This window comes from Leuresthes tenuis, unplaced genomic scaffold, assembly GCF_036924035.1.
Source record: "Leuresthes tenuis unplaced genomic scaffold, fLeuTen1.0.hap1 SCAF_18, whole genome shotgun sequence".
NCBI classification, from domain to species: domain Eukaryota; kingdom Metazoa; phylum Chordata; class Actinopteri; order Atheriniformes; family Atherinopsidae; genus Leuresthes; species Leuresthes tenuis.
The window spans coordinates 15,927,837-16,050,970 of NW_027325372.1; the positions used below are offsets into that span (position 1 = coordinate 15,927,837).

A 123,134-nucleotide genomic window follows, 5' to 3' on the forward strand; every position below is an offset into this window, starting at 1 on the left:
CGGTGGAAAAAAAGTTTGTGCCGGTGCTCATAATGGGATAAAGTCATTTACAAACAATAGAAAGAAAGAAACAATTTATCATGAGCTCGTGAAGTGCTGCAAATTGTCCAGTCCTAGCCGATTTCATGCCTTTTTTTACCCCTACAAACACATGTTGCAGCTTGTTTTTGTGATCGCTGCTTCTTCAGTGAACTAAGAAAGGTTGATGAGTTAGAAAAAAATGAAACAACCACACGTTTTGGTTTTTGACAAAATGCAGTATTTATCAGCTTTTGAGATGATGCCAGTCCAAGCTGAAAGGGAAAAAGAAGACAAAACACGAGCTGAAATAAACAACAGGAAGGTAACAAAAATAGTCAGAGTATTTCACAGTGCAAAAATCAGTTACATAGACAGTGTCTGCTTGTACAGTATTTACATTGCTATGGCCATACAAAATACACAGAATCCAGAACCCACAAGACTAATAGCATGTCTTACATGTGCACCAGATCAACGACAAATCACCAGCAGCTGAAGAGGAGGATGAAGTTCATAACAAAATAGATATTTTAGGCTGTGTTGTTATGTGTGACATCGGCTGTAAAGCCTTTTCTGCAGTCATGATTGTCCCTCCCTGTCCTTCCTAACTCCTGGCTGGTAATTAAAAACATTTTTAAAAATCTATGTTCCTGCAAATGGTTGTAATTGTCGGTTTTTAACTAATCTTAATTCATGGCGATTTACATTTAAATGAGTCTTAATTGAAGCTTGCCATTTTTCTCAGCCATCTAAACTGCTTCGTTACAATCAGTAGATTGTTTAATACACCCGTATTAAATCTTTTTTGTTAGTTTCCAGAAGTGAGTGTTCAGATAAATTCTTTTTTTTCCCCCCTGTATTTCTGTATGCACCCCATTATGTTGCAATCACAGAAAGCTCATGTTCACAATTAACAAACAAGTGAATTGATAAGTCATTTCTATCAGTTATTATAATGTGAACACATGAAATGTAAATACCAACGCACTGTGTGCGGTTAAAAGTGTAAATTCTGTCTTGGCTACAGTCTACTGCACACGTCTGGACACCCCAGTTCAAAAGGTCTTTCTGTGGCACAGTTAAAAGATCTTTGAGTTAATGCCTTTTGGAAATCAAGTCGTCATTTATTCACTTATTGTAGCTGTTCACAGTAACGTAAATCTTAGCCTTTTTTTTTTTAAATTGTACCGTAGATCTGTGAGAATTGCACATTTTCATGTTCTTTCCTACAACCCTCTACTATCTCATGTCTCAAAAAAGTCATGTCCAAGAGTCATTCCAGTTAAAAAGAAACTGTAACCAAACTTTCATCAGATACAGTTATAACGTAGCACCATGTCGACAGAAGGTGGGTCTGAAAGTGAAAATTAAGATGTTACACAAGATATCCAATCAAATCGTTGCAAGGGCCTAACCAGTGCAATACGTCCTGAAAACCACAAACTAATTATTTTGCATTTTCATACATTTTGAATTTCTTTGATTTATTTATTTTTGATGGGTCCGTTAAACATTTTTTTCAAAAGAATCTATTAAAATATGGACCTCTTTCCCAGTTCATTGTATAGGCGAGCATAAATATTTCTTTAAGGAGCCAAAAGAAATTACAGTTGAAAGAGCAGCCAGAAGCTTTAATGACTATTGGCCACATGGATTAGAATAACAAATGCTTTGCTTTGGCAGCATTTAAATGTCAGTTAATGAATTCGGAGTCAAGAAACTTGCTACGATTCTAAGTGGTTTTCTGTAAGTGCCAGACACAATTACAATAAATCTCTATGTCTTTATTTAAAAACAATATGAACAAAAAACATTAAGCAAATGAAAAGACATTTAAGCCCGAATGTGAAGGTGTTCAGGACCATAAAAGGATACATTTATCTTTGATGTTTGCGCAAGACTGTGAAAAATATGTAAAAATGTTTCCAAGACATCAGATTGTTTGTACAGTGGATGTGATATAAACATTTTATCCTTCGGCAGCTTTTCTATTGCTCTGAATGCTCAGTCACAGAAAACCTTGTGAAGAGAATTAATAAATATGCACAGAGGAATGAGCTGACCTTTTTCTTTAAGGGCTGACAATGCATTTTTGGCATCATGATCAGTTAAAGGATGCATCCAGAATAAAAATCTTTGTTAGTATCACTGACACAACTGATGGCATACTCCACTTTATTTAGTGAAACAACTCCTGTAGCTGATCAACATCAATATAGCTTTTTATTTGTAGGTTTTTGCATTTTTTGTCTTTCTGCCCAGTCATCTGCAGCATCAGCACAAACACAGGAACTGCCAAACAACAAAGCCATCAGGCACGCAGCATCACAGGACGTACACTTAGCACATACTAAGGAACTGGCAAGAGTAACAGAAAATGAGAGTAAAACATTTAAAACATTTTCCAAATGAGAAACAGAACCCTTTCATATAGATGAGGTTAGGGATGATCTCTGCTTCATTTTGATAGTCCTCATCATCATGCCAAGCCATAACCGCTACCATCCTCGCTGTCACATTCAGCCCCATCATGTTAAACAGTAAACACTCGGGTTACAGTTATTTCTGTTTTCACACCAGCCTCTGTCACACACAGATTAGCAGCTTTAGGAAGTTGACACTTGTCAAAAGCAGCTCCTCTGTCACACCAAGTTTTCAAAGTTCTCATAAAGCAGCTGCAACTGTAAAGTAAATATAAAAAGCATCAGCTTTGTAGCTAATCCATCTTCCTCTTGATGAGCTCTATAATTCCAGACCCGTATTATTATCTTGCGCTGAACAAACCAGCAGTAGCCTCTGAGATTTAATCACTGAGATATGGCGGTCAGACCAGATTCATTTTCTTTTCTTACTGTACATTTCCGTTGCTCTGTTGCTCCTCTTGGGCTGTGTCCACTGCTACGCTCCTCATCTTCAGGGCCACTTAAGCGTATGCGTCTCCAGATTTCAGAGCTACCAGCTCAGAGTCTTCTGTGTGGCGCCCATTCAGGTGTTCATTGTTGGAGTCGTGGTGGAACACGAAGGCAGGCACCTCGGTGATAGAGGTGGCTGTGTAGGACGTGGAGCGCATTGAGCAGTGGTCCTTTCGTCTCTGACCCCACTGGGTTTTATACTGCATCCACTGTCTCTTTAGAGCCGCCTGCACCTGAAAGTCAGACAAAAATGGGTCACATACAGATCTTACACTCGTAAGTGCAAACTAAGTTCAGATCAAAAGCGTTTCTTTGAATTCCCACCAAAACACTTTCTTCCCTTTAGCTTCCTCGCTCCACTTTGACCAACAAATGATTCCACCAGACTGACAAATTTACTCACAAATCAAAAGTGGTTGCAGTGTAATGTAAGGACAGCAGAGCCCATGTAAACACCATCTTGTGACAATATAAGTCAAATAGACAGTGATCTTAACCAATGCATGAGTAATTCCTCCAGCATATCTGGGTCGCTCGAATTTGAATCGCATTACCAGATGTGAACTGCGAAAGTAAACACCAAACTTACATTTTTTGGTCAAATTTGTGGATGTGGTCACATTGTCACATAATAAAACAACAAAAGATTTGACTCAAAGATTAAATCGTGTAAGTAATCGTTCTCTCCAGCAGCATTTTTCCATAACTGCTGAAGGTGCATGATCTTTCTGTTTTGGCCAAACACACCTACGTTGATCTGCACTATATTATTTAAAGAGCTTCTTCTCATCCTTTTTGTAAGTGCCCTGCATCATTCAGCAACACAATAGAAGCTTTTTTTTCTCTTCCCTGCTCTGCACAAATGAAATGATTAAAATATTAAACAACATTCGGTAATTACACCAGCAGCAGATTTTCTTGCAGCCGTTTTGATGTCAAAGATGAACTCGACAGGGATGTTTAATTGACACAGAAAACACATTAACAACCATGTGAACCAAATCCGCTTTGTATCATCACAAAATCCATTACTACCCGGATGACTTACTGTAAGTAACTCCTCATAATCCTTCTATTTAGTCGTTAATGTGATAATCAGTTGTGCTGTTATATATAGAGCAGCTTAATTAATCCAAAATTCAGGGATGCAGGCTGACGACAGACTAGAGTTTTCTATAGATGGACCTAAGGCTTATGTATGCCCCAGAGACTAACACCCTTTTAGCTATCTGGGTAGTTATCAACACGATCTTGTGTGATAAATTGAAATAGTCCACGGTGCAAGGTATTGCAGTTTAGCAATAAAGGTTAAAAAATTGTACAACTGCAATATGACTCTGAACATTACATGTATGCCTTATCACCCCACTCTGGAATATAGGCCTTCAACAGGAGTAATCCAATTTCTCTTATCCTATGCTGCTGACTCAATTTGGCTCTGAAGCCTATTTTCTTGATGACTGCCTGGGGGTTTCCTTATCAGGTGTTTCTTTTTCTTTCCTTGGGGGTTTTGTTCCAGGTGCAGCTTAAATTTTGATCCGTCTGCATGTTGACGTCATATGACGTCCACTATCCATGGCTTGTGCGTGTTTACTTGGCCACAAATGCTAACAACGATATTGGAATAGATAAGGAATGGTGCTAATCCACAGACCTTTGTGACACTGCGAACTCCTTCAAGTAAGACATTACTGGTTCAAATCTTGTCCTGCCCAATGTTTTCAAAGCTCTTTCTATTTTTCTACTTTCCTCACATAAGCAATTTCTTGTCTTTCCTTAATCAGTAGAAAAGTATGCAGGGTGTGTTATCAAGAGTACATGGTTAGGGCTAGATTCACTGTGCATGTTTAGGTCAACATATTACAAAATCCTAAGTTAGACAGTTGCAAAGTTTACATGGGCGCATCTTACACATTGTTATAATCATATGCAGGGTTTCCCCGTCATGTCACATGATTGCTGCCTGACAAAAACAATGGCCAAAGGATGCTTTGCCATCTCACAATTCATAACCATGGATTGTGATCTTGCTATGTTTTGAACAAGTGTATATAAGTATGCATCATATGTTTTCTGTTGAGACTGGGGTGTGGTTATGTATCCGGCACCCTACCAAACTGAAGAACATCCAGGAGAAGGCCCTACGTCTGTTCTTAATAATGGAATCATAAATTGTGACCTTATAAGCTTAGTCCTTATTTTTATAAGGAAGGTTTGGAAACAGTGAAGTACCTTTTCTCAGCCAACCCTAAAAAAAAGAACAATGCTGGAATTACTAACTCTCAATGTTGTTTATCTAGTCATGCAAAGCCGACTCTTTTGTGATTTGAACAGATGACTAAAGTAATGGCAACCGGATTTAAACAGGGTTTTGTGGACAGGCGGAGACAGAGAGTATGAAAAAGCTGATGATGAAGGACTGGCAACGTGTCCAGGATGAACACATGGCCATCTGCTGGACTTTTCTCCTGAATGTCCCAACAAAGGAGGGCTCTATGACAAATAATGATCAAAGCAGTAATAATAACTATATTCATTACATTACTAATACAATATCTTACACTGCTAGGTTAGCAGATACATCACACAGGCTCTTATTGCTATGTAGCAATGCAACACAGAGTAATTGCACTTAATGGCAAATGCATACTTTTCATATTCAAAAAACTGGCCTTGAGCAATATTATCTTATGTAAGTGGGCATCATGTGGCTATCAGATGTCAGTCAGATGTTTAAAAAACAAAGGCAAGCACATGGTCTCTCTGTACAGCAATAATACAGTATTATTCTGGATTGTAAGACAGGGTTTGCAAGAGAGGGAATGTCCCCTCTGGCTACCCACCTCATTATCACGTTGTAGCAGTTTTTGGAGCATGACCACAATCATTTTTGGCGGGGACACAATGGCACTATCCAACCAGTGTTCGGAAGGCTATTTCAGCTCCTACTGCTATTGCTACTGTACTCAGTGTTGAGACAAGAACTACTCAAATATATCAATGCAGCTACTACAACCACTGTGGAAAGAGCAGCAACTGGCACCATCAGGCTTACCAGTGATGCAGGTACTGCTGAAAGAACAACTTTGCTGTAGCAGCCACTGTCTACACTTCCAAAATCAACTCAAGAGCAACTGAGTTTTGAGCTGTTGCGAGGGCTCAGGTAGGATTTATCCCAAACTTGTTGAGCCAATGCACCATGGTGCTACAATTGTGCTTGTGGAGCAGATATGATGTTTCCTTGCAGGGATGTCTTTCTGCTCAAAAATAGGGTTCAAAGCTCTTGCATCAAGCATGCACATGCCTAGCTTTATGTAGGCTAATTAAATGTAACAGAGCTAAAACCCTCAAGTAGTGCAGTGTCAACCAGCATATTCTGTAACACTATGATAGTGGTGTAATTACTATGGGTGCATTAACATACAATCATTTCATGGCTTAAATTAAAACACTAATTGTCATAATGAGACAAAAGAGCAGCTGAAGCTCACAGCTTCATGTAGAAAGTCTTGGTTGATGTCACAAATACAGCTTGAGAGCTGTTTGTCTCACTGCCCCGACTTCACAATGGAGCCATTGAAGAAACAAGGCAGGTCTGTGCAGTTTGGCCTTAAAATAAAAAAAAAACTGAATTGAACCAACTCCAGGAACCCTTGCCTTGATTAAGAAAGCATGAAATGGTCATTATGCGAGTGAAGCAAACAAGTCCTCTCATTCCCTTACGAGAGTTTGTGTGTTTGTCCTTTAAATATTTTCCACACATGGTGTTTGCATCTTACGAGCCATTTGCATTCTGTCAGATGATCCTCCTGTCTGCTCGTGAATGACCTAATGGCTGCCCTTTTTTGTCTGGATGAAAGTAGAAAAGCACAACTCCGCAGCAGGTTGCTGTTTGCCCTCTGTGTCCTCATGTTGCCCCGCTGTCTTCTTAGTTTACACAACAGAATACCTCATGCGAACATGTTTTCCTCTTTGAATCATAGAATTTTACAGGGCCCCTTGCTTTGCGCATGTCACAAACAGAGAGAAACGTGTGTAATTGCGTGTGTTTGCACTACTGAAACTACCATGGATAAACTGATAAAAAAAAATTCTGTTCAAGTTAACTGCACATAATCTTTGTGGAGACCCTCAGCTTGAAAATATATTTGATGCAATGTGTCTGAGGAGTCAAGAGGTCTCCACAACTTCATTAACCTCAGAAACAGGCTTTTTGTGGAAATTTAGCCCATTGGTTTGGAGATGGGGTTTGAATCCAGTTATGCATGCTCACAGTCAGACAGCTGCAGACAGATTTAAAAAGGCTGACAGAAGGACTTGAAAGGAGTTCACTTCCAGCTGAGCTTGGCAGACACAGTGTTGTTTATTCAATGTCTCTCTCCTCACCTGACATGACCCTGCAGCATCAAGATAAACCCCAAAATGTCTTAAAACCAATCACAACTAATTAACTAATCACTCAAGCCACAAACTATATTCAAACAGATATTCATGGATCACATCCTCATGCGCTGTCAGGTTCCGACGAATTGTGAGGAGATCTGACCCCAAAAAACTAAATCTAAATGTTTTACCTGATGGAGTATGGAGTCTCATACATAATGCCTTAAGGAATGAGCAGCGTTGCTGCGCCACGACTGAACAACTCCCAGTGTAACATGTGCAGGCTGACCTTTAGAAAAGGGCAATGGCTCTCTCAAAACCGCAGCAATATTCCGTCAAACATGGCACCAGGTTTTGAAAGAACAGTTGGACATTTGGGGAATTATTCACTTCCTTCCTAAGAAGATTTGTACCACTCATGTCTCTTTAATCCTCATGTCGAGGCTTAGCTTAGTGTAAAGATTGGAAATAACAGAGGCTTTCACCAATGGTAATTAATCAACCAAAAACACTTCCTCTGTGTGTCATGGTTTTGGGCTCTTAGTTTGAGTTCTGGTTAATATTTCTATTTTATGTTATCCTTTAAAAGAGTTTCTCCCTCATGTCTTTGCCTGGTATTAGGTACTTTGTGTGGCTGCCCATGTGCTGCCCATCTTCTTTCCTCTGTTTGTTGCCATCTTTGTCTCATCAGCCCCTCTGTGCCTAAATCCTGGTCTTTAGGCAAGACATGAAATAGCCCAGCCCAGTCTCAGTAGAAAAGATCTGTCCACACGTCCAAAACGTAGCAGTGTCACATTATAGACCCAGAGACTGTAAGACGGTAACGGTTTCATAGCCTCACATTTTGTAGGCGATGTGATGCCAGCATGTAACGTATGTATTAATTTTTATCAATATCTAAACGTCACCATTTCATTTTATGGCTAACTCTGACCACCCTGCCTGAATTCCAAAAGTGTAAAGTTTTGGACTCAGACTTTGTCCTCTTGCGTAACAGTTCATGGTGTAACACTCCTGTCCACATTCTCTTACTACCCTAAAAACGTTTCTGAACATGTTGTAATTTAAGTTCATTATCGAATAGCTCTCTAATCCTGTGATGTGGCTGTGGTGGAGTTGGCTGTGGGTGAGGCTGAATGATCCAACTGCAGTTCACAGCCAGACATACTTGGCACTGCCATATTTGTAACAGTTTCACATAATGTAAAACATAAGCGTGTCAGAATTTGCAAAGACACAAGGATGATTTTACAATTTTTGAGCCTTTATTGTGAAACGGTTGCATTTTGCGCTAATGACCGACCTGGCTATCAAACTGCACTGAATGTTCACAAAACAAAAAGCCTTGTTTTCATGCTGATAGACATGAATCGTGCACATTTATGCAGCACAACTTTCCAACTAATATGCTCATTAGTAAGTAATTTTAAAGTAATTTTAAATACAAGCTATGATGTTTAAACTCTATATTGTTTCTAAAGCCTGCAACATTATACAGGGAAAAGCTGTATAATGTTGCATTACACAGATCATGCAAGTTGTTTCTATGAACACAAACCAATGGACTCATTTTTATTACTTGTCATGATTTTTATTAAATTTCCATGGGATTTTGTTGGTATAGACTATCGCCGTCCTTGACTTTTTTTCCAGCTTTTTTTGTTTTTGTTTGTTTGTTTTTCTTTTCCAGCCTGTGATCTTTGTCTGTGTCCCTTGGCAGTTCATCTCCCAAGTGCTATTTGGCTAAGTTTGGAATCTTTTTCATCTGCCCGCCTCAGTTTGTATTCCTCCAGAGTTTTGCTCGTTTCAGCCTCATAATCGCTCGCCTTTTCTTTGCCTGTCTGCCTGAGTTTGTGTCTCATCCGGATCCTTGTCCTGAACTCTTCTTAACACGCAGCTCCATTTTGAGCTCACAGACATGAGAGTCATTCCAACCTTCTCAGCAAACTCCCCACAGAGTTCAATTCTTCCTAACTCAGAGCGTAAATCCGTAAACAGTTCTTACCTCTCCATTGAAGAAGCAGAATATTGTTGCCACCAGTAAACCCTTGAAAAAGAAAAAAGTCTATTATTTTTCTTACTTTCGTTCTTTGAAACAGATTTCAGGTAAATGCGGGAATGCTTTTTAAAGAAAGAGAAAACCAAACAGTTTACCGTCTGATAAGTGAATAAGCCACTGAATGAACTTTTGACTGGCTGTTTCTTTAACTGGTTCTTTAAAGGGTAGCGCAACTGTGAATTTCATCAGTCAATCTCAACAATCTCAGGTCAGAGAACCGTTTTTACTTTGCCTACTCAGGTTTCAGCTCGAAAGTAAAAATGCTAAAAATGTTTTGACTATTTTTTCTTCATCATAGACTTGACTGTCATCGGACCTCTGAATCACTTAAATCCACAGAGCAGTGGAGCAGCACTATCCAGCGCCATAATACGCTGTTAAATTATCTTTGAGTTGAGCTCCTACTGTATCTGGCAATTTAATGGGAATTAAGGCTGCTGCTGTAGCTCAGTACCCACCTGGTAGTGTGTGAGTATGTGCATGACGTACTCGAAGACCTCACCAGCCAGCCGGTTCTCTGGCCTCCAGGGTATAATGACAAACTGTATTCCCAGCAGAGGCACCAGGATCAGTGTGGCCCTCACTGCTTTCATGTACATGTTGGATTCTGCCCGGTGAGTGTCTCTCAACTTTGTAACTAACACTCTTATGATATTCAGTAGGAAGAAAAGGTTCACCTACAGAAAGATAAAGAAAATAAAAATTGCAATATATAAGTCTGCGCCTTGAAAAGTCTCTTTAAAGAGTGTAAATAATGATAATTTTCAGTGAAAATTGTAACCGTCGGTTTGCAGACTTACTAGAAGTGCCGCAACTATAGGTCCATGAACCGCATAGAGCAGATGGGTTTCCACACTCATCCAACAGCTACAGAAGGAAAAACAAATCAGCCAGTACTCTCTGCCACCCAAAATACACACACACACATACGAAAGCACACGTGTGCGGACCGGCATGCTCTCACTCTACCACACACAGTTCAGCACATGTGTAAATATCTTCTGTTTATTTGCAGGAGTTCCTGGGACATTACTCACTTGTCATCAAAATACTTTTTCCTCGCCACAGCGTGGATGGACACAGGCACAAGAGGAAAGCCTTGAACAGGAACAGAAAGCAGCCACATGAGGTGAGATTCATTTGTCAGTCATGGGATCATAAAAAGGACCATTGGCAGTGTTGGTCTTAAATTTCCTCAGAAAATGGTTGTCACTTTACAAGAATTTAAAGCTTTTGTTGGAGAGACTGAGACATTTTAATTTATACAAATTTTCCTGTCATAATTCTAATTTCCTCTGCAAACAATAACCAGATGGTTCATTTTCTATAAGAATTCTGTCTAATCTGACACTAAAACTGGACATTTTGGAGAGCCTCTCTGCAACATGTCAGCCACAGATGGACCTGAGAAACTGGCCTTCCTCCATCCACACACACACACACACACATTGGGTCTCCACATTGCCACACTCTTTGAGAATGTGGCTGCAATTATATTGCTACTGTAGATTATGTCCAAATATTGTTGAACTACTTTTTTTTCTTCAAACAGTAATTGAGTCCAGTAAGGAAGAAAGTAAGGAATTAAGGACACACAACTGGCTAGATTATACGAAATGCAAAAAAAACAGCTTATAACTCACCCCAGCCCAGAAGGTAGTACCAGTGCAGATGCTGCTCCTCAGCAAACACAGCCACCACAATAAGTGTGTGCAGATAGATGCCCTCACACAGCATCCAGAAGTAATTGCAGCCCAACATATACATGTGGAAGAAGTGCAAGACCTTACAGCTAACCTGCAGAGAACACAAGTTGCATTTGTTTTTATCAAAAGATTTACATGAAACGCTTATCTTGGCTTGAGATTACAAAAAAAAAAAAGAAAAAAAACATCTAAAGGGATCCGTCATTGCTAGTGGCAGACAATCATTAGCCACTGTTATCTTTTCCGGGCCGAGAGAATGTTTATTCGTTTACCCCCTTTGGAGATGAGTTGTATATGATGATTGTGCTCTCTATCCGGGGAGCTCCTTGATTGTGTTTGTCAAAGTGTACACAAAGAAGAGAGAAAGTACCTTGTGCCGGAATGTGTCACTTTATATTTTGCATCCAACGTAGTGCAACAAAATGACAGCATGTCTCCTTATGCGATCTGTTCCTCTGATTGAGTCGTTATGATAAGAGATGAGGACTTTAATGACATATCATTATCACATCAATCTTGTCTAACCACAGTGTACTGATGCTATAATTATCAACACCCTTGTGAAAGTGCCATAAATCACTCCTCTCGAACAGGCCCAAATGAACCTGACTTTACTGAAAATGTATAAAAAGAAAAAAAAAATCTGTTGCACAATATTACACGAGCCTCCCTGTTGATATAGGAACTCATTGCTGCACTTCTGAAGAGTTTTGTTTGTGCATTATGGTTCTGGACAGCTTTGACAGGCAACTCAGCCAACCCGTCTGCTTTGGAGGCAGCTGCTTCTCCCAGTTTGGTTTACTCCTTCTTCTCTTGTGCCCATATCTGAATAATATGATTCAACTGAACATCACAATGGCAGCAAGAGGTTCAACAATATCAGAAAATTGTCTAGAAAGTTACAGTTTCCTTTGGTTAAGTGTCTCTTGATTGCTTTTGATATTTTTTCTTATTTAAATATCTGTTGTTGGTCATACAGTAGTTCACAATCAGGCTGCCACACAAATTAAAAAGGTGATTGACTATTAGGCCCTTTTACTTTATACATTCATGATATGTTATTTCCAGCTTAAATTTACATTACTGAACTAGATCAGCACTTCATTCTGTCTGTATATTTGAGTAACCTAAGCCAATGATACGAGTGCAAGAGGGCTCTCAGTTATCGTGTCCCTCTCTTATGGGATCATATCCCAGTTTGGGAGGCCAGGCAGACCCCTAACCATCCTTTTAGTTAGGCTGTCATGACCATAGACTGTTGGGGATCCTCCCATAATGCTTCTTTCCTCACTCTGAAGATTTGATGCGATAACTATAATCAATTGGGCTGATTCGGATTGAACTGGAACACAAATGGATTCTAATCTAAAGCTGAGAAGTTAAAACTGGTTCTTTTTCTTTCTTTTTAAGACATCCCAAATTGAATCTTTTCCTTGAATGAGTGAGGAATTACCTTCATATTGACAGTGTGGCTTCTACTTTGCAGTCCTCTTTTAAAGCGCATGCTTGAGATGCTGGCAATGCTTTTAACTGCTGCTCTCAGTGCTGTTCCTGTTCTAAGAGGTCATTCACCTCAAAACTTTTAGCCACATGTCTCCCCTCCCTCTCCAATTTTATATTTCTACTTGAGGAATTTTCAATCTAACAGACAAGGAGTGGTATCAGTGCTTGAGAGTCAGATCACTTTCTTCTCTTTATTGAGGACTACAGCTAACCAAGGTTTATCTTAAGTTACCAGCAGTTTAAAAAACCCTCAAGCTGCTATAAATCGTGGAGATTTTTCTCATGTTTTTATCCTCCTCCCTGGTTTGACATAAGATTTGGGGTTTCTCTCCCCCAGACTGCTGGCAGGCCAAACCAGACTTTCTATCACCACACCACAGAGAATAAAAAGAGCATGTTTTCTCAGTGTGAGCAAATCTCTCCCACAATCCACCATTCCTAAATCACCAGCACCAAAAAAACAGGCTCGTAAATCTTGCTCTGGCAGCGATAAATTTCTAAATCTTTCCCATCAGACGCAAATTATTCTAAAACCTTGGTACTTACGATTTCTTTTTCTGCTTCTTCATGAAAAGTAAGGCCTGGATAACAAATTTATTTTTGACATGTTGCAGTAAGTAAGCACAAAGCACAACTGGACTGTGCAACATTAGAGAGTAACAGATCTAACAATAACCTTACTGACAAATGTCATCGAGGAAGTATTTGAAAGGGAGCCACCATTACCAGTACGAGGAAACTTTGATGATGATGGCTGTCTTTTCTGTCTGCTTTTTGAAAAATTTACACTGCGTATGTGTTCAGAAATTAAACTCAATTCCAGCTGCAGCCTTTGAAGTGTCCTCAGTTTTTCTAGTACTTTGTCAGGCAAGAAATGCTTCAGCTAAAGGGACGATGCAGGATGTAGCCAAATTCTACAATCTTATCTGTTATGTTGCTTTTTTTTGTCTCTTAAATCATTTGAGGTTAATATTTTTCTGCGATAATTTTGCTGAATCTTTACATATTCACATTTTGGAAGGATATATGCTTGGTTTTATGGTGTTTTAAGAAATGTTTTGTCAGTTTTTATGAACTTGGACCGCCTGATTGTGTTTCATTTTATTTGGGTCAACAAGTAAGGATCCTATCTTTCGAAAGAAAGTTCTGCAATAATATCTCTTATGAAGCAGAAGCAGCAGGTACTTGGTTTAACAGGCAGCCAGTGTTTTCATTTCCAAGAAGGAATAACGCACAAATTTATGTTCAGCCTTGATAGCGAGGAATTCCTACATGATAGATTTATTATCGCTATCTAAGTGAACCTCAGAGTTTCAAAGAAATTAAATTCATTCAGTGAGGCCTCAAAACCTCAAGAGAAAAACATAGATGATAGCAAAAACTGCGTGTTAACAGTATAATGCTACCGAGTTCAGATACAGAGATACGTGGCCTGTACAATTCCAACTCCCAAGAAGTTGGGATGCTGTATGAAATGTAATTAAAAACAGAACGCAAAGGATTTGGACATCTCATAAACCAATATTCTATTAACAATAAAGTTTAGAAAATGTCAAGTTTTTAAAAAAAAAAAATTTGGGACAGGCACAGCAAAAGGCTGAAACAAATAAGTAAGTAGCACATGATGTCAACAAAAGATTCAGAGAATATGGAGACATCGATGTGTGCAAGGACAAGCAATATTAGATACACATGATCTTCAGACGTTCAGACAGCTCTGCTTTCAAAACAGGCCTGATTCTGTCATGGAGATCAGCTCAGGAACACTTCCACAAATCATCGTGTGTGAACACGGTTCATTGTGCCGTCCACAAATGCAGCTTAAAGCGTTTTCATGCAAAATGGAAAGCCATATGGGAAAGTTTGGCTTTAAAATTCTAATATCATTATCACATCTTTTGAGTTTAATAAGGTGTTTTTCCATACTGTTCTTTAAGTAGGTGCTGTCTGAATCTCTAGTGAAATTTCATGCACTCGATTTAGTTTACTCAAAGTTTCCAAAATGCAATGTGAAAAGTAGTTATGATAATCAGCCTACTATACTATATAGTCCTTTACACACGACTCACTGACTGTTCAGTTGGGATTATTGAATGTTATTTCTGATACAACTAGTTACCTTGATCTTATCAATCTGCTCGCTCATGTGCCACTCACCTCAGGCAGTGACGTGCAGGTAATAAAAGCCATTATCTGATGAAGTCACTGCACAAAATGACTCAGGTGCTCTGCACTCTTATTATAATGCTGGTTATATTCAGTTGTGTTCTGTTACTATGGGTGGGATATATTAAAGCCACGGCTTCCCATGGACTCAGTACTTGTAACTAAATTTATTCAGTGTCTCGGTCCCTGCGAGTTTCTCCAGATGTGTACAATTCTTTATCAGCTGGTTGCTTGAAAATGTACTAATAGGCTAATTAAACTTGGGTGCAAATTAAAAAAAAAAACTCATTAACTAAACACGAACACCCTGAGCCACATAATAAGCCTACATCTGCAGGCTGGATTGATGTTATTACACAAGCATTGTTACAAATATTGTTTATCTCAACAATCTTTTTACTATCCCCATTAGAAACCAAAACTTTTAACAATTAAGTTAATTAGCGAGTATTGAGGCTTTACAGCTTTATTTCACTCCACAGTGATTCTTGCATATGTGCTTCTCACAACAACCAGCGACCCACACCAAATTGTTACAATGGCAAGAGTGTTGCAAGCTCATGTTGATGTTAGCATTTAGCTTGTTAACCAAAGCCACTGTCCTATGTTTCTTATACACTATATTGTCAAAAGTATTCACTTACCCATCCAAATAATTAAATTCAGGTGTTCCAATCCCTTCCATGGACACAGGTGTATAAATTCAAGCACTTCGGCATGCAGACTGCTTCTACATTCTCAGGAGCTCAGTGAATTCCAGCGTGATGCCGATAGGATGCATGAAATGGGTTTCCGTGGACGAGCAGCTTCATCCAAGTCATACATCACCAAGTACAATGCAAAGCGTCAGATGCAGCGGTGTAAAGAATGCCGCCACTGGACTCCAGAGCAGTGGAGACGCATTCTCTGAAGTGACGAATCATCCTTCTCCATCTGGCAATCTGATGGACGAGTCTGGGTTTGGTGGTTACCAGGAGAACGGTACTTGTTTGACTGCATTGTCCCAAGTGTAAAGTTTGGTGGAGGGGGGATTATGGTGTGGGGTTGTTTTTCAGGAGCTGGACTTGGCCTCTTAGTTCCAGTGAAAGGAACTCTGAATGCTTCAGCATACCAAGAGATTTTGGACAATTTCATGCTCCCAGCTTTGTGGAAACAGTTTGGGGATGGTCCCTCCCTGTTCCAACATGACTGCGCATCAGTGAACAAAGCTAGTTCCATAAAGACATGGATGAGCAAGTTTGGTGTGGAAGAAGTTGACTGGCCTGCACAGAGTCCTGATCTCAACCCGATAGAACACCTTTGGGATGAATTAAAGCGGAGACTGTGAGCCAGGCCTTTTGGTCCAATATCAGTGTCTGACCTCACAAATGTGCTTCTGGAAGAATGGTCAAAAATTCCCATAAACACACTCCTAAACCTTGTGGAAAGCTTTCCCAGAAGAGTTGAAGCTGTTATAGCTGCAAAGGGTGGGCCAGTGTCATATTAAACCTGGATTAAGAATTGGATGTCACTTAAGTTCATATGCGTGTAAAGGCAGATGAGCGAGTACTTTTGGCAATATAGTGTAAAAAAATTAAAAAAGTAGACACAAACATGTTATTCAAGTGTCCATCCCCACATGGATATCTGACAATACAAATAATAAAATCTTTGATAAGTTTGTGGTAAATATCTACTCACCGGGTTTCTGGCCACGACTTTGGGATTGTTGACTACGGTGACGAGGTAGATGATGGTGAGGGCAGAATTGAGCACATAGGAGCAGAAAAGGTTCTTGTGGAGGGTAATCCTCTGGCAGCTCAGACTCCTGTGTTTCATGATAGATTATTGTTTGGGACATGCTGACATAGAAGGGCGTGTTGTGCTAATAACAGTATGTCCTTAACAAACTACACACAGGAAGTGCTATTAAATACAATTCAATGGAACATTGAAAAATACAGCCTCCTACTGGTATAACTATACCCTTTAAAGTGAATTTATATCCATATACCTTTCACAACAAATTCTATCTTTGTTGAGTCATGAAATCTCATGAGACCAATGCAGACAGGAAGAGCTCCAAATTTCCCCCAAAAGGATAAAAATAACACGCAACTGCACATTTTAACTCTCTTATTATGAAGCCAAGGTGTCCTCAAACAGTAAAAAAAAAATAACAGTCTGACATGAAAATAAATACAGGAGCTGCTCAAAGCATGTACACAAGTTTATTTTCATCTTGAGGAGGATGCCAAAACACAAGCTGATTTCTTATGCCAGTGTTCTTCAGGCTGTCAGGGGTGCTAATGTCTTTGGATCATACTTCTAACCAACCTGTTTTTCCACTGAAAACCTGAGTATTTTTATCTGGGACTCTTGACAGTGCCGATGTAGAGTTGTAAATAACTGAGTGGTGCAGCTACACACCATCACATACCACTGGAAGCACATGAAACTTCACATCTGGATCACATAATACAAAAGTGAAGCCTTCAATGACTATTTTGGCTGCAAATGTACTAAAATATACTTTGTTTTTAAAAATCTGTGAGTTAAATACTTTATTGAAGTGTTGATTTGTTGAGACTTTGTTCTCCATGAATCATGACTGGCCTGCTGAATTGTTAGTGTAGCTGAGTTCGACCCTCGGAGGGTCACGGAGTTTTGCCATCTTGCACCTGCTCTAAACTCAGCCTGATGATTTATGGGTGTGGATAAAACTTTGGTCTTTTACAAGATCTGTTGAGAATAACAACTGCATTTTGGAGGTCAGCAGCCTTTAGCTAATAAAAATGAGAACTTTAACGATCGACAGTTACACAGTGACGTTTGTAGATATTGTTATATATTCAGAATATTTCTATTCCTGTCTTAGATTATAAGGTTTTTTTTCATAGCTGTATCTTTCAGTCGAACTAAAAATATCCTTATGGCATTCAAATGCAAGCAGAATGTCTTCCTTTGTAGAGATGCACTTACAGTACACGAGTTTCAACAATGTGTGGACTTCTACAAAGTCTTTTGACCTTTTCTGTAAAAACATTCAACGATTTCATAACATTTTCATCTACGTTGTAGGTCTGAATTCTTTTGTAGCTGAATTTCAGCCCAAGTAATAAGCAATAAGTAATGAACTGTTCTTCTGGATGAACATCCATAATGAGAAAAGCACTCAGGTGCACACATTTTCAAATAGGAGCAATGTGGCAGTGCAGTCAATGGACGTCATGGCTGTTAAGTGTAGAATTATGAATATGCATGAGTAAAATGTGCTGAACAAGCAACCAGCCAGTTAAAAGGCTGGTGGTTCAAACTAATTTGTGACACCATTAGAAATCTTCTTATGCTTTTAGATAATGTTTAACACTTGACCCTGTGAGCAAATATCGCCATCCTGTAACACTGAAAAAACTTTTATGTGGTTTTGACACAAATGCTTATAACAGTCACATTTATACTGCTAGTTTGGACAAAAGTATTTTGCTGACTGTAAGAGTATTGCTCTTGCTGAGGAAGCAAAAACACCATCTGTAACATTCAACTTTGGTAGTGAGGATGAAAAAAAAGCTTTAATGACTATTTTATCAGGTGATTAATCATCATTGCATCATCATATATGCATATATGCAGAACAGGAACATGAAACTGAATTCATTACCTGAAGTAGAAGAAGATGGCCAGAGAGATCAGCAGTGAGGCTATGGATAAAGCGTGACCTACAATTGCCATGTAGAATAGGATGTATGCTGACTGGAAGAAAAACACGAGCAAGAAAGATGTAACATGACAGAAATTGGAGAAAATAAATAATGTGATCTCTGTGGTCTCATATGCTGTAATGTTAGACAAAGCTTTAAAAACTGTTTCCTCTCAGATGCATTCTGTTCACAAAAATCTGCTTGTTGATTTTTCACTTTACAGGGATATATTTATTGATTCATTCATTTCAAGTAATATTGTGCAAAGTATTTATCAATAGTCAGTGTTTTAGATGCAGGCTCTTAATTTGGAAAATCAGAAGAGATTCATGACAGGGGAGCCAGGTTAATCACTATCCTTACCAGGGCTACCAACAGAATGGATGTTTGCCTCATAAAGATTCTTTCAATCTCTTACCCTGACTCGGAGACATATGTTTGAATTGTGCCTGTTTCGACCTGATCATTAAATATACACAAGTAAAAAGCCATATAAAAAAGTTTAAAAAGCTGTTTTGTGTCCTGGTCTGGCTTCTATGCGAGATGTGTTGTTTGCACCTTCTGTCTGCAGCATGGTGCCGTTGATGATAAGAAGATTGTTCTGACAATGTCACAATGCCCACACGGGGCTGTTAACAGGGAGACTCACTCTGCACATGCTGAGGGACAGAAGGCTCAGGATAGTTTGATTGTTTCGTTCCAATAAATGCAAACTCTGTTTATCCAGAAAAACAAAACCTTCTTTGCCTGGTTTCCCTTCATGTACGATAAGCAGTCCGCTCAAATAAAACATAAATTACAGACATAAGCAGGTAAAATGCAACCATTTCAAATGCGAGTCTTTATTCCATGTAACATCATAGAATCAGTACAATTTATGTTTAGAGGAGTAATGTATCTTGGCAACTATTGTGCCTTCAGATACCTCTATCCAAACACATTCCAAACATCAGAGTACCTGCAGCACAAAAGAAACATTCTGCTGACTCATCAAGCTGTGGCCACCATGCAGTAATTTTATGATGGCTGGGCACTTTATCTTGTCTAAATTACCTTCAGCTTTGCATTAGTGTTTTCATTGCAGAGAGTGTAGTTGGACCAAGTTCTGTTGGTATCTGGGTGACGAAACCAATGCCCATCCTCGCCACAGTATTTCGTTGCCTTCTCTGTAAACAGCATGAAGTAATGTTTTTCTATTTTTCCAAGTGAGCAAATCTTTAAAAGATTAAATTTCACCAGAGTGTCTCGTGGTTCACCTGTGGGGTCAAAGTCATCAAAGTAGTTTGGGCAGTTTTGGGACGTGTAAGTTCCAGCTGGAGTATCTTCCCAGCACAGCCATCCATCCCAGTTTCGACTGCAGTGCAAGCCTGTGACATTAAAGGTGCAAAGAGGTTAGTATTGACAGAGCGAAAGTTCAACAAAAGAAAGCCACAATAAGTTTCAGTAGCGATTATTCACCAGATTTGTTATAAGGGGGATCTCGTTTCATTCTCTCAAAGCATTTGTACTGGTTGTCAAGGATTTTTTTTTGCACAGCTTCTAGCTCCTGTTGGTTATCCTCAGGACTGACTGTGGCTTCACTGCTGGGCTCCATGTCGGTCTCCCTGGAAAACTGGGCAGCCGCCTATATGTGAATGAAGGCAGCATAAAGAACAAAGTCATTAACCAAATTAAACAAAACCTAAGGTGATTTAAAGCTTTAACAAAGTCATATGGTAATTTTAGTTGTGCTTTCCACAATAGTAGCGCCTCTGTGTTGATCGAGCGAGTGGGTGAGCAATCTGGCCAAAATAGTATGCAACAACCTATTTTATGGAGCAGAGGCACAACCTCAATCTTACTTCCTCATAAATGTCCTTTTCCCCAGCTTTAGTTGAACTGGTGTGATTGCATGATTAGTGCAGATGGTTGCCTGATTACAAAGCCTGTCTCTTCAATTCAGAGCTAAACATCTAACCCAAAACTCTGGGCCTTCTGTGCTGAAAGGCGTGACACTTGTCTTTGCGTCTGTAAGGCTGCCTGAAAGAGGTTACGTTTCACCTGCCATGCTGTCCTCTGTTTGTTAAACAATGGTAGTCCATAAGGGGATATGAGATATCAAAATTTTGATTGAATGTTTTTTGTTTGTTTTTTAATCAAGGAAAAATGGACCTAATTCTTTGAAAGCTGTATTTTTTCTGGAAAATTTAGCCCAGATTTTTCTTAGTTGAAGTTTGGAGTTGCCATTTAAAGCAGCATGACAACAGAACTTAAGGTGGCCGTGAGATAGAGGCTGAGAAATCAGAGAAATATAACATAGTTTTCAGATTCTTTCACGTCGGTTAAATTCTAGTAAACAAGTTGACAGATTTAAGATTTCCACACAAACCCATGGGAAGCTGCTACGTTGTTTGATTTTATGCAAAGCTCCACTTTCTACCGACAGCAGTGTGCATGTGTGTGACAGAGATTGAACTGATGCTGGTCCTCACAGCTCTGTGCTTTAATTGGCTGGTGTGTGCACACCCTCTACCAAAAGGTCCTGGTCTAGTAACGTCCTGCAGGCGGCAAAATAAGGGCTGTAACTCTGCAGGAGGATAAACTTACACTTACTTCTATGGTACAGACAGGAATTTGTCTGGTATGAGTCGACATGTGTTTTTAAAAAGGTTTTTCGAGAATGTTTCTTTGCATGCTTTGCTTTAATGATGTGATCTGTACAGCCCCTCTGTAAAGCAGATCATACTGTGTGCCAATTTAAGACTGTTAATGAGATGACATTGTTAGCGAGCTGACCCCTACTGCTAATCCTTGCTGATGCTAACCCCCACAGTCAGCGATCTTTCTCATGAATAGTTATGACATAAACAAAACCAAATATTACCCTCTTGTTGTTGCCAGCACACACTGTATAGTTGGTCCAGGTCATGTTCCTCTCTGGATGGCGAAACCACAGCCCATCCTCTCCACAGTATTTAGTAGCCTTTTCTACAGAATCACATAACCAACATTACACTGTAACACTTGCACAGTTCCAATCTTAAAAATGTAACTAACCGAACAATTGATACAACGCTTCAAGGAGGTTAGGACAAAATCAGCAGATCTTCAAAAGAGCACCTCTGAATCTTACTCACCAGTGGGTTTGAGATCAGGTGAATAATCAGGGCAGCTCTGAGATGCCATGGTACCTGCTGGAGTATCGTCCCAACACAACCACCCATCCCAGGTCCGGCCGCAGTACAGACCTCCAACAATCACAAAAATGTGAAAACATACATTCACAGACACTTTAAAAGCATTCTGTGGCACACAACACAACATTATGAGTTTCAGAACGTAAGACTCAGTGTACCTGCTTTGTTATAAGGTGGGTCTTGCTTAATCTTCTGGAGACATTTGTGTTCATTCTCATGCACCTCCAGTTTCTATGGGGGGAAGATTGGAAGTCTGAACATCACAGGATACTGTACAATTAAAATCTGTACAATAAATACATACTAAAGAGTTGTTGTTTTTTTGGTAACATTTACTACACATTACCCCCAGCCTCTTGTGATTGGTGTATGCACAGAGTGTATAGTTAGTCCAAATCTTATTGCTTTCTGGATGGTGAAACCACTGTCCGTCTTCTCCACAGTACTTAGTTGCCTTTTCTGTGAAAACATAATCGTGTGATTAAGGTTTCTCAAACAGTCAAACTATTATTTAACACAAATTCGCTTTTGGGTGCGAATGAGATATCAGGGGAGCAAATGTTCTCAAGCTTCGCTGCTCACCTGTGGGGTCAAAGTCAATAAAATAATTCGGACAGTTTTGGGAGGCGTAAGTCCCTGCCGGAGTGTCATCCCAGCACAGCCAGCCATCCCAGTTACGACTGCAGTACAGGCCTATCACAGAAAACATAGAAAGGTTTAAATTGTTCATGAGGACATGTAGAAGACACTAAATGTTGGGAAGCGTTACATCATGGGTTTGAGTGGAAAGTACTGGTACCTGATCTATTATATGATGGATCATTCTTTATTTTCTCAAGACATTTCTTTTCATTTTCCAGGATACTCTTTTCCGTTGTACCCGCTGTGGTCTCGATGGCTGGCGCTCCTGCAGCATCCCTTAAAAAATGTCTTTCCTTTGGGAACAAAAAAATGTCAATCTGCTGATTGGTATACATGCAGTGGAAACCAAAGCAGGCTTTTTCTTAGTTTTTCATTTATTCCAGGAGAACATCCAGTGAAAAGATACCTCTAATTCATTCTTTAAAGCTAGTCGACAGGTAGAGCCAGTCTGGACCCAGTCACCCGATTCATCGCAATATTTGGTCACTTTTTCTGTCAAGAAAAAGTAATGGCATGACAGAATATACATTTCTTGATATCCCAAAAGCTTCACATACAGGCAGAGTTTGCTGCCTCTGCTTGCTGAGAGCTCAGAAGAAATCTATTCTTTGTTGTGTCTCTCAGTGTTTTTCAGCAGTAGGGTACTGGCATGATCCAAACACGGACAATCTTGGCATTTCCAAACAACAGTGATTAATTTAGCTTGGCACATACTATCAAACAGAATGTTTTCCACCTTTGCTAGCAAATTCTCAAATGTCAGGTTTAAAACCGCATGTAGTGAAGATCCATGACTGGGCAAAGAATGAGATCACATTGTACCTGACAACAACAGCAACTGCTTAGTCCTCTCTGACAGCTCATAAACTGTTCAACAACCTCTTCCAACTGTACAACTCCCTCCTTCCAGGCCTCAAATCAGCAGCCTCAGCTTACAAGGAGCCATGGGGGGACTCTTAGAGTCACAGGGATTTTGGGAAGATCCCCTTCTGAGGCATCTCGAACAAAACCCCCTTCATTGCTCCCTCATTCACATTCTCTCTCCCCATCCATCTCTCTGGCCCCTGCTTCCATGCTTTTTTTGTTACTCCTCTTTTCTTTGCCTCACTTTGTCCCTCCTCATACTCCTCATTCATCTCTCTGCCCTCTACCTTACCTCCCCTTTCTTTGTCATATTGCATCTCCTAAATCAGACATGGCTTGACTCTGGATCTTTTCAGCTCGACATTGCTCAGCCTTGCATTATTCATAATGTAAAAATGGAACATTCTGTGGAAACCAGTTGTCCAGCAATTCAAACATTAAGCATACTTACATAATCAAAGACCACAATCAGTTTAGATTTAAGTAAATCCTTGTCTTCAATCTGTCAGACCAATCAGCAGATGATTTACTTTGTTTCCGGTGTATGAATCTTTAATGATCACTGTCATTTAAAAGCTCCATCATGACGGTCCTCTTCCAGGGAAGCAGTCAGAGGCTTCAGTGATTTTTTTTACAGAGTCTGAAACCAACCAATTCTGCAAGGCCTAACTTAAGGGCATATTGGTGCTTGAGTGAAACATTGTAACTGCTAAATACAAATCAAGACAGGCTTCAGTTTTGCATGTCATTTGTAATAAACAAAGTATTGTTGACTAAGAAAATAAAAAAAAAGGGAAATTTTTCTTTATGAAAACTAATAACTCAACTCCAGTCCGGTAGCTTTGTGTACATTACAACCTGGATAATGTTTTCTCAGAACTCCTTGGCAACATATTCAACTGCAAAAGCTACTTACTCCTCAACACAATTTTTCAATGTGCATTATAGTTAGAACCATAACACTTACCAAGGTTTCCGAAACGATTTAGAAGAGATTAAGTCATTTCCTTTCAAAATGAGAACTACATTTTATAGTTAATAAGTTAAATAAAAGTTTCAAAGGCCATACAAAACAGTCCTCATCTTTTGTTTTCCAAGCTGAAAGTAGTCCAACTTAATCTACCACCATGACCTAATGGATAGCTCTCATCTATACTGATTTTGACAAAACGGCGGATTTTGAAACATCAAGCCACAATAGTTCCACCCTTGAGCGTAACGGACCTGCACCAATAGACCATTTAATAGTTAATATTTCAGTCCAAGTTTGCAAACTTCCTGTCTCGCAGACCACTCTTGCTGAAGCTGCACACATGACTGATTGTAAACAGTTAACTGGATGGCATGAACCTATAAAATGGCTGATAAGCAGAAAAAGAACAGCTATGGAACAGAGACGTCTATGCAGGAATGACACCATCTTAATAAGAGATTCACATCAAGGAATGTATGGTTAGATTTGAAGTTGGATTTGATTAAATATTGTTAAAAGCTGCCGAGGACATTCAAAGAAGCTAAGCAACTGAAATCCATCTAGCAAACCTTGAATCTTTGTTAATTCAGCAAAATCGAATATACAAGAAGGGTTGAGATAGTAGAGGAAGCACATCTTATGTCTTCCTTCTGGCAGTCTCTATTTCAAACACACTAGTTTGTAGCATTTCCTTTTGTTGCATCTGTGCTAAAGGAAAGTCTTGTTGAAAAGATTATCCCGGAGGTCTCAGTTTAGCCAGCTGGTTGTTCTACTCCTGTGAGAGAAGTATAAGACTGCCTTACCAGCTGCGTCGAGGTCAGGACGATCTGGACAGTTTTGTGTTACAGATGCCTTGGCTGGTGTCTCGTCCCAACACAACACACCATCCCACATACGAGCACAAAACACACCTCAAGATAAAGAAAAAGAGTGTAAGTCGGTGTATTTACTTGCATGTTAGTGTATGTGGAGCATAATATAAGTAACATAATCTGACAGTGATTGATTGAAACCCCCATCATCTACTCAAGAAGTAATCTCAAATGAGTTGCTCTTGAATGACAGCTGACAGCACAACTATTAACAAAAAAACGCAGCAGTTCGATCCCCTATAACTAGTTCACAACATTGCTACACATATGATGCTCTTTTAGAGGTTTGATTTGACCCCGAGAAGCCCCTCACCAGTTCTATTTTCTTGGTGGTCCTTGTTGGACAGCTCAAGACATTTGTATTGACCCTGGCTCAGTGCCTGCTCACTCTGTCCTTCTACAATGCTCGGTCCGGGAATGACTGATGGGTCTGTGATTGGCTCACTGCTCGCCGCCGCCCTGAGCTGTGAAGAAAACATGGCATTAAAGTTGAGAGGAGGAGGGATGCAAACAAGCTCAACACATCCTGGCCACTTTGTTACAGTAAGAGCTGTACTGAGCGTAGATAAGAGGTTGTTAGCGCGGCTGTTTTGTGCCTGCTTCTCTCATTTACATTTCCTTCACAGTTGAAAATAAGATAAAGTGTAAAGAGCTCAAATTGTCATATCTCACAGTTGGATCATGCTCGGAGAAAAATGTGCTTTTTCTTTATGCAAATGGTAAGTTTTTGCACATCTTTAAAGTAGATCTGATCACAATTTCTCTCTGCTTTAAAATTCGAGTCGATCTCCACGCATATAACTCCTCAAAATGTGTTTGGAATTCCATAAAAGAAGTTGAGCAGCTGATTTTCTACAAATGAATCTAATCTCTGCTCTATTGTTTGTATGTGGAGGTAGCGTTAAAATGAAAGGCTGCTGTATGAAATTATGATCATGCTGCCCACTGACAGATAAAGAGCCCATTTTGCAGTGACTTATCTTCTTTTTCACTTTTTTTAGGCTGAAAATTAAGCCTCTCAGAGTGCCAGGCTCATGCACTTGCATGTCATGAATTATTTGAGGAATTTAAATCCTTCGCCAGGAAGATTGTGACCACATGTCTTATCGCAAATGAGAAGCGGACCTTTATTCCCCTGGCTCTTTGCCGAGGATCAAAATATTATTCTTACCTCTCTCCTAAAAGCTTGTAAACGACAAAACAGTTCAAACATGACTTTTTTGAGAATTCAGATGTCCCATGTAGCAGTTTAGCAGCCGTACATATGATGTCACTCCAAGCATTGAAGTAAATGACGTCATACATACGACCACCAGGCCACCACCAATATCAACAGCTGAGCTGAATGAGAAAAAAAATCTTCTTTTTTGTTTTTCTTCAGAACAACTCGTGCACAAAGCCTCTCCTCGTCAATTAAATACAATTATTTTCATGAATTAGCGTGACAGGAATATAAAAAAAAACAAAAGACAGAAACATATTATAGAACCGCATACTATTATTGTATAAAAAACATAAATGAATAAAGATAGGCTGGGATACCTCAGTGTCTCGCCTGATGCTGAACCTTGCGGGGAATGGAAACAATGAACTTCCAATTTAAAAGTGACATTCAAGAGAGATGAACCAAAGGTTTTTTCATTAGACTCAAATACTCTTTCACTTTTGCAGTGAAAGCTCTAAAAGATCTGGACATTTGTTTACCCTGCTGATAAAAGAACTTTAGTAAACCTAAAGCCATAATGTTTAGAATACTGTTCTCCATCATCCAGCCTATTATCGTGAATTATTAGGAAAGCCATCAGGACAGCTTCATTATCAAGTTTGATTTGTTTCATTGTAATACTTTCATCAAGCAAATCAGCAATTTTTTAAATGCCAGAGCACAGAGCCAAAATGTGTCAGCCCAACATGATTTGTGTTCGCGTGTCTTAAGATTGTCCTACAGTCATTGACCGATGATTAGAATGGGCCCATTAAGCTAATTAACTCAATTTCTCAAAGTCTGGACACAATATGACTCAGCCCTCAAAGCTTTGAATCCTTGGCTCCAGAGGATCCTCGGAGCAAGATTTAGATGTTTATCTAAAATCCTAGTTAAACAAATTCAGGGAATTACATATAAACATATAAATGTGTCCATATATATATATGTATATACGTAGTCCTGTGATGGATTGGTGACCTGTCCAGGGTGTACTCCGCTTCTCGCCCAGTGACAGCTGGTATGGGCTCTAGCCCGGAATTGGACTCTTCTAAAATTGGGGATATGAGACACTGTGGATCCCTTACTGAAGAGGAGCAAAAGTCTACTCTGCCCCTAACAGCCTGACGTTATAAATAAGACATTACATTTTCCTGGTCAAGCTAACCATGCGATCTAGCTGTGTTAACCCAGTGGCCCACTGATCCGCCTTCATTATGGAAATACTTCTTCTATTAATGCCTACTGCTCTCCTTCTAGATTTCTATTAATTTAGTTATTAAAACATCTGCACAGCATTGCAGATGTCGGAGGGGCTCCAGAGAGTCCAGAGAGATATGTGCTTGGTGGATTGATGGACCAAATTAATACACACAAGGAAAGAGTGCTTTGCACATACTCTCAGAACCAAAGTTCTCAAAGTAACTGTGGTCAGTGGAAGCTTAGTGGACTGATTGTGTGCAGTGTGAGGATAAGTTCAGTTGAGGATCACCAACACCTGCACCATTTGTTATCTGTTATTTTAAGAAAAATTTTCAGGAGACAGCTGTGATTGACAAATGCATCAATACTCTGCTGTTACTGCCAGGCTGAGCCTCTCCCTCCCCTGCTGGCATGTTCACACTGCATAGATGTGCTAAATCCTCAGCAGGACATAACTGTAATAAGAACGCAAGCTGCACAATTAAACATTGTTTTAACTAATTCGAAATCTGGAGGCAAATCATAATATTCAGTGTGTTTGTGGTCGTGAAGTTTGGTTAAAAGGAGGTTAGCTTTGTTTGCGCCGTTATTAGTGTGGTTCATTTGAGCTGATCTGAGATCTGCATCTATTTTCTTATGATGTTGAATCCAAATCTTATTTACTTGGTGATCATTCTAATAATTTTTGCGTGACTGAGGGGTTGACAACACATCTGTCCGTGATGTGGAAAAGTCAGAATTCACATTTTTTTCTGATTTACACTGACTAACAAAAATATAGGTAGGTAGTTCTTTTCTTTCAAATTGGGCCCTTGAACGCAATAAATGCTGCAAAACCCGTGGGTAATGGTTAATGTCAATGGGATTATTTTTGCCACACACTAGCTCAGATCTGTCATTTCTAGTCTCTGACGATCTTTTGGATAGATGGGATTCCTTCAAGAGGGGAAACTTCAGTGTAAAATCTAACGAAAATCTCAAGGGAGCTGAGCTGCTGCATGAAAACAACATTGTAAACACGGGTGAGAGCCACAGGGTGTTGCGTCTTGTATGTCTGCTGGTGCACAAGAGTCGGATAGAGTCTGCATGCAACATGATCTCACAGCAATGTGTATGAATAGAACACCAGTTTAGGCACATTTTATACGTCATTAATGTACAGTGTGAACATTGCCGTGCCATTTTCCGCCATTTAAATGACAGGCCAAAGGATTATGGTAAAAGTACATGGCAGGGTGTCATCCTATTAGATGCAACGGTATGAATTAGTAGCACAAAATATATCCTAATAACTCACAACATAGAAAATTACACGATATAAATGTCATCAATCTCTCTGGGGAGCTGATTCAAGGCCCAGTTCCACCGCAGCCCCTACAAACTCTGAATACGTATGCACATTCTCATGGAGAACAGCACCATTGAGTGCCACTCTAAATCAACAAGTCTCAAAGGGAAGTGAGTTATTAAGAATTCACACAACAGTTCTGTACTTATGTGGACTCACTATCCAAACTTCACTCAAGTGCAACGGTTGTTCCGTGTTTTGTGTATGTGCCCTCAGCCGTCCATGCATATGCTGAATATGTATGCTCAGGCCATTAGAGATGTGCTTAGTGAAGAGCGTGGTAATACTGCAGAGTTGGAATACAGAAAGTGTTTCTTAGTGTTATCTGAAAGATTAAATAAACAAACAATGTTTCATTTTCGTGCATTTCCGATTTGTGGCAACAAAATTACACACCAGACTTGTCAGAGAGAAACATTCTGAAGCTCTGCTACAAATGAATACAAATACTCCCGTCTGAAGATTATTAATCGGAACGGATAGTGGAAAACAATCATGAGCTTTTGAGATTCTTGCTGATCATGAAAGAAAAAACCACCAGACCACAACATATTACATGTTCACTTAATGGAAATTGAATCCTCAGCGCAAGTGCACAGCATACAAAATGAGAAGCAGGACTTTGAGAACTTTACCTCGCAGCACAGTCTTCTGTGAACTAAAAAGTGAGAGCCAAGGGAGAGCTTACCACCAGCTGAAACCAAAGGATCCAAAAGGAGCCCGCTAACCTCATATCTTCAACTCACAGGCAAATCTCTGGAGAGAGACAAAAGAGAACAACAAGTTAAACCTATCAGTGAAATAAATTGTCTACCGTGAAAGTGACTGCCTAAACAAACATTTGGTTGTTTCAGATCAGGATTACGGCTTCTGCGGAGAAAACAGCCACAGCGATAATTCATCTGAAATGCAAAACACTGCAGCAGAGGCACTGCAGTCTGTGACATTGCACACACCTCTTCTTTGTGTGCATCTCAGAGATAGTAAGACAGTGTGCCCATCCTTATGTGAAACAATACCATGAAAAAGTAATATTAAATTGTGTGAGCTAAAGAATGAAAACATCAAACACAGACAGACAAAAATATTTAGAGTCTTGAGTCATTTTGTGCCGAGCCGCAGGCCCTGAAGGGGCGTATGAGCTGAAAATTCACCAGGCCTCATGCTTGCAAAGACCCTGCAGGAGGCCCATTACTCCACATTTTTAAAACTAGTACATCCTACCCATTCTCTACACCCCACAGTGACCCGGGGGGCAGGCTGTTCAGACATGGATGAGCCAGTCCTGTAAGTCACTATAAAAGGTTATTGATAGTGTTTGTTCTGGCTTCACTGGCACACTGATGGTAGGCTACTAAAGTTTAGGATGACAAATAAACCTGGGACAGCATCTGACAAGAATTTCGGGCTCAGAGTGTTTATCACTGACCAGGGAGCTCCTTTGATCTAACCAGACTTTCTCATTTTTCTCTCATACTTTCCTGAAATGCAGAAGTAATTGTGCTAAATATTCTACCTGCAGATGTTGTCCGCAAGCAACCATTTCTGGCTCTTAACTGTGGGTCAAAGTACAGAATAAGTGGTGTCTTTGCAAACTAAGACGGGCGTTTTCCACTGTAGTTTGATGATTATTGTTGAGAAGATGTTTGCCTGATTGATCCACGTCACAAAAAATGCTAAATAGAATATTCTGACTGAATATTCTTCCATTAAACAGTTGCTACCATGCAGTAAATTCCACAGTTGAAGATCATGTGTTTGGTCATAAGATCAATTATTGTTAAAATGTACTCTTCGATAAAATGTCACCAAACGAAAACTATAAAGCAACAACTTAATAAATTTGATCATTTTTGTCCATGTATCAAAGACAAAAAATGTCAAACTGATGACAAACTTGCTAATAACAATAATAGTAATATTTCATCCAGAGCCCAGGGGGACAACTTCAAATGTGTTGTTCAGCCTGACCAACAGTCCAGACCACTCCTCAAAGTTGAGTTTGACATTATATACATTATAATAGACATGTTACAGGAGTGAATTACAAAAGGCTTGATCTTGTCTTGGCGGCATAATGCATGCTGGCGAGATTTGTGTCCGACTTCTCTCTGACATCCTCTGATGTCATGCAAACCCAGGAAATAATAATAGAAGATAATCGAAGAGCAGCTGCACTTTTTCGAACCAGGTGCTGCAGTTTCTTCCCAGAGGTTGAAACCAGATGAGAAACATCTGGATTTAACCTGATGAGCTGTTTTGTATCGTCCTGCCTGATCTCGCCAGCTTTCCGTGTGAGGCAAAGTTCACTTTGAACAAGCCAAGCAACTGGTGATACCTGATCCCAAAGTGAATGTGATTGTCTAAATCAGTATTCTCATTTGTTGTTTCCTGATTTATTCAAAAATGTTTGCCTTGTTTACTAAAGTAATTTTTTTTCCCTTAATTTGATTCCCTCAGGTTATTGTAACTCACTCTAAATGCATTCCTTAAGTTTCTTTTTTCCTTGTCATATTGTCTTTGCAGTCAAGCTTTTTAGGCACTCTTCCCAGTGATTTTGTGTATGATCGTCACTTGTTTCAGTTTTTTGTCTTTTTGCCCGCCACTTGATACATCTGTTATGCTGTTATGCTGCACCTCTGAGTCCTGCTCCTAATTCCTCACCCTTGTCTAAACTATAAAAACATACCCCTCGTTTTGGCTTTGTTCCAAGTGAACTGTTGAATGTCTGGCTTGAAATATAACTGAGCTGCTGATAAACCTACTATAAACCTGTGACCTGTTCAAAAATGCAATCAAAGCAATGCTTGTGCATAGATAAACCATCTTCCTGAAAATCGCAGAGAAGGGAGAAGTGTGTATCCCAAAATTGCCTCCAAGAAGATACGATCTATAAAAGTTCTTTAGTATTCAGTGCAGAGGATCACATTAGTCAAGTGTCATCCAGCCACCTCTGGGTAAGCATGTGATTTAGGCTAAAAGGGAATTAATTGGCTCATCCTGAGTAAGATGTTCTACAGCGCTATAGCTGCTAAAAAAAACCCTGAACTGTTTCATGTGAGAGATTGACTTCCAAATGGTCACATAGAGAGACATGAAATAATTATTACACTGAATTATATGATGAAAGTCCTTCATTTTTAAAAAAAATATTTTGTAATGTCATCACATAAGCATCAAACAGCCCCTCCGCTGTCATGGATGTCAAGTCCTGCCCCAAGTGGAAGTGATAATACCACACTTTATACAATCTGGAGCAAAAAAACCCCATATTAAATCACCACATTTGGAGGATGCTCCTGCCACTTTTTTTTAATTTCACAGTAAATTGATCATCAATCAAGAATATTTTTAAAAAATGACTTTTTTCAACAGCGCAAATTTAGAAAACAGACAATATGAATTTAAATGACATTTTCTGGAATTAGGTCTTCTTGCTTTTATGATATCTTGAATTCTTTGAGGCATGGACTTGAATTAAAAGTCAGTATTCTCCATCAATCAGGTTCCAAGTTTCTTGTATAGCAGTTGACAGATGGAGCCTTGTCACAAACCATTTTTTTCAACTTTCATCATAACTTTGATCTCAGATTGAGAGCCAGACTGTCTGCTGGCCATGTTGTTGGGGTGATATAGTTTTTTAATAGGAAAAAATCTCTTACGCTCTCTGATCTTTGGAAAGATGCATTTTCGACCTGGAAAATGAGGGATGATTACCAAAACATACCTTTGACTGAGAAAGGTGGATGCACAGGTATACATATACTGTACAGTTTTCTTTTTATACATTAAGACATATAGAAATCTTAATGTTCTAGTCTGTAAAGTCTATAAGCAGACAAGATTTTGTTTTTGTTTAATATAGTAAATTCAGTCTTGTAGTCTGTCTCAATTGTGTTTTTCTCTTCTTCATTAATGGATCTCCAGAAAAAATAAATCTAGTCTTGTTTATGCAGTAAACTGCAGTTTTTTCTTAGTATTGATTTTTGTTTGTTCTTCCTGCTCCTTAGTTTCTGCCCTCATCTTCCTTTTTTCATCCCTCTTTTAACCCTGTACTACTTTAGCAGCAGCAGACAGAGCCAACTCTTTTTTATCTTCTCATAGTGAATGGTCACTGGCATGGAGACAACACTAATATGAGCTGACATCATATCAGTGATGGAAAATGCGGCAGGATGATCTGTCCTCCCTGGATTTCACACTGATTCAGATCTCATCCTTCAGTCTGAGCAGTCCCACAGATCTGGCATTGCCTTCGCGTGCTACGACAAATGAGCTGCATTACCGTTTTAAGGTCAGGTGGATTACTTTGACGAATGAACAAATTGTAGATGTTAACCACAAAAGCTGTCTTATACACACTGCCTAAAGAGCAAAATATCTGAACGAATCTGCAATATTCTGTGAATGATCTTCCAGCTAAGATTTAATAGCAACACATTTACAAACATAACTGTACTAAAGAGGGTAATCATCATGCCTCAGGTGTTGTGGAAATCCACACACACACTGAAAAGATGTACTATATATGGTACAAAAATACTCTATTTGTGTTTTCTAATTTACAAATTTACCTTAAGTAAAACTGTCTCACTGTATAAACCTCTTGGAGATCTAACAGTTTAAAGACTTAAAAGACTTAAACTAAATTGTTGTGTACAATCAATGAATTTAAACAGACATTCTACGTATTGTCAAGGGTAATTATCAGGAAAAAAATCCTATGTAATCGAATGGAATTTTACAGTATATGACAGCAATATCAAACTTGACATTATGAGAACACTCACTAGACAAACTCTATCCTGTGATGCAACATGAAACTACAATATTTCCACATTTCAAAGGAAATGTACAGAGCTGACATATCTTATCTATACACACCCATCTGTCACCAAAATCTGCTAACCTAGAACATGACTGAATAGCCATGCATGCAGCAGCTCTCTGCACGTGTGGGCTGACCAGCTGAATGCTGAGTGAATTAAATGAGAAGACACAATCAGGTACTGCTACTCATCGTGTGTGCGTGTGTGTGTGACCAATAACAGCAATCCAACTCTATGTATTTAGTACTTTTTCCATTTTAATTTGTTACGTTCAAACGACTTTAAATGCATCTTAAAGCCCTAAAGAACCAGCAAGAAAAGTTTTCCAATCTACAAAATTTCGTTGGCAAGAACAAAACAATTACTGTCATGGATAATCGCATATGTGTAGATTTGCATACAAAGAAACTGAAAAGTGTGGACTTTTTTTCTTTTACTTGTAGGTAAAATTATTGACATTTTCTGAACAGCCATAATGACAATGTGCCATTAAACAGACGTGAGATAAAAGCAGCCTGATCTCACAGAAACGTGTGACTTGTGAACAAGACATAGAATGGAGGTTTGCAATGTGTTAGAACTGCATGCCACTACTATGAAAAGCAATAAACTTCTCCTTAATTGACTAACATGTTATGAAGTCACGCTTTCAACAAGTCTGTCTGTCAGACCATCCATTTTGGTAGCTGCAATAATAGCACCACCACTTTTATCAGAGAGTCAGAGATTAATTAATTCATTCAGAGGAACACAGATATCAAATTGTTTTGTTGTTTTACAGGTAATCTAAGGCTGCCTAAATACTTTCTTTACCCTAACCAAACATAACAAAGGCCTCAAATTTACCAAGTAGCATTTTGCCCTAACCTAACCAAACAGTGACTGAAAATAAAAGCAACATAAAAACAAAAAGAACAGTAGCCAATAAAAATTAGAAAAAAATATATAGAACTTTCCATTAAAGAATCAAAGGGTTCCTTTAAAACATGCATCAATTACAATGTTCTTGATTCAGATTTCAGATTTTTTTTTGTATAATCAACTGCACTGGGCCATCTCTTTCTGTCATTGTAGATGCAAAAAGTGCTCCACATACCTGGATAGAGGTATTTGTTCAAAATCCAACAGAAAAAGAATGAAAAGAAACAGTATATTTTTATTTATGCAACAGATTATAGGTCCAAAACTCTTTTTCCTCCTCTTTGTCATCTGAAAATACTTTGCCCTGTATGCTAAATTCACCTTGGACTTAGAACATAATTTGCTATTTTAAAAATGAAAACCAATGTACCAAACCAATTTAGGTTATCTCAACAACTGTAGACCCACTTTAATCACTTAGAGTTTAACTGCTTGTCCGCAAATGTCTGTCTGTGGCTGTCACTGTGTGAATAGTGTGTTTCCTGATCAAAAAAAGAGAAAAATCAGATTTCTCAGTGATCGTCCATTAACGGTTAGAACATGAACATGACAGATTATATATGCCCACCACGGCAAATCTGCTAATAGTATCAAATTATCATTGTTTCCATGGTGCCAGCACTTATTTCACGTTTTCCTGAGAGATAAGGTAGTCAGGTTTGTAAGTTAATCAGTCAGAACACTATGCTCTAAGTTATATTTTTAAACTACACTATATTGCCTGAAGTACTCGCTCATCTGCTTTTACACGCATATGAATTTAAGTGACATCCCGTTCTTAATCCATGGGGCTTAATATTATGTCGGCCCACCCTTTGCAGCTGTAACAGCTTCTACTCTTCTGGGCAAGCTTTCCACAAGGTTTAGGAGTGTGTTTATGAAATTTTTGACCATTCTTCCAGAAGCGCATTTGTGAGGTCAGACACTGATGTTGGACCAAAAGGCCTGGCTCACAGTCTCCACTCTAATTCATCCCAAAGGTGTTCTATCGGGATGAGATCAGGACTCTCAAGTTCTTCCACATCAAACTGGCTCATCCTTGTCTTTATGGACCTTGCTTTGTGCACTGATGCGCAGTCATGTTGGAACAGGAAGGGGCCATCCCCAAACTGTTTCCACAAAGCTGGGAGCATAAAATTGTCCAAAATCTCTTGGTATGCTGAAGCAATTAGAGTTCCTTTCACTGGAACTAAGAGGCCAAGCCCAGTTCCTGAAAAACAACCCCACACCATAATCCCCCCTCCACCAAACTTTACACTTGGGACAATGTAGTCAGACAAGTACCGTTCTCCTGGAAACCAGCAAACCCAGACTCATACATCAGATTGCCAGATGGACAAGCTTGATTTGTCACTCCAGAAAATGCGTTTCCACTGCTCTAGAGTCCAGTGGCGGCATTCTTTACACCGCTGCATCTGACGCTTTGCATTGCACTTGGTGATGTATGACTTGGATGCAGCTGCTCAGCCATGGAAACCCATACCATGAAGCTCTCTATGCACTGTTCTTGAGCTAATCTCATTGCCTCTGCAGAAAGTTGGTGACCTCTGCGCCTCAGCATCCGCTGACCCCACTCTGCCATTTTACGTGGCCCAGCACGTCACGACTGAGTTGGTGCTTGAATTTATACACATGTGGCCATGAAAGTGACTGGAACACTGAATTCAATTATTTGGATGGATGAGTGAATAATTTTGGCAATATAGTATATCATGTTATGATGTTTCTTTGTTTAGGTAGGGAGGGGAAACAAATAAATGATGAACAAAGTGAAATCTATGCAGCTTGACTTCTTCATGCTTTCTTTATCTACTGTATGTAAAAAACTGAAAGCCATCATCTCCAATGAAGGTTTCAAAGGAGAAGCTTATGTCTTTTCCTCTCTTCCAAGTCTCACTTTTCTCTGCATTCTCATTTCCTCCCTGGTCTATTTTTGCTCCCATATATCTTTTATTCTTCCAATCTATTTCCCCTCTTACCTCGTTTTTCTATATCTCTCATCTACTCCCTTCTGTCTTCACTCCACCTCCCCCTTCTCCTTGCGCTCTTCCCCTTCACCTAGAATCTTCCCCTCTAAAAGCTTTCCCTTTCCTCCCACTCCACTTACCTCATTCTCTACATTTCCAGTCACATATCCAAGACTTTTTTCCCAGACTCTCAAGGCAGATGCAAAAGATTCATCAGCTAGCACATCCTTTAAACATTAAACAGGTTCCCTTTATGGTGACACATTGTATTATCGACTCATCTGTCTGTGTTTCACTTTATTATTCCTATATTCCCCTTTCTATTGTGTGAGGCAGAGACTTCTGACAAGATACAGAGTGCACTACTGTTTGTACTGGATTCTTATGATTTTTAGTTTTTAAAAATAGAGTAGTCATTGCACTGTGAACAAAGGCAGTTGGTTCATCATGTCAATGTCAATTATTTGACGTCTACTTTATCTGACTATAATCATGAATTTTATTTCCTCTCAGAAGTAGGAATTCCCTGGCTCTAACTGGAACGCCAACCTTTGGAATGCTCAATTGAAACTGTAAGCTCCTGTCAACAATGATGCAAAATGACAGTAAAATCCAAGTCCTATGAATCACAAAGTAAATTGGAGGATATTAAATATGGAAACATGAGTGCCAGTGGGATTTAGGATACACCACAAACCTATGGTAAGATAACATGTAGCAATCGATCATAAAATAATATTGAATATTATTAATAATAATAATAATAATATATGTTGTTGGGATTAAATGAACTGCATTAGGCTGGTTTAAGTTATATATATCCTACAGATTCCAGTTCATGGAAACAAAGAATATTCAAGAATATTCAACAAAGTATGGAGTTGCACAGGGTTCTGTGCTTGAGTCCATTCTTTCCACTTTCCACATTCTTCCTTTTTGGTGACAGCATGGTATAAATTTCCATTATGCTGATGATACTCATCTATACTTATATATGAAGCCAGTTTAAACCAATCAGTTGGATAAAACTACAAGCATGTCTCAAAGACATGACCCTGGATGACCCTGAATTTTTTGCTTTTAAAAAGGAAGAAAATGTCTAGCAATATAATTACTCTAGATGGCATTTCCTTGGATTCCAGTACTGCAGTGAGGAACCTAGGAGTTATTTTTGACCAGGATCTGTCCTTTGACTCACATATAAAACTGATTTCTAGGACTGCCTTCTTTCATCGTCGTAATATTGCCAGAATTAGGAACATCCTGTCTCAGAGTGATGTAGAAAAAAACTGGTCCATACCTTTGTTACTTCAAGATTAGATTACTGTAATTATTTGTTATTGGGCTGTCCCACGAATTCTCTGAAAAAGCCTCCAACTGATCCAAAATAATTCAGAGTTCTGATGAGGAATAAGAGGAGAGATCATGTTTCTCTAGTTTTAGCTTCTCTTCACTGGCTCCCTGTTAAATGCATAACATGATTTAAAATTCTGCTCCTCACATATAAAGCTCAATGACCAAGCACCATCATGACTCAAAGATCTCATAGTGCAATATTCTCCAAACAGCACTTCACTCTAAGACTGCAGGTTTACTTGTGGCTCCTTGAGTTTCTAAAAGTAGAATGGGAGGTAGAGCCTTCAGTTATCAGGCACTTCTCTTGTGGAACAAGCTGCCAGTATATATGTCTGAGAAGTAGACACTCTCTCTACCTTTAAGATTAGGCTTAAAACTCTTCTTTTTGATAAAGCTTATAGTTAGCGATGGCTGAGGTTTACCTGAAATGTCCCATAGTTATGCTGCTATAGGCCTAGACTGCTGGGGGATTCCCATGATGCACCTTTCCCCACTCTGCTCTTTTTTACTTTCCATGTATATATGACTTTATTGATGTCATTAACTTGTATTTCTCTTTCTCAGCAGGTATCCCTGGCTTGATGGTGCTTGTTGTCCCGTCTTTCCTGTCCCCAGTTTGGCTTAATTGCCTTGAATTGGTCTGTATCTTTGAAGTGCTTTGAGATTACAGTTGTTGTGACTTGGAGCGCTATGATGTGATGTGATATACACATTTTTAGTCAAGGCACAAAAGATAGTTTTATTTGCAGTTCCTCCAAGCCTCATTAAAAGTTATTCTGTCAGCACTCAAAAACCTTTCTAAAATTTCGCTCATTATTTACCAGAAAAGTGGCAAGAACATGGTTAGTGATGATAAAGCGAGAACGCTTTGTGTGCTGTACAGTTCCAGCAGTTCAAAACAAGCCTTCTGTAATAAGCAGTCTCTCTCAGAGTCTGTGTAAACACTTGATTCATACCTGATCTATAATGTTATGACATCCCACACAATTTCCCTGCTAGGCCAGAGAGACAGGAGAGATTATCGAGGTAGATTAATAAGGGAAACACGGATAGCAGGGCTAACTGGTATTGACTTGACTTTAGCGCTATAAGCATGCATCGTGCGTAATCTGGAGTTGTTTAGTGTTCACGAGGCAGACTAATGGAACATTTCCGTCTCTGTGCTTAGTTATGTCAGTAGGGAAACACTCCTGAAGTAAGGATACATTTTCTGGGGAGAACAAATTCTTACGACCAAAACCTTGCTCTCTGAAGTCACAGATCAAATAAGAAGCTGATTAGAAGAAAGTACCTGGTTTGAATCCACTGTGAGGAGTTTTCCAGTTTGTATGTACAAACCAAACATTGACTCTGCAGTTGATCTACAAATACAAATACAAATGGAGGTGACAACTCAACTCTGTCAATATTTGCATAGAAAGTGAAAAACATATCTACAGACACTGATCATGTCCTCATAGTCCACCATGTTTCTAAAACAATGACCAAACCAAATTATGGCTCCAAACAGAATCTCCAGACAGGATATTGGTCACCGCATTTATTCCAAAAGCAAGAGAGTTAAGTGGTAATTTATTCAGTTGACTGTGATCTGCATTTTCAATTTTTGGTATCCTTCTTTAAATTGTTATGGCGAACTTGCTCGTAATAGCTGTTGATGATGTGCTGCAGGTGGACATTCAGCAGGTGGAGAAACGTTATGTGTCACTGAGTTGTTTTGTGACACTCAGAGAGCAAAGCTAACCAAGGGTTCAATTGAGGTATATCATGTGTGTTGGGGGCTGTGTGTAGTGTTCTGAGTGGAAATGTTTGGGAATATCGATGTTGTAGTAGAAGCTTATGGACGGTAGCTAAGATGTTTGGTTATACAGGGGTATTCTTTCTTCCATCACGCTTACATTGTATTTGCTCATATTATTTTTTACAAATTCTCATGTTAGCTTAAGAAAGCTGCGGCCCCATGAGTGTGCAGGATGATTAATAACTATAATTCTATTCATGTATTAGATTTACTGCTCATTGTTTGAGTAAAGAGCTAAAGTACTGTCCAGAGACCCAACAACTGTTGCAGTGAACTTGATCAGGGTTATACTACTCGCCACATTGTTTACCGTGGATGTGTAGTGACTGCAGCTTTCCAATTAATTAAATCTCTGGTGCAAAACAAAATTTGGGCACTGGTACTAAAAAGACAATTGAATAAGATTGTGCTCTCTTTAGAAGAAACAAGGATAAATAGTTGAGAATCGACTGGAGTCTTTATTCAACCGTTGAATTGAAACTGAAGGTTTGTGCATTTAAAAAAGGTTCCATTCAATGCTGCATCGACACAATCTTTGTATTTAGAGAGGATCAACCAAAAAGATTACTGTACAAAAACAACCTATGGAATTCAGGAGCACAGAAAAGTGAAAAAATGCACAAGTATTTGTTATGGTGTCTTCAAACTGTGATTAGTCAGAAGGAAAAAGCGAAACTTCATCACCAAAAGCGAGCTCCTCTCCTGCTTCTGCTGACACTGTCTTTATAAATCCTAACAGTCATGATGCTTTCTTTTAGCAGATTTCTCCACTCCATACTTCCACTCCTTTTTATTGATTAAAAGCTGTCTTTGGAGGTGAGTAAGAAGGCTCGTTCACCATCCTCAAGGTGTTGTCAAAGACACACCAGTGTACAAAGCACATTTTTGGCATCATGTCTTGTCTCCTGTTCTTTCTCCATGTGCCACACCAGCTGTGAGCACACATCTCACATGAAGAATCCCCTGTTGGCTAGTGCATATGTGATCCCCTTTTTTCTACATTGTAAAAACTTTCCACTGTTTATCAGACATTTCCAATGATATGTAATTAAAAGGCTCAAGTGAAAAGTCTAAAATCCTACTTTTGGCAAAGCTGCAAGAGAACAGCTTGCTCTGATGCAGTACTGAAGTAGCAAACCTCACAATCAATCATTCAAGAATGTAATAATCAGATGTTAAACACTGTCAGTCATGCACACAGCCCGGCTGACAAAAGAACATCACTGGTGTGATTAAGCTTTCAAAGCTTTAACTGATTTGAATACAAGTAATTGATTTGCACAAATGTCCGTACATTCTGAAGCTTCTGCGTACTTAAAGGCCTGGTTTTATGCAGACATCATCACTTGGCTTCTGAAACAGACCTACGGAGATGCAACACAAGTTAAGAAAAGTTCTATTCTTTGAATATTTGTCTTGTAGAGAAATTAGACGGCAAGTAATCTTACCTTTTTATCATAGTCTGGCAACAACGTGTCTACAATATACCACCAGCACCAACAAGTGCTCCGCTGCAAAACAGCATATTTGAGATGTCTTAATGCAGATTACCTGTTTGATTGGGACAGTCATTTATAATAGAATCCGTCTCATTTCACACTGTCACCAAACACATCAGGATTTCCAATAAGGACAGACACCACTCGGTTTTGTTTACAGTTAATCCACTGAATAAACGCTCTCCTCCTGACATCAGCAAACAAGAGTTTGTTTGTCAGTGCAGATTTTGTTCTGTCAAATGAGCTGCTCCCTCCCTGACAATGACATTGTCACACTAATTTTCTGTTTTATTTCCTGAAAGGATTATCTGTCACTTTATACCATCAGCCTATCAGCACGGACAGCTTTGGGATGCTTATAGGATCTTCCACTGAATAGAAGGCCTTTTCCTGGGACCAAAGACCTTTCATCTGGCAACCTTTCCTTTCCCCAGCCTTTTAATTTCCTCTTCACTTTCCATTGAGTAAATATCTCTCTGTCAACCAACCAATGACCTTTGTTTGACTAATTTATCCAAAATGAGTCTGCAAATGACAGATGGTCAATGCAAAGAAACATCTGCCAAATTTAGGTCCAGTGTTACAGAGCAAGGAGAACTAATTTCCTTTCAAAGGTACCTTGAATTAAATTGATATATTTTTTAAACTTGTTAGTAAAATTATTTGCTTTCTTGCCCTTTGTAAAATGACAAAAATATAATAATAATTCATGTGTCTGTATGTTAAATACAGATATGAAGGATATGAATATGAAGGATAATAGGGTATGATGTGGTTGGCTGGACACTAACCCTGACCTTATCCCTAATCCTAACGCTCAGTTTATGCTCTGCTTTATATTGACGTAATGACTTGTAATCATCTAACCTACAGCATGTGGTAGCCTGACCTGCTCCCACGCAGAACTGTATCTACAGCTGCAACACAGGCTGAAAAATCTTTCAGCAAATTTTTTTTTGAATACCAACATCATTAACTGAATTCTAACTAGGTTGATTAGAGCAACTTTTCCTGATTGAAGCAGAGCTTCACTGGGAAAAGTGAGTCTACTGCTGAAATGAGCTTCTTCCAATGTTGAACTGACAGTTTATCCATTCAAACCAAACAGATGCATGTGGAAACAAAGCGTAAAGCTCTGACAATCCGTGTATAGATTGGTTTAGTGATTGTATGACTCCTCTGACATCCATCCCTCCATTCATTTTCTATACCCGCTTAATCCAACTGTCGGGTCGCGGGGGGGCTGAAGCCTATCCCATTGTGATTGGGCGAGAGGCGGGGTACACCCTGGACAGGTCGCCATCCATCACAGGGCCACACAGAGACGAACGAGACAAACAAACACACACACGCTCTAGGCCCTCTTGCTGTGAGGCGACAGTGCTAACCACTACACCACGTGCAGCCCCCCTCCTCTGACATATTCCCTCTTTTTTGCTTTGCGTTTTTTTCAGTAAAGAGTACCTAATATAAATCAGCACGACTCACAGAGAACTGAAGTTATTTCCACTGTCCTGTTTCTTTCACCACTGCCTGAGGAAATTGAGAAACCTGGGGAAGGTTTTTAGAGACCTTCCCCAGAGAAATGGATGAAACCACCGGCCTGAGTTACTGCTCAATTAATAGTCACCCATTATAGCTCTTTCAAGACTGCACTTTGTTAATTTTACATTCAGTCTTAATCTACAAATAATTAGTGAGCTTTAGATATGCTGGTAGGCAGATTTTGATCGGTTTGAACAGATTAGGGCTCATCTCCCAGTGAGCCACTACATTTGGTTGAAACATTGCATCTAGTCATAACCTTCATTTATCAATAAATATCAGCCCAAACGGTTTCCTCGTTATTATTTCATTTATATATCACACGGATATCTGTAAATATGTAAAATGTAAAAATGCACACTAAAACCCCAGAGAACACCAAGCAAGATTTCATAGTCGATTTTTGGTGGCATTTTATTTAATTCTTTTTCACATAGCAATCAACATGAAACATCTAGGATCATAACATAAAAAGGAACAGGAAAAGATCCAGATCAGGGCAATTAAAGTCAGCTCAGCACGATCTTGCATCAGCTGCAAGATATTTTCGTCATATACCTATAATCGACTGTCAGTGACAATCCAGATCACTGAGATAAAGATAACAAAATTAAATACAAACATAGCACAACCTCTACTGTAGCAAATCTGTTCCATCTTAGCAATGGAAAGCATCCCATTTAACCTAACTTTTAAGTATGGGGGTAGTGAAAATTTGCCAGGTTGCAATCAAACTGACTGTCAGACCGTAGCTGTTTTAAAAACCACTCAAAGAATAATTAATCAGTAATTACTCAATATTTGACAAAGCCTGAATAAATATGCAAATGAGCCCTCCGCACCACATCTGTCCCACATAGAGGACACTGATTCAAATATCTTAAATTATGCAAACCTTGAAATTGCACCAGTTTACATCTGGAGTTGGTAGTTTTGTACACTAGACCAGGCTTCATCCTATAGCTATAACTATCTCATATTGCTGTACAAAATTCCTTGATTCTTCATCATACAGTTTTGGACAGTTTTTCAACCTCAATTTCTGGAGCAAGATTAGCATGATTAGCCATTATTTAGGTTATTTTTTTTTTTGTTCGACTCATTAGGCCTTGGAGCGTTTACTATTGTGCTTATGTTAAAGTAGTTGGCTCACCACTTGACTTTGTTCTTAGTCCAGTCAGTTCTAACTAGTTAAAAGTGCCTTTTTATTGTGGATTTCTTTGATTTTCATTGACTTGTGAACACCCATAGGCTCTGATTCCAGTTACAGTTTTGTTTTTGTTATTGTACCTTTTCATATTTTGTCACTAAAATAAATGACTCTGACTTTTACTTACACCATATGATTAAATTCTACCTTCCCCTTTCTCTGGCTGAGCCAGGTCGTAACACTGACATAGATTTGATTTTAAGCTAAGATGGAGAGCCATCCAGTCAGTCGTGGCCCTTGGGGAGGGTCCATCAGACAAAAGCAAACTGCTTTTGCATTTGTTGCTCAGTAATAGTGTTTGAAAATAGTGTTTTGGAGAGCCAGAAATTTGGTTGATTTGCTGTTTAAGAACTTTTGTCACCCACTTTTCAGGAGAAAATGTTATCACCTTTTGTCCAAAACAAACGCTCACTTTTTCTGTTGAGTGTTGAAAGAGAAAGAGAAAAATATGGAGATAATACACAGACATAATTTCAACACATTTGATATTTAACTATAGAGGCAGTTTGCTGCAAACAAGATGCTTCTGGGACATCATAAAAGGAGCAGTTGACTACATGTAATGTGGTCATTTAGTTTAGGAATTTCAGCTTCAACTGCTCCACTCCAATTTTAGCCTGGACATATATGGACAGATATGAGGTCAATGTTTTAACGAATACCCCCAAAATGTCAAAGATTACTGAAATTGCAGGAACCTTTGTTTTGCAAGCTGAGCCTTGGTCTGAGCAAGGTCAAATAAAATCGTTACGCTCAAGCACCACATTGAGGGCTTTACTAAATAAAATGGAACAAAATGGAAGTATGAGCTGGGATACAGGTACGATATTTCTGCACAGATCAACTTGTAGAGGCATTAGCGGAGAAGAGACCCAACAAATCAAAGCTAAAAGATAAGCCCCTCTGGATCAAAGATTGCAATCAGACAGAGAATGGATCCTTCAAGACGAGATCTGAAGTCCTGAGGGCAGTGATACAACTAAATCCTACTACTCAATCATGAACTCAAACAAGACAGTTTAAAAGAGCACCAGAGAGTAAGGGCTTATTTGAATGGAAAATGGTAGGTACTTATTGGAGCAACTAAAAGCTCCAGGATGTACACTGAATGGAACAAACACTGTCAATAATAAATCAGGCTAGGTGGGAGGAAAGAAATAAACAGATTGACAAAAATAACACCGTTAAAACAGGCTCAACAAAGGCACACGAGAGACAGAGCCCAATCTATCCAGCTGATGCTCAGAGGGCATTGCAAGCCCTGCATGATTCAATAAGACTTCGAAATAAAGAGCAGCATGTGCATACAGACACACCCATTTAATGCATATAAAATACCACAGTTCTGTCTGTAACCTTTTCACAATCCCGTTGTCATCACAGGATAACCTTAAGCAGATATGGAAAAGACACAAACAGCCGTTTCTCTAAATCAATAAACAGTTCATCCAGACATGAGACCTGCACTGTACCATCTCAGCCTTATTGACATTTTATGCCTGCAGAGAAAACATCCACAACGCCACGTATGAATATTCATAATGGTTTGGCACTAGAGTAAATGCACAAATTGTATGTCTATTCAATTTAATATTCACCAAATTCACCAAAAAAAAAAAAAAAGCTCATTTCAACCCTCGTGCTGAAGGGGACTGAGCTACAATAGCCTGTTTTTCTAAATCCTCACTAAAAAGTAAGAAGCATGCAAATGATATCCGACGACACAAAAGCAGCAGAAAGATAGAAGACGAGGACGGGGTGTTATCACACATTTCCTCTTCAGGCTTTGAGGGAGCTCAGATGAGAGGGATTACAGTGTCGTTCATTCTCTCTGGGTGTGCGTGTATTTGTCTATGTGTGAAAATATAAGCAAAATATAAGCAGGCCTATAATAATGGACAATTTATTACTGGGTGCATTCATGTGTGATTATGTTCTGGTGTCACAACTGACTTACATAAACACTCACATGTAGTATCTTTTTTTCCCAAAATGTACTCTTTTATCTTCATGTCTCTGGAGGCGTGATTTATCTAATGTGCGTAAAGTACCTAATATTATCAAAGTTATTATGTAACATAAGTACCTGAACATCCATAATGTGTTAGTACTTGTTATGAGAGCAAATGCAAAAATATTACAGCTTTACCAATAATGAGAACATTAGCTCACTGAACCATCTTTTCCTTATTCCGGGTTAATGTTGTTCCCACAGCAGCATAATTAATACTGCTCCAGGACCGCCACTGTACCATCTTGTTGGTGTGATGTCATTACTGTTGTATATGAGTCATTAGCATTAGAAAAGGGTATATTTACCATATATTTTTTATGAGGTCTTTTCCCAAAGAAACTAACTGAACTTAGACTTTGTGTACTTTACACTCACAAATAGTTATTTTGATAACCACAGCCAAATATGACTTCCAGGGTGAAATTCACTTACTCTTACTCTGGGGTTTGGGCTTATAACATCAGATCATGCGCCGCTATCTCCTTGGTTTAATGTCAGCATATGCCCAGCGTCAGACTATGTCAACACGACAACGGCAGACCTAACCAAGGTATCACTGGTGCTAACTTTGCTAACAGGGCTTGTACATGTTTACATATAAATGCACAGTTACTCGCCAACTATACTGAGGAAAGAAGGTGCCCAAACACGTTATAGAGTACAATGCTACTCTGCTATACATAACAACACTTGAGATAAAATCCAACACCAGTTTTAGACCAGACCTGGTTGGACCTAGAGTAGCTTTAACAACTTTGAGATGTTTTTTCCTGAAGAATAGCGATAGAATTATTGTATGTCCATATGACAGAGCTGCTTTGTCTGTACGCTGAAGGGCATGAAACTGTTATGAGATCACTTATTTGATCAGCCCTGTCAAAACAGTTTAAGTTGATGTGATGTCACTGTTATGGAGTAATATCATGCCCTGGTGTTGCTATGCTGACGACAAGTAAGGTGTAAAGTCCTTATTATGTATATGACAGAGCTGTATCGGTAATACACATTATCTCGGGTAAACTGTCAGATCGCTTGATCAGAGAAAAACTTTCCCGGAGCCCCACTTGCATGCTTTTTTCTCCTGCCTTTCCTCCAGCTTATCCATAATCCATACCAAAGACGAGACTATTTCTCCCTCATATTGATCAACTGTTACTGGCTATCAGTGAAATATTGGAACTTTTTCTTTATGTTGTTTTTTATGTTGCTCTGCTTTGCTTCAGGACAGGATGGAATACATATGCATTTATCTACAAAGCACTCCATTTAAATTTGTTTTCTGTTTATGTTACAATAACATCATGCCTCATATTCTGTGGTACTAAAAATGAACATCTGCTGCATGCGAAAACATGTTTGTGAGCAGCAGAGGGATTGTGAGCTCACTGACCAACAGGTGAAGCACTTCTTTCAATTCAGCTTTGACTCAGAACACCGATTGTTGTTTTATTCTGTTCTGAATGAATATGCATCAAATGTCCATGATTGTCTTATTCCAGCTCATATGATGGAGCAAAAAAAACATTATGAAAATGTCATTATGAAATCTGAAGTCTCTTTACTGAAATGAATGAGGGGGACAAAAAGCACTTAAAACCACATCAACTAAAGTGTCATTGTGGCAGATAAATGTTTTTCATTCTTTTTTGATCATCACAGCAGAGGATTATTTTATTATTTATCATTTTTATTCTGCCATATATTACAAGAGTTCCATTGACATCAATAATAAAGAAAATGACCGTACTTCGCCTTTAGCGCACAAAACTTTTATATTGATTGAAAAACATCAATCTTTGAGACACTGGTGCATATTTTTAGCAACATCAAAAGGCAAAAAGGGAAATTATTCAAGCTGTCCTTATCACTTTCGCACATACACACAGGAACATTATTTCCCTCTCACAGCAGACAATGAAATGAATCACTGAAGATCATCATGGACCTCCAAATTAATCTGCCTCAGCGTGTTCACTACAGCTTCGGCTCGAGCTTCAACAGAGTTGATTTTAGCCAGCTGTTCAGCTCAGCATGAATGCCTCCATACACAAAGATATGCTAACGGAGGAAAAAATCCTCAAAAAGCTCAAAAACAATGCTGAAAGTTTTCCGAGACAGTGAAAAACCTAATCTTTATTGGAGGCAGCAGATGACGACAGGCCTGAGAGCTGCTATATGTGCAAAATTGGATGGAATGAAACTAAACCAATGCTGAAGTTCCCAAGTTATTGACAGATATGGCAAAGAGGATTTTATTGTCCTTGGATAAGATCTAATTAAGCTACCGAGAATGAAATGGAGATAGCTTCCCTACACAATAAGAAACTTATCCTGAGAAATGTAAATACACTGAGGCTGAATGTATTTACACATCAAAACGATACAATTTATAACTGCAGTATGCAATATCGGCAAGTGATATTATACGCTGCATGCAGACAATCTTGAAGCTACAGTGGTTAAAGGCACATTACTCATCTAGTTGATAATACTTTCCAGCTGCATTTGCAATGCTAATTCACTATTGTTGAATATAATGTCAAAAAGAGGAGTATAGCATAGCTCACCTTAAGATGGCTTGAACAGAGCATGGATTTTCTGCAGTTAAGAAGTAACAAAAAAAAAAATTATTTCATGTGCTCGGTCCACTTCTTTCATTCTCAGCAAATATTGTCAGCGGCATAAATAATCATATCTAGAGAGCTGAAGTCAAACCAGCTCTACTATTGTTAATATGTGTTTTTAGCCCATTAAATATAATTCAGTTTAAGCCTTGAACATAACATATGGCAAGAAGTTTACTTTTTGGATTCAGTAAAGGGCTTTGGGAGGTTTTATTGATTTGGGTGAAACTGTAAAAAGGTGATGCAACTTGCAGTTTTAAAGAAAGTACATCGGTACATATTTGCTCTATTTAATTGGACTAATACCACAGTGACAAGTTGAGTCTTGACGGTACTAAGGAGGCGATGACATAACTACAGGATATCTGTGTATCTGTGGGAGCTAGTAGAAGCTGTGCCTTGAGAAAAACAGATTCACTTCATGTGTCTTTGTCACCAGCCTGCCCCCGCAAATCATCTCAAACCATTAGCACCCACGCTGCTTGATTTGGGACTGAAGAAATGGCTCACACAACAAAGAGAAGAGGAGAATGAGTCAGAAGAAAAGACAAGTGCAGCTTCCATTTTTGTGGGCATACATACTTAAGGTGCAAAAAGTGGAAGTGATAAGTACAGATCGTGTGAATTCACCTGCAGTTAGGACAACAATGTCAGAAAAGAGTGGCAATCCAAAAAATTGGAACATGAAAACATGTTTTGGAATATGACGAAAAGTAAAGGATCCTTTGCGAAGATGAAGTGAATCATTGATTTTTAATTACATTTTAATGAGAAAGTATTTATTTATGTATGTAAAGTAACATAACCTGAACGAATGAATATGTTTACCACTCAGGTCAAGAAATTGCTAAGCATGTAACCTGCCAGGAAAAAGAGTCATCTGTTATGTAAATGCATAAAGCATAGCATATGCTGCTTTGATTTAACATATTTCCTCTCACTTAAATGTAGGTTTTTGTCATGTGCGTATTCAAATTAAAAGTCAAAACACTTGATATATTTCCTTGATTATCTACTGTCTTATTATTGACAGATTACATTTTGATAATAGTTATTTCTTCTAAATTTGTGTACATTTGACGCTGACTTTATTTCATTTCACTTTTCTTCAAAGCGATGTGTGACAGTGTTTGTTTTAATAAAAAAAAAACAGCAGTGGAGATCATCTAAACCTGTTGCCACGCAGCAAAGACTTTACACAAACTAAGTGCATTAAAACATCTATGAGGCAAAGCTCAATTCAATTCAGTTTTATTTATATAGCGCCAAATCACAGCAAATGTCTTCTCAAGGCACTTTAATAAGTTAATGGTCAATGCGCAAAAAACAATTTAGTGAGTTTGAGCCTCAGCCTCAAAAGGATGTCTTTGAATTTTCATTTCAAGGATTTTGAAACAAATCAGAAAGTCCGCACTCTGTGTAGGAGACCCCCCTCCTTTTTGTTGGCCTAATTGGATACGTGCACATTCATTGAAAATTCAAAATGGCTTATCTCAACGGAAGTTCATTATCTGCAGTGGACGTAAGTATTCTTTGGCAAATGTGAGCTGGATGTAGAGAAAACCACTCTATGCCACTCCACATGCTCATGTATCAACACACACATCCACAGACACACAAAACCTTGCATACATTCACAGAGGTGAAGAGGGTCTCTCTGTCTCCCATTTCCTCTCTGTCTGATGCCATTACCATTATCTGTGCCATGCTGATGGTGACCATTTCCAGCCCTGGAAGTGTGTGGCCAGCAAAGTACGCAGCAAATTGCCCCACTATTAACTAATCAGTGGATGAACGTACATTGATGTGCCTGATGTTCTGTTCTGTTACTATTACAGTCAGCCTCATAATAATGCATAACCACCACTGAAATTAAGTTTTAGCGTCAGGTCGTGGTCGTTCAAAGTGTTTCTACCACGCAGCTAAGTCTTCCCAATCTTCACGTAATTGAAATGAAGTCAACTGACTGACTGCCAACTTATTACGTTATTAAACAAGCCATCACATGTTCATTCTTTAGATTTTTCTTTTAAGGTTTTTGGTTGTATAACGAGTTGATGAGCACTTCATGTTTGATGCTCTCCTTTATCATCCAGGGCTGTGAGTGCAGATGTAGAGATTTACAGAATAGCTTTTCTTAAGCTAAGAAATATTTTTTATCAAATTTTGCGCATTCAGGGAAAAAACGCATTCCACTATGGAAATAGGACTTTCCTGTAGTGCCAGTCTCCTCAAAAGTGTTCACAAAACTCTCCAGGTACTGCTTAACTTCCCACTCATAAGTTATCTTGGGTTCAAATTTTTGTCATATTTCAGTGTCTGTTTTTAGCTTTCCTCAGTTAAACTTAAAACACTCAGGAAACCTCGATGAAAGATGACCAAAGTGAAATAAATCATGGCGATATCTTTGACTGTGCCTAAAAACAGCCCTATACTGGACAGCAGCCCAGTCTTACCAGAAATGGTCAAATATGAGAAGAATGAAGGTAAAACTTGAGCATCGTACATTTTTTGGAGTTATTATTGGGAATTTGTAACATGTTTTTTATATATTCATTTCTTTATCTGTCATGAGAATGAGTTGTGGACTGTGAAAGAGATTAAAACAGAACCATTCATCCAAACCCGTGTGTATTGAAGCAAAACGTGCTAAAAGTAACTTTTGGAATTCAAACAAGATGCAAAACTGGTTGAGTTGTGCTAACATCTTTTAAGTGAGCAGCAACGCATTGATACAGGCAGTAGTAAACAGGGCAGTCACTTTTCAGTTTGTCAGCTCATTAAACTTACTTAATGTTAACGTGCCACTTAGAATCTGCATTGCTCTTAAAAATCCCAGCCTGCTACGATTTGGCAGGTATCATTATTTTACAGCTTGCATACTTCAAACATTATATCACAGCCTATATCTAGGATATCACCATTTGCCTGTTGCAGTGTAGTTTGCAGTGAACTTTTGCACCGAGCCTGGCTACCTTCAGCTTTACTCTCTGTTCTCCTCACATACCTACCTGTATAAATACTAATCATCACACTAACACTGCTTTAGTAATTACTCTCCTCAGTGTATATACATACCAAGTTTATTCTGATCCAGTCACATTCAGCATTATGACATTCAGCGCTACATTTTGAGTTTACATTTGTGGTCTTCTTGCCTTTCTTTTAAAATTCTTTCTAATAAAATTATTTTAAATGTTCTTTCCCTGCCTGTCTCCAGTGCAGGAGTTGTTATTTGGATCCCTCACCACTAATGCTGCACACTACTGCAGGACATAGAAATAGTTCAAAATTCCATCATTTTTTAAAACTTTTTATTATTGATTATTAATGTAACTTTTCTCTTGAGGATATTTACACAGATATTCTAACTCATCTGTACTTTATAGGTTTGTATGTATGAAATAAAATCTCAGTAAATTCATTAACTGCAGTTGAAAGGTTTGTTTTTAATTATTTTACTGTTGTGGAATATCTAATGTGGCATGTTTCAATAGTATAAATGTAAAAAAAAAGTTATAATCAAAGAAAATCTTTCTGATTTCTTGAATGTTGTCACTTTCATGTCTCACTGTCAAAAAAAATACAAACAAAATCACACTCAAGAACTATAGAACCAGTTCAAAATAAAGAAAGATAATGAGAGATTGGCTGAGACCAGGACTGCACTGTCATCTAAGTGATGAAACAATGTTCTTTATTCCCTCTTCCCATGCACAGTTCATAATTCACATCTTCAGGAAAACTTGGCTTTTACCTATACCATAGACATAGAATAGTAATAATAATTAAAACGGTATGCAGCATGCTTTCCTTTCCTTTCAAGATTAAACACGTCTTTCTGAAGAAAACCTTCAGTCAATGAAACCATCTGTCAAAGAAAAAAAGAAAGGAATAAAGGTAGCTGCCATCAGTATATGCCAAAACAATAAAGAAATGTATTTATACCATCCAGTTTAACCCAATACTGCAATAAAATTTGATATAATTTTGAAGATAATCAAATAAAATCAGTTCAGGGAGGGATTCAACTTTTTACTGCAGAGGGTTACTGTGTTAAAATGATGTATTATCATTATCATTACACAACACCTGCAGTGAAAAAAATATAAATGTCTGCATTTTATAATTTTTCACAAAGGGAAGTGAACTTTTTCAGTAGTTTCAATCTCTTGCATGCAAAAAAATCACGATTCCCAGATTTCCTTAAATGGTCATATTCTCAGGGTATTGCACACCTCAGGTAGAATATGTATGGCATCTACTCCAACCATTTTAAAGCAGATGTTTTTTCTCTGCAAGAAATGACTGACATGCCACTGCTTTTCAGAGCACAGCACTTTGTTTTTGTTTCTGAGATGTCTTCAAGAAAACGTGTTTGGTTACAAGGGCGAGCTGACCCTTTTCAGCCTAACTAAATACCCTCCATTCTTCGATCAGCGAAGGCAGTTTGTTTTTTCTAGCTAACAACAAAGCTGTGAAAATGGGTTTGTTCGCTACACTTCATAGATGACAGTTTTATAAACAAGGCCTATAGTAACACCGGTTCTGCAGAGGGACTGAAGCTGAAGGTCAAGACTGTTCCAACACTAAAAGGGCATAAGTCAGAACCCCAAGTGATGACTGACACTGATTTAAATGTCTGTGTTGTTTTGGTATTAGTCGTATGAATGACTTTTAATACAAATATCATGGGTACACTGAGTCAAGAGTCAGTTAGGGGGCTAACAGTACTTTGCATTAATACAAGGTTCAAGGTTCAAGGTTTTTTATTTGCCATTTGTGCATAAACCAACAGTCCAGAATTCTTGTGCAGAGGCTCTCTCGTAGTCAAGAGTTTAGCTAATAGAAAACTTAAATAAGAAGTATAAAATATAGAAACGCTATACAACGTTAGGAAATTAGGCACTGTAATAAGAAGAATATAGAATATAACAAAATATATAAAATATTGAGACACTGCACAAAAGGTGGTAATATGTACACAATTTTAACCACAGTCCTAAACAACAGGAGAGGGTGATGTTAGGTGACAGAGTAATAAATAGTAAATAGACTAGTCCTGGGGTTGTGATGGGGGAGTAAGAGAGTGAGAGGGAGTTAGAAAGAGAGAAAGAGACAGAGAGAATTGTGTGGGAGTATTGCACTGACAGAATATTTATCAGAAAATGTGATACATTTGTTCTCCGAAAGTATCCATTTGTTGCTTCTACAACCACACAGAAACACAGAGTTACTCACAGAGGCAATCAGTTTGCATTTATCACTCCCCACAAAATTTGTGCTAAGAAAAGCAATTAGCGACTTAGACTCGGGTGGTGACGTGCTCCAAAACACAGCATGTTTGCCTCCAGGAATTCGATCAATCCGAAGAGGCTGTAGCCAAGTCCTCTCATTCTCAGGAGAACAATTCCCTCGTGAGAAAGCTCTTCCTTGCTCTGAAATATTTACAAACAATTTGGAGCTAAGATGGGTGCAAAGCTAACCCAGAGGTACCAAAGATTAAGAACTGAATGATAGGAAATGATCAGGCACGGGTCCCACTCTATCCTGAATTGCTAACTTCCACTTGCCTCAGTGTACACAGACAGCACACTGCAGTTGATGGCATGAAAGCAATTAAAGAAGTATCTCTGCCACTGGACTTCAGCTGAAAGCCATTAACAACAACTACCCTTCTGGGAAAAGAGCTCCTTGTATGCTCAGCTGGGTCAGGGAGCAGGTTCTGTTTGGGTGCTACAAGCTGTAAACAAACTGAGAGAGATGGGAAGAGTAAGTGAGATCTGTGCTGTCAAGAGTAAAAACGGGAGACAGAAGGACAACTAAAATAGCAGCGCAAGCCCTCCAACAATACTTTAATTATATGGCATGAGGGTAAAAATGGGAACAAATTAAATGAGGTTTAAATAAATACAGTAATCTAATAGCAGCAAGGGTAAATAAGGAAACTTTATAACCTAAATTCAATTAGCATGAGAAGCAGTATTACAAATTGTGGGAACAAAGACATAAGAAAATAAGACAATTAAAAAGAGAAAGAGTAGAGCACTGTGACCAGATTGTGAAGAACAGGGTAATTATGCTGCAAATCACCTTCTCTTAGCACAACAAGCCCCTTAAGCCTCATTCTGACGCCCTTTCAAGCCCTTGGAAACAGCCGGCCTAGTCCATCTTTGCTTCACCAAGAAAGATCAAGAGGCCAGAGAGGACAATAGTGTGTGATGGTAACCAAGATCATAGGCATTGCCACTGAGGCTGAAAAGAGACAGCGTTTGAAGTTTCCCATGGATGATGCAGGGAGTATATTTGTGCAAATAGTCCTTGAGTGATGAGAAATAGCACAGGAGCAAACAGTAATAACTTCCTGATTTGAAACAGCAACAAAGTATCATTCAACATGAAACCACCAGATTTCAACACACAGACCTAAAAGTAGCTCATTTTGCACAAAAAGGGAAAAAGACACTCGCCACAACCTCCAAAGTCTACATAATGGCTTTCCCTAGATGGCCTCGATCAATCACTGAAAACCTTAATAGTGGGTCATTACACCTAGTATTACAGCCGACTCTGTGAGTCACGGAGAGTGTGAGCGAAAATGAGGATGAAAAAGAGCTGAGCAGCAAAGGAAATCATTGAGTGGTCTGATGGTCTAGGGATATTGTAATAAGTCAGAATTACAAACCTCTCACCGAACACACAGAGCTGTCATTGAAGGAGGAAAAAAACACGAGCTGTCGGTACATTAAATACTGCAAACTATGTTGGGTTTTGCTTTCAAGCCCCCTGGGAGTGAGACTCTAGTGCTGAACCTCAGGAGTCTACTAAGCAGACCGACGTGTCACTAATCCTCTTGCTAGACTTTTCTTTGAGCCTCAAAAATGGTTTGGGAATCATTTATTATCTGAATCATCTTTTTTTCATTATGACTAGATTTTTTTTTTCATTGTCAAAAGTTTTCATGAAGTTATACGCCTCCTAAAAAGTCACTTTGTTACTTTCAACATTTATTCTGAGTGAACTCATTCTCCTTATCTTCGTTGTTCCAGATAGATGACATTAAATAAACAGACTAATGTAATTTTAAGAAACAAAGAAAAAGAAAGAAAAGGAGAGAGATACATAGCTTGACTCTGGCTCCTGCAGCCAGAGTCAAGCTATGTCTTATGTCTTATTTTCCTTTGTCTGACTGGTAGATAAATGAAAAATTAAAGTGTGAAGATGGGAAGGAAGTGACAAAAATAGGCCCAACTGGACAGAGCTATGCAATCCGTTTCCCCCTGAATCCAAATCTAAAGTAAACTAAAGTTAACTAAGCTAAACTAAAATTCACACACTGATGGCCTTTGGCCTATTTAGACAGCAAATATCGTGCCTACTTCTCGTCAATAAATACATGTGAGTGGACTTTAAAATAAAAGCACAGCTATGATATTACCTAAAGATGCATAAATGCATCAAACAGAAGCATGTTTTTTGTTTTTAAATGGGTTTTTACTTACTCCTAAAATGTATAAACTGGGATCAAACGACTACTGAATCTCTCTCTCTGCCACATACACACATATTTGTACAATCCATTAGCACAATGCCTTTTGTAGCCCCTTACCCTCCCTGAACAATGTATGAATTCCAGCTATCCCTGAAATGAAGTCTTGAATATGAACTACAGAGAAAGAAAGAGATGGGCTTCATTTATCGCTAAAGAGAATCCATTGGCACATTTAAAGAGATACGACCCAACGCTAAAGAGAGGTCCGAAGACAAACTCATGTCTGTGTGTGTTGACTAAGCAGGTAATGTAATTAAATAGGAAAAAACTGATCAGCAGGAAAATGAATGTTTGACAGCAGTACAGAATGTCCAAGAGTCTTGTTTTTCTTTACAAAACGACATTGCCCAGTTAAACATAACACAGACACAATTTAGGCCTTTAATATTCAATAGAAAGCTGACAATAAGTCATTTGAAGTTCAAGGTTTCCAAAGAAAATCACCATTCTAGCTTCAAAACTGATTATAAGACTACAGGCTTTATCTTTCTCTGCTGCCTACATCTCAACGAAAAAGGCAAGCAATTCTACTTTCCAAAATGTCAAACTATTCCTTTAATAACCTTTTCACGTTTTCTCTGACATGCCATTATTTTTGTGTGGTGCAACTTTCATTAGTAAAAAACTGTCTGTGACAGCTTCTTTATTGATTGTAGGCACATATGCAGCTAGTTGTTTTTTTGGAGCTGGTTGACAGCCCCAAATTCAAAGAAGAGGGTCAATAATACTCTGCTGCATCTATCAAAACGTCAGCATTTATATTTATGAGAACATTTGTATGAAGACACCAGCATATTTGAAGTGTTAATTTGGACATCTGGCTGGTAAACAGCATGGAATTAATAGTCTGTTTTAAATCCCGTAAACTGTCCAAGACAAGACAACAGTAATAGTTCCCTCTGCATGTGTCAGTAATCCAGAGTTATGCTTTGTGACTGCATGTCTCCCCGGGCGACAGAAGGCTATCAGAAGTTGGCACTAAGGCACACTAAACCCCTCGGGAAGTGCTTTCCAACCAGATACGGGAGCAGCGAGGTGAAAGTATTTGGAGGAAAAGATGGAAACAGAAGGAATAGGGGGATGAGCAAAGGACAGGAGAGACTGAAACTGCAACTAACTGTCAAGGAGAAAGAGCAAAAGGAAGGCGATGAAGAGGGCAGACAGAAATGGAGAAAATCAAATCATACAAGTTGAGGCAAGCCAGCATGTCCTGATAAAGCTTTTGTCTTTTTTTTTTTTAAAGAAGGCTGAAAATAAGAAAACTAAGAAATGAAGAAGAAGTGTGAATTAAGGAGGAAATATATATTTTAGGGAAAAAGAGCATGTAAAGAAACGGAGAAAGGGAAAGAAGGTAGGGTGGATAAAATGATCTGAGCACATGATCAGCAAATATAAAACCAGAGAGTGATTTATTCTGTAGACATGGATGTTAGCAGCAAAAAAAATGCATCAATCACAGTGCTGTCATTGAACCAGAAGGGCTCCACAATGTTGACGTGAAAGGCTTCATCACATACTTTTCTATTTGTAATGTAAAGTGTTCTGCTCACACATGTGACTTCACACTGACTTAAAGTTGTGTGTCTTGTTAATTAACAACAATTAAGAGTAATTGTTACTAGTTGTTTGCCCGTAACCACTCAAAACAGCAGTAAGAACAGAAGATTCTGGGTATTAAACAGGGTCTACAGCTTTCTTAGCCTGCTGGAAATTTAGAAACATTTCTGACTCACTGAGTTTGCACTGAAAGTCTGATTTAAATGACAGACTTTAATCAGACCTTTTTTGATAATGAAATACATGTGTTTAAGTTATACCAAGTCCAGCAATGGCTTTTACTTGATTCTGAAAAAATGTTTTTTTATGTTTTTAAACCTGTAATGTGATTTTTATTTTCACGTTAAGGCAAATTTGTGTGATGTAATAATAATTGAAAGGGATGTGAAACTGCCTACTCGCTGGCTTTCCTTATGATTCTTCATGATTTCAGATAGGGAAAACTGGATCAATCCGGCTGGTAAGGGACCACGTTTTGCCACCAGCTGTGCAGTTGCAGCATCCTGAGTGGTAGAGCTGCTGCTGACTGAATTAAGGAGGAAAACATAAAACAAGCAAGAGGAGGCACAAAGGCATGGTAATGAAAATATTAAAACATCGGAAATGGGTCTACACACACGTCTCACAGCACATTCCCTCCTGTCTGCTTGTAGGCCATCTGATATTTGCTCTAGTCTAGCACCACCTATTGATACTACCTCAGTCGTTCAATGTTTGAAGCATTGTAGATTCAGCACTGTTTTTAGAGATGTATCACAGCACCTCATGCATGGGTCCATTTGTGTTAGATTAACAACAATGCTGAGATAAATATGTTTTCCTCTCATTAATTTTCATGTGCACTTATTCCCTGAGTTCATTGTCAAATCACATTCAAAGGCTGCAAGCTCCTTTTGCTGTTCATCCAACCACCTGCACTTGGCAAACAGCTTAACGGGGTGTAGATGACTGAAACAGATGACTGTGAAATTAAATTTTACGACAGCAGATCCACTCATCCTCATGGAAAACCATGAGCAAGAGCATTTGCACTGAATTAAGTTCATATCTGACTCATACAGAGAGATACAAGAGAAGAGTAGCGTTGATCCTATAACCGGTTCAGCTTGCTCAATAGTTTTAGGAATGTCTATGTAAGTGTCCCTTGCTGTTCTAAAATGCCTTCATCACTTCATACAGGCCCAGCGGTGCGCTTGAGAAGAATACATAAAGCTGCGTAGAAGAAGCCCTCACTCTGATTCCAACAGTGCTGTCACGCTATGAAATCGAAAAGGTTAAACCACACTCTTGGATCTGCCTAAGCTTGATGTATGACTTGCTAACATGGGCTCTTTACATCTTATGGGTGACCTTTCAGTTTCTTGGAATGTGTATCAAGGTTGGCTTCGTTTTAAAAGTTTGAAAACTACCACTGGGAGTAATTAATATCGTGACAGTAAAAATGTCCATATCATCCAACTGGCTTTTTCCACATAGATAACTGTTCATGTCAATTCACATGATTCATCGCGGATTTGCTTTGCTTTGCCAAGAAAGCTTTATACAGCTGGAGTGTGTATAAGTGTCACACAGCCATACGGAGTAAATTGAGTGCAGTGTTCGTGATAGCGCAGATTATGATGCTCAGATGCAGATTAGGAGTGACATCCTGGATAATTTCATATATCTATGAATGTATCATGGACCATTAACATGATTATTACAGAGGAATAACAACAGGCAGTGGACATGTACTGAACTTCTCTGAGTGATGGGCACCAATTACATGAAAATGCCTCTGTGTGAGTTCGTGTGTGTGTTAGGGACAGGAAAGGAGACAGACGCTATGCGTGCATAGGGTGTAGAGTTGTGTATTTACATTGGAGCAGTGTGTAAATGGTGTATTCCCAGGGAGACTGACCTAAATGCCACAGGATCACAGAGGGACCGTTGTCCAAAATAAGACACAAAAGCACAAAAAAGCAGCATAACTGCTTTCTCCCCATTTGTCATGTTTATGCATGAAAAGATTGCTGTGGAAGTCTGAACCGTCAAAATATAAAACGCCACTGAAATCAAGCCCACAGTGAACACGTTTTAAAAAATGATCATGTGAGGCACATTGTCTTTCAAAAGCCCTATCTGTCTCTTCATGCAGACCCCTGTCTCCTGCTTCTGTTACCTTCAAACAGGGAAGCGCCCACCCGTTACTGACCACACGGAAAGCTTGACCAGACAGACCGCTTCTGGCATGATGGACGATGAATTTATCTCAGAATGCAGCCAGACAGACTGCCAACAGACACTATTCACTGCAGGGCACCTAACGTATCTTAGCCTGCATATCTGCACGGTTCTACTCAAGGCTGGCTTTCCCACTCTGGGCTGCTTCTGAATCTGTTTTCCTTTCCTGACAGCCTGAATACGTGTTTGTTGCTATTCTCGTCCTTCTCTGATTTGCATATGAATATTATCAGAGTCCTGTATATATTTGCTGAGAAGTTGCTGTTGTTTGCAGTCATGGCTCACTGATGCCACTAAAGCCTCAATAAAACCCTCGATCACACAAGCTGTTACCCTAAACACAGTTACATAAACTAAGGCATCTCCAAAGGAAAAATGTTAGCTGCAGTCATGTTCCTCAGAGTCATTACTGTTTCTGCAACTAGAATCCTGAATCCTGAAGTGAGGCAGCATTAAGCAACAATTTTGGTTTATTTCCTCTCCGATTTGTAGGCGGTGGGCCCATGAAGGAATGCCTATTTTCCCCTTCTGTGAATTTGCTAAAAAAAATCAATATGGAGCTACACACATGAAGCTGGTTTAAAGCATGGAGAAAAGAAAGTCTTGCATGAATACGGCTTGGGAAAATAACACTCACAGAAGTCAGCAATACTTTCTGAAAGCACGCAAGAAAAAGGTGCTTCTTCCACAGTCCTGTTTTATTGTAGTTAATACAGCAAAGGCTGCATGAAATGACCATTAATCTGTGTGTATCAGACAATTTTGTGCATCGTTCTGCATTATTGTTAGTTACTATGCGTGTTGTAGTGTGTCTACCGTTGCTCCATTTCTCTCCTGCTTTAGTCTGAAGAGATTCATGGGCTCTTTGTAAATAAAACCGCTTCACTGGTGTTGTCAAATGTGTAAGTCTTGCATGTGTGTATGTTAGTGTGACGTAAAAAAGGAATCATCTTCTTCCCTTCTCTCAAGCTGTGAAGAGGAGGGCATGTTCAGATTAGTTCCTGCCATGTCTGCAGAGTCTTATTTTAAAAAAAAACCTCTACAAATTTGCATTGATTCACCAAAAGACATCCAATCAGCTGAAGTTGACTGTGGTATTTCTGAGCATTAATCTCAATTAAAGACTCTGTCAATCAGGATTCTTTTTAAAGAAATAGCTCCCAAAAAAAACCTACAGAAGAGGTTTTTGTACCCATAAATAATAAATGTGTATTTTTTCAAAATTACTCTTGATTTAATTTATCAAAGCCAAAAAAAAAAAAAACAACTGCGCAGAACAGATTGATATTTATCTATAATGAGCAACTATTACTATCATTATTATCATTATTCTTGATTGAAACAGTCCTTCTACGAGCCACAACTAAAATAAACTCATAAAAGAAAAAAAATCAAACCCCGTTTATTTGGCATTAATCATCTCACACAAATGCCTCTCGGGTCTCCTTTTCATCAGTGCAGATTACAAGAGATCAAATTAAGCAAACTGGGACTGACTGTCAAAATCCAAATCTTTTACCACGAAGTGCATGTCTCCCCTACTTGAAATTTAGAAAGTTAGAAAAGAAAAATTTCGGTCCGTGACTCACAGATTTCAGAGGATGAAGCTCCTGTCAAAGAATTAGATGCGGAGGAGAATCAGCTTCCACACAGAAGTCCTTCCACCAAGACCGACAACGAGCTTCTGCGCAATTTAACGCAGCGTTGATAAAAAAAATTTTAAAAAACTTTACTTTATTTAGTCCAGGATAATCAAAGTCATAGTTTAAAAAAAAAAACAAAAACAAAAAAACAAACAGTTAAATTCTTCTACTGTGGCGGATTTACCGAGCTGTCCACCTTTTATATAAGTCTATAGGGTTGGTTAAAAACCGGCTCTGCGCGCGGGAGTGGAGAGGTGTAGTGTGGCCGTTATCAGCGGTGACAGGAGACTGTAATCCGAGTGCGTTTACGCGGACTGTCGTGTGGCGGCGGAGCTCCTCCTCGCCTTACCTCTGTCTGCCTTTGAGTGTTGAAGACAAACACAACGAGAAGCGTTTTCAGGCGCGGATTGGACGCTCCTCAGGACACCGGTAGCCTATGAAAACACAAATAATATGGCAGCCTCCTGCGGTCTGCGCTGATTGTTGAATCTGATTTATCTATCCCAGAATATGTCTTTTCTCTTGGTTTCTCTTCTGATGGTCACATCCCAATCCCATCACAAGCTTATCTTTAATTATCAATACTGTATTGGGCTATTTATAGATGACCATATTTTATATGTGACAAATCTAATCTATGGCCACATATTTATGTCCCAAATCACATGAATTGAAACAATTAATTGTTATTGTATTTTTTCCAATTCTCTTTAAAGAAACATTGAAAGTCCTTTAAGGGAAACCATCACCAGCATGGATTTCAAGCAGACTTTTTGTGAAAAATGAGTGAGTCATGGAGACTGTCCCGCTCCCAAATAGGACCTCCATCCTATGTTCACACAGGCTAAAACCATAATAATCGCGTTTGAAGAATATGCGACCTCTAGCGGCCACGAGAGCAACTGTATGTGAATTGCAAAAATGAAGGTAACGGCCACGCGTAAAATTAATGTATCTTAGCCCGAATCATGTTAGTTTTCCTATCAAAACCAAGTCGTTTTGATTTGTAACTCTAAACAAGTGATGCTGTTTCCTAAACCCAACCAGAAATTGACATATTAATAATCTGACAAGTATAGTCATAATGTGTTGTGTCTACTCCTATCCAAAGCAACCATTAAGAAAAGCCATACATATGAGGGAGTGATGGTTTGTTAAAAAAGAAAGAAAGAAATGTAACCCTGATCATGGTCATTTAAAGCACTGTTTTTTCCTTAACCCAACCAGGAACACAACTCAGATCAGAAGAAAACAGTCATATCTTGGTCTTGAACACACATCGAGAACACACAAATGCTTTGACGTTCTGCATGTAACCACACCATCTAACCACCCCTCCTATCCCATCATAAGCAGTTTGTAGTTGGTTAAAAGAATAACTTGAGAATGACATTTGCTCTGATGTGGAAAGTCTCCTATGAGTCATATATTTGCTTAAAGAAGCGATACCTCACAGGACACCGTTATGAGTTGTATTTGATAGTATATAAATGACCTATATGTTTGTTAAACTGGAGAACTTGATGGATTCACAAGATCATGACAAGGAGAGAATCCATTTTACCAGGCTACCTGTTTCTGACCAGAATCTATAAGCTCTCACCGATCAGCCTCCATTTCTGGTAGCTATGGGCAGTTTTCAGGTGTTACATCAGTGACCAACAATTGCAACATCGTTGGACAGATACTTCATCCAATCACCTGCTTAGTATTTTCTTCTTTTTTTAATATTGTTTTTCAAACGACTTGCCTTTTTCCAAACAGTTTCAATGAATGACTTTCCAGGTGGTTCTGAGAAACAAACCATCTGGAGCATGAGGCTGATGGCCTACTTGAAGATACAAATTCAACTGATTTCATCTTTGATATAGATGTCATAAATATTGAATCATATAAGATGCAGGCTGCCAACAGGGAGTTTACAGGACAATGTTGGAAGCAGCTGTAGACAGAAATGCCTAATGAGGAACACACACAGGCCTTTTTGACAACTCTGCATGTTTGCTTAGGAATGTAATCCTGTACTGTGGCTTAATTCTGAACATCATCTGGTTTGTTCAGTGGGTTTGGATGCAAAAAAAGGTGGAATATGTTTAAACATGTGCAAAACATAGTAGTGGGCAGGAATTATGATATGGTCGTTCTTTGTTCTTTGTCAGTTGTTTTGCATGTGAATGTGTTCATGGGATGTGATTCAAACTTGTAATCATGTATCTATTAATATTTCACCCCAACCATGTATTTTGTATGCCTAACTCTGTCCAATTGTGGCTGAAAGTGAAGCGGAAAAGTGAAAAGTTGTTGGATACGACTGAGATGGATGGAACTAGAACTTGGCTCTTATGCATGGCAGTCCAGGGTCACCGAACCTCCTACTTCCCACTTTCAAGTGTTTTTTATTTTGTAATAGTTGTGCGGTATCATATTTATCATAGTTTCACGTAATGCAAAACGTTTCCAACCATAGTTGGATCATACTGTTTTCTTTTTTCTCAACCTTGTTGATCTAATAAACAATGACATTTTAGAATCCCACAGTAGAAATCAATGCATCTTACTTCCCAGAAGCTCAGCATCAGTCATGTCATATTTATTGTGAAAAGTTCACCATGTCGGTTCGTTGTTACCAAAAAGTAAATGAGAGAGAAAGTTAAAGAAAAAAAAGCAGAAGTATGATAATTATTAAAACCATGTCCGAGGTAAAACTGAATAAAAAGGGAACAGCTTCAAGCCGGCCTTGAGCATGGGACTCCTGCACGAAGTTCCTGGGAATTGTTTCACCCCCATCTCCATCATCACCATCCTCCCCATGCTGGCTCATAATGTTCAATTTATGCAGGATGAGGCAACAGAAGAAACCTCAGAGCGTCATATCAGTGTTGCTCCGAGACCATTTTTCAACAGGCTGATCTTGTTGAGTGCGTCAAAGCTCTGTGATTCAGATAATAATTTGACACAGATTATGGTGAGATAATGTAGCGGGTGATGAGATGCAGACAGGGGATGAAGTTATGGCAGATGAATGAACCAAACACAGCACTTCAATCAAGAAAACTGGGGGTGTTGTCCCATGTGAAACCAAAGTGAGCTGTAAGATACACAAAACAATGCAGGGCCTTTTTATGGTTGTCTTGTGTCTCCAACTGTGCATCTATATTGTCGTTATAATTTTTTAAATTTTGTTTATGGTCTTATAGAACTCTTATTTCATCCCATTGTGTGTTTATATTAAGATCAGTTTTGTGCCCTTATGCTTATTTTGTGACCCATTCTGTCTCATGCTCTCTGATTTGTGTCTAATTTTGTTGTGTTTTTTTCTCTTATCTTTGTGGTCATTTTGTCATCTCTTTGTATTACATCTGCATCTAATATTCTTTGTTGGGTTTTTTTGTCTAAATTTAGTCACTTCCTGTGGGTTACTTGTATCAGTGGTCATTTTGTGTCATGTTTTGGTGTTTTTGTATCTTTATTGCGATATTGTCCCCTTGTTTTAAGTTAAGATCTTTTAATTTCCATCTCATTCTGTTCATTTTGTGTCTCTCTCAGAGATATTGATTTGTGAGATAAGACTCGGGGTCCCATCTGACTCCATGGACTTCTGGTCCTGGGCCTGTTTAGTGGCCTCTCCATGACTATTTGGCTATGCTCACGCAACAAAAGGGCTTGGTTGATATGAAAACAGGATGTTGGATTATCATCGTTTCACTTAGACTCAAAGAGGAGAACTCTCATTCATGATTTTCAAAGTCTTTCATGATCAGGAAGATTTAAAAATTAAAATCACTGCAGAGCATGAATCACTCACTTAAAGTTATTGGCATGGCTGTTTGGTCGCTTGACTCTGCATTTATAAAGTACTTAGATGTGTAAAACAGAAAGCAACTGAGGAAGCTGCTCTGCAGGGAGAACTTCTAATAAATTAAGTTTATTCGTTATGTTGTCTTTTCATGAGCATGTCATGTTGTCTTTTATTCTTGATTACAACACAGGCAGCTGTTTGCCAGCCGTTCTCGTCATCACAAATTTCACAATAATCTCTTTTCATCTCACCGACGTATATGTAAGCAGGCGTACACATACACGCAGGCAGACAAAGAAGCAGCAAACATGTGGCCGCATATTTATAACACATTATAACAGTGAAAAATACGATGAGCTTGACCATTCTTAAGCCCTGCGATCTGCAAACAAACAACGCTGCCTTCAAACCAGCAGAAACACATACAATCTTGTCAGGAATGCTAGTGAACTTCCAACTCTGTTAAAACATGCCCTTTGTTACCTTCTTTCTATATACATGGATGTATATGTAAATGCATTAGATTATTCCTTGCGGTGTCTGTGATTTGGATTTTATCAGCTCAGTGGGTTCTAAAGCATGCTAAATACCAGAAAACAGAGTTGGAAAGGTCTAAACAGGGAAAAGAAGGTATTTCTTTATGTGTGTGTGTCTCAGCGATTCATTTACCACAATGATGTCTTCCTTGTGTCTGAGGATATAAGTCATAGAGAGCATATAACACCATAGAAATACCTTGTGCCTGGATGCTTTTTTTTCTCTGGTATACATTTGGACCCAATTCCATCTTCTCCCTTTGGCCCCAAAGATCAGTTTACTTTCTCTTGCAGGTAGAATAGTTGTCTTTTTTCTTTAAGGAATCAAGGAGTAGATGTTTTTTTTTTATCTAGGGACTCAAATGGCGCCCAATACCCTAGTTGAAGGGCTTGATGACTACTACTTCAAGGGCACCTTTATTTAGCAAAATGGAACGGTACAGCCAGTGGTAAGAACTGGGATTGGGCTATGTATTTTGTGCTGGCAAGTGTAGTGGGGCTGGAGGAGACTTCCATGAAAAAGCAAGTCTTCAGAGAATCCTCTTATTATTGTCAGCTGTGGTGATGATGGACTGTGGGGGATGATTGAGGGAAAAATGGAGCTGGAGACAAGCCTGTTTTGTGGGACCCACTGTGCCGTGAATCTGGAGAATAATGATGCAAGAACAAAGCCATATGGATTTCGTGCCAGAATTTATGCAGAGCTTGAAATTAATCAGATGTCACCACATTGCTTTCTGCATGAGGAAATATATATGTTTTTCTTCTTTTTTAGTTACATTTTTTGTACATTTTTAAGTGACTTTCCCGTAGGCCTATCTTATGAAAAGAATTTGGAAGCAACCCCTCCTCAGGCATCTCTACCATTTCATGTGTATGTTTAATGCCATTACATTTTAAAATTTTCAAAAAAACATTCATCCATACACAAATGTTTTGTACCCACTTAATCCTACTCAGGGTCACAGGAGTGGGCTGGAGCCTATCCCAGCTGTCATTGGGTGATAGGCGGGGTACACCCTGGACAGGTCGCCAGTCCATCATAAGGCCACACAGTGACAAACAACCATCCACACTCACACTCACTCCTAGGGACAATTTAGAGACACCAATTAACCTAACATGCATGTTTTTGGGTGGTGGGAGGAAGCCGGAGTACCCGGAGATAACTCAAGCATATATGGGGAGAACATGCAAACTCCACACAGAAAGCCCCCCGCCAGGATTCAAACCAGGAACCCTCCTGCTGTGAGGCAACGGTGCTGACCACCACACCACCCTGCAGCCATTGAAAAAAATGTGTTTTCATTATTATTGCCCAAACAAACCAAAAACAAATGCAAGGAAACATTTTTCCATTCTATTCTCCTTTTTTCTTTGTAAAGACAACAAAATTGACTAAAGTCACTGGAAAGACCAACATCTAAAAACATCCCCACTTCCACAATTTTATTTTATTTTATTTTTTCCCTTCATATAAACCGTATTAAGAGGAGAAATCCCTTGAGCCAGTAGTTTGTGACAGAAGGAAGGAAAGACTAGATAACTTCACCAGGGGGACGCCTTTGGCAGATACAAAAACTCAGATGAGGCTGCCTTGAGTGTTTGGGTTAAGACCCTAGATGGAAATTAACAGTGACACTCTTTTTAGGGGAAGTTGTAATGTGGATTGTGTTCTAATATGGTATCTGGCTCAGATATATTAGGTTTTAACACTAGCTTCCAGCTGTGAATCCGAAAATGTGCTCATGTCTGTGTAAAATCAACACGCTGTTGTCAAAGAAGACAACAGCATGTTCAAGTCTGGGATTTGTCTCTTTATAACACAATCACTTTAGTCCCTCTCTCTGCTGTTGAGCTGAAGGAAAGTGAAAGCAGCACGATATTTTGAAGCAGCTCGCTGAAGCTACTTAAAGCTTATACTCACATTAAATAACTTTCTATTGACCATTCATATGCAACTGTTTTGTTTCACTCATCAGACAGTACTTACCACTGTCTGAATCCAGTGTGGATTCTCAGTCATCTAACCAGTTGCCTCCTATTTAAACACCTTGACACTTGGCATGACAAGTGCCAGATGGCTATCTGGAGAGGCAGAGACCACAGATTGGATTGCTATTCTAAGAGGGACTGTCTGCATTACAGCAACTACAGTTGTTCTATAAATATTCCTTAAGAAATGCACTTTGCAGTCTAATGCAGTTTCATCACATATCATATATAATTATATATATCATGTTATATATCATATATATCACATTTGTATAATAAGAAGTAATATGAATATAATTTTACTTTATTATCAAGGTTGGTGATCTAAAAAGGAAAGAAAAAGGCACAAATTTGAAAAGTACTTTTGTCATGGGCTGGTCATACTCACTTTTATCTTTCATCAGACTCGCATTTATTACAAGGTTTTAAATTTGCAGCAACAAGGAACTCTGGGACGGAATGATCTCTTTCCTTTCTTAAAGGATAGTGCAGTGTTTTCTATGCTAAAGGAGATAATAAAAGTTGCTCCGAAGCTCCTTTTCCTTGTAGTTAGAGAATCCAGATAGCTCTTGTCGCGACTGCTTCTTAGATACTTTGCGGTCATTTCACTTAGTTAAGAACCTCCTTAGATAAAAAAGACTATGTGACCTGACCCTTAGAGTTGAAGAATGAGTGTGATACTGACTTAGCTAAAGCTAACAAACTGATTTGGTAATTTATCTCTTCTCGGTGTTGGCAACATGGTATGAGAGGATGAGAAAAGCAAATGCAAATGACAAATGATTGAATCTGGGAAAAATAACTTTTGTTCCTTTAATGATACAGAAACAAAATATATGGATATTAATGCAAAGATTTTAACCTCTAGTAAACACACCCGACAAATGACTGCGAACAAAGTGAAAGGTACAATTTAAAAGGCAACGCAGATATCGCACTCCAAAAAGGATTTCAGATGGGAGTGAAGCATGCGCACTAAATTCCAGACGTAAAAAGCAGACAGGGCACTGATTGTCTACTTACTCTGAATACCTAAGGTATTGGAGCATTTAATGAATAAGATGTTAGACATTTATGTTAAAAATTGCAGAAAATGTTAACGATAATAACATTATAGTGTTTGCAGCTTGTTTCTGGTGCCCTCAAGTGGAAAAAAAAAGTCTATTGATGCATATTAAGAAATTGAAACTGATTTCTGTTTAGTTAGTTTTTGGTCAGGTCATGTGTCCTGAGCTATCAGCTATCAGATGAAATAGCATTAAACTTGGTGGCGAGGTGATGCTTCCATTGATAAAGGCAGAGTCCACTCAACTTAGGTTTGGACACTGAACAAGTTTCAAACTGATAAAATGTAAGGCCCTTTTCGATTAACATCCTTTTACAGTCTTTTATAATTCTTGTATGGGCATGATCAGTGTATTTAACTGCCATCAAATGTATGTTATACTCAACAGATGATGCTGTGTCCAAGATACAAAAATAACTACATCTAACTCAATATTAATTTGGAAATGTGCTTATTGTATTAGGTTAGACCTGGAAAGAAATCTGAACTAATCCTTGTTATACCATCTTAGTCACAGTTCCAGCCTCAAAATTTAATTTCATGTACGTGCCCTCTCTGATCCTATCATTCCAATTGCGATAGGCCTCATCCTTGTGTGCCGCTGCAGCCCAGTTTCACTGTCAAATGTGAAATGGTCACAAAAGTGTAACTCATATCAGATTTACCTTTACAGAGAGTGAATAGTCCCCCAACTACTCTTTTCAATAGATTGTTCTTTGTGTTTCAGCCTGTCTGCCTACATGCCTTTGTTGAGATAACCTGCTCCTGGACCCGTTTCTACCTCCACACCTTTCTTTTTTTTCAAAAGTGCACATCCAAGTTACCAGATCCCTTAGAACTCTGAAACAGACAACAGCTGATGGTCTTCATGTGTGTAGTAATCAACGTTAATATCAGGTCACTCACTGTCACAATAGAGTTGAATTATATAAGTATTGCTGTCACAATAGAGTTGAATTATGTAAGTATTGCACGCAGTTCCCATGCTTTTCCTGCTGTGACAAGTCAAAATGCTTATGATGTCATGCTACATAGAGGAGATTTAGAATGAGATACGTAACTATTAAACCTGAAATGCAACGCCAAAGATGCTGCTTGGAAATCTGAGAATGAAACATGAGTCTCTAAAACCGACTCGCGTAACAGGGCCGGGAAAAAAACAAATACAAAACAACTGAAATCAACGGCAATACACTGACAAAGGAACAGTGGAAATCCAAGGTGTAAAAATCATGGAGGAGGTGATAAAGCAGGAGGGAGCTTATTAAGAATAATGAACAGATGGGAAGAGTGGCGAGCAGAGAGAAAGGCAACAGAGGAGGGTATGTGTTGGTGTGGGGACCCACAAGAACCAAGGTACAAACAAGGAAAAGATGCAAAAACTAAACCAAAACCACAGATGATGACAAAATCTTTGCTCTTATTCTAAAATATTCCATTTAAAGTGTGTCCCAGTGTCCAACCCTGATTAGATTTTTTAGCAGTTATAGCAAAAGACACACCGTGCTTATTTAGGGAATTTTTGGATTTCCTGTTCAACCCTTCCTTGAGTATCTGGTTGGTCAGCTTTTTTTTAATGTAATATATATTTCCAAAAAAAAAAAAGGAAAACAATACTCATCATTATTAAGCAGTCAATTCAATAGTGCCAATGTGCAGAGCTGCTGACTCTGCAGAGAACTGCCGCACAGGAGCTCAATTTAAAATCTTTGACCTCAGGGAAGCTGGTAATTGAAGCATACAGGCGAATAGGAAGACGAGGCACCTGCCCAGATTGAAATCTTTATTTCTATTTATTTCATTTCAGCTCTTTTCATCTGTGCCTAGAAAGAAAGAAAAAATCCTCACCTGACTTGGGTTGAAAATGAGCATCTGTATTTGTTCGTTCTGCTTAAATCCTTTTTAATCTTCTCAACCTTGGAGAAAATGGATTGTGGCACATTTGCAGGAGAGTGAAAGAGGTAGTGCTATTTACAGCTATGAGTCATCTGCTGCAAAAGAGATGCTATTCCCAAACAATAAAAGCCCAGTTGTTACCCTAATAACCAGAAGACAGTGATTTAAATCCATTAGAACAATTAAAACAGGTCAACTTTAAAAGAAAAAAAAACTTGGGTCTGTCATACAGACTGCATGAATTAGAATTTTTCTCTCAACGCAACCTACTGCACCTCTACCCACACAGCAGGGCTTCAAGAGCAAAGCCTTTTTACATACATGGGCACTCACAACCCTCCCACATCTCTCTCCGTTGGTGAACCTGCATAAGCTTCCAAAACATTTTAGAATGTCGGTGTTGTCTGAGTTGTTTAATTATATACAACAGCTACATCTGTTTGGCAGCCAGACGAACAGAGAGAAACAGCCCAGATTCTCTCTCCAGACACATCAATCCCGTAGCGTGTGAGGGGGGCAGAGACATTCCACTTTATGCAGCAGAGGGTGATGAATGTTGGGAAGACTCTGATGCCATGTCGGGACAGCCAACATGTTTGGTCTACATTTTAAACAGACCAAACTGGCACCAAATGAATTGTCAATGTAAGAATAGACGTTTTGTGTGCAGTATGCTCGTGTTCTTTTTTTATGTCCTAACAGATTATTAACACAAATGTTACCCAAAATAACCCTTACACTTCTGTAAGACTAAACAAGACTTACTTTTTCATAGATAAATGAACTATTCGCCTTTTCCTAGTGAAATACTGGGAATTCAATGATGCGTATTTTTGCTTGGCATCAACATTTGGCCCCACATCCTGTTATATTAGCAGGGGAGTTTTCATAAGTAATAAAAAAGTTGCATCAATCTATAGAGAAGGCTGTTTTGTTCGCTGATAACATCACAAGTAGTTATAATGGATTTCCTGTTTGTTGCTTTGGGGATCAATTAGTCTAAAACTTTATGATACTATCAGATTAGGATACATTTTCTTTTTAGAGGGGATGTGTTTTTTAAATCATATCGCTGGCCTATCCACCAGAGAAAGATTTATTAGAGGAAAACACAACGTGATTTGGTTTTCAGACCCCCAAAAAAAGGAAAATGACCAACAAAAAATACAAAAAAGAAAGCAGGAACGTATATATTGCATACTCCGTGCCTAAAGCTGTACGAGCACTCTCTGGAAACTGTCTCTTTTTGCAAACAGTTATTGAAACCGGCTGTAATTGTAGGGTCAACACTTGTGGCGCCTGGCGAGAGCTGCTCCAATATTCTGGCAGTTGTACACTGCAAATATAGTTTTATATCTGCTGATTACTTGCTTAAAAAAAAGGCCAAATAAAACATACCTACATATATTTATAGTTTTCAGTAAAAAATTATTTTTTAAACTTGCAGTTGATGGAGAAAAATCTTCTCATTTGCATGCAAAACAGAAGTAAGGGTCTTTTTAGGTTTCTTTGGTTGTTGTTTGTAAATCTGCCACTGGGAGGCATCTAAGATGTGTTCCAACTTATCCTGAGGCACCATTAAAAGCATTATGAGATCACTAGATATCACTGTGAATGAAAAAAACAAACATATTTCCACCTGACAAATAGTGAGAATGAACCTTTTTGGTGTAAATGACAATTAATCACCATTGACTTTAAAATTACTCAGTCCAATATGCTGCAGCTAATGAAATAACCAGAGCACGATCAATTCATCCCTGGCTCCCTAAACTACTCCAAATCTTTTGCAAGGAGTATGATATTGCCACCCGTTAATGGGCTAAGACAGCGATTCGTTCTAATTAAAAGTTAACCACCGAGTCGGGCTGGATGATTTATGACAAGATAAGAAAAAGCTGCTTAAAGGTGTAACCAGACTCAGAACACCTGCGCCTGTATGAGCAGCTTCAATGAAAAAATGTTGGGTGTTTTATGATTACTTTTGCATTAATAAAAACCAATATATGCCAAAAAGCTCATATGTAATAATTATTTTTGGCACTTTTTGAATTCAAGTTGTGTTTTCTGTATTAAATACGTCAAAAAGAAAAAAAAGTTTCCCTCAAAGGGAAGTAGAAATAACCCCACCTGCTTCAATGAGGGCAGCAATGAGGATTTCAAGAATATGTGGCCTTTGAGAAGCTGCGTACATGCTGTTAACTCGACAGCCTCTCTCATACTGCTATCAAATAGATGATTTAGCTTCGGTCCTTGAAGGCCCAGCCAGATGCACTGCCTTTTTATTGCTATTTATAGCAGAGCCTGATGGCTGAGTAGCTTCCGTCTGTCATAAATACTTATTGTCTGAAAAATCCCACTGCACTTCAGCTAATAATTTTTTATAGATGGAAAAAGGTATAGATTTAGGGCAGTCAGGATATTCTATAAACACAGAATGCGTTCCCATTTATTCTGTAGTATTTTTAAATTTCCATCGGAGATAAGACCAAAGGCGACCAAAAAGGAAATGCAAATTTGTAAAATCTCATCAAGTAATTGAGCTTTGGATAAAAAATACGTGTGCATGCACTTGTTATCATGTGTATTCACTGTAACTAAATTATGACGGCTAAAAGGCTGCTAGGAAATCATTTCTGGGAGCTGATGATTCACATATTGTAAGCTTACAGCTTACAGTACTCTGAATATTCAAAAACATTCTAATGAACCTGCCATTGTTTTCACTTCCCCCTGATTACTTCCTTCCTGACTCAAGGCTATGCTGAAGCAGCTGAGATCGGCTTGAATGTGTTGCAAAGTATTACCCAATAAAGAGTGGAGACAGCAACATTAGTAAAAAAAAAAAATGGAAGACATGATGTGAAAGTGACTGAGAGAAAATTAAAACCAAAACACAAGAGCTGTTTTTTTTCAGTAAAGGTAAAAGATTATTTGTGTTTATATTCAAGCATGACAGATGAAGTTTGTGTTCACAGAGTTTGGTCATTTTTCAAATGCCACACAATGCAGTCATTTGCTCAAAACAGCAGCATTAAGTACAAAAAAAGGCAGAATTCTTCAACAAATTCTGTACATTTTATAAAAAAAATTGGAGCTGAGCAAATAAAAAGTCTCTGTGATAAGGTATTACTTATACAAAACATACATACATTTCATACATAAAAGTATAAAAATACAAAATTAAGGACATTAGTGCAGTATGAACAAATATAATTAACAGTATACCATAAAATCATATTTGAAAAAGGCCTAATAATACATTACAAATACAGTCTTAATATGTGTATGTGTCCCATAACAACAAAAACGACCTCGTCAACATTAAAGCAATTAAGAAATATGTTAGTTTCCATTAAGGGCTTGTCCAAGTGAGAACTCCTGAGTAAAAGTGTCAGCCATCTAGGTCCTTTTTCTATTCCGCCTCATGCGCCGACTTTTCACTTGGTCCGTGTGCTTTTTTCCTCCTGGAACAAACATCAACAACTGATTAGTACAGCCAACATGTCTAAAGATTGTTGACTTTCTACAGTCAGAATTAAGCAAACAGGAGCTCCCGCAGACAGACTGTGTCTGGAGTCTTATCACTCATTATATGACTGGCTGTATGGTTTGGAGGTCATGCAAATGGTTTCTTTAGATGCCAAACATTTTCTAACCCTGACAGTCTGTGCACATTTTGGTCTCCTCCCAATTCCCCTCTGAGTTAGCTCAAACCAAGTAAGTGGGTCTGAGAGGCTGTTACGATCTCGATGTCTTAAACTGTCCCGTGAACCGTGAAACCTGCACCCCACAGACTCCCCTGCTCACTCTCTCACACCTTTAACACACACGTCCATGCAGCTCTTCCGCGAGACAAAGTTGTTGCTGCTCCCTCCGCAGCCTGAGTAGACGAACTCCTCACACATCTTGGTGGCTGTGTTGAAGTAATAGCGGGGGATTGAGGCTGAACACTTCCCTTTGTCCAGAGGGTCCAGACAGAGTATTGGAACAGCTGTGAAGCACAAAACACTGACAATGAGGCCACCAGTCACAGTCTACCATTCATTTCCACTGCTTGTTTAATCATTTTCTGCGATTTTCTGTCTGTTGTTCACACTTCAAAGTTTCTACTAACTTTTTTTTGGACTGCAGTACTCCAGGCAAGTGGTGAGGTCTTGGAAGCGGTTGGAGTTCCCCCCGCAGCCCCCGTAGTGAAAGGGCTCACACTGCATCGTGGTCATGTTGAAGTGGAAGCGGGGGAGGAGGGCACGGCAGTTCCCCTCCAGTTTAGGAAACCTGCAGATTTGGGGAATCTCTGTGAAGAAGAATAAAAGTGAGACCTCATAGAGAACGGGACTACAACCACAGTGTTTGTGTGTTATGCTTCAACAGACTTTAGTAGGCGATAATGAAAAAAATTTAAAAATAGCATAACCACACCCATGCACTTTATCGCTTCAAAAAAAGTCTAAATCAACCCCTAAAAAGTGTGCACGCTCATTGCACTAGTTTTGGGAGACACTTACTTGGGATTCTGAAACATGTCTTCTGGCACTCCAGATAACTCTTGAAGTTATTGGCGTTACCCTGGCAGCCTCCATAGTAGAAAATCTCGCACTTCTGGGTGATGGTATTGTAGTAATAACGCTCGATATTTGCTCTGCAAGGTCCCTCGTCCACTTGAAGAAGACACACGCCTCCTGTCGAAGAGCCAGCAAGGATATTGTTACTGTTACTGCAAAACCACAATCGAGACATTTGCCAGGTTTAAACATTACTATTACGCCCGAGGTCACGTGATAGCCAAGCTTTTCTAGGGTTTGCGTTATTGAAAAAGCGCACAGATCATTTATTGAACACATGCATTGGTTACCTTTGCCTGAGAACGCCACAACGTTGTAAAAAGAGGAAAAAAATGCAAGTAATGCTAACAAGCCAAACTCCATTGTGTGATTTTTGGTCTCTCCCGCTCTGTCTGTGTCGACCATCCCAGATAGCTCCAGATTTATATTGGCGTTTCTCATGGGAAATTCAGGGGCGGGGATGTAATGACTCATTTCTAAAGAGGATGTTTGATGGAGGTGAATTTATTAATGACATCAGAGTCATAAGTTTTTTACTCTGAAATATCTGCATAGAGGAATGTTAGATGTGACTAAGAGTGTATTCAAGCATATAATAACAATCTGAAGTCTTGAGTGGACTCAAACTGTTGCTGTCAGTGATGACAGGGATAGTGATGATGACGATGATGATGATGATGATGACGGTGACATAGAGACACAGTATCCCTCTAGTCTCTTTGTCAATGTTTCACAAAATTTTCCTCTGAGGGACAGGGATTCTTGTGCAACATTATCTAAACTAGTCTCAGCCATTCTACCAGGTTCCCACCACATACCCGTCTGACTGGATCTGAGTCTTCACACCCGCCCCACACTTTTACTCGAAGCCTTGTGTTATCGTTTGTTTTGCTTGTTGATTGTATCCACCTCCAACATTATGTCTAGAAAATCTATTCTCTTTCTTTACACACTCAAGGATCACCAGTGCTCAGACCTGAGAGCAGCAATATATAAAGGCTTAAGTGAAAACATAAAGCAGAGCTCTTTGGTTTCACCCCACAGCTTTATTTCAACCACTGTGGAGGATGTTGCTGGAAAACTGCCGTGCAGTCATGTTTAGACCAATGATGAGTCCCCACCTTGACAGGTAGAGGCTAAATACAGATTAGCCTTCTTATCAAAATGACCTGATGCATAAAGCAGCCTCCCTTAACCCATAACTAACAGTAAGGAAGCATTGAGTCAAAGTAGCACAAATCCATATTTAATCTGTAATATACAGTAAATATATCTAACTGTACTGATGTCAAAAGAAACCAAACAGACACCTGTGGGATTCTCACCGTCCATTGATAGCGTGTTTGGGCTACTAGTATGATCATTCACTGGGGCCTTGTTTTAATCAGATAAGAAGATTAGAATCGTTTGTGCAGATTACTTTATAACCCAGATTGAGGGAGAGGAGAGGGATTCTTCAGAAGGATTTCAGCGGTGAAGGACTGCTACCTGTAAGCATTCGTAAGTACATTCCTATTCTTTCGGCTTGGTGCGGTGAAATGTAAATTAGAATCCATAACAATCATTTATTTGTCATATGGCAGTGAAAATGAAAAATGTTCAATGTTCCCTTTCTGTTGGCAGAGAATGCCAATCATAAATGTGGATGATCTGACGGACAAGGACAAGGCTGTTATGGAAGTAGAACAACTTAAAATTGAAGTGAAACTTGAGAGGTGGATGGTAAGTTCTTTATACTGAGAGGATGAATACTTCTATTCCTTATTTCTAAAAGATGTTCACTTTATAAAATAGCCTTTTGAATTTTAGCGCACAAAGTGCAATTAGTTACATCAGTAACATTATTTGAAACTATACTAAGCTGCGTTTTGCACATATCTACCCAATTATTTTAGACATCAAAATGCTGTGAGGAGATCAAGGACTACATTCAGGCTGGAGAGGATGAGGACATCCTCGTCAAAGGCATTGCAGAGGACAAGAACCCCTTCAAGGAGAAAGGTGGCTGTGTCATCTGCTAGAATGGACCTGAGGAGCTTTTCGTATCTCAGATTAGCACCCAAGGACATTCTCCCTCCCCACGCGAAATGGATTTGCAGACTGAGACGACTAGAAGGACACAATAAAGACGAATTTACAAAACTGCACGAGCTCCCATGTAAACTATTCCCAATCTTCTGGACAGATTTGTAGCCTTATAATTCTGTTCCTTGGAAAGATGCAATAAATACCAGTGTTGTTTGGCAAAGAGTTTTAATAATGCTTCTCTCTCATGTGGTGTATATAGCGAGCAAAGGGGCCCGTGTGTTGTTTCATACACTGAAACAACTATCATTAAATGTACATGTTTATAACTCAGCCTGTCTCCATGATTCCCTAATGGTTTTTAAACAAGATAAAGGGACAAATACAGCTTCATCACTCAGTTTACATACATTTAGAGTTTACCCAACTTTTCATCATAATGTGATTATTTTGTAGCACGCATCCTGAGTAACATTAAACCGTAATGTTAGCTCTTTAACTTGTGGGGCGTGTGCAAGTGTGAATTATTGTTCATCTTTATTCTTTCTGCATAATATATCAGTTTAAGCAAGCTAAGAAACGTTGTGGGAATAACTGGGAAATCACTAAGGGAAATCAAACTGGGACATCAGGAGATGCAGTAACTCTACAACAAGATAATTAGGACTTTCACCAAAATAATTTTCTTCTTGCAGATTTAGCAATCACTCTAAGAAAATTAGAGGGCTGATTCTTTTTTTTAAAAAAAAATCAAAATATAATGGTAAAAGTGTGGAATAAAGGATGTCTCACGTTCTTTCCAACGCTACAACCCTTCAGTTTCAAGACAGATCAGCCTGTCGTATGATATTTAGGTTCAGAACATAAACGACTTGTGATGCTGTAGTTAAAGTATTAGAGTAGTATTTTCAGTTTATTTGGTATTTCTTCAACTGATGGAACCTGAGAGAAGTCCAGCACGAGCAAGTAACAAGAGAACAAACCTTGAACTCCGTTTCCCGAGGAGCCACATTTTGCGCATGCGCAAACACAATTGTCAACAGAGATGGCGCTGCGAGAGGCAACACGTAATTTACAACTGCTTGTCAGCAGCCGTAATTTCTACAAATTCGCCTCATTTATCGGCGTACGCTCGCTGTCTGAAAATGCGTCAACTAAATCTGTAGCGACCAGCACCCCAGAGACCCTGGCTGACCATATCATCTACACACAAGAGCACTTTGCACTGAAGGAGGCCCTCAGAAAGGTATGCAGGACGGCCAACACTCGCAGAGAAGTTTTTAGTGAATAAACCAGGGCAAAAAACGCAAGGCTATGCTGTTTGGTGTGTCACAGTTGAGTGTTTTGGTTCTCTTTTGCCTTTAAGCAGCAGTGTTTTCCAGTACAACCCCGAAAAAACAATGTCGTAGCTGTCAACAGGTCAAAGAGGTAGCCTGTTATGGCTGTGCAAATATCTGGTGTCTGCCCTTCACTTGGATTGAATAAGTCACCGACACGACTGCAGTTTGAAGGTGGTGTTTGTATATGGCCATGCTAATGGCAGCTATGGATAGAAGGTAGGTACAGCGAGGCTGCACAGATTTACACTGCCCAACACAGTTCGTGGTGTGCTTGTGTGTTTTCATGACCCACTTTCACGTCCCGGGCCTCAGACAGCTGTGCTGAACATGCTGAACATCTGTCTGGGATTGTGCGGCCCGTGTCTTCGCATATGTCAAGATTGATTTTTTTTGTGTGTGTGTGTCTGACTTGGGTCTGTAATAACGAGAGTCTATTCTCAGGCTATAAATGATCAACAGAGGTCAAATTAGGGAGGTACTGTAGCAAGGGCACATTTATGAGCTCTTCTTAGAAGACTATATGCCTCAGCTGCCATACATACACTAAAATGTAAGCTCACTTTGTTGAAAATAGATTTTGCCACATGAAATGGCTCAATGAAAAAAATAAAGTATTCTGGTGTACAAAGAATATTGATTTGACAAAGATTACTTATCCGGGTGTGTTTTTAATTGTTCTGTCTCAACGGCCCAGAGGAGAGGGCGAGATAGACTGCACAATTAGTGTTTAATTTCCTCAGCATTATATGTATGCTGCATTAAAACATTTCTGGTGATTAACAATGTGGTTAACTTGCTGAGTTTTTGCTTTGTGCCACATTTAGAACAATATTCCATTTTATCCAGCTTGCTTTTATGGCTCTTTCCGCTCGGCGTGTTGCACCTTTTTCCCGGTGTTACTCACGGTACCAGTCAGTGGCTTTGATATTATTGCTAATTGATATGATATGCTGGTAAACAATAAGAACAGGCATTAGTAATCAGCGTGACTCATTGTGCATTTGTATTACTAGACGGACAGTGGAGACAGAGGATGCGAACGTAACAAGAGCCTAAAGAATTCAGCAAGCAAAGTAAATGGAGGGAAGTTTGCTGGATCATTAAACTTTTTTTTAAAGAATGCCAGGGGGTTGAAAATAAACCAGCACTGGGAATATTGGGAAGGACGAAAATGGGAAAAGGAAATGCAGAACAATAAGTTGTCAATGCAGGAAGGGGAACTTGAGGCAGAATGGTTTATTAAAAGAATTCACTGAAGGATTGTATGTGTTTATTGATGGTACACAAATCTGGTTCGGGGAAATCCCTCAAGTTACTACTCAAGGCTGGACTCTCGAAGTGGAAATGTTTCCGCTACTAATTTTTATTTCGCTGGCTTTCACAGTCCTCTAAATAGACACAAACTGGCAAACTGGAACCAACTAGTCATGGTTTCAGCCCAGCATTTCCTGCTACACCAGGAAGCTGTTGCAGACAGAAATATCCAGGATTTCTCATGGTTGTTGTTTTCAAAGCCAAGATATTTGATATTTATTTGTTTTTGTTTTTAGTTTGTTTTTAGTTTTTTTTTCTTTCAAGTTGGTTGTTATCATTTAGTCATGATAAAAGAAAGTATGAATATTATGTAGCAATTCGTCAGCCCCTGGTGTTTGCAGCTTCTTCTTTTTTACAAGACTTACTTTTAAAGAAAGCTATTCGTAACAATCCACGATTCATTTAGTTTCAATATCTTCTGTTTCTTGATAGAAACAAATAGAAGAGACGTGGCCAGGTCACTGGAAGGTTACATTTGCCAACATATGTTCCAGGATTGGACAAAGAACCAGCAGCATACTTGTAGCAGCGTACTTGTAATAAATGAAGACAGTCGTCAGCGTAATCTGATTCAAAACCATTCGCTACCAGAAATCCTCGCGTCATGTTCTGTTAATGGATAGAATCACTCAGACACTGCTCTTGTTTGGAGCACATGAGAAGCTATGAGACTCTGTGGCAGTGTGGCACACATCACTTGTTGGAGCTATCCTATTTGCCTTCTTTAATGACTTCATGACTTTGGTATCTTGTGCCCTAGTTGGACAGTGGGGATTGCTGTGTCTGTAAAATATCTTCAAGATGGGACGTTTTAGTCCTGCTCCAAAGTGGGGAAACAAAATACAAAACTCTTGGTTATGAGACCGAATGTGGTTACTAATCCTTGGCAATAAAAGTTGCGGTAGAGTTCGTAACTTGCCTCGAACGTTTCTGAGTTGGGATGCAGCTTTGACATGGTTCGCTCAGTCGTTTCCAGCTGGAGAACGTTGTGATTGCTGCCCACTAAAGGACCACTTTTCACTTTGCTGTCGTCTTTCCAAAATATTTTAGTTCATCTTCACAGAAAAGCCATTTTTAAGTCTTTATCAGAGGGTACCAGTCAGATTTCTCACTCAGCCTCCCTCTTGTGCATGCTTTAGACTAATTGGGCGCGCCTACTTCATCACTGACTCTTATGTTCTGATTTAATTTCAGAAAAAAAATCACATTTCATTGTTGTTACTCCTCAGAAACTGGATTTTTGTTATTGATACTCTCTCATTTAGACTCTAATAGACTGGTTGGTTGCAGCTATTCTGTCTCTCTGTATTATTGTAAATTAACATCTTGACTGAAAAGTGACAATACTTTACACCGATTCTAATACCGAGTCTGATATTATGAGTTACCTCATATTTCCCGGTGCTGTTATGTTACATGTATGATTATAAAAGGTTTTGTGTTAAGCAGTGAAGGTCAGTCTTAATGTAGTATCCAGAACACCTTGTCCAGGAAAAGGTACCAACTCTCCAGACTGGACATTTTGAAATACTTGATATGTTTTTAACCTTGTCTTACCACATGGCAGGTCAGCTATGTGAAATCCCATTGGTATGTAGCACAAGTGGTATAAAATAACCTTTTTGAGGACATGTGGAATTACTCCTGTTTCCCTTTCCAGCAACTAGCCGGCCCTCCCTTTCCCCCCTCAGGATCTGAACTTTAACATGGATTGCAGGTTAAAGGGGAGGAGTGGCTGCTTTTTTTTTTTTTTTAGAATTCTTTATAAGTGCTTGTTATTGTGTTTGATGATCTGTAAGTAAGCTTTGATTTAGGCCCAGGCATGTGACCTGTATTGTTGAAATAGCGAGCTTTCTGTATGAGACAGTAAAAAAGTTGATGATCGTGTTTTTGTCTGCCATGTACTCAGATGTTTCTTACGAAGTACATTTTCTTTGGCCCGGCCAGTGATTCGCTGGCTTGGGTTTGCGTGTTTTGGCAGGAACGTGACTGTGTGACTTCTTTTTTTTTTTTTTTGCAATCCTGGAGAAAACCTGAATGCTTTTTCAGGAGTGTTTTTTTTAAAGATTTTCTCAAAGCAACATCAAAGAGATTCAAATGAGGTTTAGTTTTTTTTACTTTTCGAATTTCTGTTCACAGCTCATTTAAACTATTTACTGGATGATAAAATGGAAGCGGGTTGTTTCAGTTTCCACAGAATACTAATTTTTTATCTTTCTTCTAATAGCTCGCATACAATTTGAGCATTTCACACAGCAGAGAAACGCAGTCAATGAGCTAATAATAATGTGTCTGATAACATGGTGCATGAAAAATGTTTCTGCTTCAAGGTCAGTAACACATACAGTAATGACGCATTTATTGAAGGACATTTTGGAGAGAAACACACCAGAAAGGTACACACAGCACATAAATTGTTATTTCATCTATTTATTGGTTGCTTAGTTTGCTTGCATGACAATCCTGTGGACTAAATCTTCAAGTTGGCAATGCCTGTTGTGTGAAATAGAACTGTCTAAACAGACTGTTGACTAAATACAGCTTGAACTGTAACCATAGGTATAGATCTGAAGCGTATTCTCTGTGAAAAATTGTACGGGAGGAGCTCCTAAGCAGGCTGGAGATTTCTAAGTGCTTCTCCAGCTGTGAACCACTTCCAGGTGCTCGAAAATGAGTCAGGGCACAAAGGTTAACTGAAGTCTATTCCAAAACCAAGTTGCAGCCACTTTACTGTCATTGCAGACATGTTCGTGACTCACAAAACCAGGCACTGGTGACATGCGCTGATGGAGCAGACTGCTGCTTGAATCTGGGTTTGAGAGACAAAACGAAAGCTGCAATTACTGTTTAAGAATGTCATGTCCAATTTTGACTGCAACACATTTATTCTTCTCATGTAAATCCTCTTACTACTTAAGATCTGATACAAAGTAGCTTGAGCTTTGGTGATATGTAATGTCAGGCTGCTTTTAAACTTGGGCATTGGCCAGTTAACACCATTTGCTTCCTGTACCACGACAGCCTTCCCTTGACCATGGCTGTGTTTACGTCTTTCTTGTTTTTTTGTGTGTGTGTGTTAAAGTCAGGCATGTGTTTGGTCATCCTTCATTTTCAGCAGCTGTATCCCAGGCTTTGTGGCTTAGTAGATGGATTGGCTTCAGAGCCGCAGGGAGTTTCATCAGTTTAACTCGATTATAGCTATAGTTGGGTTATGCTCCCTAAAGATGGCGAACGGAGAGCAAGATGAAGCTACGTCCCTCTACATTTGTGAGGAGCATTGGTTATGGCACATACGACGCATTCTCCATCGTGTTGTTTGTTTCTTTCTGATGGCGGCGACAACAACAGTAATATCGTCTCCTTCAACTTCCGGGTGACGATCGTGGGAAAAAATCTCGAGCATGCGCAGAACGCTCGATCCCGGGGTCTTAATTCGATCGCAAGTAACCCGATCCGATTCGATTTCTTGTCGGATTAAGCTTGTTACATGAGCTGAATAGCTAAATTTTATTGTAATTTAGCCATTAATCCGATCCGATTGCCCACATGTAACTGCACTGAGTGCGGCTTTCAGTTCCGACCTTTAGTTTTGCATGCTGATCTAAAATATTACTTCAGAGGTTTGTGGTGTCCTGTCATGAACAAATTATGTGAGAAGTCATTTGGATATTTGCATTCGAATGCTTGAGAGCAAACGTGCTGAAGAACCAAGAAAAGGACATCATCAGTGTAAATATTTCAGTGTTCGGCCTCCAAATAGCATTTCCAGTGATACTGTGCATGCCATCCACGCTGCCACTGCATTCATCATAATTGTAGACTTCTTCTTCCTTTCCTGTAATCTATCTGTTTGACGTCGACATAGATACATAGACATAGACATAAGTATGGATGTACACAACACAACAGGAAGCATAGAAAAGTATTTAAAAAATCCTTATACATGCTTTTTCACTTGTATTGTATGTTCTTTGGGTCTTAGTCTTAAGACTACAGATAGAATAGCACAGCTGTCATTTGTTGTTAAAATCACATTTAGAATTTAAAAAAAAGAATTCAAGCATGTCAATGCAGCAGTGTGGAAACTTGCAGATTTACGCCTCGCGTTCACAATGTAACCTGGTTAAGCCTTCGTGGAAGAGCCTAAATTGGAAGTATGCACACATGCATGAGCCCATCTCTCTGCTATTTTCTGTGTGCTGTAGCTCATCGATCAGGAGATCAACCCTCACGTGGACCAGTGGGAAGCAGAGGGGATATTTCCAGCCCACAAAATCTTTAAGATCCTGGGAAATGCCGGCTTTCTAGGAGTCAACAAACCAGTTGGTAAGACAATTTCATAATCACTTTTAGAGGCAATGTAATAGTTTTGCAATAATGACTCTGCAACAGTAAGTATGTTTATATGTTTATGTGACACATTATTGTATTAGTCCAACCAAAACTGGACTTTTAAAATCTCTGTAAACATTTTAGTTTGACTGAAATCGGTCAAAACTCTGCATGTATACACTCAGCTAGACTCAAATGGGCCTAGATGCTCTGCACATCCTCCAGAGTTCCATCTTTTTGTATCTTTAAACTTGTGCTTTTCTGTAAAAGCAGAAAAGCACAAGTTTATTTTGTCAGATGGCTAAAAGTGTCAGAAATTGTGATTAATAGTACATGTGAACCATTCAAGTGACTTAAAGACAACATCTGTGCAGTAGATGTACATTTAGATATACTTACATGTAGGATGATCTCCCATAGAGAAAGTAGAATATCGTGAATGATTTCTCACACAGTCCACAGCACTGTGGCAGCAATATCAACTCAATCAGTAACTAATTTCCACTCCCATGTATGTATACCAGTACAGTAGGACAAATTAAACTAAATCTCCACATTAGTCTCCAGTCCTCCTGTTTTTGTGTGTAAGCACACACTGATGCAGGGCTGAGCCACCTCTGTTCGCCATGCCTGACTGAAGATAGACGACGGTGGGTTAATGAAGACGTCATGCAGTGTTGGGATTGATGTCAACCCCAATAACTCTGAGAAGAAAATTTACAGTTAAGATTTTGTTTTTAAAACTCAGTGAAAGTGATTAATCCTGAGGACTTTGGATCTGAAAGAGAGTGGTAGGAGGGCTGGAGTCTCATAAGTGCTTCTACTAACCTTAACAGATGTGCTCAGAAATGATAATGTCCAAAATCTCAGTGTCAATCTCACTGCATTTTCTGCCATTGCAAACAAACAGCTTTCATCGGGATTACAGACAACTTAAATTCTTTTTTTACATCATTTTAGTTAACCTGGATGCCTTACACGGATAAGGGAAAAATATTGATAACTTTTTTCAAAAGTTCAGAGATGTTTGACCTGCAGAAAATGCATCCAATACATGAGAGGTACTGTGTAAGGTGGCATTTTCAAAAATTTCAAAAACTCCCTTGATTATTCTGTAACACATCTCAGAATTTGAAAATATTTCTTGAATTAAAAATATTTGAAAACCTCAGATTAAAAAAATCATCAATCGTAATTAGAATTTATTGTTATGATTTAAGTGCCTAAATGTAAAGATGGGTGGATCTCAGCATATCCAGTGTAAACTTAATCCTTCATGCGTCCCTGCTTTAACCATTTCTACTTCAAAAAATATTTGCCTCTGCTTTTTTGCAGCTGACCTCTTGTTCAACGTGTTTTTTTTCTCTGTTTGACAGCCATTCGTTATAGTTGGTCTGGTTCACAAATACTCCCACTGTGATGATGGGCTCTGGTGTCACAGCTGTCTGCCACAATATACAGAGTATCTCTTTCCCACATGTGTACCCATCTAGGTCCTAGGTAGGGGGAGGAATGGGATAAGTAGAGTGCAGAACCACCATATAATTGTGGTTGTGATGTGTAAGACAATCTGAATATGTAAAGAGATTTATGAGAAATGACTGGCAATTAGCAGCAGATGTGATGCCTCACTGTTATCTTGAATCCCACAGTAACAGACTAATTTCTCTTAATTAATTTGACAGCTCTTATCCGTTCCGTATATGCGGTAAAAAGCTGCGGTATATCTGTCGAAGTGATGCAGAGAGGAACTAATATGTGAGCAACACTGTTGGAGCGTGAGCTGTGATGAAGACTCCACCACAAGTCTGTTGGTCAGACAAGAGGGAGGGCAAGGGAATTAAATTGTGCTGAGTGCACAGGCACTAAGCATTAGTTGACAAGATTAGAAAGAAGGATCGGCCCAGTGGTAGACTGGGTGAAGACGCACTGTACGATCAGCGAGTAGATTACTTGCTATCGGAAGTAACCAAACTACAAAAGACCTTCTTACTCGGCCAGTCACAAAGAGCTGTGCTGCTGTGACACATTAAATTGACGCTCTCTACTTTCACTACATAATAAAGTTCTTCATTCTTTTTCAAACTGAAAGCAGCTTATGAAACATTTTGGAGCTCCAACCTTTGGATTCTTAAGAGCTCAAGCACAAATATTGCACTCCATGTCCAGCTTTAGCTGAGTATTTGTACAGAATTAAGTTTAATGACAACAGGAGGAGCAAAAGTTACTGTGGTTTCATAAGTCTTTGGGGAACAAAAAAAAAGAGAATGTTTGCTTTTGCTGCAGTGCTGCTGACTAATGAGACGGATTTAAAGGGTGCTACACTGCTTTAATTGATTTAGAGGCTTGGATTACAGGAGTGGGAATAGGGATTTAGGAGTCTGTTTAATGGCAAAATGATTCATCTGGTGGAAAGAGAGATGTGGCTGTCCTTGGTCAGGAAAGAACTAGCCAAACACACTACAAAAAAAAGACCAAAAAAAGTAGTTTGAAAGAAGTCAAACGTTTGCAGTTAAACTTTGTCAACGAAGAACGGAACATAGCGATAGATGTATAACCTTTTCAATAATTATCTTAATTACGTCTTGGTTAAAAAAAACAGAGACCTCATCCTAGAGAAGTGCAAACCACATAGAGAATAAGTGAAAATGACCTCATTGTACAATAATTCTATAATTACCAGAACAGTACTCTTCATTGATGATTCACACCTCTTCAGTGAAACGCATCGCAACACAGAGCAGCTATTTTACAAACCACCATTCAGTTGAAAATGCATTCTTACTTATTTCTGTTTCCTCTTGTAATCAAATGTCCCCCGATTGTTTGTGCCTCCTTAAAATGGCTGGTGGCACTACGGCGCTCATGGTGCGTCCTCCGCCTGAATGGACTATTTTAACTGATCAGTTTGTGGACTGTTTGTTTGACCTTTGGTGTAACGCACATGTGGTCCAAAATGTGTTGTTTTAAGTGTTGGATATTGTTTCAATGCTGATAATTGTCAAAAGCAAATGATTAATAGCCCATAGTTTCCCGTTTCTACACTGACTTTCTGCCTCTTTGTCCTGTTTTACTGGTGTAATGAACCAGCTACAAACAAAAACTACAAAGCAAAATCTTGACTCTTCCCTACAGATTCTGCATAATAATGTGAATATATCTATATACAGAGATGATCACCATCTTACTTTATTATCTATTATGTTGTTTCCTGCATGATTCTCCTTAAAGGAAAAAACAAGCATTAAGTATAGCTGCTTTCAAAGGATAATCAGGCCATTTAGCTTCTTAAGGAACCTCTTTAACATATAATCTAAAGCAGGAGTTGGAGCAGGATTTAGACCACTCCCTTGCCATTCACTAAGGCAGAGCTTATACTTGCTCTATGTTTGAAACTGCAGCAAGTTTAGCAGGTCTGTTTGCAACTTTGGGAGCCATCCAAAGTGCCTCCTTGTGCAGTTCACAGACAAAACTGGACTTAGATTTTTCCCCACTCGTGATTACCTTTCAAAACATGAGGACAGGAAGTCTTCCAAGGGCAGCCCCGTTGAGGAAGAAGACAGAGATGACCCTTGGCTCCCTGCCCGTTTCCCTCTGCTCTGACAGGGAGGTATCTGCAGATTACACCATGGAAGTGGTCCTGTCCCCTGCTTGACAGATACAGCCTGGCATGAATAAGCTCTGAGTATAATTTGTGTACCCAGGCTTTCTTTTCTCATTAACTTTTACTGCAATAATAAAGTTTCATACAGTAGCTAGTGTTTTATACCGTTGGAGGCATCCATTTATGCATCAGAAACGGGTTGTAATTAGTATTCTTGGTCCTATGACCGTGATTCATCCTCTTTTTAACATCCACTTGAAAGAAGTGTTTTGTCATCAGCGGTTTGATAAAAAAACTAGAGTGTGCTGCTCCCATCATCACTGGTGTCTGCTTGTACCTTTAAATTCTCAGATTGCATACCCTTCACTTTCTGCTTCATATGGAGCTCCACCCGATGAGGACCTATGGTGAGGAACATCTGCTGCTCAGGGGAAACATATGTTTGTAGGTTTGACATACGTGGCAGAATTCTGTTTGTTTTTCTTCTGCTTGTTTGCTCAACCAGAAAGCCTGTTGTTTTGTTTAAAGTGGGATAAAACTCTGTCTGTGCTTCCCTTCGTTCACGTTAACCACCACAGGGGTTTCCAGTGCTCGGAGACTTATCACTGCACAGCTGCACCTGTTTCCTCTTATTTTTGGCTCCGGCATTCCCTTGTTCGCTTGTCCCACTTCATTGCCCTCTCTCTGCGTCCCAATTTTGTTGTTTCTCTCTCTGTCTTTGACAGGCTCTGCTTTCCCCCAGTCGATAAATCCTCTGCCAGGTCAAATTAAACCACTTTGCCTGAGTTGCATGCCTCCATGTGATAAATTCACTCATAATTTCTCATTTTTAAGTCTGCTCTCGCATCCATCATTCAGTCGCTGGCACGCTGCATTTAGTCATGGGAAAACATTTCACTGGGCATTCATGAAATGCCCCGTCTTGTTTCTTTTGACTCATTATCATAAAGACTTTTTCTAAAACAAATAGCTGTTTCGATCAGCTGTGGGATAGTGATGTTTTCCGGTTGTGTTTCTTAAATGTCCACTTAGACTCAAGGATGAACTGATTAAATGTTGATGGTTGATTTAGATTGTGACCACTTCTCACATTTGGTCAATTACTAAATTAATGATGCTTATCTTTGGCTACCCACTCTAAGACTTTGGTGATTGTGGTGGTTTTCTGTGTATCATTTTTAGCCTTTTTGCTGTAGCATTGATCTGTAGTATAATATTACTTGTTATGGTTTATTTTCTGTCAGAATCAGCTTTTTAACAAAACATAAAATGCACCGAATAGCTTTTAGAAGTGTCCTTTGAAGTGTGAGCTGCATTAGTTTGGATGTCTCCTGTGTCTTCACACGCTGGCAGAGGCACTCAAACGCAAGGTAGTGATTCTCGTTTTCTACTCCCAAACATCTGCTTGTTTCTATGTTTTTTTTAATTCATTCATTTTTTTCATTTTATATTCATATTTATATTTACATTTGCCAAATCAGCTTGAGAAAGGCAAAGTGTCAAAGCAAGTATGTTCTTATAAAAAACAGGCCATTAATTTCACAATCGGCGTTGCAACTGATAATGGGAGGAAAGCTGAAGAGACTGGCCTTTATGAGGATGATTGACAAAGTGAGCACTTCTCAACTCCATTAAAAACCTGAGCTCCAAGGTCCTTTGCTTTCTTTGTAAATGGGATGTAGGAAAGCTCCTAACCAGGTTTTTTATTTTATTTTATGCTAAGTAGAACAGATGCGATGACACCATGATTACAGTGACCCTTATTTGCAATGTGCTTCTGATTCCCCTGCAGTGCTTTTTGCACGTAATTATAGATGGCGTAATTAAGGATAACATCCTGTTATTAATTTGATTGGCTGCTCCAGTGGCACCAGATCATTTCAGAATATTCTCTACACATTCCGGTGAACAGTTTGCGTGTTTGTGCACACAAACCACTTTTTCTTTATTAAAGATGACAGAAAAGACTGAAGTGAAACAGGGGATTAATGAGGTTTTGGGCATATTAATTCGGATAAAGTTTCCTCCTCTTTCAACCCAAAAAAAGAGAAAATTTTGACAATATTGAAAAACTAGTAGATTAAAATAGTAATGATCCTTTTTTCTGAAATGCAGTGATTCTTCTATGACTTTTATGGAATTAGCTTACAGTATGAACCCAAGATATTTCACGTTTGGGCGTTTTCGCGTTATCTGCTTTTTCTTTTTGACATTTTAAAATACACCAGGGCTGCACAATATGGCAAACTTACAGCAGACAACGATATCAACACGTGCAATATCAACATTTCAACAGACTGCTTGGACTGCAGAAAATGACGTAGAACTGGTTCACAGCAGACTTAAAGTAGTGGCAGCTGTATTAATAAGGGCTGCATTCCACTTCGACAAAGCTCTATAACTGACAACTGACCGACGTGCACAGATGCAGAGGTGGAACGCAGCCTTTGTTGGTACATCTGAGCTCAACATCAAATTCTAAAATATTTGTTTATGCATCACAAATTTTATTGTCAGTTGATCAAAATGCAATCTTCAAGTTTTCCAAATATTGTGAAGCCCAAATATAATTCCATTTCTTTATTTCAGGCTTGCAACACATTCTTGAATAAGCTTCGGCTTTTGTTGGCATTCCTTCTCAAAACATGAGGACTGATTCTTCTGGCAGTCATATCTTAATGGAATGAGGTGTTACATTTTTGGTTTAGAACATGTTATCTGTTAGGGACACGTCAGGATTGTAGGCAGGCCTGTACATTGCCCATACATTCTTCTCCCTGAGCCATGCCTATTTAATCTGAGCAGAATGTGGTTTTGTATTGTCATGTTAAGCAATGAATTCTTTAACAGTTGAACAAATTTGGGCCGGTTGCTGGGCTGTACGGTTCCACTCAGTCATCAGATTTTCAATGATAAGGTCGAACAAGAGACAACTACGATATTGATAAAAGGCAGGAATCCACTCAGTAACCTCCCAGATTTGAGCTGTTCTTTTTGTTCTGCGCAGAGTATGGAGGCTTGGGGCTTGACTTCAGCTACAGTGTTGCTGTGTCAGAGGAGCTGGGCAACATCCGATGTGGAGGGATCCCCATGGCCATCGGCGTACAAAGTGACATGGCTACTCCAGCGCTGGCCAGGTACAATCCGAGAAGCTTGTGCTGAATATTCTGATTCCCTTCTTGTCAGTACTGCGTTAAACCCTTAACATTGAACACTCTGACTCAGTGCTGTCACATTCATTTAATAGACATTTTGCTTATGTAACTAATCCCCATCAATCGCAGGACCTTCTCATCAAAATGACAGGCTGAAGCAGCTGTGCTGCTTTGTTGTTGCTATGCTTTTACACCACCTCTCGTAACTTGTAATAGAGCGTGTGCACAATTTTGGACATCCTTTGTTTGATTTCAGAGGCATTCAGTGTTTTCTCAATCAGATCTCAAGCAGCCAGTGTTTAGCTGTCTGCCATGTCTGCATGTCTACATAAATCTATGTAAACGTGTTAGTCAAACCGAAATCGTACCAGATTGAGCTTCTTGAAACTGGACATGCACACCCAAATAGTGCAGTTTGGGGCTGAATCACCCTGCATCTATACACGATTCTAAGGCTCTTTGCATGTGTTTCAAAGTTCCATCTATTTTTAAATCTTTTTGTAAAAGCGTAAGTGTACATTAATACAACTGAATTCCCAATAAAGATGCTCACAATTCACATATTTCTATGTTTGCTTGTCAAAAAGCTAAATGTGTCAGAAATTGTGACTGGAAAGCAGCCCATTAAGACTGCGTGTCACCTTAGGGTCATTAAAGCACTTCCAGACTGTCGCTCTGCTGTGGTTAAATCCTATGTTTCTTTACAATATGAGCATAGTGGAGGATGTTTTTTGCACTGCTAAAGGAGACTGAGATGTGGGTGGGGCCACATTAAGATAGTCATCGTTCACCCATGTGGCAAAAATCTTCAAAATATACACTTTTCAGAGATGAATTTTAGGGGATTAAAAACTTCTGTAGTGGGACTTGTTCTGACTCGGCACACTGCAATCCAGTGTCTGTAAGTAACCGTGACACCAGGCTGTCCCCTCCTACTTTCACTGGACTCAAATATGCTTTTGCAAAATCTTTTAAATGTGGGATATTATTATATGATCATTATCATTAGTTATAGTAGTAGTAGTTGTTGTTGTAGTAGTAATGTTATTCTCATTTTTATTTAAGAAGAAACAGTAAAGTTGCACAGCCAGTGCTTCAAGTTGCTCACTATGGAGGATGTATTGGTTAATATGTCTGGTAACAGTTTGTCTCATCTGTGTCGGGCCTTGGCTGGTCGTGAAATGTCCTGCTTAGAAGCTGCTGGTGACACAAGACAGAATTCAGTGAAATATGCAGTTGGACTCTCAGGAGCTTAATTAAGAGATCCACAGTCGCCTCCAACAAGATTTAAGTATGAAGAGAGTGCTACTAAAAGAGAAGCGGTACCATGGGAGCTCCCGTCTGTGTCCCGCTGGAATTGTGATTGCCTCAAACATGGCAGTCTTGTAACTGTGGCTGTAGCTTGCTGCAGTTGCACAACACAGTTTAAGGCTTTGACACAACTTCTTTGAGACTCCCCCCTCCTGTTATATTTAGATTAGATGTGGAAAATATTTGGGATGTTTTCTTGATCTGAAGCTAATCCTCGGAGGACTTTACAATGCTGCCATGGTTAGTATTTTTTATGCATTTCTGTGTTTGTGCAGGTTTGGTTCAGATGACCTTAAGAAAGAGTTCCTCCTTCCTTCCATCATGGGAGACAAGGTGGCCTGTCTCGGGGTTAGTGAAGTTGGAGCTGGCTCAGATGTCTCAAGTATGTATTTTTTCTTCAGCTTTCTAACCATTCAGTAACTAAATCCCTCTTATACAGTATGTTGCTCGCCATATGAGGCCAGTGTTATGACATTTTTGTCTGTATTGCTTTTCCTCCTAATGTAATCCAAGTGCAACTGGACTTCTCTTTTTGATTTCTTTTAAAAAAAAAGAAAAAAGACACACCAAGCCAAATCAATTATGTGGACAGCAGCATCAGTTTCACATGGGAGGATTTCAAAACATAACAAGCTGTACTTTGTGGACTATCCTGCGCACATTGAGGAAGATGGATGGGTCAACACTGAGGTGTGCCAATAAATCAACACTCAGACTAGTACCTGCTCTCCACAGACATCATAAAAGCAATTCAAACCTTTGGACAGCTACACTGCGCTTTTGTCAAGTCCGTAAAGAAATCTGGAAAAACACAACACCGCATCCAACAGAGAGGAAATGAAGTAGAGGCCCCAAAATATTGTTATACCATATGTGGCAGGAGCTTCTCCAAACACAGCATCCTGGTGCACTTCAAGCCTAACCTAAAAAACTGGTTCACCCAAAGGTTAAAACACCCAAACGCAAACTGTCCAGCATTGTATATGCGACCCACATCAGCGACGAGTGCACAAACCTTAATATCGGGGTGACTAAACAACCAGCGCATGACCATCGTTTCAGGTCCAGACTCAGTGGTTTCACCTACATCTCAAGAACAAGGCTCTTCTCAAGAGAACTAATGGATAGAAGGTTTGAGAGAAGAGAGAAAAACAGCCACTGATGTTAAACGGGATAAAAAGACCACTTTAAACAGAGGAGGTCTCTGACATAATACTTACAAATGCAGTTTTGTTCTACTCCCCAGACTCTTGTGACCAAAACATTGTTACATTTGGTCAACGACCTACAGAATGGACGGATGGGTCAGTGATGCACAGTGACTCAAAGTGCAAATGCAAGTGCATGGCCTGACTGGGAAGTGAAAAACTTTTTGTGTGTATTCAGAAGATTTCTTTCTTTTCTTCAGTAATTCAACCTTGACAAAAGTAAGCAGTCTTGGACTTGCTGTGTTCATTTAAGAGCCAAAACTGTATTGTTTTTGCCCCAATCGTCTATTTAGAGGTTTTATTTAACCGTCTGTCCTCACTTTCATCTTTGCAATAATCTTCTTCTCTGCGATCCAGGCATCATGACCAAGGCGGTGAGGAAAGGAGATGAATTGGTGATAAACGGAGGAAAGATGTGGACCACCAACGGCACCCAGGCTGACTGGATGTGTCTCCTCGCCAACACCAGTGACGGACCGCCACACAGGAACAAATCTCTCATCTGTTTGCCCATGAACCTGCCAGGTACAATCAGTTACTTAATGGTTCTAAGGTTTTTCTATATATTATCTGTTCTATTAAATGCATATAATTTGTGCATCTCATAGCTCAAAAGACAATCCTCAAATCTGATATTTGCTATTTTCAGGATGTTCCGAAATAGCAGCTGTTGTTTTTGTAATATTGCGCTATTGCGTTAATAAAAACGTTCATTACGTTTTCTGTCCCTTCTTACGTAGGAGTCCACATCGCCCGGAAGATTGATAAAATGGGTATGTGGTCATCGGACACAGCTGAAGTGTTTTTTGATGACGTCCATGTGCCTTGCAAGAACATCATCGGCCAGGAAGGCATGGGCTTTACTTATCAGATGCTCCAGTTCCAGGAAGAGAGGCTCTGGGCAGTGGCCAATAGTGAGTGAACTGTTTTTACAGAAGTTAATCACCCCGTTTCTCTGGGAGTAATGAAATGTGATTTCCAGAGTTTTACAGTTTTTTTTCCCCGGGTTTAATATCCCACCTCTCTGTTGCCGCTTCCGAAAAGGGGGAGGTAAGGTCAAGTCAACCATGAAAGGTTTTGAAACAGTTGTTTACTTTGGAGTTTGAGTTAGAAGCGTGACTCAATTTTTTCAGGGGAAGATGGTGGGAGAAACTGTTTAGAAGAGAATTAAAATAAACTGCTTTTATTGAATCAGATGGCTGCTTGTCACACTGTTCCGCTTAGTGACAAATTGCACAAGCAAAAGCTAAGTCTGTGCAGTTCAGGTAGATACTTTGCAATGCATTCAGTGAGGCTGTCGAGATGAACTTCAAATCATATTTCCTTCTCATGTTGTTTTGCTCTTTCAGTTGTGACCACAATGGACACCATCATTCAGGAGACTATCAAGTACACGCGGCAGAGGAAGATCTTCAAGCAGCCTGTCCTGTACCACCAGACGGTTCACTTCAGGCTGGCTGAGCTTCAGACGGAGGTCGAGCTGCTCCGCTCCCTCCTCTACCAAGCCACAGGTGAAGTCACATGACAGAGATGGAAAAGCAGCATCTGAATGACGGTGTTCGCCGCACATAATGCCTTCTGAGTTTTGTTCAGAGCAAAACGACACACTGAGATGACACACATGAAGCATTTACCGTTATAAGCATTTCGAGTGTTTATTTTTGAAAGAAATACACATTTGTACGCACACGTAGCCTCATATTCTGACCTGTCCGACTGTCCGGTCTCTGGTTCATTCTGTGGAGTGAGATGACCACTTCAAACTTAGAGCAAGAGCCACCAGGAAGTGGCTCAGAAGTACCCTCAGCAACAAAAACAAGGAGTTCTACAACTTCTCCTCACTCCATTCAGTGCTTTCTCGTCTCCTCTCTTCTCTATCCTGCTGCCCATGACCCCAAAATTGTTCACAGCACGACATCTTCATGGATGTGTCCGTTTCCACATGCATGTCAGAGACAGAGGAGTGAGGAGCTTTGGTTACAGCCCCACCAGGCTTTTTGATTGGACCACCATTCTTGTCCCAGTTGACATGCACAGGAGGGCAGGAATGCAGTTATTAAGCAAAGTGTGTCTGATGCTGCAATGCTTTGGGCTGTGTGTGGACATGTTCATGACATTCTGCTGCTTTTAACTTTCATAGTGTAGCTTCAAGTGTAGCTGGAAACGCTGCACAGGCGTCCTTCAGCTACTGACTGGTGATTTTGTCTTCAAGCGACCGCGAGTTGATGACACATTATTCTTAATGGGCTGATCTTTTGTCATGATTTCTCTTTGACCCAAATCTGTGAAGGAGAGCAGCTTTATTGTGAATTCTGCTTAATGTTTTGGAGTCATCGCATGAAGAAACAGACTCTGTTTCTGCCTATATCCTCAGTAGACTTGTGGCATTATTTCTGGAAGCATCCTCACTTTGAATGCCTGATCATTGAAATGGCCTGAAAATGTCAGGGTTTTTTTCTTAGTGTTCCAAACAAATAATATGAAACATTTATTCAGCTCTTTATTTTTGCTTGTATTTATCCTTACTCCTGCTTGGGGGAGGAAAAACAAACAAAAGAAACAGTTTTAAGAATGAAGAAACAGATCAAAAGTTGCAGCAAGTAAAGTAAAGTAACAGGAAGAGACAATGCTGTACGTTTCAGGAATAATAGCAGTGCACTTAATTTCTGAATTCCTGCTTTGAGTTTTCCATTTCTTTCATTTCTGTTTCTGAAAACATCTGAAATGATAATGAAAGTAGGACGCTTTGTTGCTGATAAAAACAGAAGGACCACGTTGACGAATCCTAAATATTTTCAGTAAAGCTTGTGTCATTTGAAGAGAAGCCTTGGTACCCCTGGATCTCCTGGAGTTTGCACCCTAAAACTGTTGCATAGTACTTGATATTTGTCTCATGCACAGTTCTAAATTGTTGTTTTTGGCCACCACACCGAATCATGTCAGACTTTGTCTTAGTGTGGAATGTTCAGGATTGTTGTGAGATTATACCCAGTGAGTTCAAGCAGCTGTCCTTATGACCCGTAATACCAAAGATAAGACTCTAGTTTACTCTGTTCTCTGAGAATACGATTTCCAAACTAGCAGTGAGCAATTCTTCCTTGTCAAACCTTTCTGCGTTTAAAATAAAATTTAAAAAATAATAATCAGAAAGTGCCCACAATAATAAACATTTATCAAAACAGGAGAAAGCTTTGACTGAGGGGGGAAAAAGGTGAATCTTAGTGATATTGAAACTGAACATCTTTAATATATTGTCTCCTTCCCTCTCACTTTCTCCCCTGCTCATTTCTTTTTCTTCTTCTTTTTCCTGCAGCGCTATACATTAAAGGCAATGATGTCACCAAGCTGGCATCCATGGCCAAATTAAAGGCGGGCCGCCTAGCTAGAGAGCTGAGCGACAGTTGTCTCCAGTTCTGGGGAGGGATGGGCTTCACCAGTGATGTGTTGGTCAGCAGATTTTACAGGTAAGACGAGAATTGATAAAAAAAAAAACAGTTTTTCATTCAGGCTCCAGCTTTTGTGGCCTTGACCAGACAGCCGCAAGTTGTCTGTGTGTGTAAATAAATAATGTGTGCCGTGTTTTCGTAAATTAAATATGAAGAGTGCGCCCTCGGATTTTCTGTTTTCTGCCCCAGTGAACTCATCACAAAAACAGATCTAATCTGACCACTAAACCATAATATAGCTTCACCAGTCACTGGCACATCATCTATTGTCACGGGGCTGACAACTAAGCATCTGTGTGGGGTTTGGAGTTTCCATGGTAACAGCGCAACCTCACAAAATGAAGTTTGATAATGTCATGGCACTTTTCTCCGTGCAGACATCCGATGATGTGGTTAAAAAAACAAAAAAAAACAATGTAAAAATGTAACTATTATTTCTTAAGTAGTGAGGAAAAAAGTGTTTGATTGATAATCAGGCGCAGCTCATTGCTCAGACCGTCGTGGATGAAAACATGTATTGACACTTTCGTCGTTTCTGCAGGGATTCCAGGTTATTGTCGATCGGTGGAGGAGCTGATGAGGTGATGCTGGGAATCATTTGCAAGTACATGGACACACAGCCCAAGAAATGATGTCATCAACAGCCACCCCAGAGGCCGATATCACAGCCGTCCTGATAAAGTGCTAATGACTGGAAAAAATAAATAATAATAAATCACTGAAGTGCAATTCTGACATTTTAACCCTTTGATCTGTTTAGCAAAGTAGTCATGAAGTCCGTTCAACTACCCACAAATTAAGCTTTTTCTTTTGTTCTGTCTATAGATGATTGAAAGCTCATGCTTTAAAGACTTGCTGTATTTTTTTAGAATAAATCCAAATAGTGTAAATAAAACTGTTTGTGTTCTTGAGTCTCTTTATAGGTCACCGATTCATTCATAAAACCACGTAAAAGACATTTATCACATCCAAATCGTTACACTGACCAATTCAGAGCATAAAATTTGTTTATTTACATTAACAACATTTTTACAAAGTTGACACAATGAAGTACAAGGCTTTTGTATGCATGGATGTCTGATGATGTAATAAATCCATTCATTCCTGAACACAAACTCTTCATTCACGCTATTATTCCATAAGTTAAATCACTTTTACACAACGTGCTGAATGTTAGCTCTTCCGCAGCACTTGATCGTTCATACTGCTGCTGTAGGGTTCTTGACACTGGTATTTTATACCGTATTAACAAGGTAAATCCTACATTCTATCTTTTCACTCAAGGTAGATTAGCCAGATATGAAGACTGTGCAGATAGTCTGCATCAGGCATACAAACAGTATACAGGATGCTGTTCTTGGTCAGTTGTCATCTCAGACCTTTTCCACTCAACCTAAACCAGTTTCACTTTTTCAATCATTAGCAGTCCTTTAGTTCTTTCACAACTCCGATTGGGGTCATTGTGTGAAATGCTCAGACAACAGGGCACATAAAGCTGAGTCATTTAGAAATGATAAAAAAAATCCTTGCCTTACATCATCATCAATGTCCTGAATTAGTTTAGAAACGTATCAGACTGGGAATGAAGATGTGGCAATCAAGGGCCAAGTCCAACAGGGAGCTCTTTTCACCTCAACTTGATGAACCAGTACAGGACAAAGAGGACAAAAAAGCAAAAGAGCAGCATGTAGCACAGCAGTTTGGTCTGACTGCCTCTGGACAGCTGCTTGACTCTGCCGATGGTGCGTCCCAGCAGTCCGCCTGTCGAGTCAAAATCTGTGTCCTGCGGCGGGAAAGAAGGGTTAGAGAGTTCAACTAGGCAGACCACAGCAAATCTGGGGAGGTTTCTGAAGTTTGCTGCAGTACTATTTGGTTTCCTCTATTCCGTAACACATCACCTCTCACATTTCTGAGCAAAATATTACAGCTTCTTCTGTTACACTACCTTAATAGATTTGAGTATCTAGAGTCAGAAACAGCAGGAGTTGTCTTACTTGAAAACTAAGTACAGCTTATGTTGTAAGACCACAAGTGGTTGGAAAAGTCTTAATACTTTTGCCTCGTTTTGTTGCTGGATCAGCGATAAAGGGGAAAAAAATCAACTCACCATTTCATCCAGCATTTTATTCTGATATTTGACTTCTGTCCCAATGTCAATGGACAGCTGTAAATCAAAAGTACCAGTAAATAATTGCCAACCCACAATAATATTAACACACTTATTTCAGACCATCTCATGCATCCAAATCAGAAATGTGTCAGAAACCTTTAAGCCACATTTACATACAAACTTAAAACAAAGACAAAGCCATAACTCTAAAGCACATCCTTTTTTCATCACAGTGTAACTACGGTCGTCAGAAGTTACTTACACTTTTCAAAGCGCTGACTTTGGCTCTCAGTCCTTCCTGTAGGTGCTCATTTTCTTCTTCGTACACACTGTATCCACTTGCTACATATTGTCCAGGCCCTCCTTCACCTGTTTGAAAACACAATACACCGTTACTGAAGTCTTCTCCCAGCTTTCTACTCCAGTTATGTGTGATAAAAGGTAGCGGAGTTGAATTAATTTGAGCCTGGCGTCCACAACATTGAATATTTCTTTCCAGATGGCAACAACGTTAGCTAGCTAGCAAGTAAGCTAAATGTGAGCTCCTATATCACAGACTTAAGCCGTTTCTTACCCAATCCGGCGCGCCTCATTTTGACCCGCGGAAGCTAAAACTGTCCAATATATGAAAAGTGAGTTATAACAATAGAGACTAAACGAGCAGAAAATCACAGTTAGCAAATACCGGGCAAAGGTAGCAAGTCTTTACGTATAAGGAAACGCCACGACACCGTACGGTGGCCGAGGAGGGCTATTATTTACTAGCAAAGCACTAAAACGCAAAAAAAAAAACAGAAACGTTTTCCCGTGACTGAGGGTGGAACAGATATAAAGAATATCAGGCATCAGATAACAACTTTAAAAATACTGAAGCATAACGCAGTTGAGACTCAACACATTCATCATTTTCTTTTATTTGACATCATTCCAGTGTAAAAAACTGATGTAGAGATCTTCTGGAAAGCTGATTTAAAGCCAGTTTAACACACTGGGCCATCACAAACTTGGTGTTTTGAAATCAGACATTTCTATAAATGTTTGTCAATAAAAAGAAAAAAGCATATCCTCTCTCCTCTTCTATTTTCTAAAAATAGTTGACAAACTGAACATCAAGCTGTTTAAGTGAAATGTATCCATCAAAATCACTAACTTACCGAGTTATTTAATTTATTTATTTTGGCTACCACAAGAGTTACTGCTGGCCATAAGATACTATTCAGGTTTAAGGCACTTCTCTAATTTCTACTTTTTTCATGGAACCATGTTTTCAGGGAAACTAATATTGTGTCTTCAAAGATTTACACTGTGATCTTGAATTCGCATGTGTTTGTCCTTGGCTTTACACTTGGATTTATGGCTCTGGTCTGGCTCTACTCTTCACTGTGTGTCCACAGGAACTTTGAAATTATAGGTAGAGAGAAGGCTCATTATCCCAGGCGGCAACACAGTGAAAAGTGATGTTTCTTTAAAGGTTTTATACAGTGCTTAGAGGAACATTTTTACATACATTACTATAGCACCATTAAATGCTGTGGGTTTTTTTGTTGTTTTTTTTACTCTGCTGTCAAGCTCACCACAAGCTTTCCTTGCACAAACTAGAAATTAAATTATTTGGACATGAGCGTACAGATGAAATGTGGTAGTTGAAACAAAAAAAGAACATGTCTTTGAGGCCTAATATCAAATAAAGCACTGATAAACTGATCAGAGTATGTGAATCTAGTTATTAGGTGGCTTGTATTTCATGAGAGAAGTTGGCATTTCTTTAAACAGGAAGATGTTTTGGAGGCAGAAGTCGTCAATTATGACTGCATTTCATGACATTTAATTCGCTTCACTTGTGGACAACAGGGTATCACATTCATCTTTTATGTTTATACTCCATGGCCTTATACAGGTGCCACTCTGGAGTGCTTGCAGTTTTTACACACAATCTCCACCATAGAATTCCCTGCTGTGAAGTGCACATATCAGCAGTGTGAAGGATGTCCAGAAGAATGTTCTCCTCTCACTCTCTGGACATTCTTTGGTTGTCATGTGTGAAAGCAGCTTATTAGAGTACCTTTAAAGTAGGTTTTTAAAATAAAATTTCCCTGCCTCCTTCAAGCTTAGGGCCTTTTTGTGTGGAGTTTGCAAGTTTTCCCATTTGCTCTGGGTGCTCCAGTTTCCTCTCTTGCAAGCTTAAATCAACTGGTGATTCTTAGCTGACTGTGATGGAGTGACAATCTGTCCAGTTTGTACCCGACCCCCCGTCTTTGACAGCCTGAATAGCCCCCTGACCCAGAACAGGATAAAGCAATAATAGAAAATGAACAGTGAACATTTTCATTGCATCCCTTTTGGATATCTTTGCCAGAAGCAAAAGCAGATAAATGCATACTGACTAACAATGCTGTTCAGACAACATAACTGATTAAATTAATTTAAACCATTATAATGAAATAAACACAATTGAAATTTTGCATGTGTCTCATCTGCAGTTTCTGGTCAAGTGTGCCGCAAATCAAGAATCTATTTTAGATGCTACTGAGACTTGATTGGAGGACAGAGAAGAAATATGAACGAGAAGGTGACAGAGCCACTAACAAAGACAAACTGCATTCATCAGTGAATTCATCGCCATCTATCTTTATTGACCGTGCCTCATATGTATTCTGAACTAACAGCATTCATCTATGGCATAAGCAGGGATTGAGAGCTAATCATCTTATCGAGCAACAGTAAACACTGCGTTACCCTGTTCAGTTAATGTGACAATTCTGATTACTGAAAGCCTGTCTCTGTTGAGGTCGTGGTTTTTGTTTTCATTGCCATGACAGCAAGTCAAGACATTATCATATTGAGACAACACATGTCTAAATTTAACTGTACTTTATTTGACTCTTTTCATTCTGTGTGCATCTGTAAGGGGTTACCAGAATTATTTTACAAGCTGAGAAAAAGTGGTCCTTTCAGTTGTCAAGCTATGACAAATTGATTATTTTAGTTTAAAAGGATAGCAAATGAATGTATATCAAACAGTCTGTGATGCAACATCTTGTTAAGCTATAAGATGTTTCCTTATCAAGATGGTATTTAAAAATCACACTTTTCTTTGCTTCTTACTTTCATCTTTGAACCAAAATACATACCATATTGGCACATACGTTTTCTCCCTTCAGTAGCAGAACATATAAGGATAAGATTGTCATGATGATCCTTTTGACTCAGATGGATTATTTCCTTTGAGCATTTTGAAATGCGATCATCATAGAGTGGAGACAAATATTCTTTGCAGGTTCAATATGAGGACATACTGAAACATCCATCTGTTCTGAATGAAAGAGTTTCTCAATATTTCCAAAATCCTAGAGGTGCTGTTTAGCAGTGATTAGCTGGCCTCATCCCCTCATACATCATCCCTCACCTAACCTTGTGCCAATATTGCAAGAGGCAGCAAATCTGATTTGAGGGATCAAAATGACTTTCATGGCATTAATTTATTTCCATCCAATATCTTATAAATAAATACAGATTTAAGCTCTGACCAACCATAAATCATTTCAATGCCCTAGCACTCATCTCCTTATGTTTCAGCAAATGGGTCCTCCATTTGTGTCACCTTGACATAAGTGTCAAAGAAAAGAAGATATTGATTGAAATGTGTTTGTGCATCTCAGCTCTCTTTGTGGTGCTGTTAGGATTAGGGTCTTTAGAGAAGAGGAAGGCATTTGGAATTGCATTTGGATGTTTTGAAAGTTAGTATTTATCCTCACTGCGATATGTGGATCCAGGACAGCCAGTCAATAAATACATTAATATTATAATCATAAGATTTTCTAAAAGTTGTTTGTTATATCTGATCTAGATTTTAATCTTGTGTGTTGGGAAAAAAAGCAACTATATTGATCCCAATATGCCAAATCCCATTATATGTTGCAGTTAGTTTTTGTTTTGTTTTGTTTCCAATTGTGATCAACTCAATTATTCATTATAAAAAAGTTATTGTGTGTGGTTATTGCTGCTGGCAGGAGTCACCTCCCATGGAGAAACTCGCAGCCAACAGTTTAACATGTGAGGTGCAGAGATGCTCCTTCTCAGGCAGAGAGATGTTATTTCAGCAAAGTCTTGATGAAATGCACACAATGACCCTTCTTATTTTTCTGCTGTGGTTTCATCAGGGCTCCAAGCTTTTCCATTTTATCTGCCAGTGACCCCACATTTCCTAAGTCGGTCAATGGAGGAAATGTTTCAAACTTCCTCCTCGTTTGTCTCTATTTTGTTGATGCTCTGCGTACTCTACATTTGCTCTTTAGCTCATCTGGATTTGGGCCCTGCTCAACCAGCTGCTCCCAGATGCAAACTTCAGGAACAACAGGAACGTTGCCATGGTTACTCATCATCATAGATGTAAATAAGTGGCAGAATTATCTGTAGAAATCCTTCCAACAGCACAGCATCCAAACCAGCACAGGAATATGTTTCAAAAGCTTTGTGTTTTCTTATTTGTTGGAGGTATAACGCACTGGCTGGCTACTCTACACATAATGTCTAATAACTAATCCAATTCTTAAGTCACGTATGACTTTAACAAATGAGTGGAGTTTGTATGTCATTTGGTGAGACAAGACCATAATTAGCTGAAAATGAGAACTGCTGAGTTACACCTGTGCTGAACCTCTGCTGATACTTAACATTGTTTCCCTCACCCCAATTAGCATGATTTCCCCAGAGAGTGCAGCAGAAATGAGTCTGATGACAGAGGAGGAGAAATGTAGAGGAAAGCATGCCACAGGAAAGATCAAAAGGATGCTAATGTGTTCCCACTGTTAGTCTCACAAATGAGAATTTTGACTCCCACTTAATGATCATTTGAATAACGGTTAAAGAGACTCTGCTGACCCTTTAGTCTACCTTGCTGTTCTCTGACTTGTAAATTGTTTTTTATGAGAATCTGTTAATGAGTGAGTTTTTAGGTGGGGGCTGAATTCTTTCCTTCAACAGTAGCTTATGTATGCGTTAATGAGATGTGAATACAAATGTTATATTCAGATGAGATGAACGATGCTGGGACAGAGATGTAAATCATATTAATCACCTAATCAATCAATAACAGATAAAATCATTGTATATGATACAAGCAAAAATACTTAATGGGATGTATAATATCTACGATGCAAGAAAATTAACAATGATAATAATAATACTGCTGCTAATACTACTACTTATAATAATAATAATAATGACAATTATACATTTCTCATAACTTTCAATGTTCAGTTAGTGCTCTGAAAGTGGTCTATAAAAGACGCCTTTTATTGTTTTCACAATAACAGCCTCCAGAGAAGCTCAAGGGAGCGTTCTCAGAGCGTCATCAAAAAATCACAAGTAATCTTTAGAGAATATTCCTGGAAAAAAAAGGATCCAATAAAGACTTTCTAAATTCTCTGCTGAGAGAATTCCTCTTCCTCTTCAAGGAACTTCAAGGATCACCAAATACCCTTAAACGGCTTTACAAAACAACCTTCAGAGAAATGTCAATGTTTCAACATTTGTTGAAGGTTAGCTAGCTGTTTGCTGGGTAAATGAAGTGATGAGGAGGGTGGATGCTAAAGTAAAAAACAAAAACAAGCAACTGAGACCTTAAAGGGTTTTTCTAATAAAAAAAACCCATTATGAAATGAAAAAACAAACTAAAGCATCGTTTACAAAAAAAGAAAATCCATCCTTACAACAACGTAGAAATTCCAAGAAATGCTGAAACAGACATGCCAGGCCAGTAGCCAGCGATAACATTTCCTTCAGCGACACCTGAAGGAAGCCAAATTAACCCCTAATGCAGAAAAGAAAACGTTATTTTTCAAAAACTTGGTATTTATGGTATCTTTTGGTATTTATTTCAACCTTAGCTGAACCACCTCTTGATTATAGAATGTTTTATGATGATTGTTATTTCTTAGTTCTTCAGTATTTAGGAAATAACTACAATTTGAAAGTTTGACTAATTGACTAAAGTCCATTTTCATTTTATTTCACTTTCCCAATCATAGAGTTGCATCCTTTTCCTTTTCTCTCTTTGTGGAAGCTAACCATCAAGCAAAGATGAAATGCCCCTAAAAGATGAAGCATTCAGGTGTGAAGATAAGGATGACACCGTAGGGTTCTAATGCAAGAGAAGCAGTCAACGCCTTGGCCAAGTGTGGCGATCAGAGAAGAATTTGACTTTCCTTAAACCTAGAAGACTGGTGACAACCAGCAGTTGTCATTTTTGAGCAATCAGTGCAATAAGCTCATGACACACGATATTCTGCAGGATCCTAAATGTCAGATTGCTTATCTTTCTGAAAATAACAAAACAATTTTAGATAAAACACAAAACCAAATCTTTCATCAGATCAGAAAAAAACACAGCCTTCCTCTAAACCCTGACTATAGATAATCTTGTGCAGAGATGCAGTTTCAGAATGGGTTTTTATTTTTGTATATACATACCGTGTAGTTTTTATGGAGATCATTTTTCTGTTTTATGACAGTTTGCCATCCCATTGCTTTTCCAAGAATGGCCAGCAAGCTAAATTGAAGCAAATTTCAAATTTTCTGGCATAAAAATAGGATGAAGAGTGGGAAGAAAGGTCAGGGACACTCTCAAAGTCAGCTTACTAACAGCTTACAATTCCCTTCAGGCGATACCTCGTCTTCCGTGACGAACAACACTATTACTCAAACTAAAGCAAGTTGTCACTCCATTGTGCCCTTTCTATCAAACACGTGTTTGTGAGGATGGCTTGTGTGTCTTTATCTGCAACCTAATGACCCTCCACAGTTTCCCAAAAATGCAGCAAAATTCCAGGATTAAGGACTTGAATGGGTTTCTTTTTGTCTTGTTAAAATGAAGCTTTGACCACTGATTGACAATAGAACTGATTGTCTGGACAAAGATGAATCATCCCTATTTATAATTGAATCGCAGCATTGATTCACTTTAACACTCTCACTGATAACTTTTAAATCCATAAATGGCTTTTGAAGTGCTTCTGATTGCAAATCATTCCAATCATCATCATTCCAAAAGCCAGAAACTGCAGGACCAGCTCTCTAAATGTAAATGTCTACAAGTGAGTGAGGAAATTCCAGAAGTGGTGCTTTTCATTGACCTTTTCCCTTTGAAAACCTTGTGATGAAACCATTCTCTGGGGCTGCACGTGAGCTGAGGGGCAGCACTCTCTTTGAGTTGCACACACACGAGACCAAACTTAAAAGAAAAGCTATTCTACTGTAATGAATTACCGTGTCTTAGGCTCAGAGTAATCTCAATCAGTGTTGTTGCATAGCAGCCTCTCCCTTTCCTCTTGTGCCAAGTGCAGCAACAAGAAGGAATTAAAGTGAGTTACAAAGGTTATGGAGATGCTGTAGCCCTGAATATCCCTCTCAATGTCAAACAATGTCTTTTTTGTGTGTGTATGACTCTGCAACATTATGAATGCTGTTACCTGAAACTATGATATACAATTAATCTGTATGTGCTAAAGCTGTTATTATAAATATCAGTTAAACACACAAAATAGCCATTATTCAAATAATCTTTTGGCATCTTAATCCACTCTTCTAAATGTTGTCCTTGATTCATTCTTGATTTTCACAGCACCCTCAATACTAATCTAGGTTAGGAGGCTACATGTATTTCTTCACTTCATTCAGGAGGTTAATGTAGGTGTTTAAATGTAGGAAATTTGTGAATCTTCCTCGATATGCTCCCCTGATATGCGAACACCAGGGGAAGCTGTGGGAATATGGCCAGTGAGAGCTTGGAGTTATGCACCTGTGAAACAGGAAGTAAGAGTTTATTGTTAGGGTTGATGTCAGCTGTACTGTAATATCCTCATTTGGAAGTCGCTTTGGATAAAAGCGTCTGAAAAATGCATAAACATAAGATGTTGACCTTTTATGAAAGACCTTGAAATGTCCATTATGACTAGAAACATATTTAATTTAGAAAACAAAAGTGTGCGCCACCGGCTGCACTTGTCTAAACAAAAGTGCTTTGATAAATACATTATCTTGCTTATAAGCCAAACAGACACAAAGTCAGATTAAGCCCTCTGCAGGTTGTTTACCTCAAAGCATGATGTAACATAATTAGGTAAAAACTACACCTGGTGGACATTGTCTTGCATCAAAACAATCAAGCTGAAACTGCTTCTTAGAATGCATTATCCAGTCTGGCCATGATTTCTCAGGTGCAGAAGTGAAAAAAAGTGCAGCCATTTGAGGAGATTCTTTCCCCAGGAAACTCAAAGTACCTTTTTTTAAATTTCCAAATCAATACAACAATGTGTAAATGGACACAATTACAGGTTTATTAACAGCTTATCACTTTATAGCCTTTTTGTCAAGCAAAACACCTAAACATGGAATTGATATCATGGCTGAAGTGAGGCTAAGTGTCATGGTTTAGGGTGCAGGACTGCATGGCGGTGTAGTGGTTAGCATTGTAACCTCATAACAAGAAAGCACCTTATTTGTGTCTCCCACTGTCTAAAAAAACTTGCATGTTAGTTTACATGGTGACTCTGGTCTCTGTGTACCCTGTGATAGGTGACCTCATGAGAGCGAAGCCTGCCTCTCACACAGTGGTAGCTTGGATAGGCTTGATGTAAAGGGTACAAGCAGAATTTGCTGCAAATAATTTTGCAGCTGTCACAGCTATTTTTCAAATACTTGTGGACCACAGGAAGTCCTGCATCCTTTTTTTCTGTCTGCACTGATGAATCTGTGGCCAGGCGTAGTTCATGATAATACTTTTTTTCAGGTCCTATTTATGTCCAGAGCTGCACATGGGTCATTGTATAGATTCATCCAACAGCTCACAGCAAAGTAATATATGAAACTTTGAACCTTATTACTGCAGCAAAAAGCTACTTGCTGTGTGAGGAAATAACATTGCAATTATGTTTGAACATGAAAATGTCTGTCGGAGTTGGCAGCACGATGCAGAAGCTTCTCTTCCATTAGATAAATCACATTTAGTGGTTGAAACATTCTTTGGTTAGTCTCTTGTTGGTGTGATTTATGTGAGAGATTAAGATTTATGAGCTATTTGAAAGACTAATGTTTAGGTTTCACTTTCGGTTTTGGTCTTGAGCTGTTGCTGCTCAAGTGTCTCAGACTAACATCGTATATAACCCCTATACAGTGTTTCAGCCTTGTAAAGAATTGTAAAGTAGGGTAAAATGAAAATATGCAAGCAAACACCAAGATATTGAAAAAAAAAATTGGACAGTTTAGCAGTTGCAATCTGCCAACTGCCTTAATCGCGTCAGAGCTCTGATATGAAGGATTACTCTTTTGTTAAGTATTACTGTTATTTCCTTGATTCAGGTAAATATTCGTCTAAGGATGTTGGCATATCTTAGCCTATTTTCAGAAATAATTTCAGTAGTCAAACTTTTATAGGCACAACACATTTCATTTCCAATAATTAATCAAGTCCCATGCTTTAAAGCTGAGAGGGGAGACTTACATCAAAATATTTTATTTGTTATCAAGTGGCCCCAGAAGCTGTACAAACAACTCATACATTTACATTTAACTGGCTTGCTTTGTCACAACAGCAGAGCTCAGTTTTATTTGGAAAAAAAAAACAGAAAAAAGAAAACCAGCACAGAAATAGGACATAAATTGAAACCTTCTGTTGACAAATGCGTACTATGGTCCATGCGTGCATGAGTACAGATGTGTGCTGATATTTGTGTTTCGCAAGGGTTCATGGATTTTTGCTGCTCTTTTACTCTTGCATTCTCTTGAACCCTTGAGCTCCATTTGTCTTCGCAATTCTTTGAAATTTTCGTCCAGACATTTCAAAACTTGTGCTGCCTTCCACCCAGCAGCTTTTTTTCCATCATTCAAAAGAAACAAGTTCATAAAGTATGACTTTAATAACCTGTTGCAGCACATCACTTGCTTCCACCATGGATGAGTCCTAACTTATGCTCGGCCCATGTCTTTAACTGCGTCCTTGTAGTTCAGTTGGAGCCATGACACAAAGCATTGCAAGGAACTCACTGCTCTGCATCCACAATGTGGTATCAATCATTTCGACTGGTTTGATCTGGCTGTAGATTTGCATACAGTGTTTACACAGTTACATGTAGCTGCATGTCTGAGTTTCCTTGAGCTTCGTAACTCATCTTGACTTGTTTGCAAAGTCGAAGAAAAGAGCAGGATAAAGCAAAATCACTTACTTTAGCAAATCTAGTAAAGCTGGTGATTGACATTGTTGTTTGCATCTTGTAAAGGTGTTAAGAGTCCATCCAGCCACACTCTGAAACACTTCAGAGTGTTCAGAGTCATAGGACATTGGACATTAAAAGGCATTTACAGTGACACGAGCAGCACTAATTAGCTTCAACTCTATAATCTCTCAAAGGGGAAAAGTTTGCAAGCCAGGAAGACATCATTTAGCTGAGTGATTCATAAACCATCCGGGAACAGATCGAGTGTGTTGCCTTTGATCACACAGAGAGAACATGCTGGTCGTCTCTTTTAATTCCTGCAGCCAAGCTGGCTTCTTTCATACTGATGCACTTAATGTGAAAGCTGGTTTTGCTCTCTTCCCAGTTCAACAGGGAGTCTTCCACTCTTATTCTAATGGTGGTGAGTGTGGCCAAGTTGGCCACATGGATGTATTGATGCACACCCTAGAATTATTTGCTGCTTCCACAGGCCTGACAGCTTTCTATTAACTGCCATGAAAGGGATCATTTTTTATTTCTCTGAGCAAAAAGAGCAAACCGGAAAAAAATGATAATTTTGTTGATTCCACTTGAAAGGCCTTCCAGCATGCGATACAGTTTTATACACTGCTGTGTCCTTTGTGTCACCAAAGCTTTGGTCCAGTGCATTTCTCCTTCCATGTCACGGCACTGCATGCCATTCTCCTGCTATGATTGAGTATCACCAGGGCTCAATTCCAGCACCCGCTTAAATTTATTTTGCTGTATGACAAGCTTTGATGAGTAATTCATAGTTGAAGTGCAATGACATGTTTTACAATACTCTCCCCAAGGGACCTGGCACAGTGTCAAAACCCCTGCTTTGTTGTGTCTGTTTAATAACCATTGTGACAGAAGATGGCCTGGTCCAGGTACAGTTTATATATTCCTGTCCAGTCAGGAGTGGAAGCGGATGATATTTGGAGAGTGAATTCCCAATGATGCACTGCAGTGTCAGACACTTTCCGCATGACATTGAAGCAGCCATATGGTGGACATTATGAGGTTTGTATAACAGTGGGGGAAGCATGGTAATCTTGTCTCAATTAGCATTATTTGTAACCACTAAGGTTGTGCTATATTATTCATTTTAATTCTGTGAATATTCTTATATCAAACATTCATAATTTGTGAGCAGTAAGAATAATTTCCGATACATGTGTGCATATGACATATGCCTACAGCTGTCCTTTTCATACTATTCTGAACCATGAGTTTTGTTCTTATTTAGAAGTTCTTATTTGATTAAAAAAAAGAAAAATAAATATAATGATAAATACTTCCTGGGTTTTCCCTTCATAGGCTTCACAAGAGTTTTTTTTCTGTCCCATCTCCTTTTGCTGCAGCTGCTTTTATCTTCAGCTCTGGCAAGCGTTAGACCATAATATGCTCATTCACAGTGTTGGCCATTTTACTTTAAAAAAGTAATTAGTTACAGTTACAAAAAGTAATTGAGTTAGTAACTCAGTCACCTCATTGTAATAGTAATTAGTTACTCAGCAACGTAACTGTGATGTTATTTTTCACGTTCTATAGCTATTACGTTCTCTAACATATTTAACGTCAAATATGTTTATATTAACTGATTGAAGAATGAAAACACTATTTACAGTATTCTAGAACATTTGGTATTCATTTGAACTCAACATATTGCAATCAGCCATATGCAGCAGCAGCAGCAACAAGTGTCATGTTAGCATGTGTTGATGTGAGGTGTTTCATAAGATTCCAGTTGCTTGAGGCAGATGTGAATAAAGTGTTTTTTCCTGGGCATAGCGTGCATGTTACATAAACATTGTTGCCTTTAATTTCAATGCGAGAGAAGTAGTACTTCCAGTATGAGAACACAACCTTTAAATCTCCCTGGCTTGTCGCCATTGTCGCTGTCATTGTTGTGTTTTGCAGTCAGAGCGTTCAGTGAGGCAGCGTGAGCAGGGCGTGATCCGCCCAACCAGCCAATCATAATCGCATTTACAACGGCGTCATCATCCCCACCCTCCACTGCTTTCTCCAGGCAGCTGATGTGTGGCCAAAACCTGACACCTTGCGCTTAATTCAACCTGTATTAACGCGCCACATCACATCCTCAGCAACGGCGTTGAAACGATGGGGGGAAGTAATTAATTAGATTACTCGTTACTGAAAAAAAGAATGCCAATAGTAACGCTCTAATAACACTGCTCATTGATAAATTCATATTTTTACTGACGGGGTCTGCTGGGTTGCCAAATATCCGTTCGGAAAGTTTCGCGGGGAGAGGGATGTAGAGGGATCCAGGTTCCCTCCTGGATCTGTTGCCTCTGCAACTTCGGATAATTCTACTCTATGAATTTGACAGAGCTAAGTTCCTGTGGGACTTCCAGATCCAGACTGATACACAGGTGATTGGCCAACCAACCAGACATTGTACCAGACATTGTGGTGGTTGAAGGAGCATGAGAAGCTCGAGAATTACCAAGGCCTGAGGGAGGAAGTCCAAAAGATGTGGGAATAAAAGGCAGCAGTGTTACAGTATATATGCTACAGTATATACATATATATATACATATATTTCCACAAACATATACACTTGCCTCTTTCTTATATTTAGATGGATATGGACATAGCCCTTTAAATGACAACATGCTTGTCACATTTATGTTTTCAACACAGCTATAATTTTTCAGTAAATTCAGTTGTGAGGCATTCAGATATTTTTCTCCAACTCAGCAGACTATCAAGCAGCGGTGGTTACATTAATTTTTTTATTAAGTCGATAAGATGCTAAGAGTAAAAGTAAATTAACAATCTCTGTTACTCTACCTGACATACTAGCTGACCAATGATCCACTTTCAGAGCTCATGATCTGCTGGGGCTAATGTGAGAGCATATTTACAACAAAAGTAACTCCAGCTGTCACATGGCATTGTTTTACTCAGCAGCTACAGACTATGAATTATTATTTGTGACTGTTAGGAGATAAGATATGGATGACAAATTATTATATATTTTTTATTCTTTTTCTAGAAGTGACTGGTATATGTTTAATATTGTTTAATATTGTTTTATAAAGATATTTGTTTCCGAAAGCAGCCTTTTCACTGCCTTTGGTGAGGTTTTAACCTCACTAATAGGAATCAGCATGTGGGTCAAAAATCCTCTGTGAGCCCAGTCAGATTACATTATAAACATTTCCAGATTTGTCCTCATTCCTCACCCAATTATTCAAGCTGAAGCTTTCATTAAAACACAGCAGTTGTTTTCTGAAGCTTCACGAAAGTGAGTTAGTGTTCACAACTTCACAGCACTGAATCCCATGGCATCTTCAATAAAAGTGTGGGAGGAGCAGTGAGCTTCCATGCTGCCTTTATTATTCTACTGTAAAACATCCCGACCTACTTTCTACCTTGGAAAGTACAGTTTGACAATATGGATTTTAATCTGATTATAAAACTCAGCACAGATATCAGGGATGCAGTCTGTTTAAAAAAAAAAAGACTGACATTTCTCAAACCTCATATATGAATATAAAATCCAGGAACTGCGTTGCAAATTCATAACTTCAACTTCAGCTTTATTCATATCGCACTTTTCAAACATAAATGCAACTTAATGTGCTTTACTGAAAAAAAAACCTCTACCTGAATATCTCTACCCCCCCTCCCCTCTCTCTCTGCATATATATGTGTATATACATATGCATATGTTATCATATAGCTCTGTGTAAAGTCACAGCGTTTACTGTGCACTAGGAACATTTTGAAATTCGCAGCACTATCAAATTGCAGCAATTATTAACATTTTCACAATGGCCGCATTACTGATTTTTGAGTTAGAGATATGGCACTGATCAAATCAATCACAGTTACTTTACATAAGCCCACGTTCTCTCTTTAAAGTCAGTGAGACTGGAAGCAGGGCAACAGTGCCACCTAGTTTTAAGCAGTTTTAATATGAGCCTCGACCTTCTCCACTGTTCAGGAAACATTCACCCCCTAATAGCATCTGTATAGTTAAAGAGCCTGTATTACAAGACTGATTTACTGGCACAGTCTGTTAATTCATTAAAAAGAATACATTTTTGCACATTCTGATTAGTCTCTTCACTTACATTTCTACATTATATTTCTTCATTGCTGAGATGACACCAAACAAATTATATACCCCTAAGATTAGATCAGACGGCTCCAATAATGACTCAATGTAACACCACCAGGAGAGCAAGAAAGAAAATGGTGAAACTTTGGAAAGAACATGGTCTGTCATCATAATTCAAGACCATGCCAGTTTAACTGTGAATACTTTCAATTCTAACTTCATTCCTCTTGACAGAGGTCTTGGGTGTTGTTCCTGGGATCTCTTTGAGCGATCCAGTTTGGGGGCTGGTGGTTTCAAGTACTCTAATTACCAATAGTGCTGATGTTGCCCTTATTTTCCACATGTTTTGCTCTTACAGTCCTTGGTATGTTTTGAGCTTCTTGTGCTTGTTTAAGTAAATCTAACTGTTTGCTTCTGCAGAAGCACTGATGGCATTTTAGATGACAGTTGCTTAACTCATTTTTTCATTTTGTTGTCCAGTTTTGTCAAAAATCAATCAATTTACATACAGACGTGCAGATAAACTGAGAAACATCTCAAATTAAACTTGTACAGAAAATCAGTTTGTGGTGTTTTGCTTTCTTTGACTAAAATATCTCGACCAACTGAAAAAGTCCCTGGGAAGGAGCCTTTCAAAATGAAAAGTGTAGCTCTGACAGAATGAATAAAAGATAAGAAGATCTTAAATCCTCATGTACAGCAGCCATTCAGTTTTCGGAGGGCTTTTATATCGTCTCGGGACATTTTCCTCGGATGTTATATCAGCAAAGAACCATCATCTTTTATCATTGTACTTGAGGTTATACTTTGCTCTGCACTCTCCTTTTGAGAGTTGTTTTTTTCTTTTTTCTTTTTTAATCTGCCTGCATTGAAAATATGTGATTTATGCAGATTGGAGAGCACTCCAAGGTAACACGACTCGCGCAGAAAAAAGTTCATCTGAAATTTTATCAGGTCAACAAAGACAGATTCTCTTTTGGCCTCTTTTTCTCCAGTTTCAGCTTTTTGTCATTAAACTTAATATATCCACAATACCGTAATCTGCTTGTTCAAAAGTGGAGGTAATTTACTGTAAGTCCATCCAAGAAAGTAGACCTTTATTGATGACTATATTAGAGTTGGAAGGGGAAAAACGAATATCATCGAAACTTTCTTTACAAAGAGTTACAGTTCTTAGTAGATTCACGGAAGCTTTGAGTTATGATAGGAAAGACTGAAAACATATTGTTGAATAAGATCTTCACTGCAGCCTCCTGGAAAATGTGAACCAGCCTGCAGCAGCTTTATTTGGACACTGATAAGGAAAGAGAATGTTTTTTATTTTTTATTTTGTGGATAAATGCTATCGCTCCGCAATCTTCTCTCATCCTCTCCCCACATTTCAGCCTCACTGCTCTCTTCTAACGCCTCGACTTCAATGCCATCCAACCACTCACATGCAACAACATGACAACTCCACATCTGCAGACTCAAAGGCACGATCACAGCTCAAGAGAGCTCAGTGTTTAAATATAGAAGCAATGGAGAGCAAAATTGGGGTAGATCTGGCATAGTGAGGTAGCATTAGAAAATGATGTGCTGGCAGGAGATGTAGCAAAGTGTGAGAGAAAGTTCAATGGTTCAGTCCAAAGCCCCTTCCGCATAGTTACATCAAAGCCACCTTATATAATGTTACATCCTTGACTCATGGATTCATTCAGAAGATTGTCATTCAAATGAGCGCCAAATCCGTCTTTGAATTTGAACACCGGGTGACATTACAAATGGACAATAACAGTCAAAGCAAAACAAAATGATCAGCTGAAAGAACACCATTATAAAACAATCTTTAAAAAAGGACTGTAATAGAGATCACAGCTTTTTACATTTTGTCTGCCTGGTGCTGACTGACTGAATTATCGTGCATTTACACTGAAACACAGCGACAAGGATTGTAGAGAGATTAGTGGCACGTCTGTGGGTTTCTGCAAATTTGTTATGAAGGTTCAGTAAATGGGTTTTTTTCACCTGCTAAATTAAGACAAATGAGATGTACTGACAATAGCAGGATTGCCATTCCCCAATTTGATGATGATATAAAGCCTAATGATAATTGTTTTACCATTAGCTATTAGTTCATTTTAATTTAGAGGTGTTTTAAATGCACAAGTGCCATATACATTTTTCTCGGTATTTTCCTCATGTGTTTATGTCCAAATGTGCACTTTCTTGAAATCTTTTTTGCTGTTCTATTCTTAGAGGATAATTTACCGGCTCCTTATCTTCATTAACCAGGCAGTATTCAGGTCAGAGCCGGATGTCAAACTAAGCTGGAATTGCTCAATATTGGTTGCTGAATAAAAGCTGGTTTCCATGGTAATATAATTGAAAAGAAAAACTGATAATTGAAAAAACTGAAGAAGTATCATCATCAATGCAGTATGCTTTGGCTATGTGTTGAAACCACACAAATAGCTCACGTTCTGCCAATCTGTTCATGAAAAAAATGAAAACGTAATACAAAATACTGGTGGAGGGTGCCTATCGGCATTTGTATGCTTGCACGCATACAAATCTGTGCAAGCATTGTCACACACAGTAAAGGATGTGAAGTGTTTTACCAGCACTGATGTGATTTTAAAAGATACTAACAGTGCATTGTCCTCGGAGATTACAAAAGACTTGTGTTGGTTGAATGCAGATTGTCTGAAAGGCCACTTGTGCCTGGAGAGGCTAGCACAAAGTGATTTCATAAAAAAGAGGACAAAGTGCCAAAAACGATGAATGTCAAAGAAGCACAGGTGCATTGAACTGCCGCGTAATTTTGCTCCATCACAAAGCAGACTTTTGTCCATTTTGATGTCTGCCTTTTCCAAAGTAGAGCAAAGCTAAAGAACCAACAAAAGCACCAACACAACCAAGAGCAGCCCACATCTCAGATTGTTCCACATATTTGTGATACTGACCCCAAGTCGCAGCAGAATGCCATAACATGTACTTGCCAAAGGCCTCATGCATTGATGTCACAGAGGTATGTTCAAAGCATATTCCCACCATCTGAGTTATCCTGGATAGATCGTCAGTCCATTACAATGTATTTTGATATTTTTATCTCTCGTTTGCTTTTTCAAATATGTTCTCATAAATAATTTTTTTCCCCAATGGATTATGCTTATTGGCAACCTCATACAGTTATCTGAGTTGGTTGGACTGGATGGTAACTGCGGCACAGTTACAACACTGTGGACCAAAGAAATGTCTTCCAGAAGCTTAGCAGGTTATTATGATAACAAATTATAGAACTTAACAACATAACTTATTTCACAGCGTTCTGTCATTATGGTAAAATCACAGGTGTTATATACTGTACAATATCAACTATGGCTCCAGTGTGTTTAAGTGTTCCAGTCAGTCAGGATGTTATCACAGTGAAACACAATGCACAACAGCAGGGGTGCAATCAAATAGTCTTTTTTGCCCTGGGAGGCTCCTTCATTCTCAGTTACTGACTGATGCTAATGTCCCTTGTATATTTCTGAAGCAATCATAACAAGAGCTGGTAAAATTCTCTAACTGTTAAGAGGTGCCTGAATGCTTCCTGTTTTATCTCATTTAGCAAAGGACACAAAAAGACACCCTTTGCATAAGGAAAGGAGATAATTCCCTGGAGAGGCAGAATTCAAAGTAACAGTCCTCCTGTGACCCTGAATTGGATTAAGTGGGTATAGAATATGGATGTATGACGTGAAATTGTTGCCTTATGTCTTGCCTGTTGTCTTATGTTGATTTTGAAAAGTGCTGTTATATCAACATGATCAAAACAACTAGAACTTTGCAGCACGACCTGGAGTTCCATCCATTCACAGTGAGGGATTTGAATGCACAGTTTTTCTTCAAGGTAAAAGAAAAAGGCTTGAATTTGAATATGCTCCTTGAACAATGCTTGTATTTGCATGAAGAGGGACAAATGGAGAATCCGCAGTTGGAATGGCAACACATCCACAGTTGATGCCAAGTTGAGGGCACCACATAAGTGCTGGGACTAATTTCTGATGAAAAACAGCAGCATAAACAGATGAGCCAAAAGGAAAAAAAACGTGATTTCGTATATCAGTGGTGCTCAGACCATCCACTGATGTTTATCAGATAATATTTGATAAACAAATCATAATGACGCATGACACTGAAAATCCATTGCTAAAATTCAGATTTCATCGTACATCATTTCAACAAGTTGCTAAGTTGAGGATCTGTTTACAAAACACTTTTGATCATGTTTTCAAGCCCCATACTGAGAGACATACACAGATTTTTCATGTCAGACCAACACTAATCACCTGGGTCCTGGATGGGCCATGAACTCACACTGAGCCAATCAAGTGTTTGCACAATTCCAATCAGGGCAACAATAGGGCAGTGCCAAGGCAGACCTCTTGATGGTGTGGCCCTATGACTGATGGAGTGCATGTGCATGTGTTCAGGCCGAAGCCTCTCAGTGTGAAGCCGTAGGACTGTAAACAGGACACACATCTGTCTTCCTTTACACTATGAACTCACATGGAAGGGAAGAAAACATATATAGGTCAGTCCTGTCCCATCTTATACTTTAACCACAAGAAGAGTGGATTCAAGCCTAAAATGATTATCTCAACGTATTTTTCTCTTTTTTCTGCATCAGTCTAACATGAAACATAATCAGCTTTTCACACAAATCCTAAAAGTTAATGGAAAAAAAACCTAAGAACATAACACTGTTAGGAACTGAGCTGAATTTGCAGTGCATTCATGCGATTACATCTTACTGTATTTCAGAGTGATTGTAAGTTACTATTCATTTTAATACCCACTCTTAACAAATACCCGTAGAAGATTGTAATTTATTAGCATAAAGCAACAGACGGGGACAAACAGACCACGCCTACACTCACTGACTTCATATGCAGGGTACACCATGGATGGGTGTTCAGTCCATCACAGGGCCAACAAGGAGATGAACAAGATTCACATTAGTAACCTTTAAGTTGTAATGCGACCCTGCTCACCAACACACCACTATAAGGGTAACCTGTTGGTTTGCAGATACTGTATAATCTACTTGTCCTACTATCATCGTCTTTACTACGATCCAAAATCAAACATAGACATACACTTATTGTTAAAATGAATGACAGTAAATTCACGGTAAAATATGATCAGAACACTGTTGTTTTAGCACATTTCAACGACAAAGAACTCAAGCAGCTTTCCTTAAAACATTTATGCATCAAAGCAAAATGTTTCAACCAGAATACATGCAATTACATGCAAAAACAAAAATCAAAAGGGACAAAAATGTGTAAAAGGTATCGTGCGCTGAAAATCAATCAAATTCAGCCAAATAGGGGAGATAGGGGTCTCAGATATTACATTCTGCTCAGCAGAGACTTGGTTGTAAACCATGCAATTCCACAATGGAAACCGTGAACATTGCACTGTATCATCGTGTCTTTACTCTCATTAAGATGACTTTAATTTGTAGTGCTGCTGGGCTCCTTGAAGAACAGTCTCACAGAATATTGCTATAAAACCTCAGAATTTTCAGTGTACCTTTACATACTCTTAAAAAGCCCGTACAGTTTTTGACAGAGGTATAAACCAGCAGTAAAGGTCATAAAAAACATATTATTGCACTGAGAGCAATAAATTCTGGTGGTTCTCAGAAAGACATGGAAGCCATTTAACAAAAGAAACCCATCAAGATGCCCATTATCCAGCACTTCAAATCAAATCTTTAGAACCCCAAAAATATTTCAGTTCTCCTCAAGGGCATATTTTAGTTAACCAAGCCAATTATCATATGCATAATTATCTGTGTGTCTTGGTGGCCCATCTGTCTTTCGCCCACTGATCTGTGCCTGTCTCCTCCCTTGAGCAGGTCTAAGAAGTGACACTTTTTAAAACTAATCTTTATGTATGACTGCTGTCGTGAGCATCTGACTGCATTTACAATTCTAATCTATGCAGATCGAGCTTTCCGTTCCTCATCGAGTCTCTTGGTGACTTGAATGGCTGAGCGAGACCTGTAGTAAGTACAGCTCGGCAGGGAGAAGCAAACGTATCAGGGTCTCTCACAAAGGACTGAGGAGAGGATCTCTTTAAGAGAAGTGCCTAAAAAGTACATTAGATCTGACACGGTTAATTTTGCTTTCAAAAGATATCAAACCACAAACTGCATGTGACATTTCTTTGTACATCAGTAACAACAAAGGCTGTGCCTCTGCTCCTGCATTCGTTGTGTTATTTGGGTCAAAAGGAAGAAGCAGAAAAAAGGTTGCTGGATGAAACTGCATGAGAATGTTGCAGCTAATAAAAAAGTGCATGATGGAAGTATTAAAACCTTTTAAAATAAGCCACTGAGGCATTGCTTAAGCGGAGATCCCATTAAAATAGTGCCAATCAATGTCATGCTGTATAAGGTGAACCATGAATGGAGGAGTTAGAGATTAAAAATGAGGAAGCAAAGGGTTGTAATGAATGGAGAGCTTCAGAAAGACATAGTCCTGGTTCATACGTACTGTAAAAGCAACCCATCCCAGTGTTTCAAAACATTAATATCAATAAAGACTAGAAGCATTTGGTTTTAATGCATGTTTCAGTGGCAGAACATGTTTATCTTTACTTTAATGTACTTTTGACATAAAACAGGGATTGTCAAGACAGATTGTGGCAGACGATTACAGAACATTTGTTGTTAAGATTAAGATCAGATTTATTGCCATGCACATACATACATGAAGGCTACCTATTACAAGACAAAGAATGCATGACAGTGCAGACAGTAGTGACTTTGTTCTAGAAAGCTAACCGATAGCGATCTAATTTTTCCCTTGTTGTATGAAGAGTCAGTTGAAGCCATGAGGAAAATGGGGCGTAACCTGCGGCACGTCTGCAAAAAGCATGATGAGCAGGGCAGAAACAGACAGGGAGCCAGGAAGCTGAAGAAGTGGAAATATTCAGAAACAATGTCCTTCAAAGATGTTTACAAAAATGTATGCAGTGGATAGATTGATAAAAAAAAAAGCTCATCAAATTCAGTCTGCAAGCTTTCTGTGCATCATGTTTCTTACCAGATAGCAAACTTTTGACATGAAAAACACAGATTTGCCGTGGAAAGACCTTCAGATCATGCAAATAAATCAAATAAGAGCTTTCTACGCAGTGGACCTTTAAGGGATGAATGTAAAATTGATTTATAGTTAGATGTGTTTTCACAGTCATCAGCTTTGGTACTATGTCAATGTCATTCAGCATCCTGTACTACCTCCTGTTGGGTCATTCAGTACAACAGGATAAAATAAGAAAGAAAAAACATCTATTCTGCATGTTAGCCAGGTCACCATGTCCTGAAAAGTTTGATTTATCTGGTAGAATGGGTACCAAGGGCTCTTAAAGCTTGCAGAGAAATATTTGGAAGGGACTTTTAGTAGAGACTTGAACTGGATAGCATCCATTAAGGCAAGTAGGAACAGAATGAAAATGAATGATGCATCTTGACACAAAATGAAATCAAGAATGGAGAAATGGGTGACATGATTGGCAGACAAGTCAAGTTGACTTAATATGGTTGTGATGTCCTAAACACTGTTCAGATTACAGTGAGGTCTGCTTTCAATTCTCCACATGGGTAAACGCATCAAAGCTCGTATAAGGGTTGCCGTTGTTAATTTGCAGAACAGAAGGCTGTCATTTTTCTTGAGGAATTATTTTAAGATGCACAATATATCCCATGAGGTCATTTGAATTGAAGGTGGAGGGAGAAGATGAACTGACCTCTATTGTTGTTTTATGTATTCCACAGTCCAGAAAAGATTACGCATGAGTGGATCTTTGGATACACATAAATGAATAAAACACATATTGATATTGAAATAACCACAGGTTTAGGGTTAAACAAATGAGATCCTAATACTGAACTCATTGAGCCATTAAAGGCACTCATTCTCTCGCTGTTCTTGTTGAGACTCTCAGAAACAGCAACATACTGATTGGAGAGGAGGGCACCAGCAGGATGGAGCAGGTACATGTAACATTGCATTTGTGAAACAGTACAGCACCCAGGCAGAAGCCACAGCAACTAACTGAAACAAAGCTTTTTCACTGATCAGAGAAATCAGTTTTTACATGATTCTTTGCAATTCATTGAGCATTTGCTGATGGCTTTTGCATTTTAAGGAAGAAATCCACCTCCTGGTAACACTATGATGCAGTGGCGCCCTCCAGTGGACCATATCGCAGTGATTTCCCCAGCTGACGTCAGTGAGTTTGATCTTATAAGCTCTGCATGGATATTTAATTGTGTTTGTTAAAATAAGAACATTGACTGAGTGTTGTGTTGCTGGGGTAGAAAAAAATGATATACAAGACATAACCTGTTCAGATTACAGTAGTTTGTCAAACCCAATGTGGTGTACAGAAGCAATATTAATAAGAAACTCAACTCTGGGTGCGGAGTTCACTTCTCTTGAGATTTATTTATTGAGCATTTTTACCAGAAGAGGCTGCTGCTGTCTCATAAATGAAGGACCAGTGACAAACTAGTGCTGGTCCCAAGCCAGGGTTCAAAGAAGAGACTATTGGCGTGTGTAAATGGAAACTATTTGTTTTACAAAAGCTTTAAAAGCAGAAAACGAAGAGAAATACGATGAACTCTTTAGACATTTACAGTGCATACAATATCTGAAAACCCCTCTGTTTCATGATATTTTAAAACAAAAGTGGACAAATGTGCTCCAGTGGTCATAAACGTTTCATAAAAAAATGTTTTGTTTTCTTTGAACCATTCTCTGCCTTTATTTTTAGAGAAGCTGTTCGTTTTTTGGGTGGTTTTTTTTTCTTCTCTTGCCTCTGCTTTTCCAGCAGATGGTTGGGGCGGGCCCCAGAAAGACGTGTGGGAGGCGTTCAGAGGCTTTACGTTTCTCACATTGTTTCCAGAAGCACTTGAGGTGAAAATGTGTATGTCTGATTCTCCAAGATAGGTTTAAGTGTTTTAATGAGTAGGTACAATAGTTATAGTTTGAACCACTACTGCAGCCTCATGAACTAACTGCAGTCGACACACTGGAGACAATGTTGATGTGTGCACGTGTATGATTTTTGCAATGCAAGAAATCAAAGGGAAGGTAAAGAAATGCTGTATATGCTAAATCTCAGCAGGATGCAGCAGGATTTATTAAATATTCTGATCACTGACTTATGCTTATATCAATCTATTTGAACTAAAAAAGGAAGTTTTTGGACTTGCATAAAGTTTGATGGAGATTTTCTGACATATATAACTTATCTATTAATTCTGTAGTCCAAATTTGTTTTGTGGGCCATGTCTTGGGATGTCTGAGCCTCAAGGGGAATGGGAGGTGTTTGTTTATCAGTCATGCCAAAAAAAGCCTTTGTGCCAATTTTAAGGACAGCACTTCTGGTGATACATGTGAAATTTGAATATTCTGAATATTTATTAAGTCAGCGAGGAGAACTGCAACACCCCACAGTCTCATTTGGGGAGAAGGAGCAGCTTCCATCAGGCTTTCAGCTCCTCTGAAAGAACCATCTTCATCTGTCAGAGGAAGACAGCAACATTTAGATTTACGCCAAAGGACAAGTGGGTAAAAGGAAAGTCAGGAAAGGGTGTTTGAATGG

General features: G+C 39.0%; 5 protein-coding genes across 6 annotated transcripts; 2 read left to right on the forward strand and 3 right to left on the reverse strand.

Annotated features, from left to right (window-relative positions):
* Positions 1-236: 236 nt before the first annotated feature.
* On the reverse strand, positions 237-61,787 carry calcr (calcitonin receptor). The gene is made up of 22 exons (XM_072370788.1): positions 61,400-61,787; positions 29,401-29,468; positions 25,271-25,421; positions 24,889-24,996; positions 22,655-22,740; positions 22,406-22,541; positions 22,189-22,299; positions 21,953-22,065; positions 21,765-21,837; positions 21,547-21,657; positions 21,294-21,397; positions 19,889-20,054; positions 19,687-19,797; positions 19,484-19,596; positions 18,391-18,482; positions 16,431-16,557; positions 11,019-11,172; positions 10,413-10,473; positions 10,176-10,242; positions 9,834-10,052; positions 9,322-9,363; positions 237-3,166 (listed from the first exon to the last, which is right to left on the reverse strand). Exons 2-22 carry the CDS (start codon positions 29,443-29,445, stop codon positions 2,945-2,947), a joined length of 2,412 nt encoding a protein of 803 aa, XP_072226889.1. The 5' UTR covers positions 29,446-29,468; positions 61,400-61,787; the 3' UTR covers positions 237-2,944.
* An 11,890-nt stretch (positions 61,788-73,677) lies between these two features.
* tfpi2 (tissue factor pathway inhibitor 2) lies at positions 73,678-75,813 on the reverse strand. 2 transcript variants are annotated; one of them, XM_072370152.1, is made up of 5 exons: positions 75,601-75,813; positions 75,254-75,427; positions 74,863-75,042; positions 74,566-74,739; positions 73,678-74,212 (listed from the first exon to the last, which is right to left on the reverse strand). In XM_072370152.1, the coding sequence occupies exons 1-5, from the start codon at positions 75,782-75,784 to the stop codon at positions 74,148-74,150; spliced, it is 777 nt and encodes a 258-aa protein (XP_072226253.1). In that variant the 5' UTR covers positions 75,785-75,813; the 3' UTR covers positions 73,678-74,147. The 2 variants fall into 2 exon arrangements, with proteins under 2 accessions (XP_072226253.1, XP_072226254.1); XM_072370153.1 differs by having other exon boundaries at positions 74,556-74,739.
* Positions 75,814-76,783: 970 nt separating this feature from the next.
* On the forward strand, positions 76,784-77,603 carry gngt1 (guanine nucleotide binding protein (G protein), gamma transducing activity polypeptide 1). The gene is made up of 3 exons (XM_072370671.1): positions 76,784-76,810; positions 76,934-77,032; positions 77,206-77,603. The coding sequence occupies exons 2-3, from the start codon at positions 76,937-76,939 to the stop codon at positions 77,329-77,331; spliced, it is 222 nt and encodes a 73-aa protein (XP_072226772.1). The 5' UTR covers positions 76,784-76,810; positions 76,934-76,936; the 3' UTR covers positions 77,332-77,603.
* A 760-nt stretch (positions 77,604-78,363) lies between these two features.
* LOC140274640 (probable acyl-CoA dehydrogenase 6) lies at positions 78,364-98,450 on the forward strand. The gene is made up of 9 exons (XM_072370007.1): positions 78,364-78,581; positions 84,195-84,315; positions 90,933-91,062; positions 92,667-92,773; positions 93,957-94,124; positions 94,340-94,513; positions 94,949-95,110; positions 96,913-97,063; positions 97,587-98,450. The coding sequence occupies exons 1-9, from the start codon at positions 78,381-78,383 to the stop codon at positions 97,675-97,677; spliced, it is 1,305 nt and encodes a 434-aa protein (XP_072226108.1). The 5' UTR covers positions 78,364-78,380; the 3' UTR covers positions 97,678-98,450.
* bet1 (Bet1 golgi vesicular membrane trafficking protein) lies at positions 98,035-99,913 on the reverse strand. The gene is made up of 4 exons (XM_072370008.1): positions 99,730-99,913; positions 99,418-99,524; positions 99,153-99,209; positions 98,035-98,828 (listed from the first exon to the last, which is right to left on the reverse strand). Exons 1-4 carry the CDS (start codon positions 99,746-99,748, stop codon positions 98,673-98,675), a joined length of 339 nt encoding a protein of 112 aa, XP_072226109.1. The 5' UTR covers positions 99,749-99,913; the 3' UTR covers positions 98,035-98,672.
* Between the last annotated feature and the right edge of the window lie 23,221 nt (positions 99,914-123,134).

Coding starts and splice junctions, on each gene's coding strand:
- tfpi2 (XM_072370152.1), bottom strand. CDS start 75,784: ATGAGTCATTACATCCCCGCCCCTGAATTTCCCATGAGAAACGCCAAT. Junction 75,428..75,600: donor TGTGGCGTTCTCAGGCAAAG/GTAACCAATGCA, acceptor GCTCTTCGACAG/GAGGCGTGTGTCTTCTTCAA. Junction 74,740..74,862: donor GTACTGCAGTCCAAAAAAAA/GTTAGTAGAAAC, acceptor TGTGCTTCACAG/CTGTTCCAATACTCTGTCTG.
- calcr (XM_072370788.1), bottom strand. CDS start 29,445: ATGAGGTTAGCGGGCTCCTTTTGGATCCTTTGGTTTCAGCTGGTG. Junction 10,243..10,412: donor AAAAAGTATTTTGATGACAA/GTGAGTAATGTC, acceptor TTCCTTCTGTAG/CTGTTGGATGAGTGTGGAAA. Junction 3,167..9,321: donor TCTGCTTCTTCAATGGAGAG/GTAAGAACTGTT, acceptor TCTGACTTTCAG/GTGCAGGCGGCTCTAAAGAG.
- LOC140274640 (XM_072370007.1), top strand. CDS start 78,381: ATGGCGCTGCGAGAGGCAACACGTAATTTACAACTGCTTGTCAGCAGC. Junction 78,582..84,194: donor TGAAGGAGGCCCTCAGAAAG/GTATGCAGGACG, acceptor TGTGTGCTGTAG/CTCATCGATCAGGAGATCAA. Junction 94,125..94,339: donor TTTGCCCATGAACCTGCCAG/GTACAATCAGTT, acceptor CTTCTTACGTAG/GAGTCCACATCGCCCGGAAG.
- bet1 (XM_072370008.1), bottom strand. Junction 99,210..99,417: donor AAGTCAGCGCTTTGAAAAGT/GTAAGTAACTTC, acceptor TTTGATTTACAG/CTGTCCATTGACATTGGGAC. Junction 98,829..99,152: donor ATAAAATGCTGGATGAAATG/GTGAGTTGATTT, acceptor TTCCCGCCGCAG/GACACAGATTTTGACTCGAC.
- gngt1 (XM_072370671.1), top strand. CDS start 76,937: ATGCCAATCATAAATGTGGATGATCTGACGGACAAGGACAAGGCTGTT. Junction 77,033..77,205: donor TGAAACTTGAGAGGTGGATG/GTAAGTTCTTTA, acceptor CAATTATTTTAG/ACATCAAAATGCTGTGAGGA.